Source organism: Mytilus trossulus, chromosome 1, assembly GCF_036588685.1.
Source record: "Mytilus trossulus isolate FHL-02 chromosome 1, PNRI_Mtr1.1.1.hap1, whole genome shotgun sequence".
Classification (NCBI taxonomy): domain Eukaryota; kingdom Metazoa; phylum Mollusca; class Bivalvia; order Mytilida; family Mytilidae; genus Mytilus; species Mytilus trossulus.
Genome location: NC_086373.1, coordinates 54,488,680 through 54,613,942, shown reverse-complemented (window position 1 = coordinate 54,613,942; position 125,263 = coordinate 54,488,680). Strand labels below are relative to the sequence as shown.

The window sequence follows — 125,263 nt, the reverse complement described above, 5'->3', positions numbered from 1 at the left end:
GCGGTTAAATATTCAAAGCAAATGAAAGAAAACACTATAATGAGTAAATGATGTGAATCCACTTGAGTGCAAGAGTAGACAAATATATTAGTAAGCTAAATGTTTTAATTTTGTACATTTAAGTAAGCAAGGCATGTAGCTAAATGGTGTATAATAAAGTGCATGTAAAAAATCCCACACCTTAATGTATCTTGTCCGAATGTTCATGCTTTGTATATAATAGCTGTAAAATGGTTGTAAAGAAATGAAATCATCTACTGTACATTTGAACCATACTTATACAATAAAAATATACTGTAATTAACATTTACTATTGGATTTTATACGACTGTAATACAAGTGCGACGTTTAGCTAGCTATCAAACCAGGTTCAAACCACATTTTTTACCTAAGAAAATGCTTTTACTAAGTCAGGAATATGACAGTTGTTGTCCATTCATTTGATGTGTTTGAGCTTTTGATTTTTTCCTTTGATTAGGGACTAGCCGTTTTGAGTTTTCCTCGGAGTTCAATATTTTTGTGATTTTACTCTTTACTCCTTTTTTTATTTCTTAATATAAAAATAATAGAATTTATTGTGGAAGATTAACATCAGAATATGTGTTATGATTACCAAGGAGACAACTCTTCATCAGAAACTGAAGGAAGTAGAGGTTAACAAGTATGGTCACCCTACGACCTTCGACAATGGGGAAAACCCAATACATTTTAAGAGAGCAATGATGACCGAAACACCACATGTAAAAAAAACACAGACAAGATTCCTGTCTTTAAATAGGGCCATAAATGTGGTATAGGTTTTATTTAGCTTTCATTATACCTACCGTCCCTTTTATGTTTATGATACTTGGAGTGGAGCAACCTACGAACAAAACTTAAGAACAATGACATGAGCAAAACCAATACCGCAGAGTCAGCAAAAGAAAAGACCCCATCATGACAAATTTAAATAATTCAAACGAGAAAATTAACAACCCGAATTATTAGCAAACCTATAAACAAAAACAGAAAAATATGTTATGTGAAAAAATACGACAACCACTGAATTACAGTCTCCTGACTGAAATACTCAGCCACTTTAGCATGTCACAGGGGTAAACCTGTTTGATAGTGTCAAACCTTTGCAATACCGGGACCAGTGGTGTAACAGTTAATCATCTGCACAAACTATAGAAATCAGTCGAAAAGGGCTTAATTTATCAGCACGAAACATTTACCCAAAAATGTAATCCTAATAAAGTAACAAATTACAGATCGGAGAGTACTTACAGTTACTGAAAGCTTGTTCAAAACCAATAACAACTTTTTTTTTTATCTAAGACAAAAAAAAACCATAAGGATGTGCAATGCCAACGTAAAGGTATCGACAGATTGTAGGACCGTCGTTGAACATACGTGTATAAAAATAAGTTTTTTTTCCATCAACACAAATGTTATAATATGTTACTTCAGATCCAGCTTTTTGTAGTCATATCAATTTTATGAACTTATAAGTGAGGGAGTATATAGCGATGTTATATGCAACAATTTATGAAATATTGCAATAAATAAGGGACACCATTTCATATAGATTCGAGCTTGCTATTAGTTAATGTATTTATAAAAAATGTATCATTGTTTTAGAATATTTAGTTTGGATTACAGTAAGATTAATTATACTTCATGCATTTGAATTTCAACCGATAATTTTGTTTATTCATCGTTAACTGCAATTTATTTCGTATGTCGTAGGTATGTGGCCGTCTTTGAAAAAATGCATACATATCGCTAAATTCTTCCTGTAATTTTTGCCATTCATTGTTCATTTGGGACTTTATAATGGTAACACCTACTTACAAGATATTTTTTTAATGTCAGCGCTCCTTGCTGATAGAAATATCATACATCTCAAACTCAGCCACCTTTACTTCTGTTAAAAGTTATAAGCGAGACCCAGACAAATGCTTTCATCGATTATAACACTGGTACATGTATGTTGCATCGATTGGCAAATATATACGATAGAAATCAATCAATTGCATATAAACTAGTCAACCCTTACCTTCAGCATCTTACTTTTGACAACCTTTGAACATAAAACAACTAACAATCAAAAAAATCAATCACAGTAATTAAAACCTAGGTAAAAATAACTTAAAAACGATTTAGTTCTAAGAAACTGATGTAAGCTTTTGACCAGTCAAGTAATTATCATTTGAATTCAATTGAATTGAACTGAAACTGGACTTCAAAACAATATATACTTTGATTTAGTCAGGGAATATCATGGGGTTTCCTTGTTAAACCTTTCTTGATAGACAGTTACTCAGTGCAAATTTTATGTGTCTGTTATTTTTTTAAATATATTTTAGTATATATAAACTGTTATTCTACACAGCTACTTTTGCATAGGTACTATTTCTGTACTTCAAATCTATAGTACTAGAAATTTGCTTTTAATGTTTAGTACTTTTTCTTTACCTTAAAATTATTGTAATATTTGGGAACCAGTTTTTTACAGTACTTGATTTGTACTTAAAATATGCATGGGTACAGAAATAGTACCAACAATAATCACAGTATTCCATGTCTGAACATCATAAATATAAGAGATTTTAAATAGACAAACTATCAAAATACTGAAAATGAAACGATGTAACCAAAAATCTGTAGTACTTAAATTTCAAGTACAAATCAAGTACTGTAAATTCAAGGTACCTATATATTACAATAATATTAAAGTAACAAAATAGTACTGAATATTAAAAGTAAATTTCCAATACTACAGATTTTTGGTACTGGAATAGTACCTTTGCAAAAGTAGCTGTGTAGTAAAAATCATTGGAATTTGATATTTTGAAAAAAAAACTGTATAGACAATTAGTTGTTAATTCCATTAGTTCAAAAGAGAAAGCAGGAACATGTGTGTAGTCATATTTCAAAAACTAATATCTATACAGCTGAAAAATTAAACAATAAAACTATATTACTTGGAGATAGTCTTTGTTGGAATTATTATTCCATGTCCTATTTATAATTATAACTCTTTTATCCCCTTACCAGACTTTTTCCTATTGGTTTGATGTTGATCATACTTTTGTTTTAAAATCCGTAAAAACATAAGTAAACGTATTTTGAAAGGATAAAAGAAATAAATCAGTTTCATCGTAAGATAATTAATATTGCTCTTCAAAAAGAAAGGAGGTTGGCATATGTACTATTAGCTATATATCTTCAAACCACCCAACAAAGTGAAATAGTTTCTGAATTATAAAGGACAGAAACACACGCGATCCTGATTTAAACAGTTCAGGATTATATCTGACAATGTAAGCAAAAGCTCTTTGATTATTTCTATGAGATGAGATAAGGATTTCGATATTGCTAATTTAAAATGGCAAATGATTTGATATAACAAATATAAGTTAAGCAGAGATTAAAAAGGCTGTTAACACTACAAGAACTTGAAGTTATCATGACTGATTGCAATTATACATTTATCTTTCGCAGACGAAACACGCGTCTGACATACAACATTATATAAGCCTGGTATATTTCATGTTTTTTTTATTGAATCCTACGACAAAATAACCATATTCACCATAAATAAAGGATATCAGATGAAAAAAAGATATTGCACTTTTTGAGAGTATTCTATATGAACAGACAATCATGGATGTCTTTATTTCTAAGTCTATCAAAGCAAATTTTATGTATTTTATTATCTTTATTATAGCTTTTTTCCTGTAGGTTTTAAGGTAGAATGTGCATTAGTGGGAAATTGTCCTCCCTGACACATTCTTGCGTGGTCCTATGCATTATCCTTTTATTCATCTTTTTGAAGGCGTAGCTGTGATCTAAATGTGAAACAGCAGTACACAATTAAAATTGATCTTTGCGAATCTTACATCATCTTCTATACTACTTCCATCCTTACATGAACATCAAGTGATGCAATTTTACTTATTGGCAAAGGGTGTTTTAGAATCACGGAAGTGCGTTACTCATTCGTATTCGGAAAAATAAAAAGACATGCTTATTTAATGCAATACGTGCAATATTATTATATGCATTATAATTTTGACAGAGACTTTAATGGCATAAATCATATCATTTCTTTCAAGTGTGTTATATAAGGAATATAATTCGAATACTAGCTTAACGTTTACCTTCACGAATTAGTTGACCGATACGATATGTCTATGCTCAACCCACTAGCGATATGTTTCCGCAGTCCTTGTTTCCTACTCCCGATTATGAAAATTTAACTCATTGAGGATTGGAATGGCCGTTGATGCATAACAAAAAGTTCCATAACAAAAATACCGAACTCCAAGGAAAATTAAAAACGAAAAAGTCCGTAGATAAATAGCTCAAACATATCAAACGAACAAAAGAAGCTTAAACTGTAGACGCACTTGGTATCGCTCATTCAGCATGGTAGTCTCTCAGTTTAAATTTTGGTACCGTGATATAGAAATAAGAAAATGTCTAAATTTTCAATGAGTTAAGTAATTTTCCCCTTGTACCACGCTATTTTATACTTAATACATTCCTCGGGACTTTAAAAACGTTGTTATCTTCCAAAAAACAAAAGAGTTAAAAGAGTATATATCAAGGAATTTTAATTTAATATTTTAACACTAACGTTAGTTTTGATATTTTATATTTAATAACCACGGTTAATATCAAATCGTAGCTTACGTTCAAACAGAATAAAATTGTACAGTTGATAAACGTTAGACGAAACGTAACTCCAGAATTTTCTTTTCCCATTCAGTACATGCTAAAATCCGATTCCCAAACGAATTATTTTGAACTTGTTATAAGTATACACATGAACTCCTGCGAACAATTTCATCTATTATTGATTTGAAACATAAAATATTTTGTAATAGTTATTTAAGAAAACCCACGATATCTAAGGCTAAACAAAGGTTTCATTTTCTTGAATCAAGTATTAATATAAAAGATACCGAACTAATTAATTGACATAACATGCTAATACAATTACTTAACAAACTGTAATGTTAATAGTGTCATCACGAAATAGAAATAAGTCGTTGAGTACAGAAAATTATAGAAAAAATATTATAGAAGTCAATGTAAGTGCAGATATGACAATGTGTCAACAACATTATAGTACAAACATATTCGGGAAAGTTTTAATGTATATAATCTCAATAGATTATATTCCGCGGGAAACAATGTTTTTAGTCTTGTATGATTTTTAATTTTATTTCTTATCATCTGTTTTTCGGAGATTAGTATGTCGTCCATTATCACGGAACTAGTAAACTTTTTTGTTTAGGGGCTAGCTCAAACAAATTCTCTATTTGTAGTTTAGATCATATTCTATATTATTCCATTCTTACATGAACACAAAGTTATGCAATTTTACTTGCCACTTCTTTCAATCGAAATTCAATGCTAAACTGGAAATTCCTAATACTTTCCATTACTCTTCTCGGCATAGAGAGTCATTTTTAATAACAAAAGTCCGTCATTTGTCGTGCATCAGCCACATAACAAATCGTTTTTAAAAAATTGTAATACGTGCAATTAGTTGCTTATTATGTAAACATATTTACAGTCTAATTCGGTAACGTCAGATTTTGCCTGTTTCATTGTGGTATGTTCGAGATAAGGTAGATGTCTTTTTATTTCATTGAGTTGTTTGACATTTAGCTTATAAAATCTAAACTTCTTTATAACTTTGAGTTTAGTAATTTTTGATTCTACCACTGGCTTTATTTCTAATTGACATTCCTCAGAGAATCCTCTTTAAACAAGTAAAAAGTAAAACCACAAAAATACTGAGCTCCGAGGATAATTCGAAAAGAAAAGTTCTAATAAAATGGCAAAATCAACAGCTCAAACATATCAAACGAATGGATAACAACTGTCATATTCGTCAATACTATTAAATGTGACTCGACTGTCGTTCAAGTGAAAGGTTTAAGGCTGTAAAACCAGATTCAATTCCACCATTTTCTACATTTGAAAATGCCGGTACCAAGTCAGGAATAAGACAAGTGTTGTCCGTTCGTTTGATGTGTTTTGTCATTTGATAAGTGTGGATAGGGACTTTCCGATTAAATTTTCCTCGGAGTTCAGTATTTTTGTGATATTACTTTTTACTGGTTACAGGCTTTTTTCTATGTAGAAAATGAGGGATTAAACCGGGTTTTAAAAATTGTAAACTGTGTTTGAAGAGCATGTATGGAAAAATATAAGGGATATTAGTATAGTTTTGTAATTGTGTCATTAGTTTTGCTAGTTTATTTATAATTACTTTGACCAAACATAATAGCGTAGCTAAGGTTCAATCATAATTAGTTTGTACTTTAGATAAACGTTGGAAGAAATTTAACTCTAGAATTTTCTTATGTCATTGCAAATTACAACCCGGATCCCAAAAACATTGCATGAAACTTGTTATAATTCAAAAACATGAAATCCTTGAAGAAATATCCACTTTTATTGATTTGTGACATGAAAGATTTTGTAATTGTTTTTAAAGAAAATCCCACGATATCAAAGTCTTACGCAAAGATTGTTTTATCTTGAAGTGAGTATTAATATACAAGATATCGAGTTAAGTTAATGACATAACATGCTAATACAATTACTTAACAAACTTTAATGTAAATAATGTATCACGAAATAAAAGAAACCCAAAGATCGTTCAGTATAGAAAATTACGAGAAAATAATGGAGGTCATAGTTAGTGCAGATATGGTTGTACTATTGAGCAAGCTGATACCATACTCGAGAACCAAGGTTTTTGTAAGAATTTCTACTGAATAAATTTAATACACAATACACACATGGTTAGTTTCATGTATTTAATCTGTACAGAATTTCACGGGTGAGCTATGAACAGGGAGAAGATATGTAGGACTCTGAACCGCGATGGTTTTCCGAACCGCGATGGTTACGCTATGGTTCGATGGTTTGACGCTGAAGTAAGTTTATGATAACGCTGAAGTGCGATGGTGGCATTGTGACGCTATCTTGTTGATGGCTACATGAAAGTGCGATATGGATAACGCTAAAGTGCGATGGTCTTCACAAAAGATATTTTCAAAGCTTTTCATGTCGATGTATATGTCAATTTGTATGTTAGAAGCAGTTTTTCGGGTTTTTTAAGTGTATCATGGGCTAGTTACCTTTTAAATTAAAAACTATATAGAATCATATTCAAAACAGTGTGGTCCTGGCCATTTATTGACGACCTAAATTATCCCATTGACTGGGACAGATCAGGTGAACGTTTTTCGGTAACAATCACTGCTCACTATGTACTTTTTAAAGACACTGAATTTGTGCATAAAGGTTATTCCTGAATAATTTTTCGAATTATTTTATTATTAAAGTCGTTAAGAACCTTTGGTGACCCCACAGTTTAAATTCTATAATAAGTAAGAAGTGAGCAACGGTCGTTACAGACAAACTTTCACCTAATCTGTCACAGTCAATGGGATAACTTAGGTCGTCAATCAATGGCCAGGACCACACTGTTTTCAATATGATTCTAAGAGAAACTGCGAAGATTGATGAATAGGGGAAATTTAAACTTCCGTAGCGAACTTGTTTTCTTTCCAAATCTACAAACGGTTCCTTTTCACGTACGTTAGGGCGTGACATTATCTTAATACATACGGGTTGGCATACAGACACTCTGTATGATAATATTACGATATTCCAGGAACTCATAAAATGAACCAAGTAAAGATAAAATGTTAATGTAGAATTATATTCCCATGCAGAACATCAAATGGTCGATCTCTCATTTATTATGCAACAGTTATTTAAGACAGTAGTGGACAAAATGCATGTTAATTCATATACATGTACATAACTTGAACGATTCGCTCGTGTATGCTACAATGTTTTAGATTTTAACGAGAGAAATTTATATATTACTGAAAAATTATTACACCAGGGTTTTCGATATCACAAACTAGTCAAAACATTTACTAAATTTTATCATCGGTATAAGGACATCATTCGTAAATATAGCTCAACATGCAGACTTCTTATACGTTCAGGTATTTCACATCCAATTTTTTATGGAAATATTCTTTATAAAGCACAAAGGTGTCAGTATTCACCTCAGAAACTAACTAAACCTTTGAATAGACTTATTTAGAAGGGATATAGTTACGATAATGTTGTCAGGTCATTAAATATTGCATATTTTGGCGTTAATATTGATTCACTTATAGAGTCTTTTCATCGGTACTAAACACCGTTGGCATGATACGGGTTATGTTCTTCTCATATATATAATGATGGTGTGATACTAAACCCCTAACAGGAAGGAATGTGCCTGATGTACATCTTTCAGTCAGTTTTATTGAAGTCTGGAGCTGGCATGTCAATTAACTGCTAGTAGTCAGTTGTTATTTATGTATTACTGTCATTTTGTTTATTTTCTTTGGTTACATCTTCTGACATCAGACTCAGACTTCTCTTGAACTGAATTTTAATGTGCGTATTGTTATGCGTTTACTTTTTTACATTGGCTAGAGGTATGGGGGAGGGTTGAGATCTCACAAACATGTTTAGCCCCGCCGCATTTTTGCGCCTGTCCCAAGTCGGGAGCCTTTGGCCTTTGTTAGTCTTGTATTATTTTAATTTTGGTTTCTTGTGTACAATTTGGAAATTAGTATGGCGTTCATTATCACTGAACTAGTATATATTTTTTTAGGGGCCAGCTGAAGGACGCCTCCTGGTGCGGAAATTTCTCGCTACATTGAAGACCTGTTGGTGACCTTCTGCTGTTATTTTTTTCTTTGGTCGGGTTGTTGTCTATTTGACACATTCCCCATTTCCATTCTTAATTTTACTACCTATTAAAACATATGTATGTAAATGCTGCACACAATCATTTTGAGTATTTAAAGCAAATTATTTTGTCATAACGGAGGCATACACAACTGTTAAACAATTTGAAGGTAAACCTAGCTATTAAACCAGGTTTTACTGATCAATTTCTTCATTAATGGTTGTACCAATTCAGCAATTTGAGAGTTTGTTTTCTCTCGTTTGTTGGTACCTAATGGCAATGAACCTCCCGTTTTTACTTTACTTTATAGAGTTCGGTATTTTTGTTTATACATTTTTATTTTAAAGATTGAAATTATTTTTCCTAATGTTTGAGTTTTTTCCCTGCAAAGAAGGCACATGCAATGTGTGTTTGGTGTTATTCCTGTAGGGAAACATTCATAAAAGATTTTAAACCCTTGGAAGCTTCTTTTTTGAACATGTATACATCAAAACCCTAGTTGACATAAGATGTAAGACACGTGACTGTTACAGCAAACTAAGTATCAACAGAAATAAAAAAAAAATACAGATAGTTGTTCATAAGGTTCGGTTAATAACATAAACAAGGCATTCATCTTGAAGTAGCATTTATATGATACATTCTTTTTAGGTTGCTTATTCAAATTTCAGGTGTTCCGTTTTGTTTTTGCTGTCTAATGTTGTGACATGCACATACATCACTTTATCAAGAACACACTATCTCACTCACACTGGAAATCTATACGATTGTATCAGTCTTTCTTTCCCGACTCTTTGTACTAGTTAGTGATCTTCTGTCATATTGTTGTTTTTGAAAACATATTTCCGTCTCATTCCTCAACTCCAATATGTCAAATCAACTATTTTACCAGTGCTGAACTTTATTTGAGAGGAACAAATAAGTATCACCTGATACAGAGAATTGTTCATAATTACCCTATAGTTCATGACAAATTTATATTTAAGTTGCAAATAGTATCGTTTTTAATATTGTGCAGTTTTATTTTCGTTGCTTATTCAAATTTCAGACACCAAATACCTGTAACTTTAGAAATGTGATTGTTGTTCCTATATGTATTGTAGCTTAATGCAGTATTTGTTGTTTTCTTGATATTGGTAGTCGTCCAGCAAAGTATAATGATTTCAGTATAAGGAGATATCACAGTATAAATATGAATACCTATTCTTTTTAGATATATATATAATACATGTATTATGCGTTTACTTTTCTACATTGGCTAGAGGTATAGGGGGAGGGTTGAGATCCATAAACATGTTTAATCCCGCCGCATTTTTGCGCCTGTCCCAAGTCAGGAGCCTCTTGTCTTTGTTAATCTTATTATTTTAGTTTTAGTTTCTTGTGTTCAATTTGGAAATTAGAATGGCGTTCATTATCACTGAACTAGTATATATTTGTTTAGAGGTCAGCTGAAGAACGCCTCCGGGTGCGGGAATTTCTCGTTAGATTGAAGACCTGTTGGTGACCTTCTGCTGTTGTTTTTTCTATGGTTGGGTTCTTGTCTCTTTGATACATTCCCCATTTCAATTCTCAATTTTATATAGTCACCGTTTTTGGTTAAATAGCTATTTCCGGAGAAATCGTGTTACAGGTGGATAATTTGAAAACACTTGAAGATGACATCCTTTACATAACTATTGCCTTTCTACAATATTCTAATATAGTTATATTATCATTATTACCAAATAAATATGCATGATAAAAATCAAAATTAATGTAGTAATTCATGTTAGCTTAAAGAAACATATCAGCCACCATCATCAATCCAATAAGTGTGTTTATATTATGGAAAGAGGAATAACTCAAATATTTTGTTAGCATCAGTTGTGTCTGTACGTTTTAGAAAATCGTTTCAGTAGGAAGTGATAAAATGTCCGAAATTTTTATGTAATCAAAGTAATTGCGCATTGTCAAAATATTACGTTTATATAATTATGTTATTAGGAAATATGTTTCGAATCAAAATCAACCTTTTTTTTTTTGTATGTGGTAATGATGAATCTCTTACATAGCCTTTTGTTTTATGGAAATACCATGTTAGGTTTTACAAAGTATTCTCAATAATGTCGATACAGGTGGTACCTGTGAACGAGAAGTAAGTGTCTTTAAATTAGCATAAACAGTATCAATGTGCATGTTACAAATCCACAGTTCCACCATTCTCTTCTCTAGTCATTCTCGAGGGAAAAACATTCAGAAATCCAATGTCTAATACAATTATAAAACCAAAAGTATAGCTAAGTTTAGTCAATGAATCAAAGCTTTACATGAGGGAGATATCTTCCTTTATTTAAAAATAATTCCACAATTTTATAACAGTAAATATCGATCAACTAATATATATAGAATAACCATACATTGTCTCGAAATATCAATGTTATTTGTACAAGGCTTAAAAACAGATAAAAAGCGAGGCTGTGCCGAGAATTTCTACCTGTTTTGAGCAAAGTACAAAGTTTAAATTACAAGAGGAAAGTCCATAAAAACGTACAGACTGTTATTGATCATATAAATCAGAGCGTCGTCCTACCAAATTAAAAAAGATACGATATCCGAGCATAATTTCTATAGAAAAATAAAATCAAATTCTGAAACGTACCCGAAGTTAGGGACTTTTTATCATAACGTATTTCAACTGCAATAAAGAAACGCTATGTTCAGCATGTTTTTATCGTAAGAAATTAAGTTGTCATTTGATATACAAACTAATTATTTAAGCATTTACACATAAACAAACAAATATCAAAGATACACATTTTTATTGTTCGTGTACAAAAAGCTGTGATATCAAGTCAGGATTATGACAGTTGTTATTCATTTGTTTGATGTATTCTACCTTTTGATTTTGCCATTTGATTCGGAACTTTCTGTTTTGAATTTTCCTCGGAGTAAAGTGTTTCTGTGATTTTTACTTTTGATTGATCAGGCCACTTTCCTTGAAGTTGGATACTGAATAAAATGATACTCGTTTGATTACATAAACACGCAGACCGTTTCGCAATATTTAAACAATGCATGCAATTTAAACTTCATTGCAGGTTCAACTTCAATTATCTCTTTGTAAATCAGATTTATACAAATGTACAGTAAAACGTTAGTTTAACAGTATGGCAGGATCAATTTACAAGTGGGTATGCGCATGCGTATCTCATGTTGATGTTTTTTCTTCACTTATATTGGAATTTTTGTATTTTTTAAAGGTGATTGTCTTTTAGAATCGTGAAATACCGTTCGGCAAAAACTTGACGCAGAAATACAGCTGAATAATTTGGAAAAGCAGTCCTTTTTGTGTATACTCCCCGAGGGTATCATTAGCCCAGTAGTCACCATTTCTGTGTTGACATGAATTATCCTTGATATGGTCATAATTATTAATAAACTGTTTACCAAACTTTGAATATTTGAAATACTAAGGCTTTTTTACCTCAAGAAAAGATTACCGTAGCTGTATTTAGCAAAACATTAGGAATTTTGGTCCGCAATGCTCTTCAACTTCGTACTTTTTTAGAGTCTTTCGTAGAGGTAAACGCGGCTGGCTAAAATACAAATTTTCAATCTGGTTTCTATGATGAGTTCATTTACAACCACTTGTTCGGTGCCACTGCTCTTGGAGTTTAAATTTCAAGAGGTTATCACCAGCCCAGTAGTCAGTACTTCTGTGATGACATGAATTATCATTGATATGGTCATATTTATACATGGTTTACCAAGAAGAACAAGAAACGATATGTGCGTGTCATTTTTAGGATAGCTTTCAATTGAAAGTTTTATATGTGAACGAAAACTGTAGTTCTTTGGAAGAACATGTCGCCTTCCATACTCAGCTGTTTCATTCCGTATTCTTCTCCGTAGACTCATTAATGCTAGATATAATCAATATGACACCAGATTAGGTTTCGTGTGTGACATTATTGAAATACTCACAAAATATGGTTTATCGAAACATCTAGATCAGTTTTTCAATGATGGACAATTTCCAAGTTCGGCAACTTGGACATCGGTAATCAAGACTTCAATTTATCAGGTTGAGGTAGTAAAGTGGCATCATCGTATGGCAGTGGATCCTGATTTTGTTGTTTTTAACGACATTCACTCGTTTTGTGTACCGCATGCGGTGTGGAGAGTAGCACTACGTCACCCATTGATGCGCAGGCAGGTCCATTGTGTAACATCAATGTGCTGACTTATACGCGAGAACTTACAAAACAACAGAATATTATGCGATAAATTTGGTAAACGTTTTGATGATCCTTGTACTCACGCAATACTATCATGTGACTATACAGTTGATGCTCGAGATCAATTTTGGAGAAGTGTTATAGACATAACTCGATTACATTTAGTGTTCACTTAGGATATATGACTGACAATAAATTGCTCAATTGTATTTTTGCCTGTGACACCGATTGTGATCTAAAGAATGAAGAACGTGAACAGTTTAACTTCATGTGTGTTAACTTTATTTCAGTTCTTGTAAATTGTTACAGAACTGCAACTGCTGCTAGTAGTACATAATTACCATCTTTAAACTGTAAAGAACATATGTATATAATTGAACTTTAGTCGTGCTCCCGTTTTTATTGACTGTCTATGTGTAAATCATAACTCGTGTTGTTTATATATGATTAATTGTAATTGTCTTTGCTTTGTTTCATACTCTCCAATAAGAGGCAAATAAAAAGATTATTTTTGTTATTATTATTGATATGGTCATATTTATAAATTAACTGTTTACAAAACTTGTGAACTTTTGAAATACGAAGGCTTTTCTATCTCAGGAATAAGTAACCTTATCTGAATTTGGCAAAATTTGTAGAAACTTTGTTCCTCAATGTTCTTCAACGTCGTATTTTATTTCCCCTCTTAAACGTTTTTGGATTCGATCGTCACTGATTGGTCTTTAGTAGACGAAACGCGCGTCTGGCAGAAAAACAAATGTATTGCTTGTATCTATGATGAGTTTATTTTTGGTGCATACGGCATAAGAGTGTAAGCAGTCAATAACTGCATATCACATAGTACCTATTTCAATTCTGAAAAAGAACGATTTTGGTTTAAAAAAGTCCAACTGGTTAAGCTTCCTTTCATTTCAAAGAGTAATGGTAAAACGTCTCGATGAAATATATGACGTCAGTAAATACTATATGACAATGTTTCTTTTATGTCTTTTAATATGGTAACGATAAACAGTGAGATCTATCTCATTCTTTACAAAATATTTCAGTTCAATTATAAAAAAACAGCAAATTAGTATTAAATAGTTTATATATTATTTTTAATTGAACTACATTTTAAAGTTGTGTGTGAGAAAGTATTCCATTGTATCTTTGCTACAGTGTCACATGCGGAGCGGCATCTGCTTACCCTTCCGGAGCACCTTTGATCAACCCTAGTTTTTGGTGGGGTTCGTTTTGATTGTTCTTTAGTTTTCTATGTTTTGTCATGTGTACTATTGTTTGTCTGTTTGTCTTTTTATTTTTAGCCATGGCGTTTAGTTTCGATTTATGAGTTTGATTGTCCCTCTGGTATCTTTCGTCCCTCTTTGCTAGTTAAACTTCATATACCCGATTTTGTCTATTTTTTATTCTTAGCAAAATATTGCCTCATCATTTTGCCATTAAATTGAATTGGTTATCTCAGATCTGAATATTGAATAACACATACAGAATGTTATTCATTCAAATCAAATAAGCTAAATTAATGATAAAGGTCATTGATGGGTAGCTAACTGCTACGTATTAACAACATATACATGATGGTTAAAACAAGCATGAATGAAAACAATACAATGCAAAATTATCTCTGACAAACTGTTATTTTGATACCATTTTATAGTATTCTTTTATTGCGTATTTAATATGAATGAAAAGAGATAAGGGTTGATGAGAAATCTCCAATACATAAGAGTTCAAGCTAAGGTCGTCAGTAATAGACAAGTTGATGTGCTAAGCTATTACTACCTCAAACCGGTGGTTGATAATAAAAAAAAACCTAAATATGCATTAGTAAATAATAATGGGATGGTTTTGATTTGTTCTCTTATGTTTGTGGGTTTTATTTTAAATCATTTACCGTTCACTATTTTTTATTTTAAAAATTAAACACAAAACAATCCCTGTATTTACAGCTTCGTGGGCTGTTTAATAGAACTGTATTTCTAGTTTAATATCCGAAATAGTTAGGATTCTTCCAATTAGTATCTTTTATGTGAGGAATTGCTAACAGGTTTTTTATTTGATATCTAGTTTACTAGTATCATTTAGGGGAAACCATATTTGGTCTGGAACTTACAAGGTGAAGACATGACAGAAAACGAGTTCTGCACACTGAAATTAGTTTGAAAATGACGGAAATTCGAGGTTAAACAATATCTTGACATATTGCAAAGGTACATTGGGTTTTTTTTCCATTGAAAGAAATCCATTTATTAAAATTTACAAATTTGAATTAAGAAGGTTAAACATACCATTGCAATAAAACAATATTGCTTACTCTGCCCAATTTCAATGTTGAATAATAAATAAGTAATATTTTGTAACATGTACGCCAATATAGTCAACGAAAGAACAAAAGAATGCAATTAAAAAAGTATTTATGATTTTTTAAGCAAAAATATAAGTTTAACAAACATTATGTCAGCGAGTACAGGAGCAAAGGACACCAGAGAGGTAGGTCATATAAGAAAGGAAGAGACAGTGATGTCACATCTAAACAAGTGATAGGAAGGAATGCATTGAGGTCATTTGCTAGGCTGCAGTAGTTAATCGATGTTCAAGTCCGGTTTATTCGTTAATAATATAAAAACAAGATACAAATGCAAATACATACATAATAATTGTGGCCGGTTTAGACTATTTCGCATTTTCGCCCTTCATATTCTATAGGACAAAAGGCGAAATCGCGAAGTCGAAAACGCGAAAAGGTGAAATACTTTTTCTTTAGCAATTTCGCGATTTCGACTTTGCGATTTTGCAGTTTCGTGATTTCGCCTTTTCGAATCGACGTTTTCGAGTTTTCTACTTCGCGATTTTGCGTTCTTGCGTTTTCGCCCTATAGCATATTAAAGGCAAAAACGTAAAAACGCGAAAACGAGAAATGGCCTCAACCGGCCACCATAAATTATAGATACCAGGATTAAATTTCATATTTGCGTTAGACGCCCGCTACGTCTACAAAATACTCATCAGTGACGCTCGAATCAAGAAAATTTTAAAAAGCCAAATAAAGTACGAAGTTAAAATACATTGAAGACCAAATATTCAATGAAGGTTTTGCCAAATGAAGCAAAGAAATCTATTCCTGTGATAGAACAATGAGCTGATAAAAATATCGATAAGATGAACATTTCCGACAATACATGACATGTGACTGCACATTTTTCAAATGGCACATTAGATGCTAGGACACGATAAGGAAGTAGGAAATTTTTTAAATAGACGCCTATACTGGTATTTAAAGATCAAAGCCGGCACAAACATTTTTCATCATTCGGAGAGGGATTGTCGATAACTGATGGTACAATGTAAAATCATAGATTACTTTTGCAGAACAGTTCAAATTTAAGGACCCACCAATCGGATTTTAAAGTAAATACAACATTATGGTTTTGAGAAAGCTTTCACATAGTATCGGTAAAGGCTTGTACATACGACTTTTTCGTAATATACCATTTTTTTAAACAAGTTATGGACTTTCAAATTAATTTGACTCGAGCATCAATTGTTGCTCAATGCGCCTCTTCTGATGAATAGTTGGTCCGGTAGGTGTACATGTTGTTACCAAGGAGATTCTTTAAAAAGTTTTGAACTTGTGTATACCTTTGATTTACGTATTCCCGTTTGATTAGTTTTCGTGTATTTGTATAAAAATTGAAAGCGGTGTCAAATCATCCCTTCTACCGATTTACCAACTCTACAAAATGTCAACATTTATAATCGATGACGAACCGAGAACAGCAAGCACTCAACATACTACGCAAGTGTCCGACAATAACAAGGGACACGAATACTTTTCTGCCGTTTAATGAAGGGTGTATGAGTTTTAAGAGAGACTGTGGTCGTCTACAAGGACACCCATACCTGATAACAAGAAATGCAAAGAGCAATCCATATATGTTGCAGTCAACATAACCTTGAAAATATATTTATCTTTTTCGATATATGTATCCTGAAACATGCATGTACATCCAAATTTAAATGGTCATATCAAATTTGACTTTGTACAGCTTTAATTCGAAATGTCGAAAAGTCATGCAAAATTCGGCTATGAAAACTTATATTTGCCACATTATTATTTTTTATTTTTAGCCATGGCGTCGGCAGTTTATTTTCGATTTATGAGCTTGACTGTCCCTCTGGTATCTTTCAACCCCCTTTTATACTTTGGGGTTCAAAATTTTAAACGGTAGTATACAGTTATTTTAAAATAGGTAGACGTAGATAAACTCATCATATATATCAGGATTAAATTTTGTATTTACGCCAGACGCGCGTTTCGTCTACAAGAGACTCATCAGTGACGTTAGAATTTAAAATAGTTAAAATGGACCAATAAAGAACGAAGTTGGAGATCAGCATTGAGGACCAAAATTCCTAAAAGTTTTGCCAAATACAGCTATGGTAAATTAGCGGGAAAATTCGTCTTTTTATTTTACCATAAATATAAATTATCGAAATCATTACCTGAGAGATGTTTGTATGCCTACACCATTTAAAAGGATGTTTAAATTAACGTACCATCAAATTGTTTTACTGCAACGATTAGGTGAAAGATCGTATGGAACAAAACTAGAGCTGTTCAAGTTATTTGTATTTTCGAATAGTATGACAGCATCATACCACAAAGCTACCGAACTGAAAGCTGAGGCAATCATTGAAATCATGAAAACAAAACCAATCGAACGTATTAAGATCGATGTTGTGTGTATTAGTGCGACAAATAATTCAGTGAAATTTCAATCATAATAACTATGAATTAAAATGGAAATGGGGAAAATGTCTGGATGCGTGTTAAAAGTCGATAGTTCATCAACCTAAATGCATATTTGAATAGACGTATATAGGTATTAAAAAAATCAGACTTTTAAGCCGTACTCATGTTATTAATGTATACTGTATCTCGTTTATACAATTATGAATGAATTCAAATGCGACAAAAATATCTGAAATCAACCCAAGAGACAAAAGCATTATGTCACTAAGGACCTTCCTGATTTTAGAGGTATATATTACGCTTTTCATCCGTGAAATGTTGGCTTGTGTACCACGTTCATAAATAGTTCTTCTTTCTTATTGGTTATGAACATCATTGATAAATGTTATTTGGTGGTCCACAAGTTGGAAAATAATCCAACAAATCTATTTTATATGTTATAAAACTGAAAGTGAAATCAAGACTGGACATAATATATATTACTTAACCAGCATACTGTACACAAGAAAGTTTAGATGATATATCAGCAACATATTGATATAGGAAAGGTAATTAACAAACAGTTTCAATAAATACGAATCCTAATTTATTTTATGTCATTTCCGGAGAGTAATCAACCCAATTTAGTATTATCCGCCATAATCACGTTATGTTCCCTGTTGTACTTCACATTGTATTTACTATCCTCGAGCGTAAAAAAATTGTCCGCAAAATATTTTGTATTATCAAAACGCAAAATCAGTGTGAAGATGGTGAAAAATTTCTAGTAATTTTAATTAACGCTGTTTAATTTGATTAAACCTTAAAATATACTTTTGATAAGCTGATTTTACAAAGATGTTTCAATTAGTAAATGAAAATTGTTCATGATTAATATCTGCTCTGATGAGCACCGTATGATTTGAAATCTTACCAATCAAAGAAAGAAATCCGCTATGAAAATTACAGCAGACAAATAAACTTGTATTTTTTTTTCTACCATGCATCATGTCTCATAACAAACTGCCTGATAGAAACGGTAGTAATCAGCAATTAGAAAAAAACATTTATTTGTCAAATTGTATGTTTCATGCAAGATCTAGTCTTTGTAAAAATTGGGTAATTTAAATGAAAAATTTTAAACTTATTATTTTATTTCATTTAGCAACTGCCATGTGATAGACTCGAAGCGGCACGCGTTATTAATTAAGGCGACACTATTTTACCGATGTTCAGAACTCGTGAATCGATTATACATTATATGCAATCAAGGTAACAAGTAATAATTGTTGAAACTCCAAAGGGAATCACCCAGTGTGCTCCTGTATGTCGACAGGGATGCTTATCGTGCTCTGCATGCATCACCCGACATGCCAACTTTTTACTTAACAAATCTGAAATTGAGGATAGGCCACAAACGGTGGATAAACAGTTTCTAAGATATATTGAAATACAATACTGCATTCTGTTAAAGGTAATCTGCTTTTTGTTTGCTTATACAAATATAATTGAGATGAAATATGAGACGGTAACCCTACACAAAAACATTGATAGATATTGAAGTGCAATATTCAAGGTAGGCAGAACGACGTCACGAACATAAACATTACTTTTCTCAGATAACAATACAAAATGACAGCTAATGTTTCTTTTTTTTTATAACAACACCTTATAAATCCTAATGAAATAAGTAACTTTGTTTCTTTCCATAATATTAGAAGCATAGTGGCATACTATTAGTTACATAGTGTGCTAGTGACCTTATACGGTATAACTGGGGTCAGAAAATTCCATATGGAGTGAGCGTGAGCTCAAATCCCCATATTGAATTTACTGACCCCATATATACCGTATTACGTCGCTAGCACACTATGTAACGAATTTATCTTACCGACAATCTTAACGTGTAAAATTTAGACTAGTGACCTATCAAAAAGAGTTAGCAATATACTTCATTGTTGAAAAGGACAAAATGTTTAATTCTGTACTATTTTTTCACTTGGTGATGTTGATATCAATTCAAGATACGGGTTATTGTCAATGTAACGGAACGACAGATATACACAAAAGACGACTCGATGACGTGAATTTGGTGTGAACCGTCTTAAAAGTTAGTAAGAACGTTAATTACTTAAGAATAACCTGTATAAAAAAAGAAACACCTGTATCATGATTGTAATGCATTTACGGTACTGATAATAAAGACAATTTGTTATTTTAAGTGAATCCTGTAATTGTGAACAAACCAGGAATTACGTCATGTTTTTAAACGCAAATTGTAATGAATAAAAGTCTGTTTTATTCATGTTTATGTCTACTGAAGAATGTAAGTTGGTATAACAGTTTGTAATCGTATGCAAATACTGCTCTATTAAGTTTTCAAGATGTTTCTATTTGCTTGTTGGTGCATATTAATAAACTATGGATGATTGCGTATTATATTATTAAAATTGATTATTGGAATACTTGAATCATAGAAATCCATTTTGCAATTTAAACAAGGAAAATTTGCATATCATTTGATTCTTTATGTCTCTACGAAATTAACTTGTCGTAAATTACAGTTTTGTGTGCCTCCTTGTAAATCAATTCTAGAGGTTTATATGTTTTTCTGTGGTTTTATTGCAATACATAAAAGGTTTGAATGAAAATAAATTTAGCTAAAACTATTTGATGTTATAGTTTTGTTCGGTCTGCCATATGTTAAATTCAATGAAATGTAAGTAAGTCGAAACAATGTGTTTTATAAACATTGTAAAAAAATATATCAAAGATAATAATTAATTTCATAAGTAGAATATTAATCATTTTGCTTTCCATTATCGTATATCGTTTTGATATTTAAATGCATATATATGAATTCTATAACAGGTGGCGTAACTATAACTTAATTGTTCAGGTGCTCGATGAAAGATAACCGTCTAATATTTTTAATGTTTAAAAATGGATGATCTTTTAAAGATATGCTCGTTAGATAAATATGTTTATCACATATTTTGTACTGATATGTACGTTTTTGCATGGCCAATAATAGCCGGAAGTCAATGCTGGTTATCAGCCTTCAGGGCCGATATCGATATCAGCCCTCGAAATCGATATCAAGCCCCCGAGTTTAACTTCCGGTAACCTGTCAATTAAAGACTATTTGTAAACAAGTAGAAATCAACAGTGAAAATCACAAAAGTTCCCCTTAAATTTTGACGTCATAAAGGATTTAAAAAATATATGACGCCACACTGGAATGAGTAGCGAAATAGGATTCTTCCTAAGCATTTTTTAAAATTTGAAATGAAACACTTTAAAGTCGTTTAATATTTGCAATTCTAAGAATTGATATATTTATTGTAAATTATTTCTGAAACTTTTCACAAAACGTTGTTTACCTACTGTGATACAAACTTTTTTTTTAACTTACAGTAATACATTTTTTAATTTTTTTGGGGTTAAATATCTTTTTGATTTTTGATGAAATATCAAACATAATTTGGTGTAAGCTATTTATTTTCTCTTGCTTGAAAATATGTAATAAATAGATTATGACATGTCATTTTCCATATGGTCCATGGTATCAGCCCACGACCCATATCAAGCCCTCTGGCTTGATATGGGAGTCTAGTGCTGATACCAGGGCCATATGGAAAATGCCATGTAATAATCTATAAATATGTTTGCTTTATTGTAGATAAAACAACACAAAGAGAAACAAGTTAGCAGCAATAGTTAGGAAGAATATAAAATACTTTATTTTAAAAAGATTATTTGAACACGATTTATAATAATTAATGTTTTTTTCTAACAATTTATCGGCTGAATGGAAGTTGATATTTTGCTTTCTGTCTTGGCAAGAGTCAATTGCTCATTTGCCTTCTGTTTACATGTTCATTCGACTATGTTGTAGTTGGTACTTCTGTGTTTAAATGATCATTACAAAAAGTTACCTCACAAAAGTGAATTTTTCGAAATAATAATTTTCATCTACCCAAGGAATAGATAACCGTACAAAATGTAGCTGTATTTGACAATTACTCTTGATCCTTAATGCTCTACAACTTCGTAATTTAATTGGTGATTATTTTTTTTTCGAGCATCGCTGATGAGTATTTTTAACTTTCAAATGAATAATTCGATCTCATTGAATCTGTATTGTGTAAACTTCAATTAAAACAAAGTTAAATCATTTGATTGAATGATTCAATCCACAAAAAAATCAAAAGATGATTGACACATTTTTTTAAAACCTAATTTGAATGTAACCAAGAAAAATCCCATTGCACGAGTTTGCTATCTATTTATATCTATATTTATGTTTATATTGCTTAAATGGCCGTCGGCAGTTTTCGGGGCCAACTTGATAGTTCATTAGATGGCGTCTAGACTAAAAAAAAAAAGACAAAACTATGATACATATAATCTAGCATATACTTAAAAAAAACTTTTTTTTTTTAATTTGGATAAACAAGTTACTACGTTATAATTTTATATCAAATATGAGATACTGAGTCAAATCGGTAAATATGAATTTGACAGCTACTGCCTAGTCAGTGAGTTGTTTATATCCGAGGGTTCGTATAGAGATGTATACTTGATATATAAATATAATAAACCATTATTATCTTCGGCAAAATAGAAAAAGAAAAACTATTTGTAGTCTGTACAAGTTTTCATAGTGTGTTATTACATCGTCAGGATGAAATGTATTAAACAGTCTTCACAGAGGCAATCTTGAATAGCTTTCACAGCGGCAACATTAAGTAGCTTGCACAGTACAACCTTGAGCAGCTTTCGCAGATGTAACCTTGAGCAGCTTTTGACGTGGCTAACATCTGCTAGAAACACTATATTCAATTGATCTTTATCAAAAATATAAAATGTTAGATTTGCCATTAATTTCTTGCATGCTATATTATTTCCGAAAAATTGAGTTTTCTAAAATTGCAGTAATTTTATATAAAATGAATGGGAATTAAAATATTTTCCAAGGACGATTAATTGATATGAATGAGAAATGCAGAAATGCCACGTTCGTCTAATCGTGCAGAAGAAACAATGGTTCAATGTTCAGGTAAAAAAGCATTCCTCTGAAAAAATAAAAGTCATCTATCAGATTAACCTAACGAATAAAAACTGTTAAAAAACCACAATCCGACATGTTAGAGCAAATTAGTTGCGCTTCATCCAGTTATTTACCAAAGACAATGATATTGTTGCCTATATGGCATAAAATCTTTTGAATATTAGATGGATTGGTGAATAGATTGATTGATTGCTTGTTGGTTGTATATATTCGAAGGGATATGTGTTATATTAAAACAAAACAAAATATCTTCAAACCCATTTCGGTCATTGATTTGATTTACATCAAGTCTAAATACATGTTCATATAGCTGACAAAAGGTTATAATCGACCTTGAAAGAGCAATACCCAGTTGCTTTGTAGATAATTTTTTTTGTAAAATACGATAAAAACATGTTAAAATTGGTCGAAAACAGAATCTGACATCAATTTACTGTTTTAACTAGATGGTTTTTAAAAATTAACCATCGAATGAGGCTTACTTTTTTTTCTAACTTACAACATCATACATTTATACTTTGAAAAAAATCACTTAAAAGTATCTAATTTGTCATTTATTATCGTTATACAAGTAGGAGGTTAAGCTAGCTATAAAACCAGGTTTAACCCATTATTTTCTTTGGAAAATGCCTTGATCAAGCTAGGAATATGGCGGTTGTTTTTCACTTATTCCGTTTATTGATAGTGTTTGATTGTGTATTTGTTTTCTTAAAATGTCGTGTACCAAGTCTGGAATACTGTGGATTCATTTATTTTCGTGGGTACCAATTTTCGTGGTTTGAGGAAAACTTACATATTCGTGGATATTTAATTTTGTGGTTTTGGCTAAGTCTATACTCATTCCTTTACAAAATTTGTATTTCGTTGAACGTTTGAATTCGTGGTTCTCCTGTACCCACGAAATCCACGAAAATTGGTATCCAACGAATATTGATGAATCCACAGTATTGCAACTTTTAACAAATAGTCGGCTTGTTATGTATGTTCGCGTTTGTTTTTGTTTCACTTCAATGTTTTTGTTGTTCCGTTGTTTTCCTCTTATAGTTAATGTGTGTCTCTCTGTTTTTGGTTTGTTTTCTGGATTTGTTTTCCCTCAATCATCTTATGATATTTGAACAGTGGTATACTACTGTTTCCTTTATTTAAGGATTTCCTGTTTTCGAATTGGCCTTGGAGTTCTTTGTTTTTGTTAAACCTTTTTGCGCACCTTTTTCACCAATGACAATCGTGTTTTGAATCCTACATTTATACACATCATATCAGTCCTATGAGAAAATTAAAGTCATACTCTTTGGCCAGGTTATCGACAATTCGTGTCAAATTGCTTGATGATTGTTAGTAGATATAGGAAGATGTGGTGTGAGTGCCAATGAGACAACTCTCCATCCAAATAACAATTTAAAAATTAAACCATTATAGGTTAAAGTACGGCCTTCAACACGGAGCCTTGGCTCACACCGAACAACAAGCTATAAAGGGCCCCAAAATTACTAGTGTAAAACCATTCAAACGGGAAAACCAACGGTCTAATCTATATAAACAAAACGAGAAACGAGAAACACGTATATATTACATAAACAAACGACAACTACTGTACATCAGATTCCTGACTTAGGACAGGTGCAAACATTTGCAGCGGGATTAAACGTTTTAATGGGCCCAAACCTTCTCCCTTTTTCTGAAACAATAGCATAACATCACAACATATAAAAACATACGATAAAATATCAATTGGCAGACTTAACTCAATCAAAAAACGTATGATTACACAATGAACGAATAAATTTGATCTGCGATATCTGAATACAAATGCACAGTTAATTAAATATTAAAAAGGCTAACAAACAAATTCAAACACACTGAGAAATATTTAACCAATCAATGTTCACTTTAGAAAAAAACCCGTTTTTTTATAATCTTGAAGTTTATACAAATATTGTTTGCTTAACGTTTATCGTGTCAGATATTATTTATGTCTCATTGAACTTTATCTATATCCAATATTTTTCATAAACATGTTGTTTTGTTTGATTTTACTGTTTACATCTTTTTTTTGTGTAATGTAATTTTATTTTTTACATTTTTTGTAAGCTCTATGAATGTAAAATTTGACATTCGTAAACTTAATATTACAGAAAATATTGAAAACAACACGTTATTAATTTCTTGCGTCCGAAGCGCTTTTCTGGATTTACCTTCATTAGGAACGCTCAAAGCCAAACATTTGAAATCCGAAGATGTATAAGTACCGAAACCGTTGAAGAGCTGTATGTCAAAAATACCTAAAATAAATAGCCAAATTCATCTAAAGCCAACTTTGCCTAAGGGAGTTGAAACCTTAGTTTCTTAATAATTTATAAGTTTATAAACGGACAAATTTAAGTAAAGTTTGTTAAATCATGTTAGTACCGAAATACTAACTACTGAGCTGATGATACCCTCGGGGACTGATAGTCCACCAGGAAAGGGTCACTTTGACAACAGAGCAGTATAATTATAATTAAATACCAACTTATAAAAGGTTTGCATACTATGTTTATTCAAGTAAAAAATATAATAATAAAAGATGCGCTTAATGTCTACAAAGGACTCATCAGTGATGCTCGAATAAAAACAGTTTGAAGAGGAAACCCGAATCATAATAATATGTTACTGCTATTATATTATTTGACATTGTACCTCTAGGTTAACCACAAACAAAGTTGTCCAAAGCTTAATAAACCCAGATAGCTAGATGCAGTAATACCGTGTCATACGACCAATTGAATCCTAAAACATGTAGCACAACAACAAAGAATTGTAAAAGTAAATAAAAAGATACACAGCGCCATCACCTAGGATCTATTACTCAAGACTATCTTATATAATCTGTAACAGTCAGGATCCTACTTCGTCAAAATTATCTCCCAATTACGCTGGCCCAGTTCATTTTCACAATCGTAGAAACGGAAGCCATTGTAGGGATGACGCGCTACCAATTTTGCTCTTGGAAACCGATAAATTTATCCACATTGCACCATTACGATCCTTATATGTCAGTTGTATTTTTAAAGACAAATGTATTAACTAGCTAATGAGCATCAGTTAATGATCTTGTCTGCATTGATTCAACTTAACACTATTGTCTGATCGGTTCTCAGGTGGAATTTTCGAAAAATCATAAACATTTAAAAAAATTCGAATTAAATATTTCGCGGAAGGGCAGACTAGATTTTTGTTTAGTGTATGAAGACTATAAACTGTAGTTATCACACACAAAAAATTAGAATTTTTCGAAGATATACATTTTCATCATCCAACTTGAAAGACTGTCGTCAAGTACTTTCAGTAAAAAATAGCTATTCGAACACACCTTCTCTGTTCTTGTGACTCATTAGATAGGTATTTCACTTGACCCATATATTTCATCTTTTAGTACTGTGATTTTTTTGTGTTATAACGTCAACCTGTAGCTTTAATATATAAAAATTATAGAATCTGAAGCGAGACGATGTATGAAATATTCTTACTTTGAACGATATCAAGACAAAATACTCGACTCAAACACGCCTTAACTCTAAAGGTGCACTCGATTTTCTCTTTTCGATACAATTGTTACCGATTTTTTTGATTTTTTTCTTCAGTCACATAATGGAAGGGCAGACACGAAAATTACCGAACTAATAGATTGATATGTTTGCCGTCCGTGGTAATTTTTTTTTTTTAAATCGGAGGTTATGCATTTTTGTCATATAACTTGAAAGATAACCATGTCGTCGACTTGATATCTAATTGTTCTGCTTAACTATGAACTAGATAAATTGAAAACTTATGCAAATGGTGTTTTTTAAATAAAACACCACGTAGTTGAGAAGAAAATTGCAATTTTGTTTGTTTCATTAACTTTTTAAAAAAAATTCACTATAGTAAACAATACAATAAACATTTATCGCCTTCTCTAAAAAAAAAAAAAAAAAGAGCTTCGATTCTTTTGTTCTATTTCAACCTGGTTTCCGACTGATAAAGTAGACACTCAACATGTATCTAAGATGTATTGGTACTTTTACGACATTTTTAAGGAAACGAACAGGAAAAGAAATTTCCTCAAAGGAAAATTTGAAGACACACAGTTCATCCGAGGAAATAGAATTTCCTCAAAGGAAATCTTTATGCAGCAAATTCGCTATATGAGAAATCTTTTTCCCTTGAAGAAAAAACAATTTCCCTTGAGGAAATGGTTGAAAAAGGGGCATAACTTTTTAAACAGTGCTAGAGCCAAAACTTTTTAGAACAAAAATCAGGGAACCAATACCAACCAAGTTATCAAATTCATTTTGACTTAACTCCAAAACTTAAGATGATAAGTTTTGCACTCAGCAGAGTTCCAAACTTGTCCCGGAAACTGTTTTATCTTCTAGATGAAAAGAACATCATCAATATACATGAATGTGAATTAAAGTGATCTAGCTTCTTCAATCTTCCTGTAAGTAATCTTTTTTTTTTACAACTGTAAGAAGGAATTCCGATTCATATAAATATATGAAGAAGTCGATCAGGAGAGGTGAACAGTTTTGTACTAATATGAATGCCGACAACCTGCCGGAAAAAACTTCAAAGGTAATAAATATATTATCAATTAAAAACTCTACATACTAATCACATGTTCTTCTATGTAGCATGTTTTAACTTCAGGCTTATTCTCAATATTGCAGATCAATATTACTAAAACATTCTCATCGATTTGTACTAGAAATGGATTAATTAAGAATAGGGGTGTTCTCTAACTTATCGAATTCAAATGATTGATTACTCATCGATAAAGGCAATGACTTAAGTCGGTAGGGAAGAGAACTGAATACAACTCAGTGACTATTTCGCCATAAAAGGTATAAAAAAAATATTATAAAAAGTATGGCAAAGCTCAATGCGTGTACAGCAGTTATAAAAACTTATTTGGAATATAATTCTTAATTGTTGCAGATGTAGATTCGTTTTTGATTCCTTTTATAATTTCAATCTGTGATTGACTTTTTATAATATATTATTGTCAAGTGAAAATTTAAAAATTATAAAAGGTCTTATTATAATTGGCACATATGACTTGGTGCAACTATATGAGTTGTAGTAGTTACGATTACGTTGCTTTGTGATAAAACATTAACATCGCACTAAATGATCTTGCCAAGTTTACTATAATAGTTTGTTTTCTTTTTTATATTTTGTTGATGATAAAGAGCTAACATTGTTATTGCTACAAACAACTTTTTTCAGTAAGTCGATAGGTAATATGTTAATTAACTCAATTATTTCTATTTCCGTTTTGAAAATTGTGATTCCAATTACAGGAGTTAAATTAATAGATCTAAATGCAATAATGTTCACACTCAGCGCTTTGTTATGATAGTTAATATTCAAAGAAGTGCAAGTTTGAATAAAGTTCTTAATTCAAATATGGATAATTGTTCCTGTGAAATCATTGTGCCATGGTGAATAATTCTAGATTGGCCGATACATTAGTCCAAAGTATCCCGATTATGTGTCCATTTTCAAGAACTTGGTATGTCAAACTAGCCTAAAAGTACATTCATTATACAGGGAAAAAAACTTTTTGCTGTCAATATTAAAGCTCTTTTATTGTTATATACGCTCTAGAAAGGGCTCATAAAATGACTAGTGTAAAACTATTCCAAACAGGAAAACCAACGGTCATCTCTATATTAAAAAAGAAAAGAGGAACGAGAATTACTTATGAAACTTATCAACAAACGACAACCATTAAACACCAGTTCATAACTAAGGACATGTGCAAACGATTGCAGCTGGTTTAAACGTTTCAATAGGTACCTTCACTTTTACCTGAAACAATAGTATAACATCACAACATAGAAAACGACACATTAAAATACCAATTGAAATGTCTCAACTCTGGCAAAAGACATATCAACAAAACAAGTGAACATACATTGAAAGAATGAAATTGATCTATCAAAACAATGTAAATACAAAATCAATAAAATAAGTGGTGAGATGTCAAACAATATCAGAATGACAACCATAACCACAGCTAGATTCATCAGTGTGCTTTGAGTTTTAATATAATTTCACATTTGAATTATTGTTTCAGATATGTGCTGGCAAAGCTTCTATGCAACCCAGGAAAAAAATAAACTCATCATAGATACCAGGACTAAATTGGAAACTGAGAGTCACAGAAATAATTCGACACACATCGTACTAGCTAAACAACATATCATTTACTATTTATCAAACACATCTACAAAAACCTTAGACCCTCAACTCGTTGATATATATATTATTTTAAGACGATATTTGCATAGGATTTAAATGCGACAATGTGTCTTTTTCGTATTTCAAGATTGATGTAAATTTGATACATCTTATTTCCTAAAATACCCCATAATCAAGATCATCTATAAGACTTTCAAACAGTCTTCATTTGACTGTTTGAAAACAGATCATTGTTTGATTTTTTTCTCAGTAATCTATTCCTGTTCATTGTTTTGTTTGATTTCCTTACGGAATAAAAAGTCAACGTATAATTACATCAAAATTCTAACCCTGACTTGCTGAATTCATTTTTGTAGAAATTACTACCCAGTGAAACTATTACATATAATTCAAGCTAACGTTCCCTCCTTTACATCCTCTTGTTCGTTTTTAATCTAACAAAATTAAGTTATTTTTGGCGTCGAATGCTGATACAAATGTAATTGTTGCGTCATTTTGTTGAATTTAATTTCCAAAGTCAACACTGTCTTAACGAAAGTTGACTTTCTCTCCGATTACTTCAAATTAAATAAGATCAACATGTAAAAACATCACATTGGGAAACGCTTACTACATTATTAAATTTTAAACTTAATTTGATAAAATTCTTGGAAGGAAAGTAAATATATATGATTTCGTCAATTTGAAGTAATTGTGACATCAGAGTTGTAAACACGTGACTCATTTTTGTTTTGTTTTTACTTCCTTGTTCAACTATGAAATATTACACTTTCTATGCAAAGCTCATAAATGCCAAATATTTCTCCTAAGTAGCTATTGTATATATCATAGTATGGTGTCTCTTATACTCTACATATCCTTGTGAAGTCTTTCCAAGATGAAAAAGAGCAAAAACAATTTTTTTCACAACATTGTATTTTTTTGTGTATTGGTTTTTTTTTCGCAACATTGTATTTTTCTGTGTATTGTTAGTGGGCTGTTCCTTTTGGTTTGGCCATTTAAAGCTCATTTTGCAGTATAGTAGATTGCTTTATAGTAGATTATATATATATATATCCTTATCATTTATAATTGATACATTTAATTGTGTACATATCAATCAAACCACTTTCAATATTTTATACACAATTGCGGGTGTACCACCTAACATGTTTTCGCAATTATCTCTTATCAACTCATTTTTTAAGGGTATGTACATTTTCTTACAAATGTTGTCCATGTACGAACGTCATGCTTAGTATTATCATTCCATTTTGTATTTGCACTTTCCCATCCATTGCCTATCACCTTCATAATTCCAAACATTTTACCATTATTATGAACGAAAAAGCACGCAAAGTTTAGCGCGGGGAAAATACTTTTCAGCAGGTGAATATGCCTTTATTCAAAATCCATACCATACCGAAAACATTTTTTAAAAAGTTCTATCAAAATGGAAAAATATCGATTAATTGCTATACTTCTAAGTTTGATTGATACCCATGTTGGTTGGTGGACAGATTCAACGGGGACTACCACGGCCATGATTTCAACAGCCTTATTAAAGTCAGAGGCGAAGCAGTTTGTAAAAGTTAACGAACGACGACGCTTGATGCTGACAATAGCTCAAATAAGTCCTTACCAGGTTGCTTGCGAAAAACCTAGATTCAAGAAATAAAAAGACACGACAATGATTCGTTACGTTAAATGCTTAAAGGATATACATGTAAGAGCTAAGTATTAACATTTGTCTTCCCCTTGTCTGTAAACAAGTGCGTTGTACTTGTAATCAGTTTGTATTTCCTCTTTTTTTAATAAGAAGAAAGATATTGTAGGAACAAAAGTTTAAAATTCCTTACAAGATGAAGTTTTCTTTCCGCTTTCGAGATGTAATTATCGTATGGAAGAAGATTCAGAGTAGTTATTTTTCCGCATTCGCTGTTTCTGTTTCCAATCTGCACTTTTGATCCCCCGCGTAAATCGTTGTGAGAAACATAGAAATATCGGGCGTCCGTCCGTGTGCTCGGTCTTGTTAGTGCTCTCACGGGTACAATTCTTGTCAGATTTTTTTATAAAGTTTAAACTATAGCTTAATATCAGCAATATCTCGGACAAGTTCTATAATGGTGGGCGATCGACTTTTTTAACAGTGTTATGCCCTTTTGAAATATAAAATATGTGCGATGCGAGGGACATTGACACTACTTTTATAATCAAACACTTAAAATATAAAAATATATATAAGAAGATGTGGTATGATTGCCAATGAGACAACTATCCACAAAAGACCAAAATGACACAAACATTAACAACTATAGGTCACCATACGGCCTTCAACAATGAGCAAAGCCCATACCGCATAGTCAGCTATAAAAGGCCCCGATAAGACAATGTAAAACAATTCAAACGAGAAAACTAACGGCCTTATTTATGTAAAAAAAAATGAACGAAAAACAAATATGTAACACATAAATAAACGACAACCACTGAATTACAGGCTCCTGACTTGGGACAGGCACATACATCAATAATGTGGCGGGGTTAAACATGTTAGCGGGATCCCAACCCTCCCCCTAACTTGGGACAGTGGTGTAACAGTACAACATAAGAAACGAACTATAAAAATCAAGCGGTTCTCGTTAAATTAATAAAAAGTATATGGTCTTTTGTAGACGTAACTTGCATCTGGCGTACACAATTATATGCCTGATATCTAAGATGTTGAATTAAAAAGACAAAGTATTTACAAAGGTATTGTTATTAAATAATTAATTATTTCTAATTCAAAACAGATCTTGGTTCCTTGAACATTGAATCGTCAGATATTTTTGTATGAATATAAAATAATGCAGATAAATGAGTTACAAAACATGATAATTTATGTTGCATGATTCCCAATGAGACTACAATCAAAACGAATCGTAATAAAGCGGATTTAAGCAATTAATGGTCACTGTATGGCGTCAAAAATGGGGATAACTCCATACAGTGTAGTCAGCTATAATAGGCCCGACATGACAAAAAATATAAAACAATACAAAAAAACAAAATACCAATTTAACAGAGCTGATAAATGTGGCGTCAACTTCTACTTGAAACTAACTCTGTGTCCGTTTCAACTTGTTATTATTATATTTTATAACAGTAAAACCTCTAAAAAGTTTACTTCCGCCTAGCTATTTTTACGTTGAAACTACATTAGTATTTACTTAGAACAAATGTTAAATATTTACTGAGAACAATATTAATGTTGATTATATAAAATCAATGTAAGTGATATAGTACATATTGAATAAAATTCTGTGATTGGACAAATCTGTATCAGTATTGTACTCTATTTAGTCATTCGATCTTTTCCTAATTATATATGTAACGATTCTAATTAAGTTAGAAAGTGTTAATCTTACATGCTAAATATGGACACTTTAACGACATGCTGCTGTAAGAGTTAAGCTGTATCGATGCCTCTCCTCTAGGAACTCGTTATTGAAATTGACAGTACTTTATTATATCAATAGCAATCCCAGGCATATTCTCTTCATTCACAATTCGAAACGGACTGTAATAGGTAACATTATGCCATCAGGTGTATTTTCTGAAGGTAATTCCTTCGTTGGGCTATTAAATCGATTTCTGTGCATAAACGTCTTGAATCTGATCAAAATGATGTAGAATATCTTGATGCATTGCGCATGTGTTATTCTCCTCAGGCAGAGTGTTTAGTATAATGTTGATTTTTTGACGTGGAAGTGACACTTGTTTACTTTTTGATGATATTATTAGAAGTGAAAATGACAATAATTTATAATACGAATTTCAAACATTGTTTGCTAATTTTAATGTTAACCTTCTCTACAAAATTTGATGTTTGCTTTGGAACCGAAAAAGAAAAACTTCTAATTGACGGGAAAATAATTTTTGGCGGTCTTTTTCCAATGCATGAAAAACAACAAGGAGAAGAAAGATGTGGTAAAATAAAGAAAGAAAAGGGAATTCAAAGACTAGAAGCAATGTTATTTGCAGTAAAGAGAATAAATGCTGATGATAATATTTTACCTGATATACCAATAGGTGTGCACATACTCGACACGTGTAGCTCGGATACATATGCCTTAGAACAGTGCATGGATTTTATAAAAGCCCAAATGACAACGATAGATATTACCGACTACAAATGTGATGATGGACAAACCCCCCTTTATAACCCCATTAAACCTGTGGTAGGGGTAATAGGGGCTGCATCCAGTACAGTGTCTATCATGGTGGCTAACATCCTGAGGCTTTTTAAGGTAAGACTTCAAATTACTACTTGTTGAAATCAAGAAAAACATCTGCATACATCTAATGCCTAGCAAATCATCTCTTTAACAACATCGTCTTTTGTTTTCCCTATGAATATTTTTTTTTCTTAAAAAATTGGGGTGTTTTTATTTTAATTGAGAGAGAACCATGAAGAGGAAAAGGGGACATTAAGTTCTTTATTTTGCATGTTTTCTTGTATAATTTGTTATGTCTGGATAAGAAGGTTATTAATCGTAACGTTTTTTATACATGTATATGGAAATTTTAAATCTTTTGATTTATTAGTTTTATGTACTTGCATAATAGTTCACACTTTTAAAATAAAAGCAGTTCGATTAAACTTTAAATAACTGTAAAGCGAAAAGAAAGGTTTGTCAAATCAATAAACTTATTCAAACAGATTTATTTATGTTTGGTATTGAAACCATTTATTTATGTATATATTTGATGAAGCGTTTGCCACAAAGATTTTAAGGCATAAATGCATGTTCATAGCGATATCCATTTGTATACAAGCAAAGGACTTTGATTAACATTTGCAACCAGGTAGATATTGAAAAAGTCTTACAAATTATGGATAATTAAAAAAAAACGTATATGTGATGATTAATCCTTCCGATGTAAAGGGAAAAATAATAAAAATAAGTCAATGTTCTTAAATTGTGCATATTTTAACTAATATTATCCAGGAAAATCATTGTGTATCCTATATCCGATTATACGGTTAATTTCCTTGACTTGTCTCAAGGGATATGTCTATCCTATAGTACATTGCGTGTTTATTTTCAATTTGACTAGATTGTTAATTTAATCAATGTAAGTTCTAAAGTTTCTGATACTGATTTTATGCAGAACCTTTGCATATGAATGACACGACGGGTTTAAGAAGTCTGATTGAAAACAGTAGAGTATTTTTTTATATATATTCAATGAATGGCATTTTAAGAATGTAAGATTCAACTCTCTACTTGATCCAACTTTCTTCAAAGAATTAATTACAAATGTTTGATGAGGAAGACCTCAAAACAGTATTTAAATGTACTGTCAGCTGTATACAAATCTTAGTTCTGACTTTGTACTAAACATATAATTCCTCTGGGTTGAAATGTATACACATATGTCAAAAGGGGTTTTATTTTGAGGTAGCTAATGTTGGTTTATCTTTATATCTTTGAAGAGGCGGTGAGATGTGGAATATGGTGAACGGGGGTGGGGGGGGGGGGGGCTCCTTCTTTGAAGTTTTTCCATTTATTGATTTATAACTTCTAAGTTTTATATATATTCTGTGTTCTTGAAATGATAACAATATTTCTAAAATTTTGAGACCGATTATGACTGTTTCAGTTCATTGCATAGCAGATCGACGATTCGCGTAGCTCTATAAGTAGTTATATATTACATTTGTATACAATGATACTGATGTTTTGACAAAATTTCAGTTTCATGAAGAATTTCTAGAAATTTCCGTTTTTAATAAATTTAGATCCTTACCACTTTATAAGAATAAATAAAAACTATGTTAAAGTACATGGAAATCCTCACGTTCATAATTTGATACACTACTTAAAAATAGATCTGTATTAATAATTGTTTATCGAGTTTTATTCTGAATGTCTTTTTGTCTATTTAACACTATGGGTGTTGGTGAAGATTTATAAGCGTTTACTGTTTCGTGGCAGTGATAATTTACGACTGTTTAACCCTGCAACGCTAAGGATGCATGCTTGAAGACAAATGCAAACAGCTAATCATTGTTTATATAAATAATATTTCCCTAACACCTCTCGCAGATCAAGATAACCTGATGAGGTGGTAAATCATCCTTGAAAATTAAGTTTATAAATATAAGTATTTTATTGTATGATTATCAATTTATGTGTCTTTGAAATGTTTGTCGGATAGCTGTTCAGTATACATGCATATTCTTTTTACCATTTAACAGTTAAAAGGTTTTGCAGGGGGGATCTTCTGGACATTATTATCTTAGGTCACCGAAAGTTTACAAATTATTCTCTAGCTGTTAAAAAACTATCAGTAATATTAATGAAGTAATCATAATAATGACTAAAATAAGGAAAAAAGAATAAAATTCAAATCAGATGTTTCATTATATATAAAGTATAGTAATATTGTTTATAACTATTCTTAATGTATTTATAGTAATGAACAGAATTAGATGAGAAAGTAAATATACTTTGGAGGGGAATCTAAGAAAAAAAATGTTAATTTCTGTTTTACTCAATACATTTATTTGAAGGGGAAATAATTGATACCATTCATTATATGAATTTTCTCGTTATGTTCTCTATGACATACCACAGAGCCTCAAATGAACTTTTGAACTTTCACACATGTAAAGATGTGATATTGGAAGAGACGAGCAATATCATTAAATACTATGAAATTTGACAGCTTTGTAGTTGAGAGTGAACTCTGTCCTAAGACTCGGGTAACAGCAAAGACAGAAAACAGAAAGCGATCATCTGTCTATAGAATCGATAGACTATCATCAAGGCACTGCTGTCTTGAAACAAGCACAATGATGATATTTTACAAAGTTACATGATGTACACATCTTAACATTTCAAAACAGATGCACAAGCAAACAGCTCTGAAAGACAAACCCTTAGAAATATTTAAAAAGAAATTAAAAAAAATCAAACCTCAAACTTGCATATCTGTATCGATAATGTGGATTGAGTAGCATGGATATAAAAGGGCACTCCACTGTGATTCTTAATCATAAAAAAAAGGGACGAAAGATACCAGAGCTCAAGCTCATAAATCGAAAATAAACTGACAACGCCATGGCTAAAAATAAAAAAGACAAACAGACAAACAACAGTACACATGACACAACATAGAAAAATAAAAATAAGCAACATGAACCCCACCAAAAACTATACTATGGTTAACTTGTACATGCATTTATTGAGTTATAAATTATTGTATGCATGATAACATGTACAACCACTGAAACATATTTCAAAATTATCTGAAATAAGTTAATTTAAATAATTTAGTTTCTTCTGTAAGTTTTATTTTACCAATTACATCATGTTTTACATATTTGAAATTATTTCATATTTAAAATATCACAAACATGTACTTCATTGTGTATCATATTTCATGCCGAATTCAAACATTGTTTTGTGGTTCATACTAAAATGCCCAAACAAAGTGTCACTGTTGGATGACAATCGTGAATTCGGACATGGAGCATAGGATGTTAAAAATTCACGTAACTGATTTACTTCTAATTCACAAAGATATGAATAAATAACAACGGAAACATATTGTTTACGACACTAACATGACTTTATATGGGCAGTCACCCATCTTGCATGTTTATAAAATCAATGCAATTATACTGCTTAAGGTGGTACCCAACACTTACACTAAAATTAATTTGGCTCGTTTAATTTGCATAAAATTTTGAAAAAAGTATTGACTTTGACCCTTTGATAAAAATATAAAAATTCCAAAAAAATTTGAACCAACCGTTTTATCAAAAAAAATACGCTGGTTATATAGCAGTTTGACAAACACTTATTTTGATCATTGAGAAGCTTAATATTCCCTTAACAACACAACGTAATTTAAACATTTAGCTGATTTTACAGAGTTATCTCCCTGCAGTGTTAAATACCACCTTAAATAGCATAACTGTAAAATAACACTGCAAATAAATAACATATGTTGTCCAAAAACGGAAAACTAACGTAGGAATTAAAGTAAAACAATATAAAGTGCTATTGTGAGAAAACAGAGAACTAATATTTTTGAGGCAAACATCCCTAAATAAAATATGTGATGGGTTTATTTATCTTAGAAGCAGAAGTTGTCAAACTTCTAGTTTTAATTCAATTGTTTGGAGTGCTCGTTTCTTCTTTCCTCTTATGTCTTAAATGGAGTGAGAAGATGCAAGGTAGCTTTCAAACTCCATAAGCAGAAAACAGATAATAGTATAAAACAAAAAGAAAACTCCAAGAAGGAAAATATGTTCCTGCTTCACTAGTGACACCTATTGCGCAAGTCACATTTTAAATCTATCAAACTGAATTATTTATAACATGATTCAAATGAGTAACCTATTTTGGTTTCAATCTGATTTTTCTTCTTATTTCCAATTGCTGTCTCCGTAAAGGTCTATAAAGACAAGACATTTACATTCACCCATGTTATCTGCTTTTTAATGGTTTGCTGCTTCGGGACAATAGTCCGATATTTTTACCTTATCAAGAAGTTAAATTATGTATAAGTTACGTTCATCTTAAAGTTTATGAATCGGCAGATGTACATTTGTATTTGATATCCTTCACCAATTATACTAATGAAATAACTCGAATATTAAAGAGATCTTGATAACGTATATGTAACATAAGAGATTAATCCAAGTCGAAATTATCAATATCATTTTTTTCCATAATGAAACAAAATGGCCATGCAAACTATGTGAAATGAGATCACCCCTAGTTTTTGGTGGGGTTCGTGTTGTTTATGCTTTAGTTTTCTATGTTGTGTCTTGTGTACTTTTGTTTGTCTGCTTGTCATTTTCATTTTTAGCCATGACTTTGTCGATATATTAGTTTGTCTGTCCCTTTGGTATCTTTCGTCCATCTTTTTTAATAGATCCGTACTTTTATATTTCAATTACCAGGCACTTAAAAATAAGTAAAGCCTCTAGTATTTGTTTTTCAATTCTGTTTTGGGAATGTGCGTTGAAGTAGTGACATTAGACAAGTAATTATTTTAAAGTAAGAAATTTCAGTCATAGCAGACAGACAAAACAGATATCAAAATACAGTAAATACATAAACTAGTATACTAAAACAAATTCTGGCACTTTAATATATAGTGTTGGGACATCACTTATCCATAACAATGGCTTAAAATGAATCCCAACACTTCCAGACTAACACATCAATATCAAATTCTGTTGAAATGGATATTGCAACATAGAATACAACAGACATGGCTAGTTTATCTTACAATAAAAGTAAGAAAGACAGAGAACCCCTATCTTTTACATCTGCACTTTATAGTATTGTGGAATTATGGAAGTCGCACGTACTACGTCCAAGTTATAATTAAATGTAAATAATGTACTTCCAAACTAACAGCACTATAGGCGCACTGTAGTCGTTACATTTTTAAATATGCTTGAAAATGTGTCTGCTCAAAAGGTATAAAAATTTGTTAGTACTCTTTTTCAGTCTTGTTTTATTTGTGATGAAAGAGGTTTAAAAAAACCACAGAAGTACAAATGTATTTTGAAATCTTTACAATTTACCAAATATTGCTTGAGATATATGCAGTGTTAGGACAGTGATAGTGCAGTAAAACATAATACAATACGATTCCGCATCAATATCATAAAAAATCCATTTTTGGCAAATTTGGGTTAAAGGTTATGCAATATTGTGTTCTAACTTCATATAACTCAATAATAAGGGGGAAATCATTAATTTCTATTAAGACAGGAGATTACACTATTGATCTTTTGTGATCATTAATGAATAATAATGAGGAGTTCCGGACAGCAAATATGGCAACTATGCAACCATTAGTGTTATAAAGGCTCAATCTGTATGCTAAATCATTCGTTAGAAATAACACTGGCTTATATCCTTTGTAGCTTATTGATGTTGGCCAGTTTTGATGGACACTGTAAACAAATTTGCGTATGCATTGGATTTTGTATAATTCATGCTAGTGTTAAATTTTTGATCTATAAATTTATTTTCAGATAGTATAAATTATCTCATCTAGTTGGATAAATTATTTTTTAAATAGTATAAATTATCTCATTTAGTCTTTTTTTTTCTTTAATAAGTACATGTATAATCATTTTAACTTTTTCAAAATCCTTGTGATTCTCAATTTATAGCAGATAAGTGACAGTGTGCTTAGAGGACATTTAGACTTAAAAAGCAGATGAATCTTTCTTTTTTTGTATGTGTAAATAAACCTTGACAATTTGTTTTATTGGTGGAGGATTGTGATATAATTGTAAATAATTCAATAGTGTGACCGTTTTTTTTTTATATACTGGTGGATAGTTTTCCTACTCCTATTTTTGGAGGTGTGCCTAAATTGGCAGAAGATAGAAAATACAGATACAGATCAACTATATCATTAATCTCCCTATATTGTTAAGTAGTGATTTTGCTTTGATGTATGTACATGCAGGTGTTTGTTAATTGCACAAAAGTCAATTCAGTGTCCTTTATACTTATTTTAATTGGTGTGACGTCAGTTTCATTTCTTATTGGAAATAGTTGACTCGATTTATATTACCAATCTCGTTATTTAGTTAAATAGAGATTTCACTGATATATGTGCATCTACAAATCTGTCCTTTCGTGCTTTTTATCAAATCAAACATAGTATCGGGATTCATACATGGAAAGTGAGGAGAACTGCACGTCGTTTCAGAGCACATGAGTATAACAGTCAGTATACTAAGGTGGTAGCCATGATGCGTGATCTTTTGTTTTCTGTTCTGTGTTTTGTTTAATCTTCATCTTACTTTCGTTTTCTACATTCGGCCGTTGCGATGTTTGTATTTCGACGAGCAAAATGTTTTTGATTGCGTGTTTACCTATACTTTGAAATTTCGGATATAACTATCCGTTAACCATACCTTTTGTTTCTGACATGAAAAAATATAATTCAAAAAGTGTTGTTAAAATGTTTGATTTTGATCATTTTTGATTTCATTATTCTGATTTGTGTCTTCAAGAACCCCGCACATTATTACTTTAATACATTATCTCTCTATCACGAATGCATGTCATAAAAACCACCTTCGTTTAATAATATTGTCGTTTAGCTTTTACTCCCAACGCGTTTTTAAGTAATAAAACATTTGTGTCTTTGAAATATTGTAAATAAAGGTGATGTTTTGTAAATCGCAATGAGACCGTAACTTACAAACATTTAGTGTTATTTCTGTGCACGCAACTCGTGTTTTGGAATTCAAAGTTTAAAAAGGTTCAAAATCGGTAAACGTTTTTTGTTTCTTGTTTAATTGTCGGCTACGAAGCATTTAATCATATATTCCTTCCTTTTTTAAACACGCAAACATATAAATATTATTCTACATATGTAAATATATAGTATATTGCTGTTTCAATAGATTAATTTCTTTTTTCTCTTTTGTTTTTGATATCTGTTCAATATCCGTTTATCAAAAATTTTGATCTATGAAAAAAACAGTGGATTATAATTCTATTTGACTATTTGTATTACAGGTTTCTGTTTTCCTTCAAGCAGAAACAAATCTATTTAATATGTAAAATAAGAATAATCTAGTGTTTTGTTTCTCTTCAGTGGCACTTATAGTATTTGTTTTACAGATTCTTTGTTTTGATTTGCTATACACACAATATTTGCATGCAGGAGAATTGTTATGATAAGCAACCGTTTTTGTTTACTCTATTTGTCGTAGGATTTCAAGTCAGTGTGCTCGCATAGAGTGCCGTAGGTCAAGGTTAGATCTATGAATCAGGTCAACCAATGTCAATATAAAATGTTAGGCACCATTCCTATCCTACACTTCCTTAGTTTAAAAGGTACAGTTTCAATAAACCAGTATAAAATGTCGAGATATGTATACATATGACAGGAAGTGTCTTCTCATTTCCCCGCTAAATCATCTTGTTTGCATTGCACGTTTTGATCTTCGTTACGACCAGACAAACCTTAAATAGTCTAATATACGGAATCAAGAATTCTGCATATAGAATTGAAAAATCAATGTAAAGTTGTCGGGATAATTTTTACCATAATACTGGTGAAACTGTCAGTGAAACAGGGGATGTGTTTGAGTATACGCCTGGGGCGGCCTATGGTGTAAAATATCAAACCATAGGTACCTATGGATAACCATAGGCTGTCTCAGGTGTATATCCAAACACACCCAGGTACTTTACAAGGATTTACTGTCCTTTTTAAAGCATGAAAAACATCCTTAGTTTTATTTGCTTATTAAAAGAGAGATTTCTGTATTCATAAAGTGAGGTGAATATCCTTGTAACAGCAATATCTTTATAGAAATAAATTCAAACTTTCAATAATCCCATGTAAATGTAATATGATGTCTATTGACTAGCCAATAAGGTTTTGTATTCTAAAATTAATGTTATCTTCAACAACTATTGCTCACAGTTTGATGCACAAATAGTCCTATCTAGAAAACATATTACAACTTAATTATTAGCTAGCTAATAAAACGATCGCTTCTTTGTATTGATTTGTTTTAATATCGGCTTATTAATTGTTCAATAACGTTTAGTGCACGCTTTGTTCACGAAAAGATACATTCTATAAATTCTATAAACGTCAGTTAATAAGTGAATAGAGAGCGACATTACCGTGTGACTCGATTGCTTGTAATTGGCAATTTACAGTGCACGGTATATCTATGTTAAATAATAGAGGCCGTTTCGAATTTTCATGCCATACATGCGTAGTATAGAGACATAATTGATAATACGAAGATCTTCAACACTGATATGAATTCAGGAAAAGTATGCCAAGATTAAATGTTCAGATATTTCTACTAAAATTACGTTGATTTTTTTGTTAGATTTTTACGTGGAGTGTTATAAAATCTTTCATCTCGAAAAGAACAAAGTAAAATCTGTTTATAATCATGTATGTACATAATGATACAAATTGTATTGAATTCCCTACGTGAGACAGGTTAGAACCATTTTATTTTAACACATGAAAGATCACACTCCTTTCTCTAAGCGCCATTTTTATTGTTTCAGTTTTCTTTTTTTTAATGCTGTTTACTCGGCGATACAAACCAGGAAGCGAATTGTCTTTCAATGATAACAAACCATGTATATGGACGTTGCTTATATCTCAAATTTTGTCAAAAAAATTATGCAGACGAAGAAGTACATTTATTATTATTATTTACCTATGACACTTTCCTTGCTTTTTCTTGTCACAGAAACAACAAATTAAGAATCCGTTGTATATTGAAAAAACTGTCTTATTTTGACTTTGTTAATAAAGATATACATCACTAGACAGGCAACCAGTGCTAATTAAGTGACTGTCAGATTTTACTGTGTTGATCGTTTGATAATGTTCATTGGCAAGTACTTGTTTGGAAGGGAAACAATCAAGTCCGTTATTGTAAAGTTGGTCAAACGAGAGGAATATCAAGACATATTGGTTGTTACTGGAAAAAGAGGGCTTGTTTGATAAAACATCTTTCGGAAGATCATTTACTGATCGACTCATCAATAGTTATTGTGTGTGTTCCTCGACATAAAGAGAGCATCCCAGTTGTCAAATGCATGAATCGTCAGATCAAAATACCTCATTGTGATCGGACATGGTTGTGTATTTATACATCCATGATTCGTTTACATTCAGATGATAATTTAGATGACTATATGTCTTTTTATCTTATTCGGTTTTTTTTTATCAAATATGATATTTGAGATGATTTCAAATATACCTTAACATATGTCAATTACTGCTCTACGAATTGTGATACTTTCGGATTCCAAGTACTTGTTTAGATCACTTCTGTTGAGAAATACATATTCGGAATTCGAATATTATAGTTAATCAAATTAATATCCGTATATGATACCTTTCATTTTATATGCTATTTATTGTGCCACTGCAGACAAGGTTCAATGTATTTCTTTTCTTAACGATGTTGCTCTACTTTTATTCCTCGCCTTAGAATTGTGCTACCTCAATTATTTGCCTCTGGAGAACGACGCATCCTAAATTCGTGGGCATTGATATACGTGTGTTAAAAACAAACTAAGCCTGTTGCGTGTCTACGTAATTCTGCTCTACTTTAATGGAATTATTCCCTCAACAGTGATCAAACACGATTTGATGTGAGATTGATATTCTTTAATCAGTCTATGGTACTCTAGGTAATATAGAGATCAGATAAAGATAGTTTCCTAGCTAAACCATATATGTAGAACACGGTAGAAATACATTTATTTCTTGGTAATTAGAATCAAACTTAACCACGGTCAATTTTCGGTATATCGAGACAAATTATCGTGAAAGATCGGTGAACGAATTTTGCAATCGCACTGTGAAAGATCTGAAATCGGATCGCGCACGAAATATATCGAGAGCTCCCATCTAAGGTCAGCAATCAATAAAAGTCATTGAATTATAGAAACAGAGATGTCTGAAAAATCTTTCAACAATGATATTAATATCTTACAAAAATAAAAGTTTAAACAAATTTTACTATTCGCAAGCAAAATATAATGTTAAAAAATAACGGTTATTTGTGTTTTTAAATTTTGCAATCGAAAACATTTTGAAAAATTGACGAGCTTCAAGATCATGACTTCGGTGTCTATGCTGTGATATAAATCACTACAAATTTTATAGTAATTGTACCCTAATGTTTCATCTTAGTCTGAAGTTATTTGTGTTTTAAGATCAATGTGTCGTGTCTGTAGTGTTTACTATATAATTAATTACCTGTGCATTGATTTCAGATAGTGTTACTAGATGCGTTAATGACTTTGGAAAGGTCACATTCTTTATAGACCTCATGAATAACATTGGTTATCAGAGAATTATTACTTTCGATTTTTCTGTGTGTTTTTTTTTATATTTACCTTGGCTGACGGTGAAAAATAAACAAATAGAAAAATAGATGCAATAAAAAAAAAATGCAGGTTATTTAATAAAATAGATGTTGTGGTAACTGAATTCCCTGTATAGAACATAATTTATAGGCTTTAAATTATTAATTTTTATTCCATATCAATTCTGTTATTGCCGAAAGACTTTTGTCACATTCTTAAGTTTCCTAGTATTGTAAATTGATTTTGTTTAAATCATTTGTTTTTCTTATGAAGTTTTAAAGATTGCGTTTATCTCCAATTGTTCATGTACTAGTAATCTTGTCGGTGTTAGAAATGCTATATTTGTAATTTAAACATGATGATTCGTCGTAAATATAATTGAATCATCACATACATGTATATTTGCTAGTCTTGTATTATTTAAATTTTAGTTTCGTGTGTACAATTTGTAGTTTCGTATGGCGTTCATTATCACTGAACTAGTATATATGTGTTTAGGGGCCAGCTGAAGGACGCCTCCGGTTGCGGGAATTTCTAGCTACATTGAAGACCTGTTGGTGACCTTCTGCTGATATTTTTTCTATGGTCAGGTTGTTGTCTCTTTGACACATTCCCCATTTCCATTCTCATTTTTTTTTGTAAACACGTTCTTTTTACCATTCAGCAGCAAATGGCACCAGACATGAGATACTAACTACATGTAGTGAGCTTAACAGGTTTTTCTTCAGGTTTTCTTTTAGGTGACTTTAAAATCGTACAAGCATCTAGCATGCACATACTATAGAAATAGGGATATTAATTATGATTGCCCATGGGACAACTATCCACCAAAGTTTAAATAAAGTGGATATAAGCAATTAAATGCAACAATATGACAAAACCCAATAATGTATAGGATATAAAAGGCCCCAACAATTCTAAAGAGAAAACAATTTACAAAAAACAAATATGACAAAGATGTCCCAACGATAACCACTGAACTACAGCCTCTTGACTTAATTAGGACAGGCACATATATATAGCTGAATATGCGGTATGGGCTTTGCCCATTATTGAAGGCCGTACGGTTACCTATAGTTGTTAATTTCTGTGTCATTTTAGACTCTTGTGGACAGTTGTTTCATTGGCAATCATACCACATCTTCTTTCTTTATACATAAAGAATGTAGAGTGGTTAAACGTGTTTGTACGCACTTAATCCTCCCCTATCCTAGAACAATGGGGTAACCGCTTAAAATAAGAAAAAAAAGACTATAAAAATCAGTTGAAAAAAAGCTTAATTCATAAGATAATACAAAACTATACTGTCTATGATTTTTCTGTTCAAGTCATTGGTCATCATGTTTTAGCTTGTTTAGTCTTTGTTTAAGCACTCTTTTGGAGGAGTTGATGGTTGCATTTAGTATTCTGGGGAATTATTGTTATCCGTTTTATATAAATTACTACATAGCAATGCTTGCATTTTCAAAATAATTCTACACAATATAAGAACTGACACTAGACATAACAATAAATCTTATTCCTGTTCCAATATACATGTATATATCTCTATGGCTTCATTGTTGTGTAGAACAAATGATGGTCTCAAATTGGCACAGAAGTTTTTTTTTTAAATCATTGCGAGCAAGATAGAAAAGCTAACACTGGAATACAATGGAATGCAGAAGTTTTTAAGGCATAACGACAGCAAAATAAAATTAGGAGAAAAAAGCAGTGCGTCCGAATCAATAGGATTTTAAAAATAAGCTTTACAAGTTATGTGAGTACCGAAGCAGAGATTTCTTAGTTGACAATACAAAGTTCGAGGACTAGCACCTTTAAAAACCATAGATATCTCAGTTCTTATAGCGTGACGAATTATATGACCATAAACGAAAGATAGTTACAAACCAGCAGTATTTCAATTCTATGGTAAGATGGTATATCTTTCACTTTTTCCAATACTCGTATATCGCAAAATAGAAAACTGAATTGGTTATTTAACATTGTTAATTGGAAACCGCTTTTGATACTGGCAAGTCAAGAGGATAAAAAATAACACTGATGCCTATGCAAAAAATAAAAATCTTAGACTCCCAAGGGGAAGATTTAATGTTTCCTGTAAGATTTGTTTAAGTCAGACGAAATGTATCTCGCTTGAATGTGGTTAAGAATTACGTCTTGTACTTTTAGTTGTATTAATTTCAAAGTTCATAAAAAGTTTGCGTCAAAATAAAGGCAGGCATCGTCAAAATTGTGAAGTTATTTTGGTATATCTAAAGATAAAATATCTGCATGCAATTTGAACACTTCCGCATATCTTTTCCATAGAAAAATGTAATTTATAATTATCCATTTGTCTCTGTGAAATATTGTATGGTTTACTATGCAAATGCCCCCAGGAGGCGATATATATCATTCTGATTATGAAATATTACTTTGTATCGTAATAAACTTGTTTTTAAATGAGAATATGCATGATATTTCATAACATGCGAAAATATTTAAGAAACATAAAGCCTTTGTTTACAAAACAAGTTTTATAGTAAGTAAGTTAGAAACAACATTCCAAACAAGTCAGAACTTAGTATTTTGTTTGATAAACGTACATTCAAATTAAGCATAAATGCCGACACACGTTTATCATGGAATAGCAGATCTTGGATTTGATTTAATGAATTTTGTTTTTTCATATAGTTTGGAAATTCGTCAAACGTTAAAACCGTACTACTGTACAGATATAGATCTATGATTTGAATTTTTGATTTGTTTTTTTATTTAAAATCCGGGCGGAAAGTTTTCAGGACAATATTCTGATATGCGTCATTGTCAGCTCTGTTACATTTCGGAAATGAAACCTGAAGGTTGTCGTGACGTTTCTGACATCAACACAAGACATAACTTTTGTCATATTTTTATTTCATCTGTTTTATTACTCAAATTAATTTGAATAATGGAATGGCATTTTATTTCCAATACTGTTTCGGTTATATAATTGTCACTTTGACAGAGATTTTACTTCCATTTCGTTTTGTCCAGACATGTTCAGCAACATGAAAACACTCTCCTGATTAATGCGACCAATACCGAAAAATTAAAAAAAATAACACTTCCGTTTCAGAATCTAAAGGACTATAATGGGTAATCTCATTGTTCGTACTGTAACACCAAAATGAAAGTAACGTTACGTCATTTTTGAATTTCAATTGTTTATAGCGTTTTAAACCAATCACAATGTTTTGGTGTACGCTTTTGAAAATATTACCCAGAATGCATGAGATTTTGAAACGGCGATTTGAAGTACGAGCGTACCTGTAAAAAGGCAGCAAAAACAATCCTGTTTCTTGTAGGTATTATAATAGGTAGAACCGAGTTTAAAAATATATTTTTTCATTTCTTTTAATAAAAGTTGTCGATGCTCGAACCAAAGTTCGGATTATATTAAATCAAGACTGAAACACCAGTTTTGCGACAGAAAAAATGAAAGATGTGGTCAGGTTGGATATATTTACAAGCGCTCGATTCTCTCCTTACCACGGACAGTAGTGAAACAACACTCATTAGATCGACAAAAACACCAAAGACATGTACGGTATAAAAAGAAAAAAATATATCTACAGAGAAAAATTCCAAAAGATCATCTGATTCTATTCTTTATTATATGTGTTACTCTGTTCTCGAATCTATACATGTATTGAAGACATCGTCTAAATATAAAGATTTTGATCTCCTTTTGAAAAGCATAACCTTTTTTTTACTTAGTTCATTTAATATTCTCATCTAATTTGTGTTTACACATTTCGGTATCATACAATAAATGAATTAGCATGCATTCAAATTGACATATAAATTAGTGTCCGATTAGAATTAGCAATTATGTTTGAATTATGCATAAAACAGCATTTCACATTAACAGATTACGGCACCAAAAACAAAAGTTTTTGAATTATTTACGAAATAGTATTCATATAATCCGATTTAAGTTTAAATTTATATAATGTATTTTTTGTATTATTTGTGTAACTGCATGACTTTTGTGTAGTATTGTGTTTATTTTTGTTTCGTTGTCAGTATTATGTTTTACCAGATTTTCACTTTGACGAGTAAAGTCATTACTTTATAAGGACATTACATGTATGTTTCATTACATAAAACGTTATTTTGATTAACTAACAGGAATTGCGTCATTCTGTAATTAACCTTCATTTCAAAATGAAATGTAATAATCATGACGACACCATCTTCCACAAAAAAGTGCACATGTAAATAAATGAAAACCTAAATAGAAACGTGATTTTATAATCCTATCGAAAAAATGCATAATATTTTAAGTGTTGACATCTTCTTTAGGGCTGTTAAAAAGTTGAACATGTGTACATTTTTGCGCTTCATACAAAAGTTACTTCGGTCAACGGCTTACATCCCAATATTTACAAAACAGCGCATTTAATTTTAAGTAATTTCTATGTACACATCATGCAGATTGATCCATTTATCCATTTTAAATACTACTAGCCGTACATTTCTTATTTGATATTCGGAATTATCATATTAAGCGTCTCCTGTTATGTATACGTCATCAGCCGTGCAAAGAAACACTTCTTTAAACCACTACAATTGGTCGTCCCCTTGCCATATAAGGTGACATAGACAATAAGAATATAACCGGGTTTGTATACTTACATGCGCAATACGACGGCTGTCACGTGCGGAGTATTATCTGCAGACCGGTCCAGAGCACAAGAAATCACCCAAGTGTTTGGTGGGTTCGTGTTGCTAAGTCGTTAGTTTTCCATGTTGTTTTTTGTGTACTGTTGTTTGAATTTTGGCTCTTTTTTTATTTTAAGACATGGCGTTATCAGTTTATTTTTATCAATGAGTTTGAATGTCCCTATTGTACAAAAATGTATCTCTCGCCTCACTTTTAGGATTTAGATACAATCGATAAATTAACAGATAGACGACTTTTCTGTCATTGAAATATCTCTGCTCGTTAATATTCTTTCTCGTCTTTTACTGGATTTTATATATCTTTCCAGCATAGTGTAATGCAAACAACTTTGCTTCTTCGTTTCAATTTTGGGTCTTGCACGATATTTTTTTGTTCAGTCATCGGTATTTTTCTAATCACTTCGATCCTTGTTCAATGTACCGATACCTTTGTGTAAACATCATTTGTATCCATGCCTGTCTATGTAGAGAGTATAAATGTCACTGTTGTGGTTTAAAAACATGGATTTTTCATCTCAAAGGTAGCATAAAAACTACCGACATATGATATAGATTTGATACTAATTTCCGTGCGCTCGACTCGTTTTTCTGGTTGAAATACAAATCATATGATCAGATTTTCTGTTCTAGTCATTACATGTATCATCACATCGAATTATGAAAAGTAAAATAACAAAAATACTGAGTTCCGGGGAAAATACAAAACGGAAAGTCCGTAATCAGATGGCAAAATCAATAGCTCAAAACATCAAACACATCAAACGAATGGATAACAACTGCCATGTTCTGTCTTAAGAAGTTTCAGACCTCAATATTTTGACGCTGTGCATTATTACGTCAAAACCAGAAGATCTCGAAAGGTTATTAAAAAAACCGTTGTCCATGGAAACGAAATGTGGACACTCGGTCGGTATCTATATTTTATTCAGATTGAAAAAGAGCAACGTTAAATGTTCCATAAGAATAAGTAAAAAATATTTTTTGATGAAAAATTAAATGTATATTTCTTATCCTCTTGCAATTCCATTTTTTCTTAACCAATATTTAAATTGTAAAACACCATTGCTGAAGTAATATCATTGAGCACAAAAACCGCACTTTTCATATCTTTCTGTTACAAACGACAAAACAACTTATTCTTATCATGAGCAAAATAAACAAATTCCATTCTATAGGGAAATTTCGTACTGCAATTTAAATATTTTAGGCAGCTGGAGTGTAATTAATTTTGTCATTTACTAACTCCGTTTGTAAACTCACTGCATGTAATTTAATTTGATATATAGAAAATGCTGATGGGGATATATTTGAAAATAAATTGTTGGACGATTACTCTCTAGACTTCATATATAACTTGATAAAATATATGTTCTATGTGATATGTCATTCTAAAGTCTTTATAAAAAAAATGTAATTAAAATGTACATTTATCAGTAGATATTGGATATTGTAATCGTAAAAACAAAGCAACATTGGTGAAACCGAGGTCATCTATAGGCTAATTTCTAGCTTAATTTTGGATGGATAATTGCAAAAAAGACGAAATTTAGTGCTATCGATATAAAAATGAGAAGACGTGGCGTGATTGCCAATGAGACAACTATCCACAAGAGACCATACGACAAGAATGTCAATAATTATTACAGGTCACCATACGACCATCAACATTGAGCAAATTAACACTGTAGAACGTACTATGTTGAGTTCTAAAAGGTCCAAACTTGACAAAATTTGAAATAGTGCAAAATAAAATACATTCGACGTGAATTATGCTATATAAATCACCAAGAAAAAAATACCCAAAAATAACAAACAGCAGCCAACTTCTACCACTTATAGCATTATTTTTGTTTGCTTATCTTGAAAATGAAATTTAGAGAAGATATTCGTTGGATTTGTCTTTTTGAAATCTATTCAAACTAAGAAACACAGTATTGAGGATGTTACTATTTGCCCAAGTTACTAAAATCAAAGTGAATCCAGTATGCTAGAGATAATTTGATGGACAATGTGAGAAGCGAAACACACAAAAGACTTGTGGAAAAGAATATCAAACATAAACTTGAAATTCCATATTTACATAATTGATATGCGTTCCATATTATTCACTTCAAATATTTTTTTACGAATATAGACGTTACGCTCGATGTTGGTGTCACTTTTGGTAACGTCATATATTAACGTCAAAATCATATTATATAGACGTTTTGTAATATTGACGTCAGGTATATTCGTTAAACACTTGGTTTTCAGTTAATGAAAGGAGATATGGGTGTATGCCAGGTGACCTCTAGACAAAGGAAATATAAGATAAATGCGTATGATGTTTTGTGAAAAGGACGGAAATTGTGGGATATACGCTACATTCAAATCCACGCGTATGCATTCATGCACAATTTGTTTTAAAATAATGTTTACCGGTTGAAAAAAAACAAGATTTTTTTTATTATGAAAATCGTACTGAAGAGAAGAAACGCTTTACAATTTTAGATTTTTTTTAACACTTTATCTTTTTATTTTAACTTTAAATATGGTTGTAGGGAGGTCCGGTATTATGTTTTTTTATATCAAACTTAAAGTAGTTTAACAAATTAACTTTTGCGTATTTTCAATGATTGTAAGACTTTAATATCTGTCAAAATTCTACAATGACAGTACATGTGTATTTGATTGTCAAGTTTGATTTTTTGGGAATGGGGTGGTTATAAAAGGCTCGCCTCCGGGTGCAGGAATTTCTCGCTGCATTGGTGGCCTTCGCGGCTGCTGTCTTAAGCTTCTCTTTAATTCGTCGGGTTGTTGACATACCCCGTTTCAATTCTCAATTCATATTTTATGTTTTACTTAATTTGTTCTGTATTTGTTTTGTATTTATTTTCTCTCTCTGTGTTTGTCGTTGATGATATCTTATTTAATTGTTTTCATTTGGCGCATTCTTTTTTTCTCAACGAAATTATTTTCTGTTCCTTAGAATACAGTTTAAGTAAAGATGTACTTAAGTGTCATGTGATTTTCTCTCTATTGATCTAATATTGTCCAAAGCAATAATATCTATTACATTCAAGATTTTTTTAATTTTATTTTACTTCTCCAATTGATATAAAGAGAAGTGATTTAGAAATGTATGACGCGTAATTTATCAATGAGTATTAAACAATGAGTTCATTGTTTGTGATATTTAAGAGAAATGCAAAATTAAATTTTTGTAGGGGCCATCTGAAGGACGCCTCCGGGTGCGGGAATTTCTCGTTAAATTGAAGACCTGTTGGTGACCTTCTGCTGTTGTTTTTTCTATAGTCGGGTTGTTGTCTCTTTGATACATCCCCCATTTCCATTCTCAATTTTATTTATTAGTGCTCTCATCCTGTGCCGTGACACATTACGAAGCCATGACACTATATAAATGTCAAATGAATGTTAATGAAGCAGATAACATAAATTAACACATTCCAAAATATTTTTATTCTCTTCTTCTGTTAAAACGAGTGTATTTCTTTCCAAATATTGTCTTGGCATACATACAATACGGAAGCGCTTGTGACAATTGCTTTTTGATTTTTCAAAAGACTGTCCTGTAAACCGTGATGTTTTTTTTTATGAAATAATGTCCAATAATAACAGATGTTCCTTCAAGAAAAGTTGGGCCTCCTTTTACTTTAAGGGTCCCTATACTTTAGAGGTAGGGTTCATTTTTGGTAATTGTTAGGTTTATAGAGGAAATTTTAGGTTAGGGTTAGGTTTTATGGTTAGGGCGAGTGTTACGGTTAGGTATGGGCAGAGACATATATACACATGTGTATATATGTCTCTGGTATGGTTTAAGGAAAGATTTGGGGTTCAAAATAGTTTAGTAATGCTCTATAAGTGTTGGGACCCTAAAGAAAAAGAATGCCGAAAGTTGACCTCCGCTCATTAGTTTCTTCTCCTGATAACATAATTATGACTCCCCGATGAACATGTAGCTATAAAGAGGAATAGACAATTTTCCTCATCATCACATAAAACTGCATAAATTTGACCGGTCTACTTTGACTTCCAACGAAATGCCAACTAGAATCAGTAAATAAACAATAGTCACGGTCAAGGCACCCGTCGCAATAACACGACACGGTCCGAACTATAGTACCGTTTGTATATTTTTTGTTTCTACTCGATGTATGGTCTGTATACCCTTTATCGGTTTAAATGATTTTCTATCTTAATAGGAATTTCTTCTACATATTTAGAAATTCTTCGTTTGCAAGCATATGACCATGGTGTTGTTAATCGTGACTGCGTGAATTGAAACAGTTATACAGCCGAATATATCTGAAATTGTCCGCGTATATAACGGCAATATCTACTTGATTTTTCAAACGTCCACCTGCGGCATATTGTGGACCCTTTCTATGACAACTTTCAAAATAATTCATAATTATTTGAAATGTTTATATCCAAATTCGTCTACAGATTCTACTAGGATAACAATGCAATGGCCTATATAGTTTTTTTACGTATAAGTTTTGGTTTTCAAAGATTAGGATATTGCCCTTTCAGAACTTTATTATGCAGCTTTGTTTAAAAATTAAAAAAGACATGCTGGGTTTTTTAAGCTCTTCGTAAGCAAGAATTAAAATACTGAACATTTAGTTTGTCTAAATTAAATATATTGCCTCATTTATTAAATCTCGACGAAGGAAATGTTATTCTTTTTATTTGCTGTGATTGTTTTGCCGTGTTTTGAAACTAAATTTGATAAAATTGCATTCGATAAAGAACATGTAATTCACTTCTGAATGTTATGAAATTTCAAAAGTAATTTTGCTTCTAGTAGTAACATAATGGTTCTATAAAAATAAATTGGAAAATTTTAAAATGCCAAAGGTTCCATAAATTCTCGACATCTAATGGGTAATACTACTTCTGTCTTAAGTAATGTTACCATTTAAGGTCAAAGTATAGTGTTTCATTTGAAATAAATCAAGATACATTGTATTTTTTAAATCCTGAAGTAGAGTCTTGCTGATGCATCGACCTGCTCCATGAAACATTTAATTCAGAGGACAACTGATAGAACGATATAAAATCCCAATTAAGTCGAAATATCGCATTACAGTTTAAAGACGGGTTTGCCTGGAAATTAAGGGATTTATTGCATATTTCTGCAATGAAGATTCATGGCACTGTACTAAGACATGAATAACCTTTTGTTTAAAGGCATACAATGTTCTGAAGCATAACTAGAAAATGGTATTACTGTCGAGTTTGTTCGGTATATTTTCTGCTAAATTGAACATAAGTGTATGGCAGAGATGTTAATTTTGAAGTTTGCGTTTCAGTGCTTGCTGGACTGACAAATGTCCTACGTATCCTACGCTATTTAATTGATTTTACGAGTACTTTATATAGTTGATTCCAAATTAGATATGCACACCACTTTACTTAAACATATAAACTAGTTTTTCTAAATGGCTGTGAAAATATGTTTGTTTCTTATTGCAGAAAAAAAATAGACCTTTGATTCCACAAGATTATTCTATTTCAATCAAAAATACCTTTATAGAAAACTGGAAATATTTGAAAAGTAAATGAAAATAGATTAAATATTTGCCCTGAGAGTTTCTTACCATCTTTTTTTAATAACTAGTCACAATTTTAATAGTTAAGATTCGTCATTGTATAGGATATATTATTTCCAAACGTACAGTTCCGGTTTTTTAAATACATTTAATACCAATTTTAAAGTCTCTTTGAAAAGGCTTGTTATAATGTAACAAAGTAGCGAACATACTTGCTGTCTCGTTTAATATAGCAACATTCTATACAACCTGCCGAATGATGAATACATAATTGGGTGAACCTTCCTACTGTTCTACCATTCTTTTTTTTATGTTATTGATGTATATTAATTTGTTTAACATCGCCTTATTCGTCGTGTCGTCAGCCAATTCACTTTTCGTGGATTCTTTTTCTAGAATCAAGGCTTCATGGATCTGTCGTAGAAATAACCTCATCTCCGGGCTCGTGGTTTCTTTTTCAAGAATCGACGCTTATCCATTGTATATCTATATTACATATGGATTCCTTTTAAAATATGAAAACATCAACAATTTATTGGATGTCCACTCGTTGTCCTCATCTTATATTCGTGATATATTTTTTCTACTTTCATGGTGCAAGTGCTTGTCTATTGATTTCCATTTTTCAAATTCCATTTTATCGTTATGATTTACTAACAGCATTATTTTTTGTCCAATGTTGAGGCATTACATCTTCATTAAAAGGGAAGAAACTCGTACTCTTATTTTTGTTCGTAGGTGAATTGTAGTTTTTGTTGGTCTCATCGGCAGTCATACCATATTTCCTTATTATCAATTTGTGTTCATAAAAACCAATGACAATATTCCATATTCAAACATATTAAGATTACTGCAATAAGGAACACTTAAGTTGATTTACTCAATAACAGACATTGAATAGGCGAATCTTTCGTCAGTATTTATTTTTTAAATTCTAAATTCAAACCATACAAAAAGCGAATGTGAAGCTTAGCATACGAAACTGTCTACAAATTAAAGCTTGTCCTTTCGGATCACCTAGAAATGCAAAGATACATGTACGTGTAGTTTCTCCGTACACTGTTAAAAACTTAAAAAATAAAAATATCGAGTAAAATACGAAATAGTGCTTATAGATTGATATTATTGTCAGTTGTTTACGAAACAGTGCTTATAGATTGATATTATTGTCAGTAACGTAAACACTAAAAGTTGATAAATAAGGTGTGTTGGGATCATTAGTTTACAGAAAATTATGAGCAGATCAAATATTTTTTGTAATTGTGTTAATCGACAATTATGTTAACTGTTAAGTTGAATTTTTCAGCACGTTAACAATTTACCGTGAAAATTTCTGTAAAATATATCATTATCTTAAAGGTCAAAACGAGTCCTTAGCAATAAAGATGGATGTATGTAACGAGCCTAAACGGTAATAAATGCTATCGACTTGTCTCTCAGACAAAGTAGAAGAATCAAGATTTCTTACTTTTCTTAATAAACTTCAATTATCTGCTTGGCTAAAGGTTTCAGGCCTGTAGACAATATAGAGATATAATGACGGTGGAAATGAAAAAAGATGGAGATCTAAATTAAAGCAACTCGTTATTGTAAAATTGGAATAGAGGTAGGGCCTATTTCCTCTGTAGTAACAGGGTCAAAATTGAAAGGTTAACATGTCCTTCTGGAAAATGAATAACATTTGAAAGTTTATATCATAAAATTTATAATATCTTTAGAAAACTTTCATTTATTTATCAATTCAAAATGAGACTCAGCTCTTCATGTCGCTGTTGATGACTTTTAAATTTAAAACTACAAATGTTACAAATATTTTTTTTATGGGAACCGTTTTATTTACAGATAATCTAAACTTGTTTAAAGACTTCGTGATAATTGGCCATACGCCACATATAAAAATTGATCGATATGATTTGATAGACCTGATATGAACATTGTAGAAAAAATAGAAAATACATGGTATCAAACTATACTGTGTTCCCATTGATTGATATTTTAAAATTGGTAACAGAAAAGAGCTACACTATTCTAGATATTGATAATAGTCCATTGAAACCTATGTCTCAATAAAATTATGATATTTAAGTCTGTTTTATTGACAACAATAACCAATAAAACACGAAATTAGATTTGTTAAACGTTTTGTTGTCTTGGGGCAATTGCCTTATTTAGTACAATGCATCTTTTATAAGACAAGGACCAATTTTTAACGACTTATTTAAGTTCACTTAAGGATCATTAAAAAACGACTATTACTTGAACATTGGCCATTTAAAATCACTTTAAATACCAGGGAGGAGTTACTGGAAACATAAGGTGGTATTTATAGTACTTTTGAATTACACGATTCTAAAGATGCAAGTTAATCGCAACAATCATACTGAAGCTTTGAAAAAAAATTAAAATGATGCAATCTGATTCTTCAAAAACAAGACCGTAACACATCAATAGTGTTTATTACATTTTTAAGAATTACATATTTCTCGATCTTTGTCGCCCAAATTAAAAGACATGATTTCAAGAAGAAATGTATGTTAAAAGCATAAAATTGTACGCGTTCAAAACTTGATGAATTAAGAGTCGTTGATTTTATGTCTTTCGATTTATCCTCAAGCTTTAACAATGCATTCTTAGGTGTTATTGCAAAAACACAAACTCTTATCTGTGTGATTAAATAAGAGGGGTTTCTTGATTTAGTAAAGAAGTCACAAGTTGTTTATTTAAGGCTTAAAAACGTTAATTGATTTTTTTTAATACACATTATATTCGACATCCTTATTCATGCTAAAACACGTGCATGTTGAAAAAATGTAAAGATGCTGAATCGGATATTCACATAAATATGGATATTTTGAAACTTTCATATGGATAGTAAATCTTCAGACGTATTTACGTATCCACACCGATAAAGGTTAAATCATTCCAATGAATTACTTTGACACTTAATTAGTATCAAAACCCCTAGTCAACTAACATGCTCCTGTTTTGTAACACTCCACGATAATTTGGTGCTTAAATATTTTGTAATAAAGCAGTGTAATTATCACATGCTTCCAGGAAGAAGGTGTACATGAAAAGTATGTGAAGTCACAGTGACCTATAATAGTTGTTAATTTCTGTGTCATTGTTCACGTGTGGAGAGTTGTGACATTGGCAATCATACCACATGTTCTTATTTTTATATATCATACATTAATGTTTGCAGCATTGATTTTTACGATATGCCTTGGTTAATAATTGAAAATTGTAAAAACAAGATGTGGTATCATTTGCAAATAGACCAACTCTTAACCAAAGACCTATAGATCGCGATATGGTCTCCCTTTGACAGTGAGCAAACCCATAATGCATTGTGAGAAATGGTAAAAGTTTGATGATTTTAAAGTATTAAAAGCAAACAAGTTAAGTTAAAAAAAAGCTAAATCGTGGACCTTGATTAAAGTTTTGCTCCTAAGGACCTTTCATTTAAATGCCTACGTCAGATAGTTTTTGGTCCCTGAACAACTTGAACATTTTTCACGAAAGAACAACTAAATTCACAAAAGCAAGTATTCGGTGAAGATTTAACTTCGGAGAAAATTGCTGTTAGCGTTTTTGTTTTGTTGTATCAATCCTCGTGTTATTGTCTTATTTTGTTTGCATAGACTCTAGTTAAATTCAAAATTTAACATTCGGTCATTATTTATTCTAATGCAATTAATTTGTAACAATTGTTCTGATTGGATGACAGCAAGCGTAAAATTCTCTATCTCCTTGTCTGTAACTAAGGAAGCCGACATTTTAAATTTCGGAAGGTATCGACATGTTATTTCTACAATAATATAAAAAAAACTCACTTGTTGCGCTTAAAATTCTTCTTTTTATTAAATTTTATTACATTCTGAAGCGACACAGAAGCCAGAAAACGCCCGGTGTTTATGTTTGACGCCGGAAGCATACCTATGACGTCACCTAGTTTAGGGACCAGAGAAGATAACATCTCGGAATTTTCTTTAATGAAGATTTTACACTGAAATAATGACTGAAATTTAATTATGAACTTGTTTTGCATTAGAATAGAGATAACTGTATTGTATTTGAAGCTTTGCGGACGTCCATCGGTAGTTTTACTGTCGCAAATACCCGTTTACCTGTCTCCGCTCCGCGTCGCCAGGTAAACTAAATTTGCGACAGTAAAACTACCGATGGACGTCCTTAAAGCTTCAAATACAATACAGTTATCTCTTAATTATAACTTTTTTTTAGACATCAAACACTTCTATGAAATATGTTCATGTAATTCTAAAAAGATCAAAGGTGGAAAACTAAAGATTCGGTACTACTAAAAAAAAGATGGACCTATGATCATAACTTCTGATAAAAATAAAAATAACAAAATCTTAATTTATCTTAAAGTTTCATATTTGGGTTCTTTTAATGCAATCCTGTGTACATTCAGATACTACAGTTATGGTCGCAAATTGAAAGTCAAAACGGTTTCAATTTTTTTTTGGCATATGTTCTTGCATAAAATACATGCCACACAATAGTTATAAAAGGTACCAGGATTATAATTCAGTACGCCAGACGCGCGTATCGTCTACATAAGACTCATTAGTGACGCTCATATCAAAATATTTATAAATCCAAACAAGTACAAAGTTGAAGTCTTCAGAGCATTGAGGATCCAAAATTCCTAAAAGTTGTGCAAAATACGGCTAAGGTAAAGACGTATGTTTTTCTCTCTTTTTTATAATATATTATTGCCTTCTTAGTCTATTCTAACTTTTCTTAAAATGAAGTGTATTTTTTATTAAGTTTTATTCATCATTAATATAAAATAATTAAACCAAATCATGCGTATAAATATTAAATTCTATATTTTATACAGCGTTTTATTTTATTGTTATTTTGCATGATCGACAAGAATACATTTATCGTATCTTGGTTCTTCAAAAAGAAAAATAACGTCATGAAAAATAGTTTGAGGTAAGTATACAACTTTAGCAAAAAACATTGAAATTTCCCTCAGCGAAGATGGTTTTTTATTTATGTATGGTTAAAACTAAGCCAAACGATTATGTATATTTTTTTTATCTTTAAAAAAAAGGCAAAAACCACATTCATTGTGATTTTAAATGTTAATAGCAAATAGTCGTCATCAAGAATGCCCAAACGACCGAATATTTAAAAGTCAAAGATGTATATGGACCGAAACAGTTGAAAAGCTTTACGCGCAAAAAATACCAAAATAGCAAATCCATTCAAGGTGAACTTTGGCTGAGGGAGTTGCTACCTTTGTTTCTCTTTAATTTCTAAAATTATAAACTAAATTTTTAAAATGTGTTAACGTATGAAGTTTATATAGACATATTGTTTCATTAAGGATGTTCGCTAAAATAACAAGCTTTTTAAAAGACTGTTATGAATTGATAGTAAATAAAATATTGAATCTGAATCTATAAATAAAGAAACTAAAAAAGTAGAAAAAATGGTGTTCTTGTTTTCGAGATATAAGCCATTGAAAATTTGGCGGGAAATATAATAATTCTCTCTAGATTTTTCATATATTTAACATTGGCACCTTATCTGTTTCAAAAACTATGAAAGAATAACAAGAATTCTATATTTTTTTTATAATATGGCTTTTCAAACTTTATGTAACAAAATTATGAAAAGAAAAGTTGAGGTAAGTGGGATTTTTTTTAATGACAATACATGGATAAAACCAGAGGATTCCGAAAATCTGGCAAAAAAATCAAAAAATGGAGAAGCAAACATTCTTAAGCAACATTTATTATTTGTATTTTACAAGCAACTTTGTTAAACCATTGGAAAAAGTGCATGTGATGCATTAGTCAAATACCGCCATAATTCTTTATAATACTGCATGATAAATCAATAGGCTGAGCTCCTTCAATGATAGATGGGTCGCTTCTAGTTTTTAATTACAAGGTTTGCAATAAAGGCTTAAATGATTTGTTACCCTTCCATCTATATTACATTCAACCTTGTTTGATTAATGCGATGTTTTAATCAGGAACTATTACATTGAGGACAGTATAGATACAAAAATCTTTACCAGACAAAACAAGAGAGCGACAAGATTCCCGTGTAGTTCAGATGATTTCTGTCCTCACTTTTATAATAAACTACAATGTTTATAGTTATTCTTAAATTTATTGACTGTCGACTTTTCAACAAAAGGTTTTCTTTCTTTAACGATTTCTGTCCACGGAAAGCAAACAATGACACAGTCTGAAGGGTCTTTACAAGATTTATTATGCCTACGCAGAAATCATTTCTTAAGTACATTTGATTGTTAGTACCACGACTACATTGAATGTAATAAGGGTGCAACTTCGAGACATGTTTCTAAAATGCATCCTAACAAATATATGAACACAAGTAAAGTAATATTCCATATCGAGCAAAGCCGAAGATATATCTTACATTGAATCTGATATATTTAACAGCATATAAATTGATTTGAATTGAATACAAGTACATGTATATATTATGAAAAAAACAAAAATAATAACACTTAAATTGTTTTTCTTCTTCGAAACATGTATTGGCCCCATTATTGTCATATTCCTTATCCTTATACGGTAAATAATATCAGTTTTCTAAAGTAACTCATATACTATTATCTTACCTCTTATTCATTTCTAGGAATATGATTGGTAAAAAGCAACCTCGTGGAGACCGTGTAAATTCAATATTAGGTTATTAGTTAGGCGGGGCTTATTAATACACGGTTAGTAGAGGTGCTTCGTCCCTTTATAAAAGCAAATCGGTACTGAGAAAAAAATCTTTAAGGTTTCAACAGACAATGAAAGATTGAAATAAACTCGTAAAACACATTTAAAGCTAACAGGTGTTTATATTGTTGGCATTCGTTTTTGAATGATCAATGGAAGTATAGTTTCTTAATGCTTACGGTATTGAAGATTTGCTCACTTTGATAGTTCACTAGACGAATGCAACATGTTAAGATAGTCGGTGTGATTAATTCGTTACATATTGCACTAGTGACTTTTAAAATACGAAGCTTGAACCCCCTTAAGGAATTTACTGACCCCATATAAACCGTATAAGTTCACAAGCACACTATGCAACTAATAATAAATATCTAGACGTAATTAGTTGACCTAGACTGTATATAATATGTTGATTTGGATTTGGAAATTAAAAGAATATGGATTACTCTTATTTAAAAATTCAAATGACTGACGAGTTTACCATACTCAAATCAATAAGGGAGGTGTTCATTTACGTCCGAATACCAGATTTCAACACTAAATTTCAATCGCTTTGCGTTAACATGCTTAAAGTTCAATTCTTTAAATATTTCATGTCTTTTATTTCCAAGAAATTGATGGCAATGTAGGCAAACAGGTTGACATTCCTGCACTAGATGATGTGTTTTATATAATTAAAAGATAAAAATGTCTGCAGGAAATATGCAGCCGACAGATTACAAATCCTGAAGTATATTGGGTACTAATTGATACAATTGTCGGCACTGCAAAAATGAATCATTCTTTTATTCGTTTTCTTAGATGCCGTTTTTGATTGACATATCCTTATGTACATGTAACATTTAAAATTAGTAAAGTTTATGATGGTTAAACGTAAAAGCAAGTACTACTATTAACAACCTGTCAATCTGTCTCATTTCAAACGCTTTATTTCGTCTTGGTTTGTTTTTCTACTGTAAACAGACTTCAACAGCCAATCAAAATGCGGTTTTTTTTTCTTTCAAAAAAGCTTGACCAAACCTTACTTTTCTTTCTCAACAATGTACGTATATTGCATAAAGTTATCTCAGTTTCAAGTGTATTCCATACCAGCCACACATCAAAGAAGATATTAAAAATTCTAGTCTCGACATTGTTTTCTGCACGAATTATTTCTCGTGATTTCCATTTGTAAGAAAATTAGTAAACTTGTGGCCGTCAGAATTACATTTTCCCCTGATTACCACAGCCCGAACAAATAATCCACAGAGACAATTGTGTTACATGTTCAACTCACGCGGAAACTTCTATATACTATTATCTCATTTATAAAGACAAAACACAAATTGGATTATTTAAACCACGTGTCTGTAACAAATAACACCGATGCCATTATTATTTATTAGATCAACCTTTTTCTTGCCATTCACAATAGTGCAATGAAAACCATTAGCTCCCATTGATTTTTCTTTTTTCTTTGTATCATTTTACAATCTTGTACAAGAAATGTCAAATTACAAGACACTGAGGTACCGGGATAGCTTATATTCCGATTACTATTAGCTACATGGCTGTAAGTCAATCGTAAAATCTTAATATCATTTTCTATCAATGGCTACCCGAGATGCTGTTATTTTTTACCAGACTGTTTCCTTAATACATGTACATATATTATTTTTTTGTAAAATTTTCCAAAAATATCATGGACAAGTAACTAATATGGAATTGTATAGATTTATTAGTCGTATTTTTATGCCCCATTTATGTGCATTATGTTTTCTGGTTTGTGCAAACGTCCGTCTTTTCGTCCGTCCGTCCGTCTGTCCCGCTTCAGGTTAAAATTTTGGTTATAAGTTTTTGGTCGAGGTAGTTTTTGATGAAGTTGAAGTCCAATCAACCGGAAACTTAGTACACATGTTCTCTATGATATGATCTTTCTGATGTTAATACCAAATTAGAGATTTTCCCCCATTTTCACGGTATACTAAACTTAGAAAATGAAAGTGTGGATGGGGCATCCGTGTACTTGGGACACATTCTTTTTTTTTTTTTTTTATCTTTCATGAGCGTTAGTATAGAACATTCGACTTAAATAAATTCCCCATGAAATTCTTTGGTTTTTTTTATTAGGGTCCATTTTTGACAATTCATAAATTATGTATGATCTGAAATCTTTGGTAGATTTTTTGGTTCATTTTTAATTTCTGGTGAACTAGTTACTACTATGATACTCCCTACTTATTTATAAATAAACGTAAGGTCTTTGTAGTACAAGTAATATGTACCTTATTGATTTTGCGTTAGCCTTTCAATTTCGCGATGTACATAAAATATTCCGTTTAAGCAAGATTTAAAGTTTCGTTGTCAAGAATGACAAATTCGTTATCCCGGTCACACGACATTTTTTGAAGTCATTTGTTGTACTTCCAGGAAAAATAACAAGCTAGGAAAACTAAACCATTACTATATGTCGACATATATTGGACAGCCTTGCCAATTATAGTCAAATGAGTACTCATTACTTGTCATCTGTGGCAGCCATTATGTGTCACGTGCAATGGTCATTTAACGTCTGCTCGTAAATTGAAGTTATTGTCGTCCGGAAATCGTCATGTCTTGAAGTACCAAAATGGCGATTGCTTGTTCGTTAATTCCATTTGCTTCCAAAGATATGAAAAGAACACTCTCAACAACAAAAATAAATTGCATCATCTTAAATATTATCAGAAATGGAAAATAAAACGAAGTAATTAATTGAAAAAATAAGAAAGTAATTTTCCATAATCAATCAAGGAGTAATAAGCACAAATTTGATGATATTCTTACAAATTTGAATAAGTTGAAGCTGATTATTTGAGAAATGTACATAAGAGCATAAGAAGATCTTAAGCCATTATGGTTCTGAATAATACAAACCTTAACAACATTCGTTCTACTACTACTTCATCCAACTCTAAATATTAGTACAGCTTTTTAAATCGTGTTATCAAATTGCTTTACACGTCAATCATACATTGTATGTTTTCTATTTTAGTAAAGAGCATCAAAATAACAGAATGAAATCAGCAACCTGAATGATTATTGGCATTTTAATGTTACATGTAAAATTAACAGAAAATCTCTTCATATACAATTCAATCATTGCTAGGCAGAACGTTTGATCGTTGTGGTATGATCAGAATGCTTTAAACAGACATCGGTTATGGTTTTCTATCATCCGATTTGACAACGTAAGCTTTAAACATTTTTCATCACAAAGCATCCTTGTCAGTTTAGAATACTTTTTATAAAGTTCGTCTCAAATGCACTATTTGAAGGTTTTATATTTTAGGAAATTAACATTTTTGCCCATAAAGAAATCAGTGTAATACAATACTACTATTATGGAAAACAGTATTTTATTTGAATTCGATTTTGCATTTATGTATTGAAAATCACATAATTTTGAAGAAAATAGAAACAAAATGTAAAAGGTAGATAGCTATATATAAGAACATACAACAGGGTAATGATATGGTAAAATGACGCAGAAGGTATCTCAAGACTATTTAAAATACAAGTCTACGGAAGAAAAAAAAATCACGATACATGAAAAATACACGCAACAACTATTTACAGATTGAGCAATACGTTCGCGAAAAAAAAAAAAACGAGTGAACTCAAATTTTTAAAATCAGTCAAATTTAATTTTGATATGAAGGGCAAGCAGTTCTTTCTCTATTAGAACACCAGTCGTAATGCTCATTACAAGTATTATTACATTGCTAAGATCTGAGTGTCCAATAGCATTGTGAAACATTCTCCCACGTTATATAAATCTGAGTAAAGTACATTTTAGCAACGCAATACAACATATTACATTAGATTAAACGTTGAAACCTTATATATAAAACAAGGAAAACACAATACGAAGCGTTCGACTAAAGTACAAACTGCAATAATGTTTGTTAAGAGCCTCCAAGTGAATGCATAGTTGTGTTATTAGTATCTTCATACCAAAATTAAACTTGAATGATTGTCTTTTTTTAATCGATTTAGAAAAAAAATATTTGATGACATTTGCAAGCTGTGTTTAGAAAGGGAATATGTTTCTTTTATTAAGCTTTGAAGAGCCTTCAATGTTTTCCACATTTTAATATCCGTTCCTGGAGTTGACTTGTATTTTTGTAATTTTAAGTCCCCCTTTGGCGATATCAATATACAAGAAGTTGTGAGCAATTTAGTATCCTTTAAGTTTTAGATAATAATAAAAAATATATCCAGTCATGCTATAAGAATGCACTTTATTGTAATTGAGATCAACAAAGCATATTATCTAAATCGTACGATATCAAGGGAGAACTTTATTGTCGTATGGGTATCAATATTATTCATCTCAACTCAAAAGACATTATACAGTTGAAAACCCATACATATATACAAAGGATAGAAAATTGAATAAATTATTACAGTTGGAAACTTTTGATATATGATCGAATGTTACAGTTCTTCCGATTTTTTTTTGTGTAAATGGGACATATCGCTCAAATTCTTTTTTTATGTGTGATACGAATGCCCTTTTCATAAAGGGGTTTTAAAATTTGTCATTACTGCTAGCCTAAAAAAAAATGAAACAACACTATAAATTTTATGTGTCTCGGAAGCGCTTTTCTGGAACGCCGAAAGCCGAATATTTGAAAACCAAGGATGTATAAGAACAAAACAGGTGAAGAGCTATATGACCAACACGGACCTAAAAGTAGTAACCAAATCCATCTTTGGGAATAACTATAATTTCACCACATATAATTCATATAAAAAAGAACAAAGTACGACGTTTGAATCAAAAAGTTAAAAGGCAAGATAAAGTTCGAAGTTGATTGAAGTGGATGCTAATTAAAAATGCACAGATAAACAATTCATTTAAAACAAATGTTATGGCAGAAGAAACATAACTGTCGAGGCTTCAAATATGCACCCAGTTCAATTATATAATTGAATATAGACCACCAACGCATGTGTTTCAATCTAGCCTTCGAAATTATTAAGCAACCGGACTTGTATAAGTAAAGTATTATATCCTTGTAACTTTCGTTGATTTGCAGAAAGCATTTGACTTCGTTGATCGCAACTTGTTGCAGTACAAACTTAGATTGAATGGAATAGATGGTTACATGTAAAATGCTATATCCAGTTTATATGTTAACACTGAGTCTTGTGTGCGTGTAAACGGATTCCAAACGAACTGGTTCCCTTGTGTAAATGGTGTCCGACAGGGAGACAACCTTTCGCCGACGCTTTTTTCAATCTTTATTAATGACTTAGCTGTTGAGATTAAAAATCTAAACAAGGGTATCCCGGTAGAAAACGAAAAAATCAGTATATTGTTGTACACCGATGATATTGCTTTAGTGACTGAAAATGAACGCGATATGCAAGTTGTTCTTGACGTACTTAATAAATGGTGTGAGAAATGGAGATTAAACGTAAATAGTGCAAAATCAAGTGTTATGCACTTCCGGAAAGGTCGTATTCCACGGACCAGTTCAACATTCAAAATTGGAAATGAACAACTACAAATCGTTGAGCAGTACAAGTACCTGGGCGTTATTTTTAGCGAGAAACTTAAGTATACTGCTGCAGCGGATGCATTTGCCAAAGCTGGTGGTAGAGCACTTGGTGCTGCTATTTCAAAAGTTCATTCTTACAAGGAAATTGGGTTTAAAACCTTTGAAACTGTGTTTAACTTCTGTGTCAGCCCTGTTTTAGATTATTGCTCTGATGTTTGGGGCTACAATACTTATCATGGCATTGATATGATACAAAACAGAGCAGTACGATATTTCTGTGGTTTACATCGGTTTGCACCTACTATAGCATTAAACAGTGAACTTGGCTGGTTACCACCAACGCAAAGACATTGGTTAGATATGATACGCCTATGGAACCGTCTCATTCTTATGGACGACGAGAGACTCACGAAAAAAGTTTTCTAGTGGGAGTATAAGAATAATGGATTATGGTGCACACAAGTTATGGACATCTTTAATAAACTTGGTTTAAGTAACCTCTATGAAACAAAACAAATAGTGGACATACAAGAAGCTAAAGAAAAACTTTTATGTTATACTGAAAGTGAATGGAAATACAAATCTGCTTTGTCACCGAAACTACGAACATTTGTGACCTTCAAAGAAAATTACGAACTAGAACAGTATATCATATCTAATCTATCTAAACAAGAACGATCGGCTCTTTCCCAATTAAGATGTGGGATTCTTCCTATACGCATTGAGACTGGAAGGTTCCGTAACGAAGCGCTACCAGAACGAATATGTGTACTGTGTGAAAAGCAAGAGATCGAAGATGAAAAACATTTTATTTTAAACTGTCCATGTTATGACAAACTTAGACAAAGGTTTCTACCTATGGCCGCATTAGACAATTTTAGTGACAATAACGAAAAACTTATCCATTTATTAAAAAACTGTCAAATTCAAACTGCAAAATTTGTAAATTCGGCTTTTATTCATAGAAAAAAAAAACTTTACTTCTAATTCTGTATTTTTATTTTGTAAATTTTTACGTTTTCGGATACGATATCATATTGTTTAAAGTGACATATAGGTCCAAAGGGCCGGGTGTAAATATAAAATTGCTATGTATATAATTGTATAAATGTATGTTGTGATACACATGTCACTATAATAAATAATTACTTACTTACTTACTTACTTACCTTTATCTTTAAATTCGGACGGGAAATGATGCTCTGAAAAAGTGCTTATACGGTTTTGAAATCGCAAATTTTATGGGATTTTGTTTTTTTGCAAAAATAGGAAACGTTTTCTTAAATTTGTAACATTAAATTCGGGCAAATTCTGAATGAATTCAGAAAGCTTAGGTTTGACACAAACAGTTAACTTACAATGTATTAAGTTGGGTTTCGCTTTTATAAAGTTTTACATTTGGTGTCTTCATTTGAATACAAATTGTATGAGCAATATATAGATTAAAATGGCAGATGAACTTTGGAGCAAAACCTGTTACAAGCATACAATTCCTTGTTCCGATTGTCTTCGTTATTTATTCATCAATTTCGTCTTTGGGTTTAAGAAACCAATGCAGTCTGTCTGATCTGAAGTATTGCCTTGTCAAACCAAGTTACGGTAATCAAAGGATTAAGAATCTGCTTTCTATTTACTCGACCATTGACTCGCTTAATGAATATGTTGACTTTAGTAGTTTACGATGCGTAAAGAAATAAATAGATAGAGATCTACCAAACACCATTTCAACTATTAATCCCAGAAACTTAAGACGCATGTTATTCATTACAAATCAATGTTTTTATTTGTATTGATAGTGTCTAGTTTTATTTGTACAAGATTCAGATGTCAAATATTTCAATTAGTTTGGCTTAATTCAGCAGCATATTTAGTGATATAATTGTTTCTTTCGTCTTATGAAGTTCTATTCATATACTATACTTAGCATGCTATTTGTAGAATATATTTCAATCGCTTCATGATAGGAAAAAATAATTATATTGATGCAAAAAACAAATATTTTTGCTTCTAGTTTTAATTAAAGTTTTTATGTAAAGATTTAAATTGTTATTTAGAAATTTCTGATTTTAAGAATTGAATGCTTCTTTTTGTAAAATTTATTGGGGTGTAAAAGCGTTGACCGAAGTACATTTTGTATGAAGCGCGGAAGCGCTTCATTCTAAAAATGTACGCACGGTCAACGCTTTTACAACCCTATAAAGTTACAAAAAGAAGCATTCAATACTTATAATTACATTTTTTAGCTAGGATTATAAAAACACGATTTTCATGAAGTTAAATTTTTTAATTCACCTGTGCACTTAATTGTGGGACCTCGTGTCATCATGAATGAAATGTTATTGTCTCATGCAACTGCTTTCGGAATGACATGTGATGTGCAATTAGCCAATCAGAATAACGTATTATAATGAAACATACATCTAATGTAATTATAACAAAATACCAAGACTATCTGTATTGCCATTAGTTTAAACATACTTTTTATATATTGTTTCCCCATTCTTTTTCTTTGCCTTACATCATATTAGATTAAGATATTGAAACAGCTATGTGATCGTTTTTGGTTTGTTTAATTACTACGTTTAGACTCTGCACGATGAAGAGCATGACATTTGATATGATCTCTTATAATTAAAGACCTCTACATGTATGTTTTTTTTGTGTTGATTGGTAGCTGTCTCATTGAAGTGCACTACAGCTCCCTGAGAACATTTTAATATTTACGATAAATAAATGAGTATATGTATGTGTGTATCAATAATAGGAGTATTGGGGTATACGACAATGAGACGGTAACCATGACGATATATTTTCTTCCCTATTCAATTAAAAATTATATTAAACAATACTCCTATATATATATATAGCTAGTAGAACGGATTTTATGGCAGTATTTAAATTAGAGGGTCTATGCGGAACAATAAGATTTGAAGATACAAAGATATGCAGAATAGTAACGGCAAGAAATAAACAAGACAATTGTTGAGATTAAGCGGGAAAACTGTGTAAACAATCGTGACAGACGTACAAGAAAACTGACTGAAAAATGCAAACAAAAGTTAATTATTTGAGAGAAAAAATGTTTTCATGTCCATATTTCACGGTGGAAAGTGAAAGATTGTCTGTTTTGATGAACAGATTTGATGGCTGTGCTTCATAAAATTCTTTTTGATGGACGTTTATGATCACAAAACATTGAAGTTATATTTAGATAACTCTTGTGAAAAAAAAATCTGTGTGTTGTAAAATATCAACATTAACGTCATTCCATACGAAGTACATGAAAATTCCGAAATACCTGTCCACTTATTTACGTACAAAATTCTATTTGCGAAATATTTATATCTTACAGCAATCGCACTCGTGACATCCGTGTGGTGAATCCGATGTACAAGTGGGTTTTTCTCTGGGATAAATCTTCATTTCGTATGAAAGCATGTCTAGAAGTAATTAGCATGAAATGCTATGAAGCACCAAAACCAATCAATAAGGGTATGAAAATAACAGCCAAAAATGTCTTAGATTAAATCTGCAACCTTCGTTTTAGTATTATAACATACTATTACATATATGAAGGTACTATGGTGTGAGTGCCAATAAGACAACTCTCCATCCAATTAGCTTACATGTACAGCGAAGCCGTATCATTAAAAGCATTTCAGTAACAGCTAATGAACCAATGATCCTCTTGGGGACTGAGTCTCCTCAATAAGTCGAATTGACAGAGTGGTGTTACATGAACACGTATATCATACTTTCTATTAGTATGTTAAACAATCCATATATTCGGCAGATATCCTAGTATGCTTGATTAATATTAAATTGTAAAACTCCAAAACCTCCTTACAAATAAAAACTAGACACTTTCAGTATAAATTTAAACATTGCAAACAGTATTTGCATTTTTTTCAATCCGAATTAGGTTAGCAGATGTATTGATACTTATTTGCATAAGGTCGATTTTTATCCGATGTATCTCATATATTGCTTTACAATAAAATATATTTTCAAAATGAGTTTTACAGTTGATGTATCTTTTAATTAAACAATGAAGAAGGTTTTTCGAATAGATGTGAATATTTTTTAGCAATTTTAAGCATAAGATCCTACGCCATTGTAAAAAGAACACCCCAGAATAGACTATTTTCATAAATTTATTTGGAGTAAACCGAGTAAACATAAGTAAACAGTTCATAATACATATTGCTCGACAATGAAATATGTTCAATTTGTTTAAAAGACTTACTAAAATTTATGAAAGTTTGCATAGTTGAATAAAATAGACTTGATTAAGCTATTTCAACGGTTAAACTTTGTTCAGTTATCAAATGAAAGTAAAATGTTATCCGCTAGCAAGAAGACCCTTGTCTCCAAACAAATATTCAACACCACAATACACAATGAACAGTATTCAAAGAACACCATTCATCGTTGTTTTTCATTAAAATCATCACAATGAACTTCAAATATCATATTTAGATCATATAGTTATATAACTGTGGTGTTTTGTGTACTGATTGTTTTCGTCGTTTTTGTTTGTTTTCTGCAATGGCATTGTCAGTTTGTTTTCTGCAATGGCATTGTCAGTTTGTTTTCTGCAATGGCGTTGTCACTTTGTTTTCTGCAATGGCATTGTCAGTTTGTTTTCTGCAATGACATTGTCAGTTTGTTTTCTGCAATGGCGTTGTCAGTTTGTTTTCTGCAATGGCATTGTCAGTTTGTTTTCTGCAATGGCGTTGTCAGTTTCTTTTCTGCAATGGCATTGTCAGTTTGTTTTCTGCAATGGCATTGTCAGTTTGTTTTCTGCAATGGCGTTGTCAGTTTGTTTTCTGCAATGATATTGTCAGTTTGTTTTCTGCAATGATATTGTCAGTTTGTTTTCTGCAATGGCATTGTCAGTTTGTTTTCTGCAATGATATTGTCAGTTTGTTTTCTGCAATGGCGTTGTCAGTTTGTTTTCTGGTTTGTTTTCTGCAATGGCATTGTCAGTTTGTTTTCTGCAATGATATTGTCAGTTTGTTTTCTGCAATGGCATTATCAGTTTGTTTTCTGCAATGATATTGTCAGTTTGTTTTCTGCAATGATATTGTCAGTTTGTTTTCTGCAATGGCATTGTCAGTTTGTTTTCTGCAATGATATTGTCAGTTTGTTTTCTGCAATGGCATTGTCAGTTTGTTTTCTGCAATGACATTGTCAGTTTGTTTTCTGCAATGGCATTGTCAGTTTGTTATCTGCAATGGCGTTGTCACTTTGTTTTCTGCAATGGCATTGTCAGTTTGTTTTCTGCAATGACATTGTCAGTTTGTTTTCTGCAATGGCGTTGTCAGTTTGTTTTCTGCAATGGCATTGTCAGTTTGTTTTCTGCAATGGCGTTGTCAGTTTGTTTTCTGCAATGGCATTGTCAGTTTGTTTTCTGCAATGGCATTGTCAGTTTGTTTTCTGCAATGGCGTTGTCAGTTTGTTTTCTGCAATGATATTGTCAGTTTGTTTTCTGCAATGATATTGTCAGTTTGTTTTCTGCAATGGCATTGTCAGTTTGTTTTCTGCAATGATATTGTCAGTTTGTTTTCTGCAATGGCGTTGTCAGTTTGTTTTCTGGTTTGTTTTCTGCAATGGCATTGTCAGTTTGTTTTCTGCAATGATATTGTCAGTTTGTTTTCTGCAATGGCATTATCAGTTTGTTTTCTGCAATGATATTGTCAGTTTGTTTTCTGCAATGATATTGTCAGTTTGTTTTCTGCAATGGCATTGTCAGTTTGTTTTCTGCAATGATATTGTCAGTTTGTTTTCTGCAATGGCATTGTCAGTTTGTTTTCTGCAATGGCATTGTCAGTTTGTTTTCTGCTATGGCATTGTCAGCTTGTTTTCTGCAATTGCATTGTCAGTTTGTTTTCTGCAATGGCATTGTCAGTTTGTTTTCTGCAATGGCATTGTCAGTTTGTTTTCTGCAATGGCATTGTCAGTTTGTTTTGATTTATGAGTTTGAATATCGATTTCAGTGGCGGATCTAGAAATTTTCATAAGTGGGGGCCCATTGACTGACCTAAGAGGGGGCCCGCTCGAGTCACGCTTCAGTGATTCCCTATATAAGCAACCAATTTTTTTCCCAAAAAGGGGGGGCGGGCCCCTGTCCCCCCCTAAATCCGCCTCTGCATTTTATATCTTTGGCCTCTCCTCTCAAAAAGTATATTTTATTTAAACTTCTGTAAGATCGAAAACAGATAACGGAAGCTGAACCATTCTTTAAGACAAGATTCTTAAAATGGTTTCCATTTCAATTGCAACTTGACAGTTAAATACATAGTTCTAGTTTAATAGTTGATTATTTTTATAGTCTTTAGTTTTCTGGAAGATCCTGATGCGTGTTAGTTACTGCCCCGTCTCTATCAGATCTTCTTTTGTTATCGTTTTTATCTACTTAATTATAACTTCTATCTTCAACAGTAAAAAATATTTCAATCACTTTAATTAGAGTTTCTACATGTGAATTATTCATTAGACTCATTTGATGGTTGGCGATCAATAACAATCATGGGTTTCTTCGCACATATATAGTTCTAATTTACTTCCTCTGTATTCAGAATAAGATTACTTGGAAACGTTATAAGTGTAAATTGCAATAGTTGAAATAATTCAACATGTCACTTGATACATGTAGTACTTTTCACCATCTCGGTTGATATTTTGTAAAATGAAAGTTGAAATTTCGCAGTCTAAGATTTGAAACATCATGATGAACAGTATTTTAATACGAACATATCAAAATAAAGAGATGGGGAAGGCTTGCAAATGGGACAACAACTATCAACAAGGACCAAAGAACGATGTAAACAACTGCATGTCATCGTACGTCCTTCAAATTACTTCACGGTCTTTGATATAAATATATGCCCTACAATTGTATTGTATCTATAAAGGTATTTGTTGTTAAGTTATTCACATTCATATTCATTCCAAAGGAAAAGAAAAAAACGAGAGTAATTTTTAGGGTAAAATAAATTTTCCAAAACTATGCTGTGTGATGTGTTGTGAATGCTCTATTTACCAGTAAAGTTCCTTTTCATTTAGTTTGAATACTCCGCTTAAGGTGGTACCTAACACTACAGGGAGATAACTCTGTCAATTCAGCTTAACGTTTTAATTACGTTGTGTTGTAGAAGAAATATCAAGCTTCTCAATGATCAAAATTGGTGTTTGTCAAATTGCTATATAACCAGTGTATTTTTTCTGACAAAACGGTTAGTCCAAATTTTTAAAATTTTTATATTTTTGTTAAAATGTCAAACTAAATACATTGACAAAATTTTATGAAAATTAAACGAGCCAAATTAAATTTAGTGAAAGTGTTGGGTACCACCTTAAGCACTCCTTGCGAATCTATGCCATTTGGTTTTTCATTTGGATACAATATCTGATTGTCAAAATATATAATGGTAGCATCATCATATTGCACAAAATGGTCTCTCTCGTAGTGAGAGTTATAATCAGTTCAAAAGTTAGTATTCACTGGAATCTGATCGTTTTGATATTGGACTAATAAACTGCAAACATTGCATTAAATCTGAATTAAGTAATACTTATGCATTATAAGCATTCCTTTTGTAAATCAAAGCTAATGGATTTAAATACATGTATAAAATTGTGATCATTGAAATATGATCATGTCATCACCATTTCATAAACCACACTGTTTATCATACTAACACAATTACACATAAAACAAGACAAGATTGCATTAATTGCTTGTTTTTTATGACAGCCTCAGTGACTCCAAAAGTATAAATTTTATACAAGATTTTTAGTTGATTATGTTCATATAACTTATATTTTTGCGGTGTCGAAATCGCTCTGATTTCCATAAAAAAAATACCATTAACCTGATAAATCATGTTTCAATTCTGAAATTTAATCTAAATTTAATCAATTAATCACCAGAGTAAAACACACGATCTTAAGAATTTAATCAATTAATCATAAGAGTCTTATTTCAAACTGAGCGAGCATCAGACTCCATGGATTGTATCATATTTATTGTTTTTCATGAAAAGAAAATATCTTTAATACATTCCTTGTCGTATTAACATCCATAAATTACTTTGTTCTTTTTTTTCTCAGATACCGCAAATAAGTTATGCTTCTACTAGTATTGATCTTAGTGATAAAAGCAGATATGAGTACTTTTCTAGAGTTGTCCCCCCTGACTCGTATCAAGCACAAGCTATGGTTGATATTGCTGAATATTTTAGTTGGAACTATGTCATAACTATTCAAGATGAAGGCAACTATGGTGACAAAGGAATTGGTGCTTTTAAGGAAAGGGCCACAAAATCAGGTACGTTCAGTAATAGATTAAGGAAAGTTTCATAAATGAGTCCTTTTGAAGATAAATCTAATGTAAAACAACATTTTTGTCAGTTATATGGTTATGGATAGAACCAAAAGATTACGTAACATATAAATGAAAATACCAATATGATCACGAATTTTCGTCTGGTATGGAAATCCTTTCAAAAGTAAGACTTTCGTTTGGCTGTGCGGAATATACATGTACGAGTACATGGCCACGTCCGGTCATAATAGGGATGTCCAACCCTAAGCCTCGTGTAGAGAGATTGGCCACGGTCATTGCACGCTACAAACCACTGTAACAATTTTTTGGGTGGTCAGTAGGTTGCATGTTGCAAGTCAGCGTTTCTGTTCATATCCATAATAAACTTATATTCCATTGGTGGTCCAAGTTTTCCAGACCTTTATCCCGAACTGCCTCTATTACAGACCTACCAATTGAATGCATCGTTTTTTTTTCTCTCGTCCTGAACATGATTGAAATATTTGCTACTGAATGTTAGGCAACCAACAATCAATCAACATGATCATTTGTAATAAATTAACATATACATATTGTATATATTTTTGAAAGGTTAATAATAAGTACCAACATACAAATATCGATGTTAGTAACTATGCTGTTAGATTAGCAGTCATGTTCGACATTAACCAAAAACGAAATTTGCTTAATCCGATGAAAGAGCCGATGTGAATTTACACTGTGGAATGAGTTTTGATCAACGATAAAACACTCCATCGCTACGACTTAAAGTTCACAAATAAAATTGCTGTTTCTTCGAGAAAAAAAAACCTAAAACTGCAAGGTGTTCATTAATATCTATAATTCGGAAATGTTTTATGCATTTCCTGTATGTTGCTGCCGAATTAATTAGCCCTTTATTTAGTTTTCCCAATTCAATTGATTTATACACTGTCAATATATGTCGTATTATCATATACTGACCGACTTTAGAAACGCAACACTAGATTATTTTTGTGTTATATTTTAATGAATGTGTCCCCGTCAAAAGCGATGACTGCATTTTACAAACGCCAAAATAATTGTCAGAAAGGTCAACAAATTCTGTCTGACATGTTTTGGGTTTTGTTTTACACCTCCTGGTTTTGCATTTGTTCAACCCATTAATTGGTTTTGGCAATTATGCGGTTCGAACTTGAGTGCTTTTTAAGGTTTTCCTTCAGTCTATTCTTTGGCAATTCAGTTGATTGGAAACATGTATGGCATGAATCTGTACTCAATGGCACTCGGCAATTTGATTAGCAGTTGACGTTGCGGCACAGACCCGGCCGTAAACATGTCTGGCAAATGACGTTGCGTAATCAAATTCTGTTGACGTTCTATTGTCACTAAACGTTTATCTGTTCATTGGTTGCCAGCAACAAATCTTGTCTACTTGTATCGTTGTCGGAAGGACAGTAAGACGAGTTTCTGAAGTCATACAGTATGGTTACAGCACGTTTATGTTTTAATGTTTGCAGTATTTTTAAGGGGTAATTCAGTTTTTTGTTTCTCAGTCTTGGCAACATGGAGATGCAACATTTTTAAACTGGTTTAAGTGAGGCAAAGGATTGAAAGAACTGTTTCACAAAGCAAAACAACTGAAACAATCTTTTATGGGTCCAAAATTTCGCTTTAAAAAATTCGTGCCACTTCAAAAATTCGTTATGTTCAATAACCACAGGTAAGTCAGTTTTTGATTTTTTTGTACGGAGAAAGAAGTATGATGATAAGCATGCAAAGTAGTTGTAAGAAAATCAAACAAGATTTGGTAGAAAAAAACAACAAAATGAGTGTTGCGTTTCTAAAGTCGTTCAGTATACTATCAAAGGGAAAGATAGAGCACTGGTCTTTGAATCTCACAAAACTGATATAGTTTTGACACTTTAATATGAGAAATCACTTAAGGGGGTAGACCTTGGTTCAGGGAGATAACTCTTTAAATCAGTTAAGCGTTTGTAAAAGTCAAGTTCATCAATGTATTTTAAGCATTTACCTGAAACAGAATGAAAATAATCTATGTAACCTAGAAGCTTAGAATATATTTTTGAAAATGGTTGACACAAACGTACTGATGATTTTAAGAGTTATTTCCCTTAACCTAGGTCTACCTCCTTAAGTTGAAAGAAATGAAGTTATTTTTTTTAAATTTATTTTGTAGGAATATGCATCGCCAAATCTTTTGTCATATCACGTGACCCGACGAAAGAATTATTTAAAGAAACAGTTGATGACCTATTAAAAATTAAAAAAGCAAAAGTGATAGTAATGTTTGTGAACGAAGATAATGCAAAACATCTTCTGGAGGCAGTCATGCATGCAAACAAAACGTCCGAACTCTGGTTCCTTGCTAGTGATAGCTGGGGAGCTAAAGTACATCCAGTTGTTGGCCAGGAACAAGCGGCAGAAGGAGCAATCACTTTACTTCCGAAAAGATCCGACATTAGAGGTAATGCTATAGTTTTTGTTTATGACGAATGTATTTGTGAAAGGTTTAACGTCAGCAATGTCTTAATTTTCCATGAGCAGGCACTGAATAATTAAATTAATTACACAGATGGGTTGAAAATACACACATATTTCAAAATATAGAAATCTAGCCAAAAATACCGAGAAACATTGTATGTACCAGCAAACTATACAGTTATGGCTAACACTTTATTATTCAAATACAGACGTCTTATACGTTTCAGAAATTTATGTGCAATTAACCCACTTATTTCACATGATCTCCTTAACTTCTCACTTTAAAAATCCAATTAATATTCAGATAGATATTATGCATGTACTATTTATGTGTATTTTGTTAGTAGATGGCGTCTTCATGAAAATCAAATAAGGAAATCGAGCGTTAATAGACCAGACAAAACAATAAATTTAGTTTTTTTTTAATATAGCCTTAAGCAATAGATAGAAGGCTATTGCATTGCTAGGAGAAATAATGAAACTACTAGGTCAAACGAAGGATAGTTATCTGAGCAGGACTGGTTATTAATTGTTAGATTAAGGAAGAAAAATTAAACAGAAGAAAATTAAACGAAATAACAATAATGATATCTATGCCATATATGTTCACTTGACCTCTGCGTCAAATTAGAATGCCAAACATTGTAAAACCGACTTTCCTTTAGTAATTAATCTACTAGTGTAAGTTTGCAATAGCAGGAATTGATAGAGTCGAACTCCTGGGAAAAAGATGATCCTTCTCATTGCTAACCTTCCAGTGGCAAATATTTCATGCACATTAAGTACTATGTTGTTATTGATGATTATACAATATCAAAAAGATGAGGTTTTGTTTGTATCATCATGAGAAAACATCAATATACTAAAAAGGGACAGTCAAACTCATAAATAGAAAATAAGCTGAAAACGCTATTGCTTAAACAGAAAAAGACAAACAGATAACAAATAGTACACATTACACAACATAGAAAACTAAGGACTAAGTAACATGAACCCCACCAAACAAAATGGCTGATATCATGTTCTCCGGAAGGGTAAGCAGATCATGTTACACATGTGGTACCCGTCGTTTTGCTCATTCCATTACAAACCCGGTAAATAGTCTAATTCGGTAGTTCACATTCGTGAAAAGGGAACGTAACACAGACAAAAAACCCACCCAAAAACAATTTTTACTTGCTCATATATTTACTTTTAAAAAAGAAAGGGTTTTGATGCAAGAAATTTTACGTTGCATTTGTTTCTCTTTTCAGAATTTGATGACTACTTTTCAAATCTGACATTAAAAAACAATAAACAGAATTTATGGTTCAAAGAATACTGGGGAGAAGTGTATAACTGTTCTAAAGGGAATATAAGGCTACACAATTGTACAAAACATAGATATGAACAAGAAGGACTGGTGCAATTTGTCATTGATTCGGTATATGCATTAGCTCATGCGCTCCATAATTATTTCCAAAGTAAATGTACAACAGTTATGAAGCACTGTCCTTTACTGAACTCACCAAATAGACAAGAATTGTTGGAATTTATCCGTAATGTATCTTTTACAGGTAGGTACACAATCAGTTTGTTTACAAAAGGATTCTTATATATACGAACGCCCTTTTAAGTTTGAAAAAACGTGTTTACCGCACTAGACTTGAACCAGTTTTAGGCAATGTTTCACATATCAGCAGTAATGTTAAATCATAGAACTATATACCGAAAAGTAAATATCTCTTAAGTGAGGGTGTGCTAAGCAAAACTTGATTACTCATAACCTTACATTTATAAATATCACACTATTTCCCGTAAAAAAAATACATAAGATAATTAAAAACCAATTCTTCAGAGAACAATTAAAGGTCTTTTCACCTCGATAATAAGAATGAAATTTAGAAAAAAAAGATCTTAGAAAAGGTCACTCCTTGTTGATGTAATTTGGTACATCAAACTGATATAAAAAAAAATAAGATTAATAGATATATGCAGAAGACTTGTTTTATAAAGAACAAGAAAAAAATTAAAGCAAAGGTCAAAATCAAGAACGTCAAGTTGACTTTTGACCTTGGCCTCAATTTCAAGGTCAGACAGTGATCTCAAATGAAAAGACCCCTAATCAATCACTATTATGGTTGTGGAGAAATACCAATTTCAAATACAAAAGGGGAGAAAACTCCTATAAGGGTTGACCAAAACAATTCGACTAAAATGGGTTGATTTTCCCGTTTGTATGGTTTTACACTAGTAATTTTGGGGCCCTTTATAGCTTGTTGTTCGGTGTGAGCCAAGGCTCCGTGTTGAAGGCCGTACTTTTACCTATAATGGTTTAATTTTTAAATTGTTATTTGGATGGAGAGTTGTCTCATTGGCACTCACACCACATCTTCCTATATCTATGAAGTTGCCCCTTATTGTAAACAGTAATTTGGCAAACACCTTATATCATAAACCTTTACAATTTCTTTTGAATATAGTTTACAAGCAAAATCCAAAATTTAGAATATGACCTTGACCTTCAACCTTGACCTCAAATTCAAGGCCATATGTCAGTGAACTCAAATCGGAAGGTCCGAGGTCAATCAATTGTATAGTTGTGGAGAAATAATGATTTCAAATACATAAGGGGAGAAAACTCCTATATGAGGGTTAACCAACACACTTCGACTGAATAGGTTGAAGTTGCGCCTTATTGGAAACAGTAATTTGGCAAACATATCATATCATTAACTGTAAAAGTTTCTTTTCAATAACGATAACAAGCAAAATTAAATTTTTTATAGCATGACCTTGACCTTTCAAATTGACCTTGACCTCAATTTCCTTCAAATGGACCAAGGACTTCATATCAAGAGACTGTAGGCCTCTAAGACGTATACCGTATGAATTTATCCAACTTATCGTCTATCTTAAATTTTCAAAGGGAAACAACTCCTATAAGATGTCTTCCGATCACTCCAGTCAAACTAAAACAAATCATTCTTAAGAGTAGACGAACAATTTGATGAAAACAGTTTGTAAAAATCTTTTACGGTTTAAGAGATATAGCAATAACTCCTATAAGAATAAGTGTTCGGTCACACAGGGTGAGTTTTGAAACCCCCATTACTGTACAACATCATTGGTCAAACATCCATTCGATATGTTGTAAAATAAAAAAGCATCTCAGACGGCAGAAGAAAAAAAAATAATTAGAAGAAAAACAAAAGGTCTTTCCACGAAAAGTGGAAAGACCTATTATCAGAAGAAAAACAAAAGGTCTTTTCACGAAAAATGGAAAGACCTAATAACTACCGGATAGAAATTGGAGCCATTATTGAGGGCCCCGCTCGAGCATACAACTAAACGAGAGGAGGGAGATACCCATGGGACAGTCAAACTGATTTATCGAAATTAACTGACAACACCATTGATAAAATAGAAAAAAGACAAACAGAAAAACCAGAGTACACATACCACAACACAGAGAACTAAAAACTTAGCAAGACGAATCTCACTCAAAACTGGGAATTATCTCAGATGCTCCTGAAGGGTAATCAGATCATGCTCCACAAATCGAGTATACAAGTAAATTGTGATGCAAGTAACAACTCCTTTTAAGAAGTAACATGTGTATACTACTATATTTATTTTAAACCTATATCATACCAAAAAAAGGCAGACGTTATCAGATGCAGTACTAATTCATTTTGAATAGCAAGCATATTAGTGATCTGGTACCCTTACAAACAAAGTGTACTTGTCCAAAGCCATACAGTGTTTTTTGTTGGTTTTATAACTGTCTGTTGTTAATGTTTTTCGCTTATTGCTGTAGAATAAATTACGTGGGTGGATTTAAACATATATACGGCCTTCAAAAGTGAAAAAAATACTTGAAGCAAAACGAATATAAAACTTTCGTGAAGATAAAACCAAAAGGTATTAAACAGCTAATACCGCGCAGGGCTATTTACATTATTTGCTTGGGCCTCGTTATATTTTAAATAGCAGAATACATCGAACTTGTATTCCTTGTTTTCAAATATTTGGTGAAAATTTGAAGAAGGCGTATATGCGAATGGAGGGTAAAACAACCATATTGTGAAAAACTGAATCCTGATGTAAAATCAACTCTATATTCTCATTTGATAAAAGTGCAACACCAATCATTACATTCTTAGTAAGAATTTCTTACTAAAACAATTGCCAAGGCCGAACAATGATATATTCAACGAATCAGATTAAGCCTGGAGATAAATGAGAAGAGTATGCAAATGAAATTACAATATGGATAGAGAGATATGGGGAATACGTATATGAGAGGGTAAAATAAAAAAATATTTTTATATAAAACCTGTTCAAAGAGTGTTCTTTTTATCATATTAACAAAAAATCAAATTTGAATCAAGAAGATTAGTGGTAATAGAAAAAAGAATAACTTTTGAAATTGCTGAAATTACGAAATCTAATTATATATTCAGGAATTGCTGGTGATATAGTAGAATTTAATAGTCAAGGTGATGGCATTGGTCGTTATGACGTCTATCAATATCAGAAATTATCAACTGACGGGTATGGCTATGTCAAGATAGGGGAGTGGATTGACAGGTTTGTTTAAAAATAACATTTGAACTTTTACAACATGGAATAATAATTTGATACGTGTAGCATTGATGTAACGACGAAAGGAAAATTAAATGTCCACGAATAATATTAAATCCAAAAGAAAGACAAATGATGGTACCACAAGAGACATTAAAACATCGAAAAACAAAGTGACAACAATATAGAAAAAAAACCATCAAAGACAAATATACAGCAGTATATACAAAATACAACATGGAAAACTAACACGATTGAGCTATACGAATCCCTTCAATATATCACAAGGGGTGCCCCGGAAATGTAAGCATATTGTGCTTTACATGCGACATTCGTCGTGTCACTATAATCAAATACGTTGATAAGGTATACTAAGTATCAAATTATTAGGCAAATAGAAAACAATATATCACTATGTAACTAATATTATCTTACCTCCTATACATTTATAGATATATGATTGGTTAACATCGTCCACACGGAGACCGTGTATATTTGATATTAGGTTAGTAGGGAGGCGGGGCTTATTTCATACACGGTTAATAGTGGTTTTACGTCCCTTTATATTCCATATTAGGTAAAAAGGAGACGGGGCTTATTTCATACACGGTTAGTGGTGGTGTTACTTCCCTTTATAAAAACCAAACGGTACTAAGAAAAAAGTCTTAAAAGTTTCAACAGACGAAGAAATTGATGATAAAGATGGAAACAAATTCATAAAACGCATTTAAACCTATAAACAAGTTGTTATTGTTGGCATCTGTTTTTGTAGGATCAATGGAAGTAGCTAGTTTCTTAATGTTAACAGTATCGAAGACTTGCTCATTTTAATTTTCACTGAACACCACAGTTGTTATCCATTGGTTTGATGTGTTTGGACTTTTGATTTTGCCTTTTGATTTTGGACTTTCCTTTTTGAATTTTCCTCGGAGTTCAGTATTTTTTAGTTTTTACAATTTGATAGGTCACTAGTCTAAATTTCATATGTTAAGATAGTCGGTAAAATAAATTCGGCACATAGTATGCTAGTGACGTAATACGGTATATATGGGGTCAGTAAATTTCATATGGGGATTCGAGCAAAATTCGAGCTTCGCTCTCAATTGTGAATTATGATTCACAACATCAACATTATAGTCATAATTGAGAAAACAAAATTGAGAATGGAAATTGAGAATATGTCAAAGAAACAGCAACCCGACCAAAGAGCGAAAAACAGTCTAAGGTAACAAATGTGTCTTCAATGCAGCGAGATAAAAATCCCGCACCCGGGTCGGGCATCAGCTGTTGACCCTTAATTAAAATATGTACTAGTTCAGTGAAAATTAAAATATTATAAAAAAAAACACACAAGACTAACAAAGGCTAGAGGCTCCTGACTTGGTTTAGGCGCAAAAATACGGCGGGGTTAAACAAGTAAAGTAAACTCAAATTCACATATATATACCCAATTATTAAAAAACTAAAATTTCATATTAAATCTGGAGGAATATGCGAAAGATGTTAATATGAGATTTAACTTGATATATAGGGTATGTATACTCCATCGAAACAACAAGCCGATGACAAAAATAACAAAGACATGTAACATACAATCATTTGTAGTACAACACTTATTCAAAGACTTTCTGTATCAAATACAAAGCGAAGCAAACAGATCAGAATCCTAACATGTCTTCGTTGTGAACGGAGAAATTTAAGAGAAGACGGAAACATTCATTTGAAATGTTTGAAGTGTAAAAGTCGTTTTTATTTTCTTTGTTATGAACTATTAAAATCGCCATATGCCAAACATTTCTCGTACTTTCTTTGATAACAACATTCGACGCATCGTGTACAAGATGTAGTCAAGAAAACCTAGAAAGAATGCCAATATGAATAGTTAATAGAAATTAGAAATTAATATGTGAAAAATTCATTATGATAATCCACAATTCTTATGTGTGTCGAAATAGCTGGTTATCCAAAATTCATTCATAACATAATTATACTTAAAAAAGTATACTTTGGACATTCATACCTCAATTTATAAGATTATTTTTTTTAATCTTTATATAATTCTTACGTTTTTATCAACTGGAATAAATTCGGTATTGCACGAGCCTGAGTGTCCGTAATGTTGTGCATTTGTTTTTTCTACATTGGCTATAGGGGTAACGGGGAGGGTTAAGATCTCAAAAAACATGTTTAACCCGGCCGAAATTTTGCGCCTGTCCCAAGTCAGGAGCCTCTATCCTTAGTTAGTCTTGTGTTTTTTTATTTTAGTTTATTGTGTATAATTCGGAGTTTAGTATGACGTCCATTATCACTGAACTAGTGTACATACATGTATTTGTTTAGGGACCAGTTGAAGGACGCCTCCGGGTGGGTGTGAGTGCCAATGAGACAACTCTCCATCCAAATAACAATTTAAAAATTAAACCATTATAGGTTAAAGTACGGCCTTCAACACGGAGCCATGTCTACATCATATGAATATCAGGCACAATCCCTCCTTTTAGGGGTTTAGTATTATACCATCATGAAATATATGAGAAGAACACAACCCGTGTCATGCCAACAACTGGTTTTAGTGTGTTTAAATACCGATGAAAAGACCCTACAAGTGAATCAATATGACCTGACGACAGTATTGTATAAATATATCTTTTCTTAATAAGACTTTTTAAAGGTTTTGTTAGCTTTTGGGGTGAATACTGATATGTATGTGATGTTAAAGTGTCCTCTTTATAAAAAGATACTCAAGATGTACATTTTGTAGCATATTCTGAAATGATGAAATTCTAAGATTTGTATACTTTTAGATTGAAGCTCAACAGTAGCTTTCTGAACTGGAAAGAGGGTGACCCTAATGAGGTCCCAAATTCTGTGTGTAGTGAGCCGTGCACATTTGGTCATAAAAAAGAAAAGGTAGAAAGAGAACACGCAGCTTGCTGTTGGATTTGTATACCATGTGGACCGAACCAATATTTAGTGGATGAAAAGACATGCAAAGACTGCGAAGATGGCTTTCAACCAAGCAACAACGTAACATCCTGTAAACCATTACCCTTACTGGAACTAGAATGGAACAGTTTATGGGTGATACTACCTATCGCATTCTCTAGCTTCGGAATCGTCAGCACCATACTGACCATAGCTGTGTTTATAAAGTTCAATAACACGCCTATTATCATGGCATCTGGGAGGGAGTTGTGTTATGTTTTACTTGTTGGTATTTTAATGGCATATGGCACTTCTTTAATTATGCTAGCAACACCAACTATAATCTTATGTACGATCATTCGACTCGGTTTAGGAGTTTCCTTATGTTTAATATATGCTGCGATGTTGACAAAGACTAACAGAATTTATCGAATTTTCAACAACGGAATTAAAGCGATGGTTAAACGACCAAGCTATACTAGTCCGAAGTCACAAATTATCATCTGCATGGCTCTTGTATCCGTTCAGATTGTTGGAGGATTAACGTGGCTTGGATTTGAAAAACCGGATACTATTTATACAAGACAACATACCGAATTTCAAGTTCTGAAATGTAAAGCAAGTCAGATTGCTATTATTGCATCGTTGACATACAATATCGTTTTAATCATACTTTGTACCATATATGGTATTAAAACGAGGAAAATTCCTCAAAACTTCAATGAAGCCAAATGTATAGCATTTACAATGTATAGCACTTGTATAGTTTGGCTTGCGTTTGGTGCAATCTATTTTGGTGCTAGCAGTGATTTTAAGGTAAGTATGTAACACTTAACTTCACACTCTAACAACTATATTACAAAATTGAGGCAATTTATTTCTGTTTTTGGCGTTTTTAAAAAGTTTTTATGTTTGGATTGTTATGGCAGTCTTGAAACTAAATCACATCAAAGATACATTAAGAGCTGGTTTCGCTGCATGAAATATTAATATCACTGTGCACAAATGAACATTAAAAGTAATTCCCAATGCATGTACATTCACCTTCGTGGCATGTCTTTAATGTGAAATAAATGAAGGAACATTACCACACGGAGATATATGTAAAATTTTCATTTAGTCAGGATATTGTTTCCGTCGCTTAAGCATAGTTATGAGTTTGAAAGTCCCTCTGGTATCTTTCGCCCTTTTTTTATGATTATTGGCACCTATCGTCTCTTTAAATTAGTCTTTCCGGTTATTATGTTAAAAGTTAAAAATAAAGAATTTCCCAGTGCTTATGGTGAATGAGTATAATATAGCCACTTATAACTTCGTTAGCATGGTAGACAATTAAGCGTTTTAATACGCGTTAACTCTGCCACAACGAGAAACGCCATAAAATACTAATTGAACTTTAAAAATTACGATTCTTTATAGTTTTGTTTGAACAGTCATTTTGGTTAAGACCACAGCAAGGTTTAATCCCTTAAAAAGAACATTCATTAGCGTGGCATTAGCTGATAAGAACTGTGAGCTTGCTTTCATTAACCTCGAGCATTCATGCTCTATTTTTTTTACTTCTTTATCACAATTATGGAGTTTATTGCATTTTATGATACTATACATAATGATGTGATTTGTTAACCAACTTGATTGCCTATACACTAACAGCCCTCGCTCGGTCGGAAAATTATACATCTTTAAGTAATATTAATTATAATCATTAAATAAATGTTGCTTCTTGAAATATTGTGTGTTCTTTCACAGATTGTAATTTACAGTGGTAGGGTTTAAATCTTCAAAAAAAAATCCAACAACACTCAAACACCACGACAAGTACATGTTAGCGACTTTTTAAACACGTCATATTATATGTTAACTATATAAAACAATACTTTGTATTCAGGGAATTCCGAAAGTGATGGATTACTTTTACAGTTTCTGTTAAATGATCATAACCTATCACCCGAAGTTTTTGGTGGGGTTTGTGTTGCTAAGACATTAGTTATCTATTTGTGTCTTCTGTACTTTTATTTGTCTGCTTGTCTTTTTTAGCTCACCTGGCCAAGTGAGCTTTTCCCATCACTTTGCGTCCGGCGTCCGTCGTCCGGCGTCCGTCGTCCGTCGTCCGTCGTCCGTCGTCGTTAACTTTTACAAAAATCTTCTCCTCTGAAACTACTGGGCCAAATTGAACCAAACTTGGCCACAATCATCATTGGGGTATCTAGTTTAAAAAATGTGTGGCGTGACCCGGTCAACCAACCAAGATGGCCACCACGGCTAAAAATAGAACATAGGGGTAAAATGCAGTTTTTGGCTTATAACTCAAAAACCAAAGCATTTAGAGGAAATCTGACATGAGGTAAAAATGTTTATCAGGTCAAGATCTATCTGCCCTGAAATTTTCAGATGAATCGGTCAATCCGTTGTTGGGTTGCTGCCCCTGAATAGGTAATTTTGTGGAAATTTTGCAGTTTTTGGTTATTATCTTGAATATTATTATAGATAGAGATAAACTGTAAACAGCAATAATGTTTAGTAAAGTAGGATTTACAAATAAGTCAACATGACCAAAATGGTCAGTTGACCCGTTTAGGAGTTATTGCCCTTTATAGTCAATTTTTAACCATTTTTCGTAAATCTTAGTTATCTTTTACAAAAATCTTCTCCTCTGAAACTACCGGGCCAAATTGAACCAAACTTGGCCACAATTATCATTGGGGTATCTAGTTTAAAAAATGTGTGGCGTGACCCGGTCAACCAACCAAGATGGCCGCCACGGCTAAAAATAGAACATAGGGGTAAACTGCAGTTTTTGGCTTATAACTCAAAAACCAAAGCATTTAGAGGAAATCTGACATTGGGTAAAAATGTTTATCAGGTCAAGATCTATCTGTTTTGAAATTTTCAGATGAATCGGTCAACCCGTTGTTGGGTTGCTGCCCCGAATTGGTAATTTTGTGGAAATTTTGCAGTTTTTGGTTATTATCTTGAATATTATTATAGATAGAGATAAACTGTAAACAGCAATAATGTTAAGTAAAGTAGGATTTACAAATAAGTCAACATGACCGAAATGGTCAGTTGACCCGTTTAGGAGTTATTGCCCTTTATAGTCAATTTTTAACCATTTTTTCGTAAATCTTAGTTATCTTTTACAAAAATCTTCTCCTCTGAAACTACTGGGCCAAATTGAACCAAACTTGGCCACAATCATCATTGGGGTATCAAGTTTAAAAAATGTGTGGCGTGACCCGGTCATCCAACCAAGATGGCCGCCACAGCTAAAAATAGAACATAGGGGTAAAATGCAGTTTTTGGCTTATAACTCAAAAACCAAAGCATTTAGAGGAAATCTGACATGGGGTAAAAATGTTTATCAGGTCAAGATCTATCTGCCCTGAAATTTTTAGATGAATCGGTCTACCCGTTGTTGGGTTGCTGCCCCTGAATTGGTAATTTTGTGGAAATTTTGCAGTTTTTGGTTATTATCTTGAATATTATTATAGATAGAGATAAACTGTAAACAGCAATAATGTTTAGTAAAGTAAGATTTACAAATAAGTCAACATGACCGAAATTGTCAATTGACCCCCTAAGGAGTTATTGTCCTTTATAGTCAATTTTTAACAATTTTCATAAAATTTGTAAATTTTTATTAACATTTTCCACTGAAACTACTGGGCCAAGTTCATTATAGATAGAGATAAATGTAAGCAGCAAGACTAGTAAAGTAAGATTTACAAACACATCACCATCACCAAAACACAATTTTGTCATGAATCCATCTGCTTCCTTTGTTTAATATTCACATAGACCAAGGTGAGCGACACAGGCTCTTTGGAGCCTCTAGTTTATTTTAGCCATGGCAATGTCAGTTTATTTTCAATATACAAGTTTGACTGTCCCTCTGGTATCTTTCGTACCCTTTTCTTATCTTATATTGTATGAACATTTGTCTATCGGTGACCTCTTTTAAGCCCGCTGTATAAATCTCGACTTAAAATGGTATTGACTGACGTCTCCTTCGCCCGACTGTTTTTAAGGCATACTAGAATCTTAACTTAAACTTTTCGTAACACAGTATGTCATATTGTATCGTTGAATTGTTGATTCGTATATAGCTATTCTACTTCTGTTATCATATTTTTAGTTTATTGTTTCGAGTTCGAACTACCGTTATTTAAGAATTGTTTGTACCTCATGGATTATCATAACAATAACTATTATAATATTTATTTTTTTCTTTCTTTCAGATTGAGGTTACATCGTTGTGCATGTGTGTTAGTATCAGTGCTACAGTTGCACTTGTTTGTGTTTTTGTTCCGAAGTTATATATTGTTTTGCTACAGCCTCATAAAAATGTCAGACAAGGCGCCTCGATGTACAACAATTCTTACAAGTCCGGACGCCAAAACTCATTCGGAAGTTTTCCTCTTCCGTGCCCTAATGGAAACCTATTTAATAACCTTAATGCAAACACTCAGATAACGCAGACTACTTATAATGACGTCTTTTCAGACGACATGGATGATTTGTCATGTGACGAGGATGCTAATGTAAATAATAACAGTACTCAAACAGGAAATCCAGAGAATCATTCCGAATGAATAGAATGTTTTATTATCGGTCAGAACAGAAACTTTTATACTTGCATCAAGCTTCTGGATAGAAGCGATAGTAAAAGATATGTACGTCATTTTATTGAACAGAATTTATGGTAATTTCGAAAATGCATTTCCACCATATTCAATTAATATTCACATAAGCGTTTTTCATTTGCCTGACGTTATAATCAATTTGTGTTTAATCCACAAACTTCATAACCCTTATAAATGTAAATGGAATTTTCTAAGAAAGTCTCAAGAGGGCTTGTTGTAATATGACACGTGTCAATCAAGAAAGAAATTAATAACCGGTACTGACATATACATATCTTATATTTCAAGAATCATAAATGGATAAGGTTGTCCTCATTTGTACAATAATAAAATACTACGAAATACAATCAAAATATTGGATCATGTCTTTGATATGAAGTTATTTTGTAATAAGAAGATTTGGACGTGTGGGTGGTAGCATGGTACATTGGATCTGTTATATTTGAGCTATCTTCCGACTTTCATCACAGATACTTCTTTTTTGAATGCAAAAGGGTGAACCGATTTCCTCGCATAATTTCTTCGAAACATCCATTATCTAAAATTACAAGTCCTAATATTGTTCATGCATCTCATTTTCTTGAAACAAATTATGGCATTTAAACTCTGTAATTATACAATTCTAAAGAGTAAATGCTGTGTTCAAAGATACATTATTCCAAAGCCTTCTTGTTAAAAAACAAAACAAAAAACAAACATAAATCTTGCATCAAGGTCAGAACAATTAATATGATTTTGGTTGGATTTATATGTTGATGGGTAGCTTACAGTCGTCAAGGGTAGTGTGCTTGGATTGTCGCAATTACTTCTTTCCTCAAAAGTTTGGCATTGGCTTCTCGAAATTTGATATCTTATCACAATGAAAGTTTTTTTTATTCAAAAATTAGTTGCGGTTTGTACTGAAATCGGTATCCAAATGATAATTTCAAATGTTCAAAAGAATTTTCAAACATCACTATATAATGAAAAGTAAATTAATTGCAAGACTTCAAGGAAGATTAAAAACGGATAGTCCCTAATCAAATTGCAAAATCAAAAGCACAAACACATTAAACGAATGAAAGACAACTGTCATATTCCTCACTTCGAACAGGCATGTTCTTCTGTAGATAAAGGTGGATTAAACCTGGTTTAGTAGATATAAGAAGATGTGGTATAGGTGTCAATGAGATAACTATCTATGAAAGTCACAATGTGTAAAAGTAAACATTATAGGTCAAAGTACGGTCTTCAACACGGAACCTTGGATCACATCGAACAGTAAGCTATAAAGGGCCCCAAAAATGACTAGTGTAAAACCATTCAAATTGGAAATACAACGGTTTAATATATATAAAAATCGAGAAACACTTTTGAACCAGCTATAGCTAGATAACACTCTCACTTGTATGACAGTCGCAAACAATTCCATTTTATCGACAACATACACAAATCAGACACAAGTAAAAATGTGAAAAGTTAAGCACTCTATGTTGCGTAATAATCTGAATCACTATTTAAACAAACAAACATGTAACAAAGAGACACAAAAAGGCATAAAGACAAAGAATATAAGCAAAATTTAAAGACAAGAATACAAAATTTAACATATAAAATGACGGAATGTATAATCACGACGCCACGTTATATGGAACAAAGAAACATAACAGGCATATAGACAAAACTAGTGTTGTCAAATCTTTCACTTTTTCCTAACCGGTTACTCGGATTATCGTTCGACCAATTAACCGGTAGTTTAAGTTGATGTTAGAAGTCCTTATCTATAGTACCTTACACATAGATATAAGAAGGTGTGGGTATGAGTTTCAATGTGAAAACCTTCCATCCAAGTCATACATTTACGTTTTTATAATACGGTGAATTGAAGTTTGGCGTTTGGTATTATAAGGCTTGTCTGTGAAGATTCCTTGCGAAGTTTGACTTTTAATAGCCAAATGCACAATATCAACTACGGCGTTTGTACTAACTTCAGATTGAAAAATAAAAATAAAATTTCTTGATCTCGCAGAATTTATTATGTCTGAATCCGATGATTCTATCATTTTCTCTTGTCTCCGAAAATAATGGGGAGTGTTTCAATTTGTAATGATTAAGCCTGTTACTCGTACTATGAAGTATACATTGATTACATTCACATTGGTTTGCATTGCACAATTTTTGAGTTAGCATTTCGTTTAAAGTTTGACAAAGCCTTGCACAACGAAGATTGCACATTCAGATGTAGGTCTACACAATATTAGAACAAAAATGAAATACTGAAGTAAATCAAAAAAAATAATCGTATTACTGATTTAAAGTTACTGTTAAAAAACATGCATACTAATTATGTTTCCTTAAGATCTTGTCCCCAGCGAAGAGACAAATTCTAATTAATTTTATATTTTTGGATTAACAATAGCAAACAATACACTGGACAATTGATTTATCAAGTTAATTAACACGACTACAATTTAACAAGAAAACATAACGTTTTTTTAATGATTTCAATACAAATTTATATCAAATCTATCAAAATTGATAAAAAAGGTCAGTTAACCGATAAGCGATTTTGATATTCCGTATTCCGTCGTTCAAACGGGTAAATAATCGGTTAACCGTTGACATGACAACACTAGACAAAACACATTAACAAAAATGATAGACGAAAACTCATTTATCCATAACACAATAACGGGATAAATAAGTACAGAGCCACGTCAAATGTAACAAAGAAACACATACATATAGATTAAGACACATTAGCAAATATGAAAGACAAGAATACAAAAATTTTCCATAGCTCAATGACGGGATGTATAAGTACAGAACCACGTCATTTGTAAGAACGAACAACCTAAAGACATATCTGAGGATTTCGTATAAATTTTTAAATATTTCACAGTGATATATTACCATAGCTTTGCTTACACTTGTTTATTTACTTTTGACCTTACATAGTTGTCCATAATAACTTTATTAACTATGTTTATGCATTTAGGTATCGCATCTCAAATGCATTCGTTCATAGTGTGTTATTTTTTTTATTATTGAGTTAAGCCTTCCAACTGATATTGTATCGTGTTTTTCTATGTAATGATGATCTACTATGGTCTCAGTAAAAGTGAGAAGGTTTTGTTCCATTGAAACGTTTAATCCCGCTGCAAATGTTTGCACCAGTCCTAAGTCAGAAATCTGATGTACAGTAGTTGTCGTTTGTTTATGTAGTCTGCTTTAAAAGTTATAAGAAGATGTTGTGTGAGTGCCAATGAGACAACTTTCCATGGTTGACCGTTATGGAATAACCGTTTCACAAATGATATCGGATATGTTCCCTACGTCGTTCATGAATGTGACCTACACGACGGGTGCCACATGTGGAGCAGGATCTGCTTACCCTTCCGGAGCACCTGATATCATCCCTAGTTTTTGGTTGGGTTCGTGTTGCTATTTCTTTATTTATCTATGTTGTGTTATGTGTACTTTTGTTTGTTTGATTGTCTTTTTCATTTTTAGCCATGACGTTGTCAGTTTATTTTCGATTTATGAGTTTGACTGTCCCTCTGGTATCTTTCGTCCCTCTTTTATACATGTTTCTCGTTTTTTTTAATACATATTATACCGTATGTTTTCCCGTTTGAATGGGTTTACACTTGTTATTGTGGAGCCCTTTATAGCTTGTTGATCGGTGTGAGCCAAGGCTCCATGTTGAAGGCCGTACCTTGACCTATAATGGAAATTTTTTAAAGTAAAATCACAATAATACTGAACTAAGAGGAACATCAATTTGGAAGTCACTAATCACATGGCAACTTCAAATGACAAAACACATCAAAAACGAATGAACAAGAACTGTCATTTTCCGGACATGATACAGGCATTTTCAAATGTAGAAAATGGTGGATTAAACCTGGTTTTATAACGCTAAACCTCTCACTTTGTTGACAATCTCATCAAATTCCGTTATATATATATAATACAATGATGCGTGAACAGACATAATTGGTAAAATAGTCAAAATGTGGGTACAGCTGTCATAATCGTGTAACAATTTTAAAAGAAACAATTTATCAGAACACAAAAACATCTATCTACAAAAAGAAAAAAAAGCTCCATGTGAAATTTTTACCTATTATGACTGCATGTCTTTGTCAGCATAATAGCATTTGAAGCGATTGACATACAATTGAGAGGTTTAGCTAGCTATAAAATCAGGTTCATTCCGCCATTTTCTACATAAGGAAATGCCTGTACCAATAGTTATCAAAGGGACCATGCGCACGTTTCGTCTACATCAGAATCATCAGTGACGCTTAGATCATAAATAGTTATAAGGCCAAACAAGTACAAAAGTGTTAAGTCAGAAAAATACTGAACTCCGGGGTAAATTCAAAACGGAAAGTCCCTAATCAAACGTCAAAATCAAAAGCTCAAACACATCCAAAAAATGGATAACAACTGTCATATTCCTGACTTGGTACAGGCGTTTTCTTCTATATATAATTGCCGGTTCGCCGAATATCGGTTAGCCACGCCTACTGCTTAACAAGAAGCGTATGCCCGTCAACTTTGTAAACACGTATGGCCGACATCTTGCAACTACAGGATGTCCCAGACGACATTTCAGCATCATATCTTCTTTATTTGCCAACCCTTCGACAAAAACAAAGGGCAATTGGTTTTGTAAAGGACAATTATGTTAAATCGGTGTCAATATTTAGAGCAGGAAATGAACGTATTGCGAGAAAATCCAATGTTTACCGCAGCCAGAGGAAGAGTGAAGATCCACATACTATTAACCTGGACGTGAATGAAACAACACGTAAACAAGAAGATGCACACTAGCTGCAAGGCAGGGTTAGGATTATTTCTATTATGTTTATAAAATTTCCTCTTTCCCAATTATTTGCACGTATTTTTCTTTTATAATTTTTTTGCCCAAATGATGAAGAGGTTTTTTTTTATTATTTTGCTTTAAGGGTCCCTATACTTAAGAGTAATGGAGCATTCATGGATATGGTTAGGTTAGGGGATGTTTTAGGTTAGGGTTAGGGCTAGTGTTAGGTTTAGGTATGGGTTAGGGTAAGGTTTGAGGTTAAGAATAGTATAGTAGAGCTCTTTATGGGTTGGGACCCCTAAAGTAAAAGAAATTTGCCGGGTTTACTATCCATGGGAACTCCTGTGAATGAACGTCACGGAACGACTTATTAAGTTAGTTATTTTAATACACGAACAACTTGAAATAACTAACATTACCCAGGGTAGTGAACATGTATAGAACAATTGAAAGACCTTAACTTTCACCCTCAATATTTTATGAACCTTCTTTTATTCTGATTCTACCCCCTCCCTATAAAAAAGCTACTGGTCAACACACAAACATATATATATATTCCCTTGTACATGTGAATATTCTGATAACCATACATTGTACACATCAATATAAGATTTTTTTATATATATAAATGGAATATAAAGCCATTTTTAAAAAAGCAGAACTTTATATATGGCTAAGTATTCAGTATAGGTTTGCCAGTGTGTGACAAAATGTATGATTTAAAAGTAGCTGTTTCAATCATAATAAAATTATTTTCTGAAAGGAAAATGATTCTAGTTTAGGTTTTTACATGTAAAAAGATAGTCATTTAGTCGGAAAACATAAAATTAGACCTGAATAGCATGTTGGTCGAAGGTAATGTTGGACGTAACAGGACATTCAAAAATGAAATTTTCCCCATTATATAAAGGCTTAGTTAATAAATATATCAATTATCCTCTGACAGTTCATAAGATCTTCAATTAAAGTATATAATTTTGTTAAATTTTTTAAAAACTAACTAATAATTTTGAAAAATCTTAAAATATGTCGGACTAACATGGACATTTTTGGAAGAGAGCTTGTTCCAATTGCATCATCCAAAGTAAAAAACAAAATCAAAACTATGCTGTTTAAACTAATATCTACACCTGGTGTTCCTCATCAAGAGGTAAAATGGTTCATTGTTAAATAAATGGATAAATTAAAACCATAAAAATCTGTTGGACGAACAGAGGACAAACATAGGACATAATATATACCCTGTTGGACAAAGATAGGACAGAATTCATCATTTTACTGATCCAAATGGCAATTTAAAAATGGGCACCTCTTAAGAAGAGACCAGGAAGGGTCTGATAACTGTTTTTAAATTTATGTGGACTAGTTAGTTGTAAATAAGTTTGTTTTTACTTATAATCATGTTTGTTTCCTTTTCTGCATGTGCTTTTTTTAGTTGAATTTGAACATCTAACTGACTTTGATTCACAGTCAATGTGGACTTATTCATGTCATTTGTTGTAAAGCATGTTTCTTTTTAACCAAAATCATTTTTGTTTTCTGTCTGTCCTGTTTCTTTTTTTCCATGTGCTTTTTTAGTTATATTTTATCTTCTTACTAACTTCAATTAGCACATACTTACAACTTCTCGTCCAATCAAATTGCTTGAATTTGCCTTCTAATTTTCATAGTACATACTTTTCCCGTGTACTAAGTAACTACGCATGAATGACCACAAGGATAAGATTTCATTGTATTGTAATCAAGATATTAGAACAAAAATTGCTACTGGCTATTTTGAAATAAATTCTGTGTTCCAAATTTAACTAAATAGTTTGTAATTAGTTTTCAAACAGATTTTTAACATCCTACACATCAATCTTTTGATCTAAATTTTGTTTTGACAATTACAAAAGTTTCTTTCATTTAAATAAAGAGTAATAATTATGGTGCTTCATACCTTGATTAAAGTACAACTCAATCTAAAATTTGTAATCCTTCATCTTCCATGCAATTACTTTGTACACAAAAAGAGTCAACCATGAATCTTTTGAAGGGAAATTATTAATAAAGCAATTTGATATATTTAGTCATAAATTGGTCGATAATTGGTTGCCTAATGTCCAGTTACAAATATTTCATGCATAGAAACTATCCACTAAACTACCTATGGGTACATACCAGGGGCAGATCCAGCCATTTTTAAAAGGTATTTCAACCAAAGATGTAGGAGCCCAGGGGATCAAACTGTGTGTACTCATTCAAAAGCATTTTCAAAATAGTTTTCGGTTTTATGTGAAATTAAAAAAAATGTTTTCAAGAATGTAAAGCTTTCACTGCAATTTAAGAATTGTCTGCTCTTGTTGAATTCATTTTGTCATCTTACCATGTAAATAAGTACATGTATAGTAAAACAACGCTTTATATCAATAAACATACTTACACCAGCAGCTACCTTCTTTACATTCTAAAGTCAAGGGCCTTTTGAAATCCCATTTTTACAATGATATTATAGTGAGTAGATTTACAAAACTACGTAAATGAGCTACATCCAGTCAGCCAAAACATGTCATAGACTAATTACAGGATTACTCAAGTTGTAAATATATGCTAAATTGGATATTGTATAGAAAGGTATATACTATGAAAATAAGAGCTTGGGGCAAAGCCCCGCGCTCTAATTTTCATAGTATATACCTTTCTATACAATAACCGAGACTTCACTGTTGTGTTGTCTGTTTTAGTTGACTCAAGTTTATGGTGTATTTCTAACTGATGAGTCCTGAATGCAATGTATGGGTCATTAACCTCAATTCAATAGGTTTTTTTTCAAATTTTTAGATATATTTAACCCCATTCAAGATTAAACATTTCATATTAAAATAAAAAAAAACATAAATTTATGTGATATTACTTTTGGATGTGTCTTAGAGCACCTAGCCTGCACTTTTTTAAATAACCTCTATGTACCTCTATTGAAAGATCTTGGTTCTAAGATCATGAATTCCAGAATATTTTATATTTTAAAATTCATTTTTGCTCACACGAAAACGAAACAATCTACAGGGCAGTTCTCCGTCGCCTATGTCTTATGAATTAAGATGATGCCTGTGAGAGACTGATCAATGAGAATACACCTGTTATCTTATCCCACTAAAAGCACATCTGTAAAAAATAAAATAAGTCCGTAAATGTTAAGTAGGTGCTGCATAAGTATGAAATTGGTAAGAACAGTACAGTATCCTTAACTGAGGTTGTATACCAAATATCAAATGGCTATGATCAGTAGTTCATGAGAAATATGTTTAATACGGCAATATTTGTTTCTGACAAATGGACATTTCTACAACATCAGACCCCCTTCTTCAAAGCTGAAGTATAACAAAATCTTGATTGTTTCTTGATATTTTTCTTTTTTTTTATTAAAAGAAATACTGAGGTGTGAGAATAAAAAAAAGCACAACGCTCTGTTTAGTTTTTGGCTAAGTGTACTGTTATGAAACCCTAAACACATTTTGGTTTATATAAATTTTGGACTAAGGTGTGAGAATAAAAAAAAGCACAAAGCATCTGAATGTCAGGAGCAGACAAGTCCTGCACAATGTCCTGAGTAGAACAGGTAAAGGGAGTTTCATTAGCCAACCAAATATTGCCTTTCTTTTTCTTAAAGTATAGTATCCATGGCCAATCAGTAACCTGTAAATATATATATAAATATGTATCAGTGTGAGAGCAAGTTATCATCTGGTGATTGTTTCACAATGCACTTGTAAGTCTTGCATACATAAATCCATAAGAAAAGTATGCAAGTCTCATGATAGCTATGTGAAACAGTTACCAGGTAATCTGCATAGTAAGAAATTACCCAAACAAAACACACAAAAACCAAAAAAAACAAACACAGCCTAACTTGTATAACTTTATATTGTATAACTAACGAACAACGAGTGGATAACTAATGAATAACTGCAAATAAATATAACTGCTAAAACAACTAATGAACAGCAAAAACATGTGTTGACATTTCAAACTTTAATTACAAAAACTGGGAATAAATCATTGCCATGAGACACACAGAGGTACGTCCCCGTAGGATAGCTGTTTGAGAATACAAGTTATTTTACAGTTGAACATAAACGTTTAATATTTTTTAAATAAACCTAATAACTTTAAAATATTTGACCAAATGCACCAAAATTTGAAAATGTACATCTTCATTACTAGTATCATGATTATATGACAATAAACAATTATGGATCAGGCTGCATCAAATCGACCTCTGGGTGGACTTCTGTCAATGGATCAGGCTGCATCAAATCGACCTCTGGGTGGACTTCTGTCATTGGATAAGGCAGCATCAAATCGACCTCTGGGTGGATTTCTGTCATTGGATCAGGCTGCATCAAATCGACCTCTTGGTGGACTTCTGTCAATAGATCAGGCTGTATTAAATCGACATCTGGGTGGACTTCTGTCATTGGATAAGGCAGCATCAAATCGACCTCTGGGTGGACTTCTGTCATTGGATAAGGCAGCATCAAATCGACCTCTTGGTGGACTTCTGTCAATAGATCAGGCTGTATTAAATCGACCTCTGGGTGGACTTCTGTCAATAGATCAGGCTGCATCAAATCGACCTCTGGGTGGACTTCTGTCATTGGATCAGGCTGCATCAAATCGACCTCTGGGTGGACTTCTGTCAATAGATCAGGCTGCATCAAATCGACCTCTGGGTGGACTTCTGTCATTGGATAAGGCTGCTTCAAATCAATATCAATTGGGTTTACTAGCATCTCTAATGAACACAATGAAAAGGAATCCAAGTCGAAGTCAATGATAGTACTTGAGTCATGACTATTTTCCACTAATGAATTGTCTCCTTTTTCATGATCATTACTTTGTAAAGGCAAAACAGGCACAAAATAATTGGGGATCCAGTGCTCATCTCTCATTTCCTTTGTTCTTGTACTTGTCCACATTAGATGAACAACATCACTAGATTTTGTCATCCTTGGGCAAACCTCTCTGTTAAGATGACTTCTGACAACTGGGTTTCCTTTTTGTGGATACATTGCAAATAAGCTGCACTTCAATATGCTTGACAAAGCAAATATCAGCCATGCATTACCATATGCTACAAGTTTCGCAAAATTAAATGTATCTTCTCGTAGTGTTCTTCTTGCTACGGCTGGTGTTATTCTATCACCTGCAATATAACTGTCAGAGTACATCACCAAATTGCTAACAATGTGCTTGTCTTCCCCAGTAGTTCCCCTATTCAAATAATATTCATCTAGATAGACATCTTCATGGGTAACAATTTCTATAACCATCCGAGTACGAACCTCTAAACGACGACTCTCCTCATTTCCATTTGCTAGAACACTACCTGCACGGGGAAGGCAGTTTCCATCTCCTTTCACACACTGGATACTTTACTATATGTTTTTGGGGTTCATCTTGTGGCCAAATGTCTAGAGAAAGTTTGTCAACAGTTTTGGCTGTGCTAATGACACTATGACAGGAGGATCCAAGAAATGGAATGTTGTCAATTAAATCAGTATGTCTCGTACATATCAACTGAAGCTCCTCAAAGCTTGATGCATTTTGGAAGTCATCATAGATATATTGAAAAACAGTTTTACGCATGTCATTGTCAACAGAAATTCCAATGATTGTCTCTATGGTCCTGGCAGGTTCCTAATGTGTATCTATTATCTGCCATTCCTCATGTGTTTCTTCAGTATGAGGCTCCTTGTGTGTTTCTACGATCTAACTTTCGTCAAGTGATTTTACTATCTGAGGTTCCTCGTGTGTTTCTATGATCTTGGTGTCATGTGTTTCTTTATTCTGACATTCCTCATGCGTTTCTAGTCTCATGGTTCAAAGCAGATTCCATGTGTTTTAAATGTTTCTTTTCTTTGACACACCTTTTGTTTCTACGATTTTGATTTCTGGTTCAATTTTCTAAGGTCATTTGTTAAGGTCTGTTCTACCCATTCATCTACATAGTTATTGTTTATGCATGTTCCTTGCTCAATTTCTAGACATACAACACATGTACATGAAACTCTTCTTGTCTTTTTTTTATTTTTAAACTCTTCTTGTCTTGATCAATCCTTGGGCAACTGCCTTTACACAGTGAAACTGTCTTGTTCCAGGAACAGTTACAGCTTCGTTCCTTAGTGGCCTTGATCGTGGTACATCTTTCTTGTCAATCAACAAAAATGTTCTCTTAAATGTGTCTCCATCTTTCGTCAAATCTGTGGTTACAAAGGAGAAAATGTCTTCTCCTGGTATAAACCACCCATCAATGTAGACATAAAACCAATACTTGCACCAAATAAACAAGTATAATCAATACTTGTACCAAATATCCAAGTATAATCAATACTTGTACCAAATATCCAAGTATAACCAATACTTGTACCAAATATCCAAGTATATATATGTACACACTCTGCATATAAACGCCATAAAAGGCTATAATAAATACCAAAGACTTTGTAAAGTGGATAGTCGCACGACAACGCCGATGCTCTATATTTAATGATAAATAATCTCAATACATACATATATATCTACACATATAATATATAACTCAAACATCAGTATCGACACAAAAAACTCTCCAAATAAAAAGCTTAATAAACTTTAACCAGAATTAAAATTTACCAAGAAAATTCGACTGCTCAGATTGACGATGTCGTGCTGAATGATAACATGGGCAATAAAAGACCGCGAAAATAATTTTGAAGCGGGAAAACATTACGCCCTCTATGCTACATATGATGAAACACCCAGGAGAAATTAATTTCACTCTAATGCACTGCCCGTTTAAACGAATGAAATTATAATTCTCCTGGTATAAACCACCCATCAATGTAGACATAAAACCAATACTTGCACCAAATAAACAAGTATAATCAATACTTGTACCAAATATCCAAGTATAATCAATACTTGTACCAAATATCCAAGTATAACCAATACTTGTACCAAATATCCAAGTATATATATGTACACACTCTGCATATAAACGCCATAAAAGGCTATAATAAATACCAAAGACTTTGTAAAGTGGATAGTCGCACGACAACGCCGATGCTGAACCCAAAGAACGGGAAGCTATTTAGTACTATGTATGCAAAATTATATAGTCCAAATGTAAATAAAACAAAAAAGATATTCATTTCCCAAATTCTGAGAAACAACCCTACGTTCTGATAAATCTTCTTTCACATAGCCATCCTTTGAAGTGTCCGACTGACGTTTAAAAAGTCTATCTGAAAAACCAAACCTTGCAGCGGTAATAGCACCACAAGATCGTAAACTATATAATCCGTACCGTATATCGGTAACAAATGGAGAAAATTGCATCAAAGTAAATTCCATCATCCTTGTATAGTTTAAAGGCTAATTTGTTGAACGAAAAACAAAAAGTTCTTCCACTTGTGACAATTCCTGAATGAATACAAATTTTAATCAGATTAAATGCTACTCTATGCATATATAATTCCAAATTAGGACTGAACGCAAATGTGTGCGTTTTTCACAATAATAAACCAGTTTCCATCTCTGTAAATATCCGTTTTCCGATACAAATTGAAATGTGTATTGACTTGCAATTAATTGCATAATAACGCAGATTCAACAATTCTGATACACTTAAAACATAGATATTCCAATATACACGCACCAATGGTACGTTGTGTAAAACGATTATATACACAAAATAACTTATTATACGCATCCTGTAATAACTCATCGGCTCTTTCTTCCAGATTTGTGGGCCTAATTTCTTTTCAACATCCTCAAAAACATATTTCACTAATTGAGAATCTGTTGTAGAATCTACACCAGTAATCGAGTGCACCCCTCTAGACTATAGTATGCAGATACATACAGGACTATACAAAGCAATATCGTTTCTGAACACCTGGAAAAAACATATTATATAACATAAATTTAAATTGATATGTGGTTCCTTCCAAGTTTTCAAATAGTTCGTCAATACAATACATGATACACCAATAAAATGAAAAATTACAATAAAGCATATGCAATAAAAATTACCACAATACATGAAAGCTATCACCAAGTTAATACTAGTTAATTTAATGTCACCCTAAACTCCATTATAATACCCAACACCGTAAATGGTAAATCCATATACCAAAAGCCGATTTATTCCCTCTACCAAATAAAAAATTAGCTTTGTTAGTAGGTAATGTAAACCCAACACCTGATCAATAAATATATCTCCTTTGGGACATAAAAACGGCCAGTAAAATGCCGATCTCCACAAAGGTAAAATAAAAGTTCTATATGCCTTGTACATGTGTACATAAGGACTTTCAATAATAGGCAAACTGGGGGAACATACCACCCATTTATACCTTCTGATCAATTACTCTATCTTCTTTGGGACATAAAAACGGCCAGTAAAACGCCGATCTCCACAAAGGTAAAATAATAGTTCTATATGCCTTGTACATGTATACATAAGGACTTTCAATAATAGGCAAACTGGGGGAGCATACCACCCATTTATACCTTCTGATAAATTATTCTATCTCCTTTGATATATAAAAACGGCTAATAATACGCCGATCTCCTCACATGGTAAAATAATAGTAAAATATGCCTTGCACTGCTGCATGTATACATAAGGACTTTCAATAATAGGCAAACTGTGGGAACATACCACCCATTTAAAACCTTGCCAATAGATAGTGAACGCATCAATAAACATGAATATACATTCCAATACCTGGAGTAAAATACAGGTAATCGATGGTTATGATCACTAACAAACCAATTAATTTCATGAGGACCCTAACAGGGAATCCAAATATTCAAAATTATGTACTGCAAAACGGCAGTCATCAGTATTTATGATACGACTTATATAGTCTGCAATTTTATCTATGCCCTAGGTATCCATTCAACCTCTAAGAACAAGACTTAATTGTGCTTCTAACAAGTCACAAAAATGACATACGCAATATCTGCAAATAAGGCTTCATACTGCCCTTATATCAACAATAACAAAAAGTTTTGGTTATCCGTAAACCATCAATGCGTTTATCTCTCATAAAATCAGTCCAAGAAGCCATATATATTTAACAGCCGTAAGTTCTTCCAAATAGAACTATGGTATACATCGTATTCATGACACATACCTTGAGCAATAATCTTACTGAACTGAAAGTCCAATATTAGTTTCATATAGGCTGATATAACATTAAAACTAATGATTCAATCATAGTATAGCCACATGCCTATGACATATATACAAAATGGATATAATTTGACCAACGGAAGCTACAGTTCTCCCATAAAATTAACCTCAATATTCCGAAGATAGTTTAACTTGTTTTATGGTATCAAACAGTTATGAGTCTCTCAACCGGTTATGCTTATGATAGCTTTGTCTGTATCAATGAAATACTTTAGTAACCAAATATGTCAATGTAAAACTGGGAGACCATGTGGATACAACCACTTTGATCAATAAGGCCTCGTCTAACTCAGGTGGCAAAATCTGTACACACGTTAATATCAGAATCGGTGACAAATCCATAAATCTATATACATAAAATTTTAATTTCTTATCATTCACATCAATTTAATTAGTGGTCACGTAACTTCAGTAAATATATATTAAGCAAAACTTCATCCCAAAAAGGAGAACGAGAATAAAAATATATATATGAACTTCCATCCAAGGATTAGTAGTCTAAACTATTATACCTCGTCATATGTTCAGTAAAAACCAAGATGATCAGAATGCAGATCGTATATATGCCTATCTGGCGATAAGCTGAATGTTAAACGTAAAACAATAAAAATATGTTTAATTAGATTGCATATCTACCAAGATATCTTCAAATTTCACAAAGGTGTTTTCCATAGATGTAAATGACATGACCTACAAAATATATCTAAAATTAAAACTTTGATTACCATTGTTTAGAACAGAGGTAGCAAGTGATGGCAAGTGAATAAGCAAACCAATGGTTTACATCAGTACATTCAATAATAAGTCCTCTAAACAAAAGATCTTCAATACTTATAAAACAAGATCACTGTATGTAATAGCAGAATAATGTTTTGTAAACTAACGGACAGCCGTGTAGTACAATATTTAACAAAAGAGTATTTATAAGCGTGTAAAATGGTATCGGTATTTAAATTGTCGGTAATGAAATCATGACAACCAATGTTATACCAAAAATCAATACATCTCTATAATCTATCTCTGACGATAATTTTAGACTGACCTTGTTCATATTCAATGTAGTCGTGTGTGAGAAAAGTGTGCACTCGATTGACTACTAATATAAATATTTAAATACTCATCTTATATAAATAATTCCCGATTTGGACCATAGACTGCTTTCGAGTTGAATAGGCATCTATTCCTCAAATATTGGTTATCCACAACCATAGCAGGCTTCTTCCTGAAACTTAAGACTGACTTCCGCTCATGCTGGACATGTTGCAATATAACGGGAAAATGGCATATACAACCGGGATGAGGTTCTCGAAAGGGCTGCTGTTGAAACTTTAATTGTTGTTTACTAGTGTTGAAAATGTCCTGTTGTGAAACACCATGCAGGAGATTCCTCAAGTAATGGAGAATCTGGGTTCATTGTCAAATTCAAGATAGGCAGCGTACCAAGAAAATTCGACTGCTCAGATTGACGATGTCGTGCTGAATGATAACATGGGCAATAAAAGACCGCGAAAATAATTTTGAAGCGGGAAAACATTACGCCCTCTATGCTACATATGATGAAACACCCAGGAGAAATTAATTTCACTCTAATGCACTGCCCGTTTAAACGAATGAAATTATAATTCTGCACAAGAAAGAACATTTCCTGCTATTATCCCTCTTGTTATGGCAGATTTCACAACTTCACTACAGCCACCAGCAGGTCCTTTACCATGGCCAGACCCAAAAAATGTCTCTTAACTTTAATCCCTTCTAATTATTCAGCGTATGAACTTATATCAAAGAATGGCACTTTCGATTTATATTGGCTAGAACAGCCATCGGTGAATTGAAGACATTGCTTAAGCCTGTTAAGTGACAAATTTTTATGCAAGAAATTAACACAGTTTTTAAAGCAATAATCAACAAAGTTTGAATCATGAGTTAGGTCATCTGATATGTAAACAACTTCGTGTGTGACTGTTCTCCCTAAATTATCACTATAATAGAAAACGATGGGATGAATTGTTATTTGCTCATAACACCAATGAGCACTTTGGCCCTCATCTTGGTATCTGGTGCAAAGATTTTTTGCAAAGTCCATTATGCATACCATAACATTTTCGGGTATATTTTCTTTCAAGTTAGAAAATTGTCTGTATTGCCAGTTGGCTAGGAATCGTACACTAAGAAAATTCATTACGACCAAAAAGATTGAACTCCGATAAGCAGTCAAGAAACCTTTTATTAAAGGTCATCTGTGCGTTTACAAATACACTGTTTTCCTAGGTGGTCGTATTAGTGTTCGTACATTGGTCCATCGACTGCATAGGGGCAATCTAAGAGCCATTCGTGGTGTATAGAGACAGGCAGGCACTCTACCGTCAGGTTTCAATGGGCAAATGACGTTCTATGCTTGAAAATAGGAAGCTGACAAAACACTCATTGGTCAGATGGGAATCAGTATCTTTTACTGCACAAGGACTGCATTCAGTGCTGGTATTGTTCCAGTACGGGGTTGCTTCTTATACCGTTATAAGCTGGGTATGCATATTCTGAAGGGTAACATAAACGGACAGACATACAGAGACTTGATGCATTTAAACGTTGTAGTCCCTTGTTTTAATAATCCCCCACTTGCGTCAACATTGTCAAGACCCTTTTACATGGACGACAACGCTAGACCACACAGGCAGATTTTTACCGAGTCCAAAGAGCAACAAGCCATTTACACTATGTTTTGACCTTGCATGTCTCAATACATAAACCCTATCAAACATGTCTGAGGTACCATTGGCGGAAATCTCAATCGCAGAGATCCACCTTCCCAATATTTTGTCGATTTAAAAGGGGCATTTGTTGTTTAATGCAACAGATTCCTTAACTAAAGTTTTGAAGGCTTATACCGAGAATGATACGTCGTGTTATGAAACTGTACCGGAAGAGAGGTTGTTACACATGCTATTGACTCAAATATTGACATTGAATTTGCCGAACATACCAAAGATTATGTGTAGAAAATTTTATTGATATTGGGTAATCAATTGTTGTAAAAAAATAAAATCACAGTGAAACTTTAATTCTGTTTCTGAATTGTGTAATTTACATTACTTCTATGAACGAAAAACTTATATGCATAAAACCTTCATAAGTGACCAAAATTATATTTGTGGTTTATTTATGTTTACATTAGCAAAATTGCTATATGATTGTTTTTTGGTTTTTTTTGAGGAATCATTATTTTTTTATATTTGAAAACACATCGATGCAATACAAATAGGTGGTGCTTAACTTTTGACGGACTGTATATAATGTAACAATGGTAATTTTCCTGACTTGGTTCAGGGCATTTTATGAAAAAAATGATGGTTATGAACCTGGTTTTGTGACATGCCAAACCTCCCGCTTTAATGGCAGTGTAAATTGTAACATTAAAATTACAACATTACACGACAGGTTTACAATAAATAAATAGATAAATAGGAGAAAATATAAGCCAGAGAAACAAACGAACAATAGCCATCAAAAGGTTACAGGTTAAAATATATTTTCATACGTCAAACGTGCGCTATGTCCACCCAAAACTATGCTCAGATGTAAACGAAACCTCATTTTGTGTGTCGCTCTTCCTTGTGCACTTAATAAATAATCATGCCTCTGTCTTAAAGGCATTATAGACAAGAGAGGGACGAAAGATACCAGAGGGACAGTAAAACTCATAAATCGAAAATAAACTGACAACGACTTCCGGTATTAAACTTTCAAACATAGTTTTCATTAAATTCCGAGACATGACAATTATTTTCGCGTTATTCTGCATGTATACTATGATTATACTCCTAAAATATACAGTGACTCTCTATCTATCTATGTAATGTATCAGCGATCGCCGTAGAGAAGAAACTTTGATGTGATATCATAGTTGATAGCAAATACACTTTATTTATAATATATAAGTATGTTCATAGTATACAGAAACGCAAAAACCATGGCATTGATTAGAAAACAAAATATACAACGGACTTTTGAAAAAAGGGAGAGTGTTTAAAATATTTGTCCTGTCTCTAAGTTCCTTTTCAGAAATTCTCCAGACATAAAATCTTTTACAAACATTCATCCCGTACAAAAGTTTCTTGACATACATTCAACCTAGCTCTGCGTGTTCTATTATAATTTTATACATCAAACGCGCGTTTCGTCTTCATAAGAATCATCAATGACCCTCTGATCAAAAACAGTTAAAAAGCCAAACAAGAATAAAGTTAAAGAGCATTGAGGACCCAAAATTACAAAAAGTTGTGCCAAATACGGCTAAGGTAATATATGTATGGAATTAGAAAATCCTTAGTATTTTTAATAATTCATACTTAAGTAAACAGTTCATTTATTAAAAAAGGACCATATAAATGATATTCATGACTGACTTCTAAGTCTGGAATATGACAGTTATCCATTCGTTTGATGTGTTTAGGCCTTTTTATTTTGCCATATGATACATGTTCAGTTTGTTTTAGATTTATGAGTTTGACTGTCCCTTTGGTATCTTTCGTCCCTCTTTTCTTTCCCTATATTTCGTTTAGTGAGATTTTATCCAAAGAGCTACAACAAATCATGTTAATAATGCTCTTTTGATACACCATATGCTGGTAACTTCAAAACAGTGTTTTGATACTGGCACATAGCGCCAAACAGAACACAAGGTGAATTCGAGAACATTGTGTTCTGTTTAGCGCTATGTGTTAGCATCGAAATAAGTGTATGTTAGTAAATTAGATAAACTTTACCTTGTAGAACATTTAACAGTCTCACAATCTGGATTTTTTTTTTTGAAATAAACTCATCATAGATACCAGGATAAAATTGGAACATTTACGCCAGTCACGTGTTTCGTCTACAAGAGACTTATAAGTGACGCTCCGATCAAAAAACTTTTGCCAAATACAGCTAAGGTAACACGTTCTAGTTGAAATCGACTTAAGATTATTGAGATTTTAGTTATGATAAGTAATTTACTTTTAAAGACATATGTATGATTGATATAACATGAGAATGCTATAAACTTGAATTTTAATGTTACAGTACACTTTTATATAAATGTTGAAATGGATTTCCTGTTGAAAGTGATTCGTTGGGATCAGAATAAAGACAAAAACAATCAAAACCAAGGAGTAAACAAAGACTCACAAAACCAAAGGACATTTGCATCAACATTTATAAATAATAATGAAGAAACAACACGAACTCCACTAAAAACCGGGAGTGAAATCAAATTCTCTGGAAGGGTAAGCATTTCCTGTACCGTAAACAGCACCCGTCGGGTTATTTCTTTGTTCAGTTCGGTAATGATTACTGAAGTGAGAACATTGTAATCGATCATTTCTGTTTGCACTTGTTTAATAAAAGAACGTATTAATGTGCATCCATCAGGTAATTCCTACATTGCAGTTTTACGTAAATGGTGTATTATTTGTTCTGCACTTAATTCGCTAATTCTAGCTTTGTGTAACAATGATATGAGCAAATGATGCAATGCAGATAAATTGTCGCGAAATGATTCTTATTCAGCTGTGTCCTGATTAAGAAAAAGGTCATGTAAACACAATTACAGCTTTTCATTGTGGTTTAAACACTATACTTAGTGTATATGCATTGCAGATTCTCAGATTACCAATAACTATACATATCCAGGTCAGGTTTCCTCGGTCTCTTAAAAATTAGCATATTTCAATTCACGTTTTTACCGCCGAGCAAGTGCATTTGAAACAGTGGCTTCCATGGGTATTCTAATGGACTCTTTTTTAGGCTTTAGGTTGAAACAATAGATAAACACAAAATCTGACGAACCATCAAATGAAAAACTAAACCTTGGTGCTTTGATATTTTAGAGCACCAAATGACTCAGAGACAAGTAATGAACCAAACAGAGATGGAATGGAACTTATAATTTATTAAGCAACACATTTCACCCAAAAATCGGGGGACATACACTTAATTTGAAAATATAATTCTAGACTTGCAAGCGCAAGCTGTCTTTTCACCAGCTTTCGTAAAATCTCCGAAGTGGCATAAAAAATAGAAGGTGCAATAATTACATTGTTTAAACTCTAATTAAAGGAAGAGTATTTTAATATTAAATTACATCTCCTTTGAAAGCTTTTTATAGGGACCAAATATTTGGAAAGTTCACCACCAAATTAGGATATGCACCAAATAATGTTTATATTTATTGTTATTTTGACATATATTTCGATTTCACTGCGGTTGGTCCCGGTCCTCGAATAACTTTGTCCTCTACAATATCCCAAAAGTAATCAGCGCCAATTAATATAGAAACTTCAAAGTCCTCGTCACGTGATACAGGGTGTGCTAATTTGAATCCATTTAAGTACGGAAAATGTGACTGATTTCTTGCGTATGTTTGTATAGGGTGAGCAATCTTCCTTAACTGTGCGCTTTCTGTCATCAATATTTATTACCGTCATGCATGTAGTTGGAGCGTGAATGTCGTTACAATATATACAGGGTTTGCTGGTTAAATCTCTGTTATTTGATTCGTAGTTTCGTTTTGTACTTACTATAAATGCTGACGTAGATGTATATTCTGATTCTGATTCATAACATCTTACGGACTGACTTGCTTCTTGGATAGTAATTTCATGCTGAATTGCGTCACGTAGCAACTGTAAATTCCATCTATCATTTCCATTAACGCGTACCATATTTTGTCGGATGTTACGGGAATTTTATTTAAGATAATTGGTACTAGAAGGCTCCCGTACGATTCATGTGTTTGTCCCATTCCCTCAAGACCTCGAATGTAATTCTCCATACTGTCGTAAAAGTTCTTTATGTCTCTAATATTCGCGGATGGACTAGGTAAACTAATAAGGCTTTGCATATAGGCATTCACAATTTTGTGGGGTTGACCAAATCTCTGTTTCAATACATGTAGGGCTTGAGCGTAATTTGTGTTTGTAATTTGTAATCCTGAGATGCACTGGCTTGCTTCTCCGTACAATTGAGACCTTAAATAGTTAAACTTCTGAACGTCGTTTAAGGACAAATTTTCATGAACTGCTGCACAAAAGGAATCCCAAAATGGCTGCCATTCCAGTATATTTCCTCCGAACGTGGGTAGGGTAAGCTTTGGTAATTTATGGTACATACTGGAGTTTGAAAATGTAGATGAAGAATTATTTGCTGGCGTGAAACTTACTGGAGTCGGGTTTATTTGGTTGTTTGCAATTGTAAATTATGTGGCGTGCGGGTTTAATTGTTGTTGTTTCATAGATGTTGTGTTATCTGCTTCCCGGATTACTTTTGTTAATTATGTTAAAGTAATTTGAATATCAAATTCATACCTGTCGGCTTCTTCTATCTCTTCTTGAATATCCTCTTCCGAAATTTCTTCCACAATTTTGTCGTTGAGTTCCGAGATAACTGTTTCCTTCTTCCGTATCATTTCCCTGATTGAAATTATTTCATTGACATCGTATTCCTTCAATAACTCCTCGACATTTCCGCTCACTCGCTTCAGTAATTTCGTGACTGCACCACGATGTCCAGCTCTAATAGCTTTGAGTTTAGAACTCATCGTTCTTTTTGTCACGGCACCAATTTGACATATATTGTAAAGAAATGATGAAGAACGTCTTCATTGAACGAAATCTTTATCTAAACTACATGTATGAATACAATAACGTCGCTAAGTAGCGACGTCGAATATACAGTTACGTAATTACCGCGGTAAACGACGTTAAGACGTTTACCAATTATACGAAAATGTCTATAATAAAAGAAAGTAAAGTAATTTACAACAGTTATTGTTATAATGTGATATTCATTTCATTGAAATAATTTATTCTACTGCTGATATTTATTGACCGGCTGTATTTATTAAAGGTATCTATTTTAAAATCATTTCCGTTGTGTTTAAGACTTAACCCACATTCAAAATTGTATCGAGAGCCAAACAAGGTTCGTTACAAGTCAATATAAACAGTGATATGTCGTTGTCTCATAAACATTGCACTGACGGGATATACATAATGTGATGGTGACGCAATATATTTTTACAAACTGGTAGAGTTGTTTTAGATATTGGTGGCACCAGGTTCTTAATCGCAAGGCAACGCTGAGGATGGAACCAAGTTCTCTGCTTCAGAAAGGACCATCCAGCATGAGATTCAATGTACTAACTGGATAGGGACACCGAACATTTCCGTTAAATGGTCGTTTGATAAAGCTGAATGCAAATATGAGAAAGTAACTGCTAGATATACTTACTGGAGGTGTGGTGAGATGATTGAAGCTGTTAATTTTCTCCTTGATAATATTTATGTACGTTTCGGCAACAAAGTTTATCAACAGGTTGTAGGTATTACCATGGGCACTAATTGTGCCCATTTAATAGCAGACTTGTTTTTGTACTGTTACGAATCACAGTTTATGACTGAACTCAGTAAGACCCGTCGAAATTGCATTTAATTGATAAATTCAACAACACTTACCGTTATCTTGATGATATTTTTTCGTTAAATAATCAAGAATTATTTCAATATATTGCTGAAATTTATCCCAAAGAACTTACTTTAAATAAATCAAATTTATTCGGTAATAACTGTCCTTTCCTGAATTTAGATATTTCGGTTTTAAACGGGAAACTACACACTAAAATTCACGACAACACAGACGATTTTTCGTTCCCTATTGTTAATTTTCCATTCTTAGATGGTGATGTTCCTTTAGCACCATCTTACGGTGTTTATATTTCACAGCTCGTTCGCTATGCACGTGTCTGTTGTGACGTTTTTGATTTTAACGAACGCAATCTATGTATTACTGGTAAATTATTAAACCAGGGGTATCGTTACCATAAATGACTTAAAACCTTAACTAATTACTAAATAAAGATTTGGTTTTGAAGTTTGGTTGTACCTGTAGAAAACTTATTTTAAACGGGATAGGACATCCTCATTTTACGGAAATGTTGTTAACCGTGCCCGGAAATTTAAAAATGATCCATGTAAACCTATTCTAAAAGGTTACCTATTGAACTCTGTAATTATATCATTGAAATTGTTTTTATTGGTGTAAATATTGATTTTGTTATCAGTAAATTAAAAGCTAACTAAATATTACTAGTATGTTATATACATATACATAATCATGGATTTACAATCTGTCGATACCAGTAACTTGGTATTGCACAAGGTTATGTTTTTCTCTGGCTGTTTATGAAGTCTTTACAGACAATCCATTGTAAGTTGGATGTGTACGGATTGATAGTTTAGTCTTAGATGCATTTTATAAGTTGTAAGTGGCTTTGAACTAGCTGTCAGATAACTGCGAGTACTCTCAGATCTGTTCAGTGTGTATTTTTGTGTCGTGATGTATTAGTACCTGGCCACGTCCACATTTTTGTCTATCTGATGAGTTAAGCATTTTTCAAATGATTGTTATAGCTCTTTCTTATGTTGTACTGTGACCACTGTCCCAGGTTAGGGGGAGGTTGGGATCCCGCTAACATGTTCAATGCCGCCATATTATTTATGTATGTGCCTGTCCCAATTCAGGTGCTTGTAATTCAGTGGTTATCTTTTGTTTATGTGTGACGTATTTGTTTTTCGTTCATTTTTTTTTATATAAATAAGTTCGTTAGTTTTCTCGTTTGAATTGATTTACATTGTCTTATCGGGGCCTTTTATAGCCGACTATGCAGTATGGGCTTTGCTCATTGTTGAAGGTCGTATGGTGACCTATAGTTGTTCATGTCTGTGTCATTTTGGTCTCTTGTGGACAGTTGTCTTATTGGCAATCATACCACATTTTCTTTTATATTTGGCCCGTGAGATACTTTCATGACCTGCAGGCAGAGACTAGCCATTTGCAGATGCAGCGACTAAATGACCATATCAACAGTAGAATAAAAACATTAAAAGAATCAGAAACGGTGTAAACCTTTACATGCAGAATTCCTATTATGTATAAGACTATATATTTTCCATTTCGATACAAGACAGTACTAGGAACCTGATCAATGTATAAATTCAGATCAGTTTGTGATCTTTATTTATGCTAAAGAGATCCTCAAATACAATACTGAGAAGCAATGAACTTTTTGTGACATGTTTTATCATGTATATAAAAGAATTTAGCTAAAGTAAGAAATAAACATGTAAGAATTAAATGCTAGTAACATTAAAAAAAATTGTATTTATATTGTTTAAAAAGAATATTAGTAGATGTTTTAACCAACGAAGGTGTATTTCATCAATGTAAATCGTTCTTCTTAAAATTTGAAATAAAACTAAATTTTGCGACAATTCAAAATATAATGTAAAAAAATATACCATTCCTTAAATGTTAAATAGTTTTTGATTTAAATTATTATTACTTCCATTCCCGACGTTGCTTTCTGCCTAGTAAATGAAATTGTATATTGAATTTTGATTGTATACAGTGGTCACCGTGACCCATTTCCATAATTTTTTATTGCATTTAAGAATTGTTAACTTTGTTTTTTATTCAGAAATGGCAGTGAAATTCTAATACAGATAAGGTCAGAGCATAGTTGTAAGAAATATAGTCTTTTAAACTTTTGTAACAATCATTTCATGAAGAAAAAATTAAAAAGATAGATAAAAGATATTGGTAATGACATTCTTCAACTAATACCAGATTTGAAACAAGCTTTTACGAGGAAAGTTAATAACAATTAAATACCACTGCATATTATTTTTTTGCTGACAGCAGTTTAGGGGATATATTTATATTGTTTATTTATTAATTATTTTATTTTGTTAGTGAACTGACTGGTACAATTTAATTGTAGATTTGTTTCAGTTTATTTTAGTAGAATTATGACCCCATGGAAATACTTGTTATATGGTAAATTGCACTGTTTGCGTATGAGTGTGAATTCACATTACTTATAGACGTGTCACGGTAGTTTTCTATCCCAAATTTGTGTATTTGGTTTTGATGTTATATTTGTTATTCTCATCGGATTTTGTCTAATGTGTAGTCTGTTTCTGTGTGTGTTACATTTTTATGCTGTGTCGTTGATCTACTCTTATATTTCATGCGTTTCCCACAGCTTTAGTTTGTTCTCCGATTTTGTTTTTTTGTCCATGGATTTACGAGTTTTGCACAGCGGTATACTACCGTTACCTTTATTTTGTAAAATTATGTGTGTAATTTTTCAACTCTTTTCGATAAAAGATTTTTTTCATGAAATAATAATTACGTAAAAATGCAATGCAAGGGCTTTTATACTAGGCTAAAAGTTGCATGGGACAGTACATTTGTACTTAGCTAGACACGAAATACTTATTGACTTGCATAATTGTCACAGGCATTTGATTGGTTCCCCCCTTTTTTCTGTCTATGTTTATTTGTAGTGGTTTTATGTTTTGACACTAATAAAGAAGTTGTACCAGAGTTTGTAAAATCAAGAAATGAGGGGGGGATGCATTACTGTAGACTATGTTCACTATGCGGTATGGGATTTGGTCATTGTTGAAGGCTGTACGATGACATACATGTATAGTTGTTAATATCTGTGACATTTTGGTCTCCTGTGGACAGTTGTCTCATTGGCAATCACACCACATCTTCTTATTTATATTAACATTGAAAATTGAGCAATTAGTAATTGTTGACCAAAATAAATTGAAGGAAGTCTAATAGAAAGTTGGACAAGCAATGTTCAGAACAGAGGCCGATTTTGGGCCGATTTCTGTGAAAAAAATTGATTGATTATATAGAGAATAACTGAAGCATGACCAGAGCAGGCCCCCTATTAGTCAGTCAGTGGGCCCCCACTTATGAAAATTCATTTATCCGCCACTGCAGAAAACAAGGATAAATATATGCAGAGTGTGACCATGCCACATGTTCATATTTACATGTACATGTATACAGTGTTCTCTCCAGCTATATCATACATACACCATCCTACGGAAGCCGATAAGGGCCATTCAAAAAAAATATTTAGCATATCGTAATTTCGATATAACATGTCGTTATTACGACATCGCTATGTCGTAATTTCGACATAACATGTCGTTATAACGACATCGTTATGTCGTAATTTCGACATATCATGTCGTAATAACGACATCACTATGTCGTTAAATTAACGACATAGCTTTGTCGTAATAACGACATAGCTATATTTAAAAGAATATGTATTATGATTGGCAAGTGACTAAATGACCCAGAATTTAACAATTATACGTCATCATAATGCCCCCCGATAATTAGAAAAGCCCCCGTTTAGTCAGCTATAAAAGAGGGAGGAAAGGTACCAGAGGGAGAGTCCCCAAAATGCTGTGTGGCAGACAGTGTTATTATTCAATTATTAGCTCCCTTGGTAATACTCCAAATTTCATATTTAATGTATTCTATTGTTAAATAATTTACATGAAGCTTAATAAGTATATATTTGTTAATTGCATAGCTTTTGCTATTTGAATTCATTGGTTAAAGATATTAATTTATATTGTAAAGTTTAATATTTACATCGTCGCAAAATCTTTGGTTACCTTCTTTGGATACCTTCAGTGAGAAACTTTAGCCGTTTTAGGCACAACTTTTTGGAATTTTAAATCCTCACTGCTCTTCAATTTTGTACATGTTTGGGTTTATAAATATTTTTGATTTGAGCGTCACTGATGAGCCCTATTTAGACGAAACGCGCGTCTGGCGTACTAAATTATAATCCTGGTACCTTTGATAACTAATTATAGATACCAATTAGATTAACATAGCCCATCGTGCTAGGGCTATACAGTCAGACAAAGTCGTTTAAAACTTCCATCTTTTATAGACTTACAAGTTACCGGTCGTAGAAGAGCTATGCAGTCACACATGTTGGAAGAATGAAATGAGGAATTATCAGAGGACTGAATTTGTACAACCAAGTCAAGCCAAGCTTTCCATCTCCCTTTAAATAAGCGCAAACTACATGGCTTCTTGGTATAAGGGTGTATTGAAGTATTGATTGCTCTATTTCTACTTTCAAACGTCGGGCACGCGCAATGTTCCTACAACCCCTAAGATTTAAAACAGAATCTTCGAAATTTCATCCGCAAAACAAAATAAAAATGTTAGAAAACACGAACCAATATTAAAACAAATTCAATATATGTTTTTTACAGCTCTTGATCATCTCCTAAGTAATATCTAATTATATTTGAGGATTAAAATAAGAAAGCTACGTGAAATCAAGAGGCTCTCAAGAACCTGAATCGCTAACCTTAATTTTTTTGGTTAAATCTCTCATCAATGATTATTTTGGCTTTTCAATTTATTTAAATGTTCTTTGAATCGTCCTTTTTTCTTCAAAAGCAAAAAAAATAAAATCATTTTCTCCTATCTTCTATTTTTTCTTGACATACAAGTAAATAAAATATAAAATTTATACTAGATACTCTGAAACTCATTTAGCCTAAGTTTGACTGAAATTGATATAGCAGTTTCAAAGGAGAAGATTTTCTAAAGTAAGCCAACATGATGAACATATTGTGAAAAAAGTCTTTAAAGGGCAATCACTTCTTAAGGGGTCAATTGACAATTTTGGTCACATTGACTTATTTGTAGATCTTACTTTGCTGATCATTTTTGCTGTATACAGTTTATCTTTATCTATAATAATATTCTAGATAATGACTAAAAACTGCAACATTTCCTTAAAATTACCAATTAAGTGGCAGCAACCCAACAATGGGTTGTTTGATTAATCTGCAAATTTCAGGGCTGATAGATCTTGACCTAATGAACATTTTTACCCCGTCAGATTTGCTCTAAATGCTTTCGTTTTTGAGATATAAGCCAAAAACTGCATTTGACCCCTATGTTCTATTTTTAGCAATTGCGACCATGTTTGTTGATAGATCAAAACTTCGGATACAATTTATAAACTAAATACCCTAAGGAACATTCAGTTAAAGTTTGGAAGTATTTGGCCTAGTAGTTTCAGAGGAGAAGATTCTTGAAATAGTTTACGACGACAGACGACGACGACGACGACGGACGAATGACGACGACGGACGCCAAGTGATGGCATAAGCTCGGGCCAGGTGAGCTATAAAACGGATGTCCCCGTCCAACGTTACATTAATGAAAACTGTTTTAACTCGTTATGTATAGTGATCCTATTTTTTATTCTCTGATCTTCTTGATTGTTGACAGGAACAACGACATGTGTCGGTTATTTGTGGCGTTAAAGCCGTTATTTTACCAAATTTCATTTGACTCGACTGCATATTATAGCAGAAAATGAATAAAAATAGTAAGACAATAATAATATCTAACAAAAGTACAATATTTGCCTCATGTGAGTTCAAATATTACTGATTCAATAAAATCTTCTCTATACAGTCGTTTTTCAAACGGTAGCCATTCTGTCCAAGTTGATATTTCATTTTTCAAAGCAGTTATTGCGTATTTTTTTTATAATTGATCAACACAAAAATTAGATATACGAAGAGTAAAAAATACCAAGATTCTTTTCTTATTAACTACATATTTGGGTCTTAAAGGAATAAAATACTTCCATACATTACAAAATGGTAGTCCATTTTTCCAAACGTCTGAAAACGTCTAAAATCCTAAAGACGCTAATTTCCGACGTTAAATGTGCTAAAGTTTCAACTGAATGTTTATGATAATTAAAACAAATCGTGTTATGAAATTTGTAAAAAGATGTCGATGATTGCTGCCGAAAAAAAGAATAGTGCATGTTGCTATAGACGGTGACATCCCATTAGTCCGACAACCATTATTCCGACAGCCCATTATTCCGAGAGCCCACCATTCCGACAGCCCATTACTCCGACAGCCCACTATTCCGACAACCCATTACTCCGACAGCCCATTATTCCGACAATTAATTTTTCTCATGTGTATGGGTAAATTTTCTATAAAAAGACCAACTCCGTTCTCTGTAACATTTGTGATTGTCTGTTTTGATCCCAATTATTCTTTCCATGCGGGATATAAGTCTCAGTATATTGGGGATACACATGCTTATTGCAACTGCTCGATCCTTATCCTGGTCCCTCTTTCATTTTACGTGTCTCTAATAGAGGTATTTCATTTTTCTTTACATTTTGTCGTTTGTGTGTCCACTGTCAGTCTGTGTAAGATGACAAATCGGACGAAATATTTGCTCAGAAAAGATTAGCAATTCCAATTATGAATGCGGTATCGTGTTCGGGAATGTGAATCCACGAAATACGGAGACAGTATATAGCACTTCTAATAGCGATCGATCAACAAAACTTATTACGAAAAACAAATATGATGGACATGAACATTTCGGCACATTTTATTTTTAAAAATATTCATCGGGTCGGTGACTGTTTAACAGTCAACGTTTTTTTACTGCTCAAATAGAACGAACGAGTGCAGTATAAAAGCCAATAACAACTAGTAAGCAATCTTGACACCTATTTTTCTTTTAAAAGATTGTTTTCAAGGAGAAAAATATTTAGATATCATTGATTTTAAGAAAGGAAGTTCATATGTTAATTAAGAATCGCAATCGGTGCTCATCGCTGATCCATTACATTAAGAATTGATGTCAATTTAAAAATTCGTAATGTACAGCTAATAAAGTTGAGGATGAGCGTCATTTTTAAATCGAATGCTCACATTATCAAAATTTGAGGAATTTACTCTTTCGGCATATTCAGTCTAGCACATGTCAGAACTTTAAAAAGTTAGATAAATATGATAAATCTTCGATGTAAACACAAAAAAAACTTTACTTTTATAGGGGGAAAAATGATGATTATATTGTTAGTTCTTTTGAATTATGTAGTACATGGTTTGATACTGACTTTTATTTGATATCAATGTACTAGTTGGGTTTTTTTCTATTTTTGTTTTGGGTCCGATTATGACTGAGGCTTATGGTGTTATAACGATAACTATATCATATTACTATGCTATTTAGTATTGTTAAGTCTTAATGTTGACCCATTACACCGCCGCTTCGCAAAAGTGGGAAGATACCGTTTTACCTCTGTCAGTCCGTCCATTCAACCGTCCACTCGTCAGTCAGACAGTTTACCAGTTCGTCCTTCCGTCCCATAGATATTTTCGTTGCATCTTTTTCATGAACGACATTACAAGAATTTCTGAAAGGTTTATTGAAGTCGGCTATATCGTGTGATACGTTTTCAGATTCATTACTCAACAAATTCCTGTTTAACGAACACTTTTCACATGACAGCCAAGTTGAAAATTTTCGTAACGTTTTTCTCAGGAACTACAATACAATGATTTCTGAAATATGGTTTCAAGGTTTAAATAAGTCAAGTATACGGTGTGAGGCTTTTTCCGATTCACAACTCAACAACGAAGTACTTGTGCGGGGCATCATCAGTAGCTCGCACAATCACTGGTTGTTTTTGATTTATATGCTGTTTATATACCCTTAAATTTGGAAAATAAAATTCTATTCTATATACAGATTTCGAATTGAGTGTATAGAAAGTATTCGAACTACATCAGCCTTATGTTATATATACGGAGTTATTTGTTAAAACTATATTATTACATAATTATCTTAACGTAACAATACAGACAGACAAGTTTTATTTTACCCTGATACCCGTATACTTGACTTGATAAGTGTCGGAGTATTGGGCTGTCGGAGCAATGGGTTGTCGCACTATTGGGTTGTCGGACTAATGGGTTGTCGGACCAGTGGGCTGTCGGACTAATGGGTTGTCGGACCAATGGGCTGTCGGACTAATGAGCTGTCGGAATAATGGCGTGTAACCCTATAGACTCCGCCCGGGGACACAGGTTCGACACAGGTTAAATTTTGCAATTTTAATTAATTGTATAGCTTTTAACGATTTATTTAAACGAATTTGGAAATGGGGGGGGGGGGGGGGGGGGGGGGGGTTGGAATCCCATTATATAAGATAAATTGAAATTTATGTTACAGAAGTACTCCGAAATAGATAATTTAAAGTCGTAAACTTCAGTTAGTATCAAAAGACTTAATACCAGTTCACGGAATGTTTTACTTCACGATTTGTCCTGCTATTCATGTTATAACTGTCGTGATGAAATTCCTGTACTAGCGAAGCCGGAACTTTTATACAAATATATCATGCTTACAAGGGGTTTTTGCCAAAAATACCGGTTGAGAGGTAAACATTTCCAGAGCCGTTAGGCGAGGGAAATTTGATAACCTCGAAACCGGTATTTTTGGCAAATACCCCTTGTAAGCATGATATAATTGTTTAATTCCACCGAATGTTCCACCTTAGAAAGTTTATTATAATCAGGTAGCATATGAAGTTTCGACTTGAAGGTATATTTTTTTGTATACACTGCAGCTGTGCTATTCATCTTATTTGCATAGTCAAATTGCATATACCGTATAATCATTTCTTATCATTTTTTTATGTACAGTTACTGACTATATATATCTCCCTTTTTTATGATAATAAGCTGGTTGTCGGCTGACTACTACACTTTGTTCATCAGTTTCAGTGAAGCGTAATTCAAGTTTTATGTGACCGGTTGACAATTCGTTACCGTTGAGTTTTATTTATGACGTCATTCGCTCCAAATTCAATAATGATGTTTTTATCCTAAATATTTCATCTGAAACCATATACCGTATAGCGGGTTATTTTCGCGGATAGAACAAAATCGCCAAAATAAGTTCCGCCAAATTAAAGGTGTACATACAAAGGTATGAATACAGGTTTTTAATCCGCCAAAATAATAACCGCCAAAATATTTCGTATACCTTGTTCAATGAAAATCGCGAAATTTTACACCCGCGAAAATAACCCGCTATACGGTATTTAGAATGACACAGAATTTATCATGTTAGAATAGAAATAATTCATTGAGGTTTTTTTAGACATGGTATTCCCCATCTGCCATGGTATTTGCTAGGGTATTTCCAGTCTGCCATGGTATTTGCTAGCAAATACCCCGGCAAATGGATTTCCCTAATGGCAAATACCCCGGCAGAGAAAAGAAAATCTCAATATATAGAAATTGGTGAAAAATACCATGTTTCTCATCCAATCAAAATACAGCATTATTACATAAGGTGGAATTATGGTCAATATAAACTTGTGCATGAAATGGAGGTAATTGAAAGACGAATCCCAAACAGCGACGAAACCCGTTTCATCGAATTAAAAAAAAAACGGGATTATATTTTTATTTGCCGTTTTCGCGGACGATCCAGGAGTAGATTACTATATTTTAAAATGTATATATCTGAAGATGACTTGGGAAATATTCCCCAAGCCAAGGTTCAAGTAATTGAAGGGGTGTATTTCGAAAACTTACGTGCCAGGGAAAATACAATTCTATTCAAATTTAACCAAGGGTAAAAATGTCTGATTTACTTGCAGAGTGTCAGATATATTTGTATTGGGAATGAATTAAGATAAGGAAATTTTACAATGACAGATGATATGCGACTTGAAAGCTAAACATCCTATGATAAAAAAAATATGAAAACCTTATACATGTACTTCCTTCCCATCTTTCCTTCCTACATTACTTGCGGCAGTACTGCATTTTTAGTTGGAATAACTTAACGGGTAAACATTATTATATCGATTTCTACAACTCAGGTAATTTTTGATAAAATGACATCACAAAACGAACAGAACCAGAATCAACCAACAATATAAAAAACCGATAATAAAACTTGCAAAAATTAATCGAAGTCAAAAACCCTCTTCGACGCCGCATTTTAAGTGTAACGGGTTGTCGGAACATCGTGCCCAACGTTTGAAAGTAACATTAGAGCAATTGATAATTTATTCACTCTTATTAAATAAATCCATGTAGAATGCACTTATTTTGAGAGAGATGGGATGCTTAGCTGGCAAGGTAGTCTCACATGTGCACACTTAATAATCTAACTAAACATACTTGAAACGGTACAGAATAAGATTTATAAAATATATAAGTTTCTCACTGAAGGTATCCAAAGATTTTGCGACGATGCAAATATTAAACTTTACAATATATTAAATAAATATCTTTAACCAATGAATTCAAATAGCAAAAGCTATGCAATTAACAAATATATATTTATTAAGCTTCATGTAAATTATTTAACAATAGAATGCATTAAATATGAAATTTGTAGTTTTACCAAGGGAGCTAATAATTGAATAATAACACTGTCTGCCTCACAGCATTTCGGGGACTCTCAGGCTTCCTCTGGTATCTTTCCTCCCTCTTTTATTGGTGACTAGGCGGGGGCTTTTCTAATTATTGGGGGCATTATGATGACGTATAGTTGCTAATTTCTTTGTCATTTAGTCTCTTGGCAATCATACTACATATTCTTTTATATATAGCGATGTCGTTATTACGACATAGCGATGTCGTTATAACGACAAAGTGATGTCGTTATTACGACATGATATGTCGAAATTACGACATAGTGATATCGTTATAACGACATGTTATGTCGAAATTACGACATAGCGATGTCGTAATAACGACATGTTATGTCGAAATTACGACATGCTTTGTCGTAATTACGACATAAAATATTTTTTTTGAATGGCCCTAATCGGCTTCCGTACCATCCTTTTTAAAAACATTGATATTTATGTTTTAAAAAAATATATAGCACCACACGAATAACACAATCCAGAAGAAAATCACATAGAGCATCACACTACCATGATGTTATAGGGTAAATTCAGTAAAATATCTCACATTGAATTTTATACTCATTAATATATGTCTTGATTTAAAACAAGTAAATTGCGAGCTACTGCTCACTGATGATATCCACTTGCGGCGGGGGTATCATGGATAATATTAATAATGTAAAAATATGCAAGTGTCTAGCTGACTTAGATAAACCCTGAAACCAAATTTCAAAAATCCTTGTATTGTAGTTCCTGAGAAAAATGTGACAAAAATTTTCAACTTGGCTATCATGTGTAAAATCGTACAAGTGTTCGGTAAACAGGAAGTTGTCAAGTGATCAATCTAAAAACGCATCACACGGTATAGCTGACTTAGATAAACCCTGAAACCAAATTTCAGAAATCCTTGTATTGTAGTTCCTGAGAAAAATGTGACGAAAATTTTCAACTTGGCTATTATGTGTAAAATCATACAAGTGTTCGGTAAACAGGAAGTTGTCAAGTGATCAATCTGAAAACGCATCACACGGTATAGCTGAATTAGATAAACCCTTAAACCAAATTTCAGAAATCCTTGTATTGTAGTTCCTGAGAAAAATGTGACGAAAATTTTCAACTTGGCTATCATGTGTAAAATCGTACAAGTGTTCGGTAAACAGGAAGTTGTCAAGTGATCAATCTGAAAACGCACCACACGGTAAAGCTGACTTAGATAAACCCTGAAACCAAATTTCAGAAATCCTTGTATTGTAGTTCCTGAGAAAAATGTGACGAAAGTTTCATGGGACGGACTGACTGACGGACTGATGGACAGACCGAGGAAAAACAGTATACCCCCCCCCCCTTTTTAAAGCGGGGGTATAATTATACTTGATTTATCATTAGAAATTTTCATATATCATTCATGAAAGTACAAAAGATTGTTAAAGGGAGCAACTTATAATATCTCGATGGTATTTGTAATGCAGTTGTATTAGCATTGGCCCATCTCGCATCTCCATGGAGATTGTTAAGCCATGTACCTTAGTTATGGTTCATCGACTTTAAATGTCTGCATACTTATAAAAAAAGAAGATTTGGTATGACTGCCAATGAAACAATTCTCTAAAGGAAACACAATTACACAGAAATTAATAACTGTAGGTAGCCATACAGCTTTCAACAATGATCATGATCAAAATTAAAATAAAAATAAGACATATTTCTGTGATAACAGTATTGTAATTCATTTTTAAAGTCATATGAAACGAGTGAGTGGTGAAAAATAATGTTTGTCCAATTCTTGAACCAATGCATGTATACATCATAATTTAGTCCTCTGTGCACGATTTTATCATTATTTTCGCAAATATATCATATAATCGTCAATTTTTTTTTCTCTCTGTTTGTTATGATTTAACAAATATGGCTGCTCATTAAATGCCGTGTTTTGAAGCCGAGTTTTACCGATTGTCACCTTATAGTAAACAAATCACAAAAAGCATGGGTATTGAGCACGTGTTTAACATGTAAAATCAGATATTTGTTTATTTCAATGACAGATCCATGCGTATTGTGGTCACCGGATTTCTACGAGGAGGGTTACGCTCGGGTCACTATGCATACGGAAATATGTCGGCGAATTGCTTCCTGGAAGCAAGCAACTAAAAAGAAGTAAACTGTTTCTAAATGTGGACAAATTAAAGAATTTTCCCCAGAAAAAAAGTATATGTACATAAGTTGTATAATGAAAACTATCCATTTAGTTATAAAAACATATGAATAATTTTTTTTTTTAATTTGAGGTTTCTTATGACTTTAAGACTTGGTTTAAATTATAACACTAATTGTAACACTTTTTTTTTTAGAAAAATTGTTCAATCATTAAATGCTAATCTTAATGTGGCAGTTATAGCTACAACTGGAATGGCAAGTCTGCAGATTGGCCATGATGCAACCACTTTGCATCATTGGGCTGGAATTATGGATGGTCGGTATTCTTATGATAAATTGGCTGAATTATTTGATAATGATGACCAGTTCCCTTATGCTAAGAAAAGGATTGAAGAAGCAGATCCACTGGTTATTGATGAATATCAATGTTGTCCTTGAAATTTTTTGAGATGGTTGAATTTGTGTGCAGGCATGTCAAGAAGAGTTCGAAGATATTTGGTGGCATACAGGTAATAGGATGTGGTGATTTTAAACAG

General features: G+C 32.4%; 1 protein-coding gene across 1 annotated transcript; it reads left to right on the top strand.

Annotated features, from left to right (window-relative positions):
• The first annotated feature begins 32,405 nt into the window (after positions 1 to 32,405).
• Positions 32,406 to 89,699, top strand: LOC134727520 (metabotropic glutamate receptor 6-like). Its single transcript, XM_063591904.1, has 7 exons — positions 32,406 to 33,292; positions 74,558 to 74,774; positions 76,951 to 77,238; positions 78,509 to 78,811; positions 81,701 to 81,827; positions 84,626 to 85,562; positions 88,985 to 89,699. The coding sequence occupies exons 1-7, from the start codon at positions 32,774 to 32,776 to the stop codon at positions 89,336 to 89,338; spliced, it is 2,745 nt and encodes a 914-aa protein (XP_063447974.1). The 5' UTR covers positions 32,406 to 32,773; the 3' UTR covers positions 89,339 to 89,699.
• Positions 89,700 to 125,263: the final 35,564 nt, after the last annotated feature.

Bases quoted from the DNA above. Each gene is read 5' to 3' on its own strand.
- LOC134727520 (XM_063591904.1), top strand. From the start codon at position 32,774: ATGATATTATTAGAAGTGAAAATGACAATAATTTATAATACGAATTTC. The intron at 74,775-76,950 runs GTACGTTCAGTA...TTTATTTTGTAG, and splicing joins GGAAAGGGCCACAAAATCAG to GAATATGCATCGCCAAATCT. The intron at 77,239-78,508 runs GTAATGCTATAG...TTCTCTTTTCAG, and splicing joins GAAAAGATCCGACATTAGAG to AATTTGATGACTACTTTTCA.